The sequence below is a fragment of the Podarcis muralis genome, chromosome 17, assembly GCF_964188315.1.
Source record: "Podarcis muralis chromosome 17, rPodMur119.hap1.1, whole genome shotgun sequence".
Lineage (NCBI taxonomy): Eukaryota > Metazoa > Chordata > Lepidosauria > Squamata > Lacertidae > Podarcis > Podarcis muralis.
This window is the reverse complement of record NC_135671.1, coordinates 10,153,188-10,273,141: the sequence shown is the minus strand read 5'-3', so window position 1 is coordinate 10,273,141 and position 119,954 is coordinate 10,153,188. Positions and strand designations below refer to the sequence as shown.

Below are 119,954 nucleotides of genomic sequence, written 5' to 3'. Positions count from 1 at the left end.
TCTTCTTATGCATTAACTTGATTGGAGATGGATGGAGCTTGTGCTTTCAATGGCCCATTGCTAGCATTTTTGTACAAACAAAACATGACAAGACTGAAAGAAAATGGGTCAACAGCCATTTTCCTCCACAGGATCACAGGATGTCATCTGCCATAAAAGCAGAGTCAAGGTCTTGGTGGATGCAAGCAATTTTATCCTCAGAATGCTTTGCAAACCAGTCACATCACAGCAAGTGTGATAGGAATTTTATGGTCTTAGATATATGGCAACGTTCATAACCACACGTACATAGATCAACACAGGAAGACCAACCTGGAACCATTTTGATTCCCAAACTGACCAAATGTTGTCTCTGCAAGGTCAAACTGGAAAAGTCTCCCCATTGTCTCTCTCCTCACAAATCCTGTCTCAAGGATATGTCTGTTTGAATAAGGTGTGAGCCTGTGACCTGGCCCAGGAAATAAGTATTTTACCACTACAAAAGAATGGCCAGGCTCCCCGGGAAATCCAATCAAGTAACTTGCCAGACAGGAGATAAACTGTAACAAGAGAAAAACAACATTTAAATTTCTGTGATGTAGGTGGGATGTATCTGAGGGGTGGTCTTAGATTACACCCCTTCTGTGATGTATGCATAATGTTTCTGGGGTGGTCTTGATCTAGATAATGGGAATTTCAAAAGTCTTTATAAGCTCTTGCACACCATCTTTCTGGGTCCTCCTCCTCTCCTGCGTGTGAGGGAGTACCCTGTTGCAACAGATCAATAAAGATCAAGCTTACTAGCTGCTTTGCTTCTCAATATTCTCTGGTTGGCCTCTGTTATTTTCTCCTACCAATAGGGAACCTATGTAAGGACTCTATATGGGCTCTTGGATACCCCATAAGGGAAAAGGGCATATATTTTTTTATTTACAACAGATGGCGACCACGCACGAAGGGACTTTTGGTTACCCAGATTCTGGAAGCGAGGAAGGACTGGTTATCCAGCGCGCACCAGGCAGTTTGCCAGGAGGAATAACCAGTCTTCCATCGATCCCAGGGTCTGGAAATAACTGGAGGTTCAGCGGGGCTAACCAGAGGAAGCAACGCATGATCAGGCCGGCCTTAAACAACCAGTCAAGAGATCGCGGGATCACCAGGAACAGCGCATGCGGAAGTGAGTATTAAGTAGGAAACACGGGTAGTGGGTTGGGTTCTCTAAACCACAGCAACCAAAATTCTTTAATTCTTCCTTTTCCCTTCAATTCTAAAATTTCTACTTTTTTCCTCATCTAAAAATTGCCTTCTCCTTTCTGTCCCCTCGATCTCAACACCAGCCCTAGCCCTTCGGAGTATGCCCAGGCAAAAAGTTGTGTGTGACTTCTTTCATTTCCCTTCTATGCTGACCTATTCCTTCGGAGTTTTGCCCAGAAAAAAGGTCGTGCTTTTTCTTCTGTACTGAAAACTATAACTCCCAGGTGCAGCCGCACCTCTGCCATGGCGATCTTTGTTAGAGATGACCTGTGAGCAGAGAAAGCAAGGGCACCTGATTCCTTTCCTTCTTTGTCATTTCTGAGTCCCAATCTGGCACTGCGCTACGCAAGCGTCCAGTAGGGAACTCTCAGGTTAGATTGTAAGAGGCAGGAGGTTGCTGTGGGCTCCCTGGCTGAGTAATGACCAAAGGGGGGGTTTGAGATCGCTGACCGCACTGTTAGCTTAGTAGCCAGGAAAGGCCAACAGCTGTACCAGCCTAGTAAGTCAGGCCAGACGAACGGCGGTGTGTCACAGTACTAATTCTCGGAGTTGTCCAAATTGAGTCTACTGTGGGTTATTTATTGTGTTTCCTGAAAAGTGGGGATAAAACCCCGACTGCAGTATAAAAGTAAAAGCTAGCGCTATTAAAAATTCTTAATAAAATGGGTGCACCTCAATCAAAAGAAATGAACCCACAGATTCCTGGCGTGAAAGAAGCCCAGTTGGTGCTTACTTCCCGCCTGGACTCTGACAGTCCCCTTCAATTTGTGTTTAAGAAACGTTTTTCCTGTGTTTAAATTGTACTTAGGTAACATCCAGCAGCTGCTTATCTTAAATGTGCCATCTAAAATAAAAATGCAAGCTTGCTCCAAGTTCTAAATCTAAGAAAGCCATGTTGAACCTTATCAATCTTAAACAAGACAAAAATTGAGAATGAAGTGTGCAAATGTTTGTTATTTGAGAGAGGCTCTAAAAGAGAGTTTTTCTCCCAAGTGGTAAAATCCTGTATACGTGCTACTTGTGTTCTGAAAGGAGGATTACCCCACCTCCTTCCACTAGTTTAAGTGAGGAGAGTGATTTTAAGTCTAATGGTAAATGATGTTGTGTTGTAACTTGAGTTTGTGAGTACACCTGTGTTCCAGTCTATTTTGGAATGTGAAGTTAACCTAATGTCTCTGCTGCAAAAGCCTAGTTGAGCAAAATTGCTGTCTCAAGCTAAAATGCAGTGTATGTATTTCATTAAGCATATGCCTATGAAAGTGTGGTGTTCTTTCTAAGAAAAATATGTGAGTCCAGTTTTAACTTTGATTTGGTTGGACAGAAGAATTATTGTAAGGCTCCTGATATCAGTCTCTATAAGACGTCCTGGCCTCTTTTCTTAGAAAATGCCCCCCCTTGTTTCATTCTGTCTCTTTCAGGTTTTTTTTTCCTTCTTCTTATTCTGTGCCAGGTAAATTTACTCCCGAGTAAGCTTCCTTTAAAGGAAACTGCAAAGGGGGGGGGGGGGCGGGGGTATAGATTAGGCTTACTATTCCTCTGCAAGTTCAGGAAAAATTGTTCACTCTTGTATTCCTTTTAAATCAAATCTATGGCTGTTTTAATTATGGGTACTTTTATTTTCCTCTTCCTTAGTACATGATAGGCGCATGGTTTGTGATAGGCGCATGGCTTGTGGTCTCTTCCCCAGTTGTGTCTGTGTACATAAGAATGTGTGTGTTTCTGGTTGTACAAATCTTGCTATGAACCCTGTATTTTAGGGTTGGACTAGATGACCCCAGGGTCCCTTTCAACTCTCCCAATTTGTGGCTGTGGGGAAGGCCATGTGTTTGCAAGCATTGGAGGGTAATTCTTAAATTCTGGTGAGGTGATGTGTTGAAATTCAGCCCAGATTTGCTCTTTGTTTTTTTTAAAAGGTGTGAGGTGAAGCCATGATGTTTGAAGCAGAACTGGTGATATCAGGCATTTAAGTGATTACAGTGTTTATCGTTTTGTCTATTATTTACAAAAATCAGACTTAAAAGTCTACTCAAAGTTTAAGCACATACAAATGAATAATCAAGTAGAATTAGCCTTGACCAATCCTGTAAATAAAGGGCAGTAAAATTTGTCTGCAAATGGTGAGGCTGAAATGACTGAGAATATTTAAAATAATAATAATAATAATAATTCTCTGGCCATTTTCCCCATATATAAGGGCGTGGCATTGTTCCGCGAATAGCCAGAGGGATATTAGCCCTTTCCTGTACATAAAGGAAGCAGTCCTTTGCTTGGGCTGCAATTGCTAGCTTTGGTGAATACTTGAATTGCTGAGTTTCTCCTTTTTGTTTTAAAATCTAACCCTATTTTTAAAATCTACTCCTTACCCTTCCCTTCCCTTCTTCAAATTCAAATTTAGCCAAAAGATGCAACATTTTCAATAGTATAAAAGGTTTGCTGAACTCTGCACATGCACAGAGGCTAGATCAGCTTACAAAAGAGAGAGGGAGAGAGAGAGAGAAAGGGGGGGGGAGGTTTGGAGAGCGTGGGCTGCAGGAGATCAAAGCACTCCCACTGTGAGTTCCTCTCTTGAGTAGTTTGCCTCCCCAATGGGATTTAACAGTTCTTTTTGTTTGTGTATATGCCTATGCATTTTAGGAACAGCATTTCCTGACAGACTTCTCACATGAAATAATTTTGCCTTTTAACAGGATATGTGGACCCCATTAACAAAGTGTTTGTCCCTTCTTTTCTCCCACAGCACAAATGATAATGAGGGGATGCAAACAGTGATTTAAATACTCTATAAAAAGTAATTGCATTTGTATTTCTTTTCGTCTTTCTTCCCTTAAAGCCAAACAGTCACTTTCCTTCTGTTCAGCAAAACAAGTCTGAATCCCTGCTATATTAGTTTATTTCCCTCTATCTCTTTGTGGCTTTGACACTTTTTTAGGTTACAAATAATTGTTCATTTATTAATCAGTTTTTCATTGGGTTGTTAGAATGCCAAAACTTCAGGTGACTTCAGGTTTAAACAAAAAACAAATTGTGTGTCTTAGCATTTAATTATCTTTGGTTCCTCATAGGTCATTGTGTGTGTGTGTGTGTGTGTGTGTGTGTGTGTGTGTGTGTGTGTTTTACTTTGGGGACATGTCCATCACATGTTGAAAGTCATTTTCATCAAGTTCTACTTATCAGATAGCACATGCTGAATTTGAACCTTTTTTCCATTGTTTTCCCATTTTTTTTTCAGTCCAGTGGTAATCTGTGTGGTTTTGATAATATCTTATTATTATTTAATAATAATTCTTTTCTGAATCTGATGTCTTTGTGTCAAGTCCATTTTCATCTGAATGGTAATCTAATTTTTTGCTTTCTTTTATTTTTTAAACTTTCTTGTATTTTTTTTTACAGTTCTCTTTCTCTACACGTGGAGTAATTTTTTATTTAATAATATGAAAAAAAAACTAAGTGAAGGAAAAGCAAACAAACTTAGTAGATAATAACAGTAATTATATGGAAATGTGATAATAATATTAAAATGAGTAAAATGCTTAACATGCTAAGATTTTATTATTTGCAGCTGATAACTCAAGGAGATTTTCTTGGGGAGGGGGCTTTTGCCCCTTCTTTTTCTAACTCTTGTCTTTTAAGTCCCTAAAAACCCTGCCCCCTTACAGGATGTCACTTCTACAAGATGTGTTACTACAGATCTATGATGAAAAAGCTTCACCACCACCTGCAGCAACAACAGACACCAAAGTTTTTCTAAGTGCCCACAGCTATCTCTTTCAAAGGATATAGACTGATGGGGGAGTGGGGCTGACAAAGGGGGGTGGAGTTCAATTGCAAGGACATTTTCTCATTTTTGAACCTTAAAGACTGTGCTCCAGGATTGAGAAGATCACAATTATCTCAAGATATGCAACTGATATTTAATTAGTTTGTTTTGTATTATGTGTTATTACGTAGGAATGTTGAGATGTGTCTGACAGTGTGTTATTTCCACAAAAGGGGGGGGGGGCTATTTTTGTGTGTAATTGGTTTTATGTTTAATGTCTTATTCCTTACACCCCAGTGGAGGATTTTCATACATTTTATACTTTCTAATAGCTCACACTATTGTGTAGTCCAATGTTTAGATCAATTTATAACCACATTTCATTGTTCCACCTGGCACTATGCCAACCTTCCCTACCCATTTAAAAAAAAATGTGCCAAAACTTGCTTTACCAAGGAGAAGCTTCTAAGAAACATGAAGGTGGATATGCTTTGGTTTAGCAGGAATAATCCCTTATAGAGTTATAATTGACTTATTTGGACAAATGCCCCATTAACAGATTGGTTTGAAAAGTTGAGAACCATGGGGCAAGAAAAATTCAAATTGGACTCAGTTTGAATTGGGCAAGTGTATCCAGGCTGCAATTAGCTTTTTGGTCCTTTAAGTGCAAGTGAGCAACTTCCATGAGTGCAAGACCACAGCCTATAATAAAATCCCATAGCTAAAGGCCAAGGCAAAGGCATCTCCCTCACGAGATGCCCAAACCTGTGCCAGCTATGGTGAATGCCAGGCGACATGGTTAAATGAAAGCCCCGAGGGGATTCAACAGACAGGATGTGTTGCTGTAGCACTATGTCAGTGTGAGACCACAGAAGAGCTAGCTTGACACCTGAGAAACACACAAAAATGGCGAAGGACAAAACACCAACTGCATTTTTCAGTCATTAGTGGACCTTCCTGCTAGGTGTAAAGCATAGAACACTATTGAGTAAATAGTCTCTCCCAAAGTGTTAGAATGCCACAAGTAATTTAGTAGCAAAACGCAACATGTGTTATTTTTATATGATATATTTATACAAAGACATCCATTTACAACATACGATGTTATTATTTGTGGGGCAAAAATTTTTGAGAAAAATTCTAGCCCCAAAGGGGGGATAATGTGATAGGAATTTTATGGTCTTAGATATATGGCAACGTTCATAACCACACGTACATAGATCAACACAGGAAGACCAACCTGGAACCATTTTGATTCCCAAACTGACCAAATGTTGTCTCTGCAAGGTCAAACTGGAAAAGTCTCCCCATTGTCTCTCTCCTCACAAATCCTGTCTCAAGGATATGTCTGTTTGAATAAGGTGTGAGCCTGTGACCTGGCCCAGGAAATAAGTATTTTACCACTACAAAAGAATGGCCAGGCTCCCCGGGAAATCCAATCAAGTAACTTGCCAGACAGGAGATAAACTGTAACAAGAGAAAAACAACATTTAAATTTCTGTGATGTAGGTGGGATGTATCTGAGGGGTGGTCTTAGATTACACCCCTTCTGTGATGTATGCATAATGTTTCTGGGGGTGGTCTTGATCTAGATAATGGGAATTTCAAAAGTCTTTATAAGCTCTTGCACACCATCTTTCTGGGTCCTCCTCCTCTCCTGCGTGTGAGGGAGTACCCTGTTGCAACAGATCAATAAAGATCAAGCTTACTAGCTGCTTTGCTTCTCAATATTCTCTGGTTGGCCTCTGTTATTTTCTCCTACCAATAGGGAACCTATGTAAGGACTCTATATGGGCTCTTGGATACCCCATAAGGGAAAAGGGCATATATTTTTTTATTTACAACACAAGCTACCATTGGGTCTACCACCTCCTTTAGGCCAGTCTGTAAAAGGCCCCGTACAACCAGGAAAAGCTCTGCCATATGACATATTAAGGATACCATGGAGGCAGCAAAATATGCCTTCTTTGCTGCCTTCACTGCTACTAGGTAAGCTTGGTAATGAGCCCTTACCAGTGTTTGGTTGCACTCATTCAGCTCAAGCCATCTCCCAGCTTGTTTCCTCGCCCTAAGCTCTGGAGTATACCAAAAAGGCTCCACAAAGTGGGAGAGGGCGCTCAGGGGCGATCGTGTCAATAGCCCGAGCCATTCGGATGTTCCAGAGCTTGGCCAGGGCTTCGATTACATGCAAACAACGCTCATCGGTGGACATCATCCATGCTTCTCATCATTTTAATTTCAAGAAACAGTAACTGTCTGCAGGGCTGGATTTAGGTTTGATGAGGCCCTAAGCTACTGAAGGTAATGGGGCCCTTTATATGTCCAGCTGTCCTTTGTCAACGACAAATTGCTGCTGTTTTTTTGTGTTGAATATATGCCATGCAACCAGTCCATCCCGAATGTAGGCACCCTATATATAGAAATGAGCAAACCAGTGATACTTTAAGAAGCAGGCTAGCAGGCAGGGCCCACTATTTACATCATTGGAGCCTACACAACACAAAACACCGTTGCTGTATGTAGGTTTTATTTTATTTGTTTTTTATCTTATACTTTGGAAATGTACATCCAGGTGTTTTTTCCTTTAAATTTTTTTAGGGCCCCCAAGAGAGTGGGGCCCTAAGCTATAGCTTGTTTAGCTTATACGTAAATCCGGCTCTGACTGTCTGCAGGTTTTGACCCTCAGCGACTTTCGGTACAGCTTTGGACAAAAAAAGTGGGGGGGGGGTCACATTTTCTCCCATGTTAAAAGAGATCATTACAAAAGGTCCCTTCCCCTCCCCTCCTTTTCATCTCCCCACGACACTTTTCTTCGGCTAATTTACAAAGCGACAAGCCTGACAATCCTTTTTAGCTTTCCTTGGCTTCAAAGTTTGTTTTAATTTCTACAAAATCTCTCTTCAGTTACCTTTCAAAGGAAAAAAAGAGGCCTCTGTCAAAACTCTTGGCTGCTGGCACTGCAAAGCTCTTTGCTCCCCCCACTGCCTTTCTTTTAAATTCAGCTGTGACTGAAGAGGTGACTATGAGGAGGAAATCAGTTCTCTTTGAAGTTGGAGCTTGGGATATGAACCAAACTGTGAAGCTTTTAAAATAGAAAGTTGGTCGTTGCTTCCAGCAGGTAGGGGGAAGCTTTCTGTTCAAGTCACTCTCATTAGGGACTGAACCACCTCTACGACTGGCCGCAAAAATATTAATAAACTCAATTTTTTTAGCATCAAGGATTTTTCACAAGCTACACCATGCAGCACATTATTTTAAAAAATTCCAGTGGTAGCCCAGCAACAAGATCCCTACAGAGCGCATGGGTAATGCCAGCGTTCAACCAAGTGGCTCCCTTCTCAGAAACCCCTCACACTCCTATTCCTCTTAACACCACATAGATGTCTTGCTTGTATTGTGCACCACTCCCAATACATATAGGGCACAAGGGAAGGGTGGAGGTAAAATGTGTTTATCATCCCTCACCCCTCCTTCCCTTGAGCATCACAGAGATCAAACGTCTTCCAATGGACCACATCAAGGGGACAGACCCTCCAAGTGTCCCTATTTTGCAGGGATAGTCCCAGATTTACAGAAGCTATCCCAGTTTCTGATTTGATCCCAGAATGTCCCGCCTTTCCTTAGGACGTCCCTATTTTCATCAGACAAACGTTGGAGAGTATGGAACTATGTGACCCCCCCCCAAGCCAAGGAGATAAGTAACTATACAAGAAGACGTCTGAAGGCAGCCCTGTATAGGGAAGTTGCTTAATGTTTAATGTTTTATAGTGTGTGTGTGTGTGTGTGTGTGTGTGTGTGTGTGTGTGTGTGTGTTGGAAGCCGCCCAGAATGGCTGGGACAACCCAATCAGATGGGCAGGGTATAAATAATAGCATCATTATCATTATTATGGAATAAGGTAAAGGCAAAGGGACCCCTGACCATTAGGTCCAGTCGCAGATGACTCTGGGGTTGCGGCACACATCTTGCTTTATTGGCCAAGGGAGCCAGCGTACAGCTTCCGGGTCATGTGGCCAGCATGACTAAGCCGCTTCTGGCAAACCAGAGCAGCGCATGGAAATGCCATTTACTTTCCTGCCAGAGCGGTACCTATTTATCTACTTGCACTTTGATGTGCTTTCAAACTGCTAGGTTGGCAGGAGCAGGGACCGAGCAACAGGAGCTCACCCCATCGCAGGGATTCGAACCAACAACCTTCGGGTCAGCAAGCCCTAGGCTCAGTGGTTTAACCCACAGCACCACCCGTGTCCCTGTCATGGAATAAGATGTCCCTATTTTCATCGGAGAAATGTTGGAGGGTATGAGGAATCTGACAAGAAGTGGAAACACAGGAACCTGCTTTATACCTCATCAGACTATTTGTCTTTCTAGGCCGGTTGACTGACAGCAGCGGCTCAAGGAGATAGGCTTTCATATTACTTACTGCCTGATCCTTGTAAATGGGGAGACAGGAGACAGGCGAAGGACTCTGGGGTCTTCTGCATGTAAAAAGGGAGGGAGGGAGGGAGGGAGGGAGGGAGGGAGGGAGGGAGGGAGGAAGGAAGGAAGGAAGGAAGGAAGGAAGGAAGGAAGGAAGGAAAGAAAGAAAATGTTTCTACCAATCACATTACTTATAAGGTCCAGATCTGGGGTCTAGGTTGTGCTGAGGAATAGTCATATACATTTCTCCAAACAGCGTTATGATGGACAGCAGAAGAAAAGCAGGGCTTTTACAAATCTCATTCTAGTGCATAAAGGTAAAGGGTAAAGGGACCCCTGACCATTAGGTCCAGTTGTGACCGATTCTGGGGTTGTGGCACTCATCTCGCTTTATTGGCTGAGGGAGCCAGCGTACAGCTTCCGGGTCATGTGGCCAGCAGGACTAAGCTGCTTCTGGCGAACCAGAGCAGCGCACGGAAACGCCGCTTACCTTCCCACCAGAGTGATACCTATTTATCTACTTGCACTTTGAAGTGCTTTCGTACTGCTAGGTTGGCAGGAGCAGGGACCGAGCAACAGGAGCTCACCCCGTAACGGGGATTCGAACCGCCGACCTTCTGATCAGCAAGTCCTAGGCTCTGTAGTTTATCCCACAGCACCACCCACATCCCATTCTAGTGCATAATCTGGCCTTAACACATGGAATTCCCAAGCATACCCCTTACAAACATACCCATCAATCCATCAGTCAATCTAGCCACACTCTAACCACTAAAGCACACTATTTCTCTCTCTCTCTCTCTCTCTCTCTCTCTTGTACACACAGCAGAAAAAGCAGAGGAAAACCTTCAGCAAATATGAGAGGCGCCATTTGCCACATACATTTCTCTGCCGCCTCCACTGAAAAAGACGCTCTGGCCCCTTGTGCATTCTCAGAGCGAGACAGAAAAACTTTATAGATTGAGCAAAGCATCGTCTCGAAGCAACAAGAATGAAATAATTGTTTAGCTGGTCGCAAGGAAGAATCTGCCATTCAGCTAATTCTCTCTCTTTTATTGAGTTTCTGAATAGCTTTCGCTGGTGCTTTTCAGGCCAAGTACAGCCAAAGCAAGTCAGAGCGCTTTGCCTATCAACATTTCAAGGCACAGGATGCTGTTGCTTTGCCATTTTCAAATGCCACCATTTGTGACACACCTGGGGCACTTGGGATAACAATAACTCTCCTCCTGGAATGGGGACGCAGCAATTACCTGGGAGGACATGGTCTCCTGGAGAACACAGAGCGCAGGAATAGCACAGAGCTTACCTTGAAATGGTATTTGAAGTACTTGCAAGCGTCAATAGATTAATAATGTCAGCAGTAGTCAGGTTCCTCGGTACTACATAAAATAGTTAGCCCAGGGCCATGAAATGTTGTCTCTGCAGGAAGCACAGTGAAGTGAGATGACGATTCATCTGGGGCCATGAAACTAGAAGGGACCAGATGCCAAAGAAAACCATCAAGGAGGAATGTGCAAGGATCATCTGGCATTTCATTCAGTTTTCTGGAAAACTAGGTCCAGTTCTTCAAATGCCCCAAACCAGGCATAGGCAAACTCGGCCCTCCAGATGTTTTGGGACTACAACTCCCATCATCCCTGACCACTGGTTCTGTTAGCTAGGGATGATGGGAGTTGTAATCCCAAAATGTCTGGAGGGCAGAGTTTGCCTATGCCTGCCCCAAACAAACTACTGGCTCCTCAAAGCCTTTGCTTTTCATAGAAGCAACCACTGCAGACATTTTCACAAATGAGGCTTGAATTGGCCTCATTTCAAAGGAGCTCCTGATGCTGTTTGCTGTGTACAGAAGTCCTGCTCCCGCCTCTCCAAACAAATTAGCACTACAGCAAAGAAGAGAGTCATGTTTGGTCCCATGGCAACTAACAAGAGTTAAGTTAGTTCCCAAGAGACTTAGATGTAAGTCACAGTCATGAGCCTGGAATGTCCCGCTTTTCCTTAGGACGTCCCTGTTTTCATTGGAGAAATGTTGGAGGGAATGGTATCACTATCTAATAATTTGGCAGAAGCAGAAACCCAAGTTTGGGTTCTTCATTTGGCAAGGCGGCCTGGGACGCTTACTCGAAATGGGGACTTTAACTTGTTTTCACACATGCTGCAATCCTGCACATGGCTCCTCAGGGACTTACTCCCAGGTTCCTGTGCTTAGCATTAAATTGCCTGTAGCCTTATTCTTCCTATCTTGCCATTTATGCTAAAAGCTGGTGCAAAAGAATAAAATGCGGCAGAGAAGCATGTGTTTAGGCCAGCTGATGTGTTGTCATGTGGTCCAAATAGCAAACGGTAAGGGACAATGGTGCCCTTCAGATGTTGCCAGATTACAGGGCTGGCAGTGGCAGACACAGGTTAAGTACTTAATTCGTTCCGGAGGTCTGTTCTTAACCTGAAGCACCACTTTAGCTAATGGGGCCTCCCGCTGCCGCCGCACCATTGGAACACGATTTCTGTTCTTATCCTGAAGCAAAGTTCTTAACCTGAAGCACTATTTCTGGGTTAGCTGAGTGTGTAACCTGAAGCGTATGTAACCTGAAGCGTATGTAACCTGAGGTACCACTGTATCACAACTGATATCACTGAGTAAAGGACACACTTGTTTATTCTTTGGTTCTGGTAAACTACCAGAGCAAGTGTTAAAAATAAAACAGTAAATATGGTCTTTCCTTTTAAGTTACAAAAGGCACCAAAGTTGAAGGTTTGGCAACATGCAAATTTATTTAAATCTGACCTTCATTGCAACCATCAGCTAATCTAGCATATGGCACCTCACTCATCAACTTTCATTATTTGACAGCCAGGAGGGGGCTTGTAGATAGTGCTAGGTTTAAATTTATATCAGTTTTCTATAAATAAATGGCAGGGCATCCTGGGAATTGTACCATAGTGAGAATTCTCTGTTGAAAGACCTTTGCTAACCCTTCCAGAACTGCAATTCCCAGGGACTCCTGAAGAGAAACTATTAAAACAACATAAATCCTGTGCTGCAGAAATACTCGCTTCCCAGTTGTGCTTTAGGATTTCAGAACGCTCCCATTCCAGCATTGAATATGTAATTATTTCAGTCCTCGGATAAAAATATCTGCCCAGCTGTCTCAATAAAGATGTATCATATTCCAAAAGATGCCACACACACACACACACACACACACACACACACACACACACACACATTTTGCCATTTCCAGTTTCTATTGAAATAGCGGACACGCTTGGAAACCCATTATTTTGTGAGCTGTTTGACAGCAAATTCCAGCATTATCAGGAGATGTAATGCAGAGCAAGCGCCCCTCTCCCGCCCCCGGGCTTTAGTTTGTCCACAGATGGTAACGCAGATAAGCTACAATTACCAATTTCTGAAACAATAGAAGCCCTTTGAGCGATAGCAGCTAGCAGCGTTATGAAGCCACACACCCTGCATATCTTGACAAGGCTGTCAGCAAAATTATCCTCCGCCGGCTCCAGGGAGTGGAAGCTGTTTATGAAAAGGACAGAGGAAGCGTGCACTCCGGGGAAAAGTGCATTAACGGAGCCTGGTCTCGACACCAAAGTCACTCTCCCTAAAAACTGATACAACACAGCTCTCCCTTTTGGGGGGGGGGGGATTCGATTATGAGGAAAGGTAACGGTAAAGGGACCCCTGACCATTAGGTCCAGTTGTGACCGACTCTGGGGTTGCGGCGCTCATCTCGCTTTATTGGCTTCCAGGTCATGTGGCCAGCATGACTAAGCTGCTTCTGGCGAACCAGAGCAGCGCACGGAAACGCCGTTTACCTTCCTGCCAGAGCGGTACCTATTTATCTACTTGCACTTTCACATGCTTTCGAACTGCTAGGTTGGCAGCAGGGACCGAGCAACAGGAGCTCACCCTGTCATGGGGATTCGAACCACCGACCTTCTGATCGGCAAGTCCTAGGCTCTGTGGTTTATCCCACAGCACCACCCACATCCCATTATGAGGAAAGCAACCATACAAAACAGAAGTGGGGAGACTTAAGGGGTATGGGATCTACGTTGCCACCCCACCCCACCCCAGATCTACAAGATCCAACCGCTGAAGCAAAGTATCTGCATAGTGGATCAGTGGGGCAAGCACACACTTAGAATTACAGCACATTTTAGAATGGCAGCACAATCCTATAGAAGTCAGTTGAAAAATGGGTCTTATTGAAATCAACACAGCTTACTTCCAGGAAACCAGGGATAAGGCTGCAACCTTTAAAGGTAAAGGTACCCCTGCCTGTACGGGCCAGTCTTGCCAGACTCTAGGGTTGTGCGCCCATCTCACTCTATAGGCCGGGGGCCAGCGCTGTCCGGAGACACTTGCGGGTCACGTGGCCAGCGTGACAAAGCTGCATCTGGCGAGGCAGCGCAGCACACGGAAACGCCGTTTACCTTCCCGCTAGTAAGCGGTCCCTATTTATCTACTTGCACCCGGGGGTGCTTTCGAACTGCTAGGTTGGCAGGCGCTGGGACCGAACGACGGGAGCGCACCCCGCCACGGGGATTCGAACCGCCGACTGCAACCTTTAAAGGGATATAAAATGTTATCTCCAAGCACACAGTCAGCCCAGGGTCTGTTTTCATTACCAGAATTAAATGTGAAGTCCGAGTCTTTCCCTCACAAAAAATATACTCCCGTTTCCCCTAAGTATTGTTTCAGGGGTGAAAGAGAGTTGTTGCTTGAGAGTTCAAAGACCTATCAGTAGGCCCCGGTCTACTTTTTGCCCTCCTCTTGTAAGGGATGGGCAAATTCATCCCTTCTGATTTCTATTATTTCCAATCTTAAGTTCAGTTCCCCGTATTCCTGCATTATTATTAAGTCCTAATGAAAACCCAGGATGCAGGTGGCGCTGTGGGCAAAACCTCAGCGCCTAGGACTTGCCGATCGCATGGTCGGCGGTTCGAATCCCCGCGGCGGTGTGCGCTCCCGTCGTTCGGTCCCAGCACCTGCCAACCTAGCAGTTCGAAAGCACCTCCGGGTGCAAGTAGATAAATAGGGACCACTTACCAGCGGGAAGGTAAACGACGTTTCCGTGTGCTGCGCTGGCTCGCCAGATGCAGCTTGTCACACTGGCCACGTGACCCGGAAGTGTCTGCGGACAGCGCTGGCTCCCGGCCTCTTGAGTGAGATGAGCGCACAACCCTAGAGTCTGTCAAGACTGGCCCGTACGGGCAGGGGTACCTTTACCTTTACCTAATGAAAACCCACCAGCCTTTTAGTGTGAATTCTCTTGGTATACACGTTCTTGTTTACAATTTTGTCTCACGTACTCGTTTTTTGCAAACCAATTTCCCCGTGTGTCCAAGTTGGCCCCTGAAGTTTCTCCATCCCTGGGTCTACCCAGTGTAGCTGTGTCTACTCGGATAGGCCTTTCCCACCTGAAGTCAGTTCCCCATTTGTGAAAGGCCCTTTCTGATGAGGTGTGTCAGCCTCCCTCATTATAAACCGCCGAGAGGAATTTTACAACATTTACCATATTTTTTGCTCTGCAAGACTCACTTTTTCCCTCCTAAAAAGTAAGGGGAAATGTGTGTGCGTCTTATGGAGCGAATGCAGGCTGCGCAGCTATCCCAGAAGCCAGAACAGCAAGAGGGATTGATGCTTTCACTGCGCAGCGATCCCTCTTGCTGTTCTGGCTTCTGAGATTCAGAATATTTTTTTTCTTGTTTTCCTCCTCCAAAAACTATGTCTTATGGTCTGGTGCGTCTTATAGAGCGAAAAATACTGTGCAGCAGACACGGTTAAATGATTCAAACACGTACCCATGTAGAGATGCACCAGAACTACCAACCCACAATGGGGGTTGACTGGGAAAAGGCAGCATTAGACCTGTCACTCCTGCAGAGCGACAGGATGTACATTTTAGGCTTATAGGCCCCTTGAACTACTATCTTAATTTCTCTGTTTTCTCATGACCACAGCAGCGTGAACCCAAGGTTTGAGCATTGTAGTGTTACAGCAATAAATAACCAGCAATATCCCTCACCGCCTGGTCGCATCACCGTCTTCCCCTATTGTCAGACGGATGCCTCCACCCCCCACCCCCACCAGTGACATTATATTAAAGCGCTCCAATACTGCAATTTTCTCTCAGAGCTCTATTGTTGTTGCAATGTGCCCAGAGGCCATTAATGTCTGATAGTTATATGCTCTTTGACCTGCTGAGAACTTGGGCAGCCTTGAGAACTCCCAGTAATGGCATTTGCATCGTGCTGAAATTTAAAAAAAGCACTTGCGTTCATCATCTATCAACCAGAGCACTCGCATTACACTTGACACCAGCAGAATGAGTTTCTAAAGCGGGGCTAATTGTGTTTACCGTACACAACATTTTAATGAATGTTAAGATCTGTCGGATGCAACAGGAGAGGCTGGACGTGAAGGGATTAACCGTGACACTCCCCCTTCTCTCGAATCAGGTCCCATGCCACCAAAGGTGAGAGGGGGAGGCCTAGTGATATTTTTCATGGTTGGTTTTGTCTTATCAGCAGTGGGGAAACTTGTGGCCCAGAGGCACGGACAACCCCTGGAGCTAACTTTATTCATCCATTAATAAATAAATAAAATAACCAGAGGTTAGACCTAGGGTCCCTTGTCCCCTTAGGAAGGAGTTGCATCGGCACCCCCTCAAGGAAAAAAAACGCCTCACCACAATAGCCACATTGGAAATGACTACGTTTTACACGACCCAAGTACTCAAAATTGTCCAGAGTAAAAAAATTCACATACCTTTGGCCCACGGTGCAAGGATAGCGAGCTTCTCCCACATTTGATCTCGCTGTGACAACGGTGGCACATTGCCACACACATACGCATCATATACTCCCATCGTTCGGTAGGAATTTGTTGTGCCCCTCTCCCTGGGCCTGTGCCCCTGGCGGAAAACAGTTTTGCCAACCCCTAGGTACGCCTCTGAAAATGGCCGCTGACTGGACCAGACGATTGAATTACACGGTTGGTTGGTCTGATTCAGCAGGATTATATATCCCCTTTCCCCCTCTGTCCTTAAAAGTCAAGTTTTGCAGGGAAGAATCACAAATGCATTCCTAAGGATTTCTCCCTCCTGACTGCAATCATTAAAATGAAGAAGCGGAGATTCACCGATAGAAGCAGCAGCCATCAACAAGGGACGAGAGGTCAAGTATTCCATTAACAGCTGTCAGAAAGGACGCCAACATCACTTAGTGTTATAGAGAGTCATAGTGAAATTGACGGGATTCAACTAATGGCTATTAAGATTCGAAATCACAATGGGTATTGGAATCACGTCGAGGCACCGTCAAATGAACTAGGAATGGGAGGCTGGCAGGAGCGGAAGGACTGGGCTTGAATGTTATTATTCTAGATGGAAAAACGGGCAATACTAGATGCCGTACTGCATGTATACCCAAATGAATGTGATAATGGCATACTTTCCTGTGTGACTGTGGAGATGGGAGAGGTGAGGGAAGCATCTTCATTGGCAAAAGCCGGACGCTCATGAGTCAGAGGGAAATGAGAAACTACCACAGAGCCCATGCATGCAAACTGAATCCTCATGAGGATGGAGGTCCTTCAGAGCAAGAACCTGCAGCTTTCTTTTCATGTGATGGTGTGTTTAGTGGTAGGAAAATGGAGGGGAAAGAAGGGAGCATTTAAGCTTATAGGAAGTTGTGGTTAGATTGCTAGCTGGGCAAGAGAGCAATGGGTGAAGGACAATGAGAAAGAAGGGACTCAAGCAATGGAGGCCGATCCATTCTAGGGAGAAAGAGGCACTATCCCAACAGTCTCAGCCGGCCCAACCCTGCCTTCCCTCCTGTTTACAACCAGCCCAGGGAGTGGAAATACCTGTCAGTTATCTCGGTGTTGCCCCTTGCGGAATGCAGCAGGGAGGACGATGGGAACAAACCTATAATTCGTTGGCTCTGACCTCCCTGCCTTCTGCCCAACCAGTCGAAATGGGCACCAGCGATCTCTGCTGCCAACACACACAATGCATGCTGGAAGATAAGCTTCCTTTATCATGTGGGTCACCTCCAGATTTCTAGGAGACTCCAATGCATACTGGAAATTTAGGTTTTCACAGTTCCTGGACTGCACTGAGGTCAACAGGTTAGCGCTGAAGGTTTCAGCTGCTACTTTGGTTGGCTTCAACACAATAAATGCGGGGTAGGATGCTATAAGAACACAAGAAGCGCTCTGCTGGATCAAGCCAAGGTTCATCTGGTCCAACATCCTGCTATCACAGTAGCCAACAAGATGGAGGATTGTGTCCTATGCCTCAGGCGGCAAGAGGTCTTGGGCCAGCCTTGAGTCAGTTCAACATAGCTGTATTTCATATATCAGTTTATGTACACAGTTTAAAGCAAAACAAAACAAAACAGGGCAGTGTGTTCACCCACCATAATCCATACACACGTTACCAAACCGTACACACCCAATTAACAATCTCCTCCTTTTTATAAGTATGAATAAGGAAAGCAATGTTCTGCTTTTGTTTTGTTTTTTAATGATTGAATCATGATAATTTCAAAGTAAAGTACTTTGATTGAGCACATTATGTGCCAAACATTCGAACAGATTATCTGCAATTGTTTACAAGGTGCAATCTCAGACAATGCTCATTTTATATACACACACATTTATACATTTTTTTTCATTTGACTGTTACCAAAATTACTCAGCACATAACAATTCCCATGAAGCGAGAAAAAATAAGATTTAGGTTTCCCTTTGCCCATCCGCTTACCAACCCCAACCCTCCACCCCCCCAAAAAAAACCCCCCAAAACAGACAGACTACCTATAAGACAAAGACATGAAATGATGGCATGTCATGGAGTAAATAAAATCCTCATTCATTGTTCCTCAGTTTCATGAAACAATGTACAGTACATTCACCAAAATATAAGATTGCCAAGTGTCCACAATGCTCCTGTTTTGATTTTTTTTAAAAAAAAATTAAATACTTGCATCCTTCATAAAAACAGTTGCATTAATAATGTGAAGTTTGATTCTGAAACACAAGAGCCATTTGGAAATAAGAGCCAAAAACGAGAAATCAAGTATGCTGAAATCAGGCACCCCCACACACCCCTCCCCATACGAGTGTAATAGATCCCTTTTTTATTGCCTTAATATAGTTGATCTTAAAAAGCATTTTATACCCATTGCTTAATATTTTGCACTTACTGCACTGGTCAACGAAGCAATCCTAAGTGGCAGGTGGCCATTCCGGATATTCCAAAGAATTCGCTTCAAAGCCATAAAATCAAAGCAAAAATCAACCCAAGAAATAGTGATTTATTCATCTGTTGCTTCGGATTGCTTAATGGAGTAGCTAAAAAGAAAAAAAAAAGGACTTCCAGGGTATCTAACTGTGTCAATCATTCCAGTGCTTGTAGCAGGACCTTCAGCCTGTGGTTGGCCCTAAGTGGAGTTACCCAGATCTACATGCTTGTATGTTCTACAGCAGCGGTTCCTACTTGGTGGTCCATGGACCCCAGAGAGTCAACGTAACCCACCCAGGTGGTCCGTGGCACCATTCACATAACAGAAACTACCAAAGAGCTATCAACGTTTTCAAAAGTAGGGATTCCCTGGCTTGGCTTTTGGGGGGAGAGGGGTCTGCAGTACTTAGCTAATGGGGAACCAATGCTCTACAGCCTTCTTCAGGCAGGGGGAATAGAGGAGTGCAGGCAGCAGAGGAGGGGCTCTGGATTGGTCAAGCCATATATAAATACAAGGAGGGTTTAAGGACTCTTGGTTGGACAAACCCATTCCAGACGGATTCCAGGTATGACCACCCTAGGCTTGGCCCAACCTTGGTTCACCTGTATGTATTCACGCCAGCTACATACAAGCAAGACTGCCTGCTTGCTAAAGAAAAGAAAGCCAAGAGAATTTTTTTAAATCAGATATGCAGTAGCACTGCATCTAACTCAATCTATACGTTTGTGGTTACTTGTTCCTATGAAACACCCCCATGTGGTGAAAAGTGGTTAATGCCATGGGGAAAGCAAAACTGGAAGTGTTTTGCAGGATTGGACCACTGATCAATATGTTGGGCAGCTTTCTCTCCCCCTTCCCCTTTCTTAATCCAAAAGAACCTTAGGAAGAAATGGATTTTTTAAAAAAAAAAGGGGGGGGAGCAGCTCTGAAATCAGACAAAAAGCTAGAGATATCAGGCATTAACTTTATAGTCTGAAATACCATTTTGGGGCTTTGTGGTCTGAGCGATTCCTTTTGATGCCACACTGCCGCTGGGAGAGAAAAGCATAGCAGTCTTCACTGAACACTTGACATGGAGAGCCTGGATAGCTCAGCTGGTTAGAGCGAGGCACAGATAACGCCAAGGTTGCAGGTTCAAACCCTGTATGGGACAGCTGCATAGCCCTGCATTGCAGGGGGTCGGACTAGATCAGGCATAGGCAAATTCTGGCCCTCCAGATGTTTGGGACTACAATTCCCATCATCCCTGACCACTGGTCCTGTTAGCTAGGGATGGTGGGAATTGTAGTCCCAAACATCTGGAGGGCCGGAGTTTGCCCATGCCTGGACTAGATGGGTTGCCTTCGAACGCTACAATTCTATGTTCCTCCCATGACTTGTAGAGGAAGTGTGGTTTCTCACCCCCAATCACTGCCCATTTCACAGATTGCCCAGAGCCCCACTGATCTCCACGAGTCCATGTTGAGAAAGCTATTCTTGTACAGCTGGAGCTGACTTGCTAGGCCACAGTGGCTGCGATTCAGCCAGTGGGCAGGGAAACCGTAGCTCAGCGGTAAACCACAGGTTTGGCATGCAGGAGGTCTAATGTTCAATGCAGTTAAGAAAGTCAGGGAGAAGGTGATGGAACAGCCCCAGGGGAGGTGCTACCAGACAGAGTAGATAACACTGGACAAGATGGACCAAGAGTCTTGGTGTCATGGCAATGTCTTATGCTAAGCTGTGACCTGCAAACACATACAGTACCCACAGCACGTCATCCCACAGAAATCACAGGAGCGAGTGAGAGTCTCGACGGCTGCATCAAGGGTCCTCAGTAACCATATTGGGAAAGGAACTTTCCTTTAGACAACAGGGAGGAGTTGTGACAACTGGCTCTTAATTCAAAGAGGCATTAACGTAGCCTAGAAGTTCAGAACCGCTTCTGGCTCCAGGGAAGACCCTGTAGGCACTCCAAGCATCCGAAATCAGTCTGTTGACACTGGGGATACTTAAGCGCAGATGCACACCTCCACTTCTAACTCCCTTATATAAAATCCACCTTTCTTCCATCCCTTGTAACACTGGGGTTGTTTAAAATAAACATCCTTTACACCAGTTGGTAACATTTAAATAGATTTGTATTTTACCAAAGCCACAATATAGGCAGCCTTAAAATAAAATAGTCAGAGAAGTATAAAACTGTTAAAACTTAAACTGAAAATTTCACTCCTTGCCCATTCATTGTTTCAAAGCATATTTTATTTTTATACCGTGTTACAATAATATACCAGAGCCAAATAGCCTTCAAAACTGGAGTGTGCCTTCTTTCAAAATTAAAGACTGTACTCCCACTTATTACGCTTCCCTTTCTCCATTCTGCTAATGCCTCTCTTACTACTGAAATTCAGACTGCAGACATCTTAGGGCAAGGAACCTACCTTTCATCTCACATTGCTTTGTAAAAGAACCATTAACACGGACAGAGCAATATTCATCTCATTTAGAGTACTTCTTTCCCAAGTGCTCAATGCAGATTGCACTATATATTTCCACCCACCACCAAAGGTGCAAAACAACTCTTCAAATCTGGTCTAGCAACCCAACCACTTTATCAAAATAAAGCAATACACTGGAGCTGCAGCATCTCAAACAATGGATTTTCCTTTAAATGAAAAATGTGTTCTCCCTCACCCAAATGGCCCGATCTATGCTCCTTTCACGCAGCCACGAAACTCTGAACTGCTGTGGAACTCTTACAAAACACACCCATTCTATAACATTTATAAAAGCTCTTTGGGTGGGAGAGTATATCAACTGCTTCTACAACATTCCGCAGAGTTCTGAGTTGAGGGCTGAGTCTGGAAGAGGGGCAGGATGTGGAGAGAAATCTGTAGTCCTCACTGTTGTTGAGATCATCCTAAAAATATCCTAGAAGTTCTGTCCTTACTTTAAGATGGTTCACACAGGTGTCACCATAACTGTTTTTTCTTTGAGAGGAACCAAGATGGGAAGGAGTAACATGGAAGTCACTCTTTGAAGAAGGACCAGCCATCGAAACCGGAAGCATCGAGTTCCTAATATTGTGTTGTTAGAAACTTGCCAATATTTTGACATCGCACTGTGTACTTCTCTCTCCTACATCATTGGCTGGTGAGGAGACACACAGAAAGACAAGAGGAAATCATTTTGCTCCTGATTACAGAAGGGGAGGAACCTAGCACAGGGCTGCCTTTTCAACAACAAACCTGTGTTTATTGAAATGTCTAGTTCACACATGCACAAACACACCCCTTCTCCCATCATTCTGAGAGACACAAACAATTAAAAAAATAGACAGGCTTGAAGTCTGTGTCCATAACTGGAGTCATTATCGAAGGAACCAGCCTCTTGAGTGAATGTAGCCGCTTAGAGACTACTGAGGTGGATTGATCACAAAGCACCAGATGCAAGGAACACATTAAAAAAGCACATCTGTATGCGATGCTGACTGCACACAAGACTTATGCCCACGTCCACAGCAGAGATGACAGGGAGACTGGGGTTTGGACACCAGGCACATCCAAATACGACAGATGAAATGCTGTTCTTCAGTCCAATCACCCAAAGCAGAATTCTCTCGCGAAAGCAGAAACAGAAGGGCATCTATCTAATTGGGAAAAGCGGAGTGTGACATGAACTGCGGTGCCCTCTGAATTTGTTCTGCCAAATTGGGTAAGTATCAGATATTGGCATGTTTTCTCCTTGTTGCTGCCGCCATTGCTAACGTAAAGGGCTGGGCCGCCATCAACGTACAACTTTTCTGCCCCCTTCTTAATGATCTCTCCGCCACGTGACCAATTCTGCCGCTCGGTTTCTTCAGAAATTGCATGACTCAAGATCCAGGTTTATATCCAAAAAGCTGTGTTAGCAACCCTGTGGACTGAATCTAGGAAGTGTGGTTTCAAACGCCTCCCAAGATAAAATTTTGGTCTGAAACTCTGTTGAGGGGTGCTTAAACAATGAAGGGCCACAAAACTGAAGTTGCATGGAATCTTCTACTGGGCCTACTCTCTCCCTCCACCCCAGCAGCTTACTGTAGCCTGTCTTCCACAACTCCCATCTTGCTTCAGCTGCACGTAATAGACAGGCCCATAGCTAAGCTCAGAGCCTATTCAGCAACGATGTCACTTGTGCATACAAAGCAGATAATCAGTGTCTCACTACCCCCAAGTGAAGCGCAATCCCATTTATTTTTCACACCTACATCACGTATGACTACCAGTTACAGGCTGAATCGTCTGCTTGATTCACTTAGGCCTACCTAAGTGTGTAGGTGTGAACTATGAGTCAATAAAGAGGAGTTTAGCTTACGCATGCTATTTTGGAGATAGCCAAGAAATGGCCACACACTTGATCAGCCTTTCCATGGCCTTATAAAGCACAAGGAAAAAATACCTGCAGTTTCACACCTGAGGGGGGGGGGAAGGAAATTCTTTTCAAAAAGTTGTAACTCATACACATTCTCTGCTTCAAGATTATCTCTTTGGGCTTGGGCATCTTCCCCCAGGCTGACAGCCATGTTGCGTGACCGAGTTTGATCACTCAGGTTGTATCCCAAAGTACATTTCCTCCCTTCCTCCTCTAAGTCCACTCTCTACAGAATAGAGCAGCGCTGACTGAGTATACTATAGAATTCACAAGTAATCTGGCAGGTCTCTGTTTGCTGCAGCGTGGGTGGAAGGATAGAAGGAGAGGTCTAACTCTGTACCAACTTTGATCAGAAAGCTGCTTGCCAGAAAAAGAACTACTCCATAACAATGGCAGAATTCTCCTCTGTGGCAGAACCAGACTGAATAAACCTTGGTGGCTCGCAGACAGATTTAAAAGTGGAATCCACCTGAAAGCTACACGGTATATTGAAAAGATGCCGCCACAACCTAGACACCATATTGCTGATTGAATACAGAGCTGGTCTTGATGCTCAGCAGAGAATATTGTGCTCAATTCTTCATTTTATAGGCGAGACCAATCACCGGGCAAATAGCGTATTTTCCTTTACCATAGAACTAGCTGGTATATTCAGGGATATGTCAAGGCTTCAAGACAGTACATAGATCATCATCCTGTTGTTTGATCCACACGCATGAAATTGCAGAATCAACAGGCTTCCAAACACGTGAGGGGAAGTTGTCCCAGATTGGCAAAAAGTGCACACACACCTTTCCAATGCAGCTACGTGATGCAACACATATTCTGTTCAGCCTATCAAAAGCAAAAAAAGTAAACCACTGGGCTCATATTTCAAGTCTCAGCATACGCGTCAACCTACCAACTTAACAATTCCATTATGCCAACAAAAGGCACATATACCATCAAGGAGAGTAGAAGACAATTCAAATATATATAATTTTAAACAAACATTTTGGAATAAATATTTAAACAGTCTTGCCTCAAAGGAGATCATAATAAATAAGACAAGACCATGCAATCCTTAAATTAAAGCCAAACTCTGTTTCCATCTTTACATATGGGGTTGTTTTTTTGGGGGGGGGGGACCACAAACACATCAAAGATTCATTCGTGTCTTTTCTTCCCCACCAATGGGATCGTTTTGGCTAAGCTACTGTTGATGCAGTGTAAGGAACGCAGGTGTTGTCAGAAAAAAATGTTTTAATTATTTACAGAATGATTACCGGAATGATTACATGAAATACCAAAGAAAAATGTACACCTCGCACAGAAACCAGAAAAGAGATGCTGAGCAAACTCACAGCTGATAAGGTAAACTAAAGCACTTTGAATAAGGCAAACATGTAAATTTAAAAAGGGGAAAACAAAAACAAAAAAACAACCAAGACAAATCATAAAGACTACATAGAGGGGGGGAAGAGAAATGCAAATTGAGGTTGGGTGTTTCCTCAAACGAAGGGAACACAAAAACACACACACACACAAAAGGGATTTGAAATGGATGATGCTTCCCACAGAAAATCTTGCCCACGCTAGCCGCCATCATTAAAATTACACGTGTGTTCAAACCCTCTCTCAGATGGCTTGGAACTTTCCACTCTCAGGGCACCACCTTCCGAGTGTCGATGGACCCAAAGTGCCATCTGTGCGCTGTGTCCTACAAGACACACCCCGTTTGTGAGAGTGTATAGATTCAAAGTGTGCAAGAACCGGGAAGCGTTCCCTGCCCCCCTCCCCTCCTCGATCCAAGGAGGCGACACTAGAACAGCACTCGGAAGATTCGGTTTTTGCTGCAAATACATTTTGAAATCCACCCCCGCTTTCAAAAAGGGAGCATCTTAGAAAAGTGATTTTGATCCTTGGTTTTCAAATTCTGACCACGCGTCGCTCAGTTCCATGAAGATCATTTTGGCGTATTGTTCATAAGGTTGCCCCGTGGCCTGCAAGGAAGCAAAACAGAGCAGGAGTTACAAGAAACGTGGGTGTTTTCACTCCAAACATGAGCTGAGCAAGAATCCTGTGTTGCTGCCAACACAGCAATTCTGCAGCCAGGATGCAAATGTACGAACAGTCCGCCCCTTCCCAGACTTGGGAGTGTCTGGTCAGAAGTCTTGGCATGGAAGATAGCAAAACACCTTGCCTGCCTCTTCTGCATCAATTGCTAGGCTTAGAATCAAAGAGTCATGAAATTGTAGAGTAAGAAGGGACTGCAAGGTCATCTAGTCCAACCCTCTGCAACGCAGGAATCTGTTGCCCAACATGGGGCTCGAACCCGCAACCCCAAGAATGAGCTACAGAGTGAGCTATCCTAACAGGAAGGTTCCACGTAATCCTTCCACCTCCAACTGAACATTCTCAAGAATCAAGTGACAGTTGCCTGTAACAGCTGCATTAAAGGAAAGCAGACACGCCCCCTCCCGCCCGCACCAGAAAAGGGCTGCCTCTGAAGACAGTTTTGAAACTTCAGCTGGTGCAGAATTCAGCGGCCAGGTTGCTCACTGAAGGAACACGGTTTGAGCATATTACACCAATCCTGGTCCAACTGCACTGGTTACCAATTAGTTTCCGAGCCCCATTCAAAGTGCTGGTTTTGACCTATAAAGCCTTAAACGGCTCAGGACCGCGATACCTCAAGGACTGCCTCTTTCCATATGAGTCTACCCACACCCTGAGATCATCTTCTGAGGCCTTCCTTTGTGTGCCTCCTCCTTGAGAGGTCCAGAGGGTGGCAATACGAGAAGGGGCCTTCTCTGCAGTGCCTCCCTGTCTGTGGAATGCTCTCCCCAGGGAAGTTCGCCTGGCGCCTTCATTATACACCTTTAGGCGCCAGGCAAAAACATTCCTTTTAAACCAGGCCTTTGGCTGATCTGTTTGACATCCTATGCCCTTTTAAAATGTGGCTCCTTTGCAAGGGGGGCATAGTTATTGCATTGTTGTTTTTATTCTGATTATATAAGTTGTGATTTTTTCTGCGAACCGCCCTGAGACCTCCGGGTATAGGGCAGTATAAAGGTAAAGGGACCCCTGACCATTAGGTCCAGTTGTGACCGACTCTGGGGTTGCGGTGCTCATCTCACTTTATTGGCTGAGGGAGCCGGCGTACAGCTTCCGGGTCATGTGGCCAGCATGACTAAGCCGCTTCTGGCGAACCAGAGCAGCACACGGAAACACCGCTTACCTTCCCACCGGAGTGGTACCTATTTATCTACTTTGATGTGCTTTCGAACTGCTAGGTTGGCAGGAGCAGGGACCGAGCAACGGGAGCTCACCCCGTCACGGGGATTCGAACCGCCGACCTTCTGATTGGCAAGTCCTAGGCTCTGTGGTTTAACCCACAGCGCCACCCGCGTCCCTTATAGGGCAGTATATAAACTCAATAAACAACAACATTACAGAGGGAAACAATAACACACCTTATCTAACCAGCTCAAGCTGTTGCTTTCTATGAGGTAGTGATGCTGTGGAGACAATATGCCAGCCTCATGTTTAAGCACTTGCACTGTCGCCATAGGCAACCAGAAATGCCATGCAGTTCCAAGGCAGGCTGGCGGAGGAGGAACAGAGCTCTCCAGTCCTTCTCTTGTGCCCGGCACAACAACAAGCCAGGCTGCCAGGAGGAGGGGAATCTCCTCTAAATCCAGCATAGGGATGCAGCTAGCTGATGCTACAAGCCTCCTTGCAGACTTATATTTATTTATTTGCAGGCTGGTAATGTTTAGGGCAGTGTTTCTCAAACTTGGCTTCCCATGTCAGTTTGCATTTCTTAGTGTAGTAGGTATTGATCTGATGTGTAGAGATCTTTCCTATTCTACTTAATCCAAGAGGGTTCTGGAAGCTTCTCTGCGTGAAAGAAACAAGCAGGAGGTTCATGGTGTTTGGGTTAGTCCTTCAGACTAACCCAACAAAGCTGAGCACAGCTGGCTTTAACTGGTTCTCTTATCTCTTCTGACAAGGTCATGCTAACTATAAAAGAAAGGCCAGAAAGACCCTGGGTTTCAATTTCTCTTTCTATCTCTTTACCTTCTGGTGTGGTGTTCTGTACATAGCATGCTATATAAGGTTTAGTCTTATACGTTATTGTAAGTTTAAGTTAAGTCTGCAGCAACTGGATTTCTTATGGACAGTGCCAATCCTGAATGTATTGGATTTGTGACCATTATGCCCATTTGCCTTCAGGAGCAGTAAAGCTTTGCTGGATGAAATACAATTGCCTCTTGTCTATTTTCTGGGAATCCTGCAACGTGTTTAAGTTTTTACTCTGCTAACGATACATTGGAATCTGCTCTGGTTCAATATTGAACAGAATTCTGTGACATCCCAGCTGTTGCTGGACTGCAACTGCCAACATCCTCGGGATCACTGGTCCTGCTAGCTAAGGATGATGGGATTTGTAGTCCAACAACAGCTGGGGAACCAAGTTAGGGGCTTATCTGCAAAGCTTCTGTAAGCTGCTGAGTGTGCTGCCACAGAGCGGATTCAGGAATTGTGCCCAGCTGTAATAGACACTGTACAAAGTTTGTTTATTTTTTTAAAATGTTATATACTGCTTTTTGTAAACTGCAGATAGGTAAATGAAACTTCTATGCAGCTTACAGAGAACAGGAAATGGATATGGATAGTGTAAAAAAAACAAAAATAGAAGGTAAAAGCAATTCCTAGAAAGACTGCGCTTGCCAGATGCTTATTATTAGATCACAGCGTTTAAGGAAGCTATTGTTGCTATTTATTAAACTTATTAGCACAAAGTCCCTCAAAATAACTTACAACAATAAACAATACATGTTAAAACTGATATAAATCAAATCAGAGAAAAATCTAAAAATCATTCATATTTTTAAAAAGGCAGGATAAAAACATCCCACCCACTGAAGGGAGTCACAGATAATTATAAGCCAAAACGCCTGGAAGAAAGGAAATGTTTTTGTCTGGCATCTGCAGGCAAGTAATTATGGTGCCAGATGAGGCTCCATGAGGGCAGCATTCCACAAGCTGAAAGCAGGTAACCCGGATACCCTTGTAGGAGTTGGAGGGAAGTACCTAACTTACTCAGCCTCAGAGCCTTCCTTGCTGGTAAGGCCCATCTCCCTGCAGTTCCCCACTCTGGCTAAGAGATGGCAATAGCAGCACATTTAGCATCCCTCTGGTCATCAGTTTTAAGACCCATGGCTGGCTCAAGTCCTGACACATTTGCTGTGCTGTGTGTTCCATTGCGTATTTCTTTGGACCTCTGCAATGCCTCCTACAGGCTCTGGTTGAGCTGTTCTAGGTAGGAAGTACCTACCTAGTGGATCACAGACTCATAAGAGTTGGAAGGGATCCTGAGGATCATCTTGTCCAACCCCCTGCACTGAAGGAATATGCAGCTGTCCCTTATGGGAATCGAACCTGCAACCTTGGCATTATCAGCACCACGCTCTAGCAAACTGAGCTACGCAGCTTGAGCAGGGAGCACTCAGCACCTTAGGACTATAGCAGTAATTTGGCACTAGCAGTTTGTCAAATCTGCCAGAAGCACGTACCTTATCTGGATGTACAACAAGCACTGCCTTCCTATAGTACTTCTTGACTTGATCTGGGGTAACCAGGTCAGCCATGCCGACCTGCTTCCATTTGGTCTCGCCTTCCCAAAGCACAGTGTGAAGAGTAGATAATAAAGCTCTTATATTCCTCTCTTTTCCATCAATCCAATCTAGAATCTAGAGAGAGAGAAGTTCAAACAGAAGTATAGTGTTATTTTATGCACAGTGACACGCTGTTATTTTGATTTGATTCTAGTTTAGAAATTATTTATTGTAACTGTTAAGAGTGAATTTCAGTTTAATTATTACTTGATGATATTTAATTTTACTGTGTACCACGGTATTCTAATGGATTACTGAATACTACTTTATCTGATATAAATCGTTTAAAGTTATGTTTTTAGTATGACATTTCTGTATCGCATCAGATTGTTATAAGGTGTGTGATCTTTGTTGTTTCTTCGGCTTGTAAACTGCCTTGCATATAGTAAAATAGAAAGGCAGTGTACAAATTAAAAGTGAAATGAAATGAACAAGAAGTATAGGTCTTTGGCTCAAACAGGCAATCCCAAACTCCTCTACCTGTTCACTTCCAACAGAAGAGAGAAGTCTATTCATGCAGAGGAATGCAGCCACAGAACTTTCTGTCCCTTACCCTAAAAGAAAACCCTCAATAAAGCACAAATGAAGAAGCCCTCTCTAGCAGCAGCTCTGGGTGTGTATGGGGGTGAAATTATGTGTGCATGTATGTACACATGTACGAATGCATGCATCTTCTATCAGTCCTGCTACTCCCTAAAGCACAGGAGGTCTTGTACATCCCTGCTCCGTATCATCTTGCTTGTTGCCTCAAACTCAAACCCAAGTTGCCTCAAACTCAAAACCAAGTTGTGGAAAACTTCTGAAGCTGAGTGATATGCCTCCAAACCACTGCTTCACCAGGTCCAGTACAGATGCTCTCTCCCACTGTAAGGTGTCTTTCGCACCTTAAGGTCTTTGAAAGACCTTTTAAAAAGCTCTTTTTGATGGGAGATGCCAGGGACCTTCTGAAAGCCAAGCACATGTGCTCTGCCACTGAGCTACAGCCCCACTTAGGGCCAAATCCAGGAGACTCGTTTGATTTGCACCCCAAGCTCAAAAGAGGCCTCAGGTTTTAGCCACTTGGCATTTGATAAACTTTGCGACTCGCTTTTATGCACACCAGACCAAAAAGGGACACGCACATTCGGCTTACAGCTGCAAAATTAGGCAAGTCAAATGCATGACTTGGTAAAAGGAACATCATTATTATTATTATTATTATTATTATTATTATTATTATTATTATTATTATTATTATTGTTACGTGTTAATGTATTTTGTTACATTAAAGAGTTTACAATTTTCACAAATATTAATAAACAGTATGCCAGTTCTGATGGCACAAGGTTAGACTGAAATCTCTCTGATCAACTAATTATATAAACACCCCCACTCCTGTTTGGTGCCTTATTTTTTCCCCACAGATCCTCATTTTTTATTTTTATCATGGGCTAGGGACCTCCAAGGGGGCCTGGCCCCCACTTTCCCCTCTCAACCAAGAGCCATGTATCATCCAGTGACCGCCCTCCTCCACATTTATGCTTCAACTTCCCCCACTTAGATGGCACACCGCTGCTTTTCCAAACACCAGAAGTTGCAGGATGAGAACTATTTGGTATAAGAACAGCCAACCTTTAGTTTCAGAGGGTCCATATCTTTAGACATTTCTTGCTTTCTCATCTCAGCAATGGTCTTTGGTCCTTTTCTGTCGGTTTTAGCTGCAAACCCTTGATTCGACAAAAGATCCTCAAAATCGTTTTCTGAAACTTTGGGTTTTTGTCCTAGCAAATGAGATAAAAAGGATTAGGCTCCCAGTTCACTGGTAAGTGACACAGAAGTGAAAAGTCTTAAATCATATATATGTACAAGAAGCCACATGCATCATGCTTAAATTCCATCCAAACCCTATCACCTGGGAAAGTGTGGGATCACATTGTTACTCAGAAGCAAATGCAATCTTCTGCAAAGGGGCTTTACAGACCAATGCAGCGACTAGATCAAAAAAATCTTTTCTCCAAGGTATATCATGGATTATGATGATTTTGCTGTACACTGATGGTATATTTTTGCTGCTGTTTAATTTGGGTTGGCTGTCTAGGCTATTGTATGGCTTCTGTCACAAAATTAAAAGACGCCTGCTTCTTGGGAGAAAAGCAATGACAAACCTAGACAGCATCTTAAAAAGCAGAGACATCACCTTGCCAACAAAGGTCCGTATAGTAAAAGCTATGGTTTTCCCAGTAATGATGTATGGAAGTGAGAGCTGGACCATAAAGAAGGCTGATCACCAAAGAATTGATGCTTTTGAATTATGGTGCTGGAGGAGACTCTTGAGAGTCCCATGGACTGCAAGAAGATCAAACCGATCCACTCTTAAGGAAATCAGCCCTGAGTGCTCACTGGAAGGACAGATCCTGAAGCTGAGGCTCCAATACTTTGGCCACCTCATGAGAAGAGGACTCCCTGGAAAAGACCCTGATGTTGGGAAAGATGGAGGGCACAAGGAGAAGGGGACAACAGAGGATGAGATGGTTGGACAGTGTTCTCGAAGCTATGAACATGAGTTTGACCAAACTGCGGGAGGCAGTGGAAGATAGGAGTGCCTGGCGTGCTCTGGTCCATGGGGTCATGAAGAGTTGGACACAACTAAACGACTAAACAAACAACATGGCTTCTGTTGCAATGCACTGTTCTTTTTTTCTGATTCATACCACACTTTATGGTTTCAGATTTTGTATGTCACTTGGAGACTCTTGTATGCCAAGCAATTAATATATGCAAAAAATAATCATCATCGGGTTTAGGAACATACCAAAGCCAGGTACCCTGATGCCTCTCTCTTCTCGTCCTCCAATGACACTGAAATTCACAGTGTAGTTGGCTTTCGGCTGCGCACTCGGCTTAGCTTGTTCTGGCGCCTTTGGCTGTGCCTGGGGTTGCCATGATGTGCCAGCAGGTTGCGTTTTGCTTGCCTGCCATTGGTTCCCTGCTTTCTGAGAGGGAGTGGACTTTGGAGCAAAACTGCCGGTTGAGAATCCGCCGCTAGAAGCCCCTGGAAAGCAAGGATCAGGGTTTTGCTTTTTAATTTAAAAAGATATTCCATTTGGTTTAAACCTATCAAAACAAGCATGCCAGCATCTTCTGTCGCAAGAATGGATGGGGAGCCTGTAGTCCTTGCAACGTTGGACTACAACTCCCATCATCCCTCAGCACTGACCGTGGGAACTGAAGCCCAACAATATTTGGAAGGCCACAAGTTCCCCAACCTTGCCTTGTAGCTAGTCATGTAGTGGTTCCTGAATGCATCCCCCGCTCCCCAGCATTACTTCTCAAAGACGGTCATAACTTCTTTACAAGCAACCAAATTCAGATGCCAGGATGCAAATCTTATGGCATGATGCTGCTCGGTTTCAGCTTTCTGCCTAGATCTCTCAGATTCACGGGTGGTGCTGTGGGTTAAACCACAGAGCCTAGGGCTTGCCGATAAGAAGGTCAGCAGTTTGAATCCCCGCAACGGGGTGAGCTCCTGTTGCTCGGTCCCTGCTCCTGCCAACCTAGCAGTTCGAAAGCACATCAAAGTGCAAGTAGATAAATAGGTACCACTCCGGCGGGAAGGTAAGCGGTGTTTCCGTGTGCTGCTCTGGTTTGCCAGAAGCGGCTTAGTCATGCTGGCCACATGCCCCGGAAGCTGTACGCCGGCTCCCTCGGCCAATAAAGCGAGATGAGCGCCGCTACCCCAGAGTTGGCCACGAGTGGACCTAATGGTCAGGGGTCCCTTTACCTTTAAAAACGGCACGAACTAAAAACTTCACAAGTTTAAAGGGCTTTGGTTGCCTTGTACAAAAAGCCTACAGGCACCAAACGTGACAGCTAACACTCAGAACATGTTCTGAACATGTTCTCTGCATGGCTGGTTTGAGGAGTGATGAGAGCGAAAGCCGCACAGCACAGAGGGGTATCCTGTAGAGGTGCCCCAGTAAACTGAACAAACACCAAACAAAGTAAGGAAGGACTCATGTATCAAAATGACTACATTTTTATTTTACAGACCCGCTCCAGCATTTTAACTACATTATCCACCCTGAATGTACAGGATAAACACACTCTACTGGAACGCTGTTCTTCCTTTTATTAGTGACTTAAACACTTACCTGGAAGGCCGGTTCTCAGGTTAGCAAGGTCAGCAAATGGGTCAAAGTTCTGTGATTTTGCTTGACTGAATGAAAGGCCTGAAGTGGCGTTTGTGGGTCCTCCTGTCGTAAAAGCCGGGCCTATGTAATAAGACACAATTATTACGCTCTGCAAAATATCACATGGGTGGCTGCAAATACTGCTATGCCACAGTATTCAGCATTCTTCTGAATCAATGGATGAAATATGCTTCTGTTCATTCCTTACGACAGACACTTCTGCATGCTATGATCTGTATGTGTATATGTATATGTATATGTGTGTATATATATGCATACATACATACATACATACATACATATATATATGGCTTTTTGTTTAACAATGCAGAGGGGCTTGGGAATTTTGATCTTGCCTGCTCTAATCTTTATCAAATTAAGACAGTTTACATTTTGGTGTTAATTGTTATCTGTGTGCTTTTTACATCGAATCACACACTCACCTGAAACAATCTCCTTTTATATTGTTCCAGTCCCAGGTGAATATGACTGATAAAAAAGCATGCTAGGCTGTGCCTTGTGTATGCTGTCAACATTCAGTTAATGCTTTAGAAGGAATAAGGCAGGGACAGCTGCATTGCTAACCACAGTTATTAGGCTGTCTGTCAGTATGCTTTTTATTATGCTTATATTACATTTCTATCACTGATGTTCTGCAATGTGTTTTTAACGTTGTATACCGCCCTGGGAACTTCTGATAAAGGGGAGGAATATAAATTGAATAAATAACAGTAGTAGTAGTAGTAGTAGTAGTAGTAGTAGTAGTAATAATAATAATAATAATAATAATAATAATAATCTGCCTTGCAGTGTGAGGTGGGAGAGACTCCTGTCTGACAGCCGCTGCTACTCTATGTAATGGGCTCGGTATAAGGCAGCTTCCTATGTTATTTGATAAAAATCCAAGACTATTACGCGACCGAGTGTTTCACATACACACAATGTTTCGGCAGCTCTGCGTATACCGCCAGCTGCCAAATAAAAGGAAGCGACTCCCTTGCACGATACCTTCCAAAGTGGACTTCTTCGGTGGTGTGGGCGCCGCACTGCTAATTGCCGGGGTATCAGCCCAGGAATCCCAGCCGCCTAGAAGGTCAGGCTGGCTTGTGGAGGAAGCCATTTTAGGTGGGTCTGGTGTCAAATTCCCTAGAGGGATGCAAACCAAAATTCAGGGATAAGGTAAAAGCAGGCAGGTAACGCTGCGTAATCTTAACAAGGAATACAGATTCAAATGCAGCAATTATACCGGATTTATTTTTTTTAAATTATCTCTTAGAAATCAATTAGAGTTTGTTAACACACACATACACATACACACACTCTGTTCCAGCAGAGCTCTTTTTATGACATTATAAACAATAACTTGGGACGCGGGTGGCGCTGTGGGTAAAACCTCAGCGCCTAGGACTTGCCGATCGTATGGTCGGCGGTTCGAATCCCCGCGGTGGGGTGAGCTCCCGTCGTTCTGTCCCAGCTCCTGCCCACCTAGCAGTTCGAAAGCACCCCTAAGTGCAAGTAGATAAATAGGTAACACTTTCTAGCGGGAAGGTAAACGGCGTTTCTGTGTGCTGCGCTGGTGCAGGCTCGCCAGAGCAGCTTCATCACGCTGGCCACGTGACCCGGAAGTGTCTCCGGACAGCGCTGGCCCCCGGCCTCTTAAGCGAGATGGGCGCGCAACCCCAGAGTCGGTCACGACTGGCCCGTACGGGCAGGGGCACCTTTACCTTTACCTTAAACAATAACTTGGGGTCACCCAAATGGCTTGGCAACAGCTTCAGAGCAGATAAAATACAGCTCTTCTTCACATGTGGAACTTAACTTATGGAATTCAGTACAGTGGAACCCAAACACTGCAAACCTGGAAGTAAGTGTTCTGGTGTGCGAACTTTTTTTGGAAACCCAGCATGCTCCTTTTTGAGTGTTACACTTCTGATTTGAGTGCCACACTTCGGTTTCAAGTGTTACATTGAGGTCTGTCTGTTTTTGCTATTTATTTTGCATTTTTGTTTTTGCGGCTCTTTTGCTTTGTTTTTGTGACTGCGTGGAACCCAGTTCACCTGCCGATTGATTGATTGATTGTGTGACTGCAGTGCATTGTTTATTGCTTTCATTTTATGGATCAATGGTCTCATAAGATAGTAAAATTCATGTTAAACTGCTGTTTTAGGGGTTATTTTTAAAAGTCTGGAACGGATTAATCCATTTTGCATTACTTTCTATGGGAAAGCGCAACTTGGTTTTGGAATGCTTTGGTTTTGGAATGGACTTCCGGAACGGATTAAGTTTGAGAACCAAGGTACCACTGTACTTCAAGGTGAAGAACCCCACCACTAGCTTAGATGACTAAAAACGAACTTCTCCTTCATCAATTTGTCTGTGAACAGCTATTTGGCCATAGAACCCAAAGAGACCCTGTCTGCAGAGAAGCAATATGTCATGAATAACCAATAAGCTCTCAAACCTGGAAGAAATGTGGTTGTCGACCATTTCTCTAGACCAGTGTTCCCCAACCTTGGGCCTCCAGCTATTTTTGGACTACAATTCCCATCATCCTTGACCACTGGTCTTGCTAGCGAGGGATGATGGGAGTTGTAGTCCAAAAACAGCTGGAGGCCCAAGGTTGGGGAACACTGCTCTAGACCAGGGTTTCCCAAACTTGGGTCTCTTGCTGTTTTTGGACTACAGTTCCCATCATCCCTGACCACTGGTCCTGCCAGCTGGGGATGGTGGGACTTGTAGTCCAAAAACAGCTGGCGACCCAAGTTTGGGAAACCCTGGTCTAGATGAAGGTTTGAACTGATCCAGCTCAAAAGGATCTTATATTGCGCTCTGAAATGTTACATGAACTGTAAACCGGCCATCCTAGCACAAACATTTTGTCATATAACTCAAGGAGATTACGTACAACCAAGATATTTATTCTTCTCCAGAATCCGATAGTATGGAAACAGAACTATAAGCTATGGTAGCTGGCACCCAGCTGAAAACAGATTAGCCGTTAATGTTAACATATGCTTACTTACTTACTTTCTTTAATTTAAAAAAGTCACACCTACAAAAGATTTGCTTTGCAATGCGAAATATTTATCCAAATTTCAGCTACCATCTGTGATCACCTAATCAAAATAATTTGTTGCACTTTTCAAATAATTGAATCGCAGCTGCAGCTGAGTCTATAGCTGCACTCAAAATAGTATGAGCCAAATCGGTACGTTGATTGTGGCTCCGTTCTAAAATTATTTACTGGACATTCATCTGATACAGAAGCACTAAACCATAGCCTACAGGACTATAGATCCAGATCCCATAACTAACAAACTTCCCCTTCCCTGCGCATCTCTATCATTCCAAGAAATGAAAGCTATTAACACAGGTCATTAGTGCAGCCTAACAGGTGTCCCTGAGGCCTTGTTGCTCTGTGTGTCCAGCTAAAAGTTCTCTCTGGACAACCAAGACACAGGCTAGAGTGTCACAGGAGCTTATGCGGGTGGCGCTGTGGGTTAAACCACAGAGCCTAGGACTTGCCGATCAGAAGGTCGGCGGTTCGAATCCCCGCGACGGGGTGAGCTCCCGTTGCTCGGTCCCTGCTCCTGCCAACCTAGCAGTTCGAAAGCACGTCAAAGTGCAAGTAGATAAATAGGTACCACTCCGGCGGGAAGGTAAACGGCGTTTCCATGCACTGCTCTGGTTTGCCAGAAGCGGCTTAGTCATGCTGGCCACATGACCCGGAAGCTGTACGCTGGCTCCCTCAGCCAATAAAGCGAGATGAGCGCCGCAACCCCAGAGTCGGTCACGACTGGACCTAATGGTCAGGGGTCCCTTTACCTTATCCATGCCACTACAGGAGACTGTGCTTAACATAGGAGGCTGCCTTACACCTAGTCAGAGCTTTGGTCCATGAAGCTCAGTACTGTCTAGACTGACTGGTGGTGGCTCTAGTTTCAGGCAGGAACTGGAGACACCAGAGATTGAACCTGGAAACTTCAGCATGCAAGGCAGATGAACCACCAATATGCTGCGGTCCCTTCTCTGCTGGCGACTAAAGATTACACTGAGTCCTAAAGTGATCACAAGAGTAGCACTTAACCACTAAAAGTTAGAGTTGCCCGAAGCCAAGGAGGGAGGCATCTCAGGTAGAAGGCTTTCAAGCAGTTTTAACCTGCTTTATAGCAGGGGCAGTTATAGAAACTCAGGTATACAAGCTAAGGGCCAAATGGCTCCTTAAAGCAAGGTTGCAGTCACCAAAATGGAATGTCTAGTTGCCATTCTGGGTAAGACGGCTCTAAAGTCTTATTTTTCAAATGATGGGCGGACTGTGATTGATTCTCAGTTAAACATCTGGCTAGTTCAGATGATGACCTTGAGCTAGGTGAAGGGCTTTGAGAACTTCAAGAAGAACAGTCACCTTATCTAGGGACAGTCCACATATATACAGTGGTACCTTGGGTTACATACGCTTCAGGTTACATACACTCTGAGTTTACTCAGAGTATGACTAATATTGGATACAATCCTATATTAAACAGCTAATTGAATTCCACTTTCTATTATCAGCGTTGAATACCTATTACAGTGCTACCTCAGGTTACATACGCTTCAGGTTACAGACTCCGCTAACCCAGAAATAGTACCTCGGGTTAAGAACTTTGCTTCAGGATGGGAACAGAAATTGTGCTCTGGCGGTGCGGCGGAGCAGGAGGCCCCATTAGCTAAAGTGGTGCTTCAGGTTAAGAACAGTTTCAGGTTAAGAACGGACCTCCGGAATGAATTAAGTACTTAACCCGAGGTACCACTGTATTGGCCTATTGCTATTCCAATTTCTTTTTCTTAATGGCAATTGCTCAGGCTGCACAGAAAAAGCATTTTGGCTCCTGAAATCCATTCCAACTGTGCAGATAAAATAGAACTGATAGAATTCCACAGGATGGGGCATCTGTGTGTGAAAACAGTCCAGATCCATTGATCCCAAGACATGCACCTCCAGATGGCGGAGATGTCAGGCACCACCCTGGCACTCATGAATCCTCACTTGGTCGCAAGTGGTCAGTCGAAAGGGACAAAATGTGCCTGTTACCTGGCTAATTTCGAACACTGGACAAGGTGGGCACAAATCAGCCTTTACAGAACACAGTTCCACATGTTGCTTACTCCTGCTCATGATGAAATGTTTAGTACAGTGGTACCTCAGGTTAAGTACTTAATTCGTTCCGGAAGTCCGTACTTAACCTGAAACTGTTCTTAACCTGAAGCACCACTTTAGCTAATGGGGCCTCCTGCTGCTGCCGCGCCGCCGGAGCACGATTTCTGTTCTCATCCTGAAGCAAAGTTCTTAACCTGAAGCACTATTTCTGGGTTAGCGGAGTCTGTAACCTGAAGCGTATGTAACCTGAAACGTATGTAACCCGAGGTACCACTGTAACTTGCACCCAAAACTTATTAAGCTTATGTCAAGTATTTATTTAGAGCACGGATATCACAACTACTGTTCACTGTTAAAATGGGTATGTGTACAGAGATCATTTAAGAAAAGACACTGAGCGTTACATTTATGCTGTAAGCCCCAATAACAGAAATCTCTGTCACTGCTGTACTAACAGATCTCCAGCAAAGCCTTAAGACAACTGTGCTCTGAAGATCTTTTAATTCTCTAATTAAAGACGACAACCAGGATGTCCTGAGGAGGAAGACACAGGTTCAGCATGACATAAGATTTAAGCCTGTCTAAGACTGATACACATACTATCGCTTCGCAATCCAGCCACCGCCATCTAGAAGAGGCATGATGATTTCATTTAAGATTTGTCTCCTTGCGTTCACCACCTTAGGAGCTCTTATGCAGGACCACAAATTTGGTGGCCAGTCTTTCTAGAGAACGCAACACTGAGGAGTCTGGGACTGTTCCAACTTTGGAAAAGACAATATTGAGGTAGATGGAATAAGGATCTGTCTCAACATAAGGCAACTGTAGATGTATGAGTTAATAAGATATGAATGGGAAATGTGAATAAGCAGAATTCTGTACATGACCATTCAGTATGCATGTAGGCCAACACAACAGAGAATGTGCATGCACGTGGCAGCATATGCAGAGAATCTTGTAGACTGGGCAATATGTATAAGTCTCCAAATGGTATCAAAGAAATGCTAATTCAGTTTAGGGATTTCATGCATTGCTCAGTCAATGAGAATTTCCACTATAACGTCCACACTTCACATTGCAACTCCTATTAATCACATCTTTTGTGATTAAAAAGGACAACAGTACTAGTAAATCATAATACAACGACACCAAACAGACTAAACAAAAACAGTCGCCAGAAGAATTTCACAGAAAACCACTGTAAGTTATTTTCAGAAGCTGGTAATGGAAAACATGTAAGTCTTGAAACAAGATCATAAGAGCAACTTGACAATGTGAAAACCTTGGTTTCACTATCAGCCAAGGAGATAACTTGTGCTGGGATGGTACACTGAGGCATGAATAGATGACCGCTTCAGTAATGGCTTTTTAAGTTTGCTTAATTCATGCATTGCCTTGGTCCTGTCAGAATGGCCCATGAAACAGAAACCCGGCTTACGTCAAATTGAACAATTTGCCCACCTGCAAATATTGTGCCCTTGAGGCCTTCTCGCTGGTAAGACATCTGAAGGCAGCCCCGTATAAGGAAGCTTTTTAATCTTTTACTATGTTTTTATATATGCTGGAAGCTGCCCAGAGTGGCGGACAACCCAGTCAGATTGGGGGGGGGGGTACAAATAATATGTTGTTGTTGTTGTTGTTAAGTTCAGAACCAGACAGAAGCAACCTATGTCCCAACAAGTCCCCGCTCCAAGCTTTCAAAGCTGAAAAGGGGCGCGCTCCCTCTCAAGTTTCTCACGCCTTGCGGGAATGTTGAGGTTGCAAGTGTGCACTCTTTTGCAATGGTTGGGTCTTCTTCTCTCTGCAAAGGTGACATCTGGTTTTACGCAACAAGGCTGCACCCTGGACCAGGGCTGGATTTAGGTTTGATGAGGCCCTAAGCTACTGAAGGTAATGGGGCCCTTTATATGTCCAGCTGTCCTTTGTCAACAACAAATTGCCGCTGTTTTTTTGTGTTGAATACATGATAAAGGGTAAGTTATGGACCTAATAGGTATCTAAAGCTATTTGCACATGACAAATGGGAGCCTACACAACACAAAACACTATTGCTGTATGTAGGTTTTTTTATCTTATATTTTGGAAATGTACACCCAGTTTTCCCCCCCTCTAAATTTTTGGGAGAAAGTGGGGCCCTAAGCTATAGCTTGTTTAGCTTATATATACAGTGGTACCTCGGGTTACAGACGCTTCAGGTTACAGACTCTGCTAACCCAGAAATAGTACCTCAGGTTAAGAACTTTACCTCAGGATGAGAACAGAAATCACACGGCGGCAGCGGGAGGCTCCATTAGCTAAAGTGGTACCTCAGGTTAAGAACAGTTTCAGGTTAAGAGCGGACCTGAAGAACAAATTAAGTTCTTAACCCGAGGTACCACTGTAGGTAAATCCGGCACAGCCCTTGACCAAAGCTGCTCCAGCTTCCTCATTTGGTTGATCAAAGCTCCCCAGTCTCAAGTCTCCACAAGGAGGTTGGGGATAGGAGAGCTGGCATCCCTGCTCCTGCTTCCAAAGTGAGAGAAGGAGGAGATCTTCTCCTCCTCCAAGCCAGGTTCCCCACCCCTCCCCCTCCCCAATTTCTTCCTCTTCCTGTGTCGGCGCCTGCCAACCTAAGCATGATCCCAACGATGCTCACGGCAACCACAGAGGTCACTGCCCAACGTGCCAGCAAATCTCATCCAGTGACCCACAGCTGATAATTTTAGAAAGCCTCTGTGCATCTTTATCTAGGTACAAGAGCGGGTGCTATTTGTGTGCCATTAAGTCGGCAGAGAGATCTCTTCCTGATTCCACAAGCAGCTATTTTTAGGTTTAATCAGGAGAGAAGCCTGAACAACAAATGTGTGCGTACTTCTTCTAAGAGTTCAGAGTTGTCACAAGTAGGAGATCAGGGTTATTTTACACATCCTGTTAACACCCACACATGCAAGCCTTCAGCAAGAGCTTTTTTTGTATGTTGAGCGGCATTGATGTTGTGCTCCAACACAGAGACACTATCCCACATCATTTTCGCACACAACAGGATTCTAATAAATCAGTAAGGAAAAGGGGGGAAAGAGCTGCGACCTGATCTCTCATTTCCCTGTGCCTATGGTGGAAACACACATGCGTATAGTAAAAAGCAATTGCAAAGTCGGCCCAGTGGCTTCAACTTGCAGTTTTCTCCACTTTCCTTAAATGAGCTGGGGGGAAATGCATTTTCTTAGCACAGGAGAAAATGAGAGTCCTCCTGTGTGCAGCGGGCATTTGATCAGATCTGTGTACAGCACACTGAATTCATAGCATTCTTGCTGATTTGATTAAAACCAAGTGCCTATGCCATAATTGGCACAGGTGTCTGCATTCAATTCTTCAGGTTTGTTTTTTAATCAGAATGAAAAGAAGACAGTCAGAGGAATTCAAAATGGGATACAAACAGTTACAAGTCTGCAGACAATTTGCTTTTTAATATTACGGCATAGTTATTTATGTTTGCCTTCATGATTTCAGAGATCTAAAACTCTGCATTTATGTATCTCCACCTCCTTTACCTTTTCCGGCCTAAAGGAACTGTTTTGCCAAACAATTAATAGTTACCACCACTAGTTCTCAAGCATTTGATTTCAAATCTAAGTTAGCTGAACTTAAGTTCCATGTCCAAGTCAACTAATTTAGGCTGTAATCCCAATTCCTGGGAGTAAATCCTGCTGAATTCAATAGGCCTTACTTTTGAGTAGATATGGTTGGGGTTGTGCTGTTAGTCGGGACCGAGCCATTATCTTCTAGCTTGCTTTATTTAAACTGAAAAAAGTGCTATCAGACTTCCTACACCATACAGAAGATAGTACTTAAATTATTAGCTCCTAGTTAAAGGGATATGCAATCTATAAGTGCCAGACAGTACAAAATGTTGTTACAAGACACAAATGGTTAAGGATGCCAGCACATAGAGAGTGTTGAAAATCAACAAGCTGATTTGTTCTATCATTCTAGAAGCTGAAATGAACTTCTGCAGCTAGTGGTCAATTTCATGCCTTAATGTTAACTCAAAGCATGGAATAAGTTTGCCCACAATTTCACAGTTAAGTGTGTGACAGTTTGTATGGCAACATACACTGAATATCCCAGAATATTGGCTGGGGAACAGTGGCAAGGGGGTTTAATAATTTTGAAATACGATGTGCTGGGAACCCAATTTCAAATATCTTCACCGAAAAGGAGCTTGTAAAAGGGCAAATTAGCAAAACTTTAACTATGTTACAGGGGGAAAGATAACCATACACCTGTGACACAAAGCTTGTTAAAATAGCAACACCACCAAGTCGATCCGTTAGACATTAATCCACCTTGACTAATCTGAGTGGAGCATGTCACTCAACAGGCTATGTGACTGTCGGGGGAAGAGGGGGAGTGAGGAAGGCACATGAAACATGCACTTACCTAAATTAAGGAAGTCTGTGCTAGAGGAAGGTGGTGGTGCGCTGTGTGTGGAAGGAAATGTGCCAGGTGCGGTTGGTTCATTCGGACTAAGGAAGTCACCAAATAGATCGGGGCCAGTAAGAGTCGGATTGTCGGAACCCGAGGAGACTGTGAATGGGTCAAACGGGTCAGCTGGAGACAAAACACAGCATTATTGGTGTTACTTGAGATGCTTCCAAGACATCCGATGAAAAAGAAGAAGTCATGGGCAATATGAGAACGCGGCACACAAAACTATTTAGGGTATCTTGATTCCAAGCACACTAGCACAACTCTGCCCTCTGCCACCCACCCCTGTCACTGGGGTTTAGACGCTATTGCACAACACAAGGATTTCTGCCAATCACCAACAGGAAGAACGACGATTTGCTGCCTCTAAAGTCCCCCCTTTTTCTCCCTATAAAGAAAAAACAAAGCCCGGCAAACCCTACGACGGCAAGTCAACCACGCAAGCCCAGTAACAATTCCACCCAAGCAAATCAAGTTGCAAACTGAAGTTAGTGGAAAGTTTTTCAAGCTGGCAGATTCCCCTAGCAGAAACAGTTACCCGAGTGGACTTGCTACCCCTAATAGGAACATTTAAAAAGCCATACTGTACCAGTCTGCACAATGGAAGGCATTGCTGATCTTTTTTCCCCTTTTTTTTTTAAAGAGCAGTGACTGCAAAGGCTGTGAAAGAAACGGAAGGATGCCAAAAAAGCAGTCTCCAGCCGGAAGGTCTTTCACTGAGCACTGTCAAGCAGCAGCTAATGGGAGCTGCTCAGAGGACAGTATTTATAGTTAGCAGGGAGTGGCAAGCAATGGCCAGCAGGGAGCCTGGCTGACACTCTTACCTTGCCACAGGGCTGTATTCACAGGCCAAGATGCTTTTAGAGCCCGGCCGGTTCTGACACACCCACCCGTCGAAGCTAGAGCTCAACTGAGTCCATTTTGAATGCGACCACAGAAAAGGAATCTGCCTGTTTTAGGGAACACCTCCCCATCGCACCAGCTCTTTATTTCCGATGCAAGCAGGTAGTTAAAGCTACCGCCCCTGGCACCGCTAGTTTTGATCACGCTTCAACAGGAATTCAATAATGAGCAAGCGAATTCTCAGAGCCAGCTGAGGCCCCGCGTGCAATCTCCTATCTGGAAGCACTCAAAACAATCACAGCACTGTTGCTCTCTCCTGCGACGTCAAGATGTATATTAACAAGCAATGGAACAAGACGCTTCCCCAAAGCGGGTTTGTTTGATCCTCCTCTGGGAGTGGTCATATGACAAAACCAGGCTGCTCTTGCCTTCCACAACCTGCCCCCACGCCCTAGTGTTAAGGAAATAATTTCAATGTTAAAACTGCATTTCCGGCCATTGGAAGACCCAATAATTAACGTTTATGATGATCACAGAAACACAGAGCTGGAAGGGACCATGAAAGTCATCGAGTTCAACCCCCCCCCCCCCCCGCAATGCAGGAATCTTTTTGCCCAGCATGGGACTTGAACCCACGACTCTGAGATTAAGAGTCTCATGCTCTACCAAATGTGCTTAAACTTTTTTAAAAAGTAAATGGCCTCTTGAACAGAATACACCACTTATTAAATTCCACATGAAGACAAACCATTCTAAACTAGGGGGTCCATTCCTCCCGCTTTCTCCCAGCGCACAACCTCTATGCCAGGCATGACCAAACTCGACCCTCCAGATGTTTTGGGACTACAACTCCCATCATCCCTAGCTAACAGGACCAGTGGTCAGGGATGATGGGAACTGTAGTCCCAAAACATCTGGAGGGCCAAGTTTGGCCATGCCTGCTTTAGGCATTTAATCCAAGTGGATGCTTCTTATTTCAAGGAATCATTCAGAATCCAGAAAACAGATCAGCTTATTAGATGGCCAACAGCCAAACTGCAAGTCACAGCTCACTGGTGAGTTTTGGGAGCCTCTGGAAGTGTGGCCAGTCCCAAACAAATTATTTAACTCCACCGGAGGGACTGCCTACCAAAAAGTGTATGCTGATTTTGTACTCATTTTACACTACGGCCAGCTAAGAGACATTCTGCTGCAAAGTTCTGATTTGTAACTTTTTAATCTTCATTGAAGAAATGAGAGGAAAAGACTACCAGTGGGGCTTATACATCTAATTGGTACGCTCTACTGTCTGACGCAATCTGCTTCTAAATACTAATTGCTGGAAATTGCTTTTGCACTCAGGTCCTGCTTTGTGGGCTTCCCAGAGGCACCTGGTTGGCCACTTTGAGAAGAGGATGCTGGATGAGACTTGACCGCTGGCCTCAGGGGCTTCCTGGGGGGTTTTGGAACCTGAGCAAAACATTCTGCTGCTCCCCATTGAGGGGGCAAACTCCATAAGGCCAAGGAGACTACAGGGAGACCAGCACCCTTTGGGGTACTGCTTGAGATGACCGCCTCATCCTGCCTCATGGGCAGGCAGGCTCTGACTGGCCTGATACAGAAGACTCTTTCTGTGTTTCCTACGGGAGGAACTTTGAGGCTCACAAGCACCTTCCCCAATGCCCATTACTTGGTGAAGAAGGCAACAGCTGAATCAGACTGCCCTGTGGTTTACTGGCACGTGAGATTGCCTCCATCCTGTAATTCGCCCTTCTCCTTTGGAGACAGATCATGGCATCTGCAAGATTATTACCATTATTAATTAAATGTGTATACTGTCCTTTATCCATAGATCTCAGGGCAGTTCACAACATAAAAATACAATATAAAAAACACAAAGGACATGATAAAAACAAGAAGAAAAAAACCCACAAACCAATAATCCTCTCCCCCCCCCCCCCCAAATATCTTTACAAGTGGTATAAGATTTTAGTCAGCCAAAGGCCTGGTTGAAGAGGAATGTTTTTGTCTGGCACCTAAAAATAGATAATGAAGGGGGAAAGCATTTCACAAGTGGGGAGCCACTGCAGAGAAGGCCCCATTCTCATGCTGCCACCCTCTGGACCTCTCGCGGAGGAGGCACATGAAGAAGGGCCTCAGAGGATGATCTCAGGGTCCGGGCAGATTCATATGGAGAGAAGCAGTTTGCAGTTCTGAGCTGTTTAAGGCCAGTGTGGTGTAGTGGTTAAGAGCGGCAGTCTCGTAATCTGGGGAACCGGGTTCGCGTCTCCGCTCCTCCACATGCAGCTGCTGGGTGACCTTGGGCCAGTCACACTTCTTTGAAGTCTCTCAGCCCCACTCACCTCACAGAGTGTTTGTTGTGGGCGAGGAAGGGAAAGGAGATTGTTAGCCGCTTTGAGACTCCTGAAGGGGAGTGAAAGGCGGGATATCAAATCCAAACTCTTCTTTATAGGTCAAAACCAGCACTTTGAATTGGGCCTGGAAACTAACTGGCAGCCACTGCATATTACACTGCAGTGTAATATGCTCAAACTGTCTTGCCCCATAGAGCAACCCGGCCACAGGATTTTGCACCATCTGAAGTTTCCGAACCGTCTTCAGAGGCAACTCCAAGTGTAATGAATGCATTGTAGTAATCTAACCTAGAGATTACCAGAGCATAGACAACACAAGCTAGGCTATCCCTGATGAGACAGAGGCGCAGCTGGGTCACCAGCCACTTGATGGAAGCCCGAGCCATTTAAATATTCCAGAGCTCAGCCAGGGCTTTGACAAGAGTGCCAGCAGGAAACCCGCCAGAGACATCTGGAAACCAATCTAAAAATTAAAGTAGAAGTGCTCTACAGTTCTCAACAGTCCGTGTCTGCGGACTTATTGTGTACACTTCTAGGATGGCAGTGGACCCAACTGCTCATCAGAATTCCACTGAAAGGAAAGGCCCAGTTACGTACCTGCAGAAGAAGGGGTGGCTCCCGTCGAGGGGGCACTACTCTGGTGGGGATGCGTAGAGGGCTGTGGTTGGCCACCAAAGAAGAATTCTGCTCCCCCTCCTAGAAGGTCCGCGGTAGATTCTTCCGAACTCTCCGGGGCACCGCCAACAAACAGTTCGCTCAGCAAGTCTGCGTTGCTGGAGGAGCTCTTCATCTCCGAAGGAGGCTGCAGCAGCTCTGGGGGAGCGTCTGAATCCAGCCCAAGCAAGTCAACGCTGTCTTCTGGGGGAGTCTCTTCCGGCTGACCAGTGGGAGTGTCAAAATCAGCTTCAAACAGCGGCTCACCGTCCTCTTTTTCCAGGGCGTGTTTCACCATTTCCTCAACTGGTCTGACCTCACTGGGAAAGGCAGCAAATTCCTCGTCGGAAGGTTCACTGTCGTCCCTTTCCTCCACCAGCCGAGGTCTCTCTTTGGGGAAGGGTCCCTCAGGCGCCGCTTCGGAACTTTTGCCTTCTGTTGGGTGAAGAGAAGGACATGACACCTTCTTGCAACAGGTTTACTGTAATGGTGCTATTCCACCAGTCTGCAACAACTTTTACTGGATGAACGGAGTAAGGCGGGGATGGGAAACCTTTGCTCCACCAATGGACATGTTCCTTTGGGGGTAAGCCATCAAAGGCTACATGGTGGTGGTGGGAGGAGCAAGAGTCAAAATCTGGTAAGGCCCTTTTCCCTTCCTTGCCATAAGTGTGCCACAAAGCCAAGGACCATGTAAAATTCAGCCAAGTGCCAAAGGCATGGGCAGCCAAGGTCCCAATCCGCATTCCTCAAATGGGCTTGATGCCAAGCCCTAGTGCTGTGGACCTCAGTCACTCCATAGCTCTCCTTTTGCTTCCGCATTGGCAACCATGATGGAGAGAGGAGGCCCGCTATAGCACAGGGCCTTTAATCACTGGCTTTATGGCACAGGAGCAAATTGTTTCAGGACACGGGCCTAATGGCAAGACAGCAGCTCTGGAAGCCCGTATCCACCAAAACCCACAGGAACCCCAGAAAGCAAAATTGTTACTCTCTAGTGAAGGAAGCGAAGAGAAATCCTGACTTTTATTTGCTGGGGAATATTCCTTTGAAACTCTCCCCCCACCAGACCTCCTACAAACACTCAAATTTCACGGTGGGATGGAGGGATTTTAAGCACTATCATTCCAGATCCTTTGCACAGAAATGATGGAAGACTGAGCTGCCCACAAATTGGGCTGCCTGAACGCTGCAATTCTAAAGGAGCAGGGCTTTTTTGTGGGATTTGGACAATTTCACACAGAAGGACCCTTCTGCTGCGGGGGGGGGGGGGGAATTGAGGTCCAGCCAGAAAGGAGAAAGGAACGCAGGTGGACACCACCACCACCCTGAGACCCCTATATCAACATAGGGTCCTTGGGGAAAACCTCTTACTTGGTGGCTAGTCAGCATTGCAGACTTCAGCTTTTCTCAGCCCAGAATTTTTTATTTTTATTTTACTTTTGTGGGACTTGAGTACACAGAGGTTGAACACACTGATGTCAAGATGACTACTGTAGCAAACAGGCCTAGAGCAAGGCTGGTTTCAAGCAACAGGCAGCACAGGAGCAACCAGAGAAGTGCTATGAAGCCATTGGTTTGCTCTACCTTGCCAGTCCAGTGTGTGGAAGAAATCTGCCTCCGCACTGCCGCTGGGCGGGGAGTCCGACTCCATGGGAGCACCTTCTGGAGATGATTCTGACTTGGAGGCTTCAGCTTCATACTGGGCAGTTGACCCCGGTTGTCTAGGTAGCTCGGGCTTACCTAACAGGCAAAAAGTTCAAATGCAAGAAATTTAGGAACCTGCCACCTGTTAGGGAGATGGAAGAAATGAAAGCTTATGGTAAAAACAAAGCAATGGGGCGGGGCAGGGAGATAAATCCCCCCACAGTGTGAAATGGAAGCCTTTGAAAACGCTCAAACACAAAACCGGAAGCATTTTTCTCATTACCAAATTTTGTTAATATTTCTTGCTGCTCTTCCCGGCTGGAGAAAAGGATCTTGGGATTTAGACCCTTGGTGTTCAAGTTATCCCAGGGGGCTCGCTCAGTGCTGGGCCGGTCCCAAGGCTCTACTTCAACTTCCAGATTCACTTGGAACAAGTCCGGATATTTCTCTTGAATGTCACATGCATCCAGATCGTACCTGCAGCAATTTTACACAAATTGACGACGGCAATGAATTAGACCACAATCCACAGGGAAGGTATTCTGTGCAAGTGACAGTGAAGCCAATGGGATACAAATTCAATCAATCAATCAATCAATTGTATATAGTCAAACGCCTTTACAATGAACAGCAGATGATAAGAACAAAGCTGAAATCATACAACATGACCTATAAAAGCTAAAAACATAAAAATTTACAGCATGAGGTTTTAAAATTAGGAAGCATTAACATATCTAGGGGACTCGGGTGGCGCTGTGGTCTAAACCACTGAGCCAAGGGCTTGCCGATTGGAAGGTCGGCGGTTCGAATCCCCGTGACGGGGTGAGCTCCCGTTGCTCAGTCCCTGCTCCTGCCAACCTAGCAGTTCGAAAGCACGTCATAGTGCAAGTATATAAATAGGTACTGCTTCAGCGGGAAGGTAAATGGCATTTCCGTGCGCTGCTCTGGTTTCACCAGAAGCGGCTTAATCATGCTGGCCACATGACCAGGAAAAATTGTCTGTGGACAAACATCAGCTCCCTCGGCCAGTAAAGCGAGATGAGCACCGCAACCCCAGAGTTGTTCGCAACTGGACGTAACTGTCAGGAGTCCTTTACCTTTTTTAACATATCTAGAACAGAGCTTCTTAGCTGCCAGAGCTAACTTGGCTACCAGATTTGTCATCTGGATATTTTTATCGGCTAGGAAGTCAATGTCACCTCCTGGGAGGACTGGCCTGAGAGACAGTCAAGAACAGATGATAAAAAAATTTCTCTGGCATTGAATATAAGGGACAAAGCAGCAGGTTATGCACAACATCCTCAACCTGATTGCATCCATAAATGCACCTGCGTTCCATAGGGAGAATTCCCAGCTATCTCCCCTCTAAATACGCCGAGGGCACCTGTTGAAACCTTAGTCCAACAAATGCCCTACACAGCTGCGGGGAAGTCAGTGTCTCGAGGTAATGGGGCCTTGAGTGGTTGATCTTGATTTGGGGGTACCAAACAGAATAACAGGCAGCCATAATGGATGCTCTATCTTGGTTGTCCTGATCAAAAATCCAATTTCTTAGGTCACATGGACGGATACAAACTCGCCTTACCCACCCATGTGTTTGGTTATTACGCTTGACAATCATCAACGTGGGTCAATGCCAACTTGTAGCAGCTCATGAATAATTTTTGGAGCCCCAAATGCAGAGTGCCCACAGGTTTACCCGCTTAACCCATGTTTGGAATTGTCAGAAGCAACAAACAGCTCTGGTGGGGAGACTCTGCTCACAGGATGGAAAGGGGCTGAGCCATGCAATCTGCAGCCTGAGGCTGAGCCCTTAATTCCAGTTCACGTTACAATGCTGTGATAGCTCAGAGACAAAGTACAGTGGTACCTTGGGTTACAAACACCCGGAAGTAACCCGGAAGTAGTACCTCAGGTTAAGAACTTTACCTCAGGATGAGAAGATAAATCGCACTCCAGCGGCATGGCGGCAGCAGGAGGCCCCATTAGCTAAAGTGGTACCTCAGGTTACGAACAGTTTCAGGTTAAGAACGGACCTCCGGAACAAATTAAGTTTGTAGCCAGAGGTACTACCGTACACAGCTAAAGAGGAGTGTTAAAGAGAAAGCTACAGTTTAAAACACAAACGCACGCGCACACACACACACACACACACACGACTGCAAAACTACTTTTGCAGTTAAAGTGGGAATACTTGTTGCCATTACGCTGGGGAAAGTTATCACCAAACAGGTTATCAACGTACTTCGCAAATTTCACAGTAGTGGCATTCCGTGGGACAAATCCTGTATGAAACTGGATCTGGAACATCTTCATTGATGCCATCTTGCAAAGCAATACAAAGAAAGAAAGAAAAGGACAGGACATGATTTCTGTCTTTGTGATGAATTTAAAGTTGTTCTCATTCTCTGTATGTTTTTTTTTAATAAAAAAACCACAACATTTTATGAACACCACATACAAATTCTGAGCATTGAGCAGTATCTAAATATCTAAAATTAATTAAACAAATAAGATGTAAGAGAAATAATGTGAAATGAAGCAATTAATGTCATGCAATATCATGCACTGCATCAGAGATATTCCCTGCCTGCTGATATTATTAGTGACTTTGGCCAGTGAAATCCCTTTGTTACTTCCATAATTTATTAAAAGCATGTGAAGCCTTGTCTCCTCTTCTGCTTTTCCAGATGTGGGGCAGCTATAATCAGTCTTGTCCAGCCATGTGGGCAAATGCATTGCCCAAAATAGGAATTAGGTGCTATGGCAAGTAAAAATATCCCTCAAGAACCCCAGCGGAGTTTCATACCAAAATTAAAATAAAATACAGTTCTATCTTTCCAGCTTACCTTGGCTTGGAGTCTGCCACCCAAAGTGGACCTGGCATGATAGATAACAATGAGAACATCTCCTTGGACTGTTATGCCTAACGGGATCAAAGCTTTGCCGTCTTCCATCTTAAAATCCCTAAGGGAGAGGGAGAAAAACCAGGCATCGCACGTCAATATGCAGCAGTGCAATTTAGAAACATTACGGCACAGGTGGGGGAATGCGCAGACGCGCTCCCTCAGATGTTGTCGGTCTCCAACTTCGATCATCCCCTGCCACCACGGCCAGAGGTCAGGGATGATGGGAACTGTAGTCCAGAAATATCTGGAGGGTGCCAGGCTTGGTTCTCGAATGTTGATGAAAGTTTTGGAACCCGAACGCCGAACACCCAGAAGTAAATGCTTCCGTTTTTGAATGCGCCTCGGAAGTTGAACAACTTCCGCTGCGTGTTTTTTCACTTTCCCAACGCAATTTGCAGACTGCCCTTTGCACCTCTGTTTTCGAACGTTTTCGAAGTCAGACGGTCTTACGGAACGGATTACGTTTGAGAACCGAGGTAGCTGGTTACAATTTGATTTCCTCAACCCTCAAGGAGCACAGCGGGTGCGAGAGGGTGGGTTGCGGTAGCAAGGCTACGCAACTTGCATCAAGCTACGCACACAGGGCTCCTATTCCTTCTCGCAGGAACGTTTTAAAGGAAGCTGGGCTACTCACACGTTGCTACACAAGAAAACTAAGGATGAAAAAGCTAAGTGGGAAGTTTCTGCCTGGACTGTAGATGACATTAACACGGACCCCTGAGAAACTCAGGCCTCGCTACCCACTTACTTCATTTTATCATATTCTTGTGAGGTAGTGGCTGCTCTTTCGTCCCCGACATAAACTTCACAGAAAGGCCTGCAGCCATTGCGCTGCTTGTTGAACTGAGGGACTGGAGTCATGACAATGGACTTGATGAGGATTGGCTTGCTGTGAGGGATGATGGGCTCTTCAGCCATCATGTCGCACATGTACTCTATATATCTGTGGAAACAAGGACGCAGCAGAAGTCAAACAATGCAGTGCTTCGAGTCGGTGAAACTATGAACTCAACTCTGCACACCCTGGTTGGTCGTTCACAGCCTTGCAAGTCCACAAAAAGTTTCTAGTCCATTGGAATACTTCCCTGCTCCCTCTAGCCATATGAGTCACATGCCAACATTTGAGGCCCACAGATTATCTGAAAAGAATAAAAGGGCAGTTCTCTTCAATTTTTTTAACGCTTCCCTGCCCAGGGAAATGAGTCCTAGAAGACCAGTTCTCTGCCTTGCAGGCCCTTTTTCCACCTAGCCTGGAAGAATGGGGCCCTGGCTAACTCCAGCCACAAAAACTGAGGCAGCTGAACAGACTCTTGGGCTGAGGTACTGTTGTTGATTTTAATTTTCTGTATCTTTATACTTTTATGATTTATGTGGAAATCGTTCACTTTGTGTGCTTTTCAATGTTTTGTTTATGACTACTTCTGTTATGTTTGCAGTTACATAATTTTTTTATATATTGTAAGCCACCTTGAGCATGGTTTTAACTTTGGGAAATAAAATGATTGAGATTTTACATGTCATGGTTAGTCAAACAAGCGGCTATTTACAAGTGTACCTTACTGAATGCATATCTAATAGGGCACAGTTAAAGCTCACACAAATAATTATTGACTCTTTACAGAAAAGGGCCATATTTTGCAACTCCTGCATAGTTTGCTACTTGCTTGGGGCAAACAGCAATTATTCCAGGGAAACAGGTGAGTGGCAGGTGTCACTTGTTTCCTGCTCACTAAAGAATGAACCAACCACACTGGATCACGCAGCTAGCCTGTGAAGTGCTTTCAAGTAAGCACTACACAGATATTCAAGTCCTATCAATGGAAGAAGAAGAGAAGAAGAGGAGGAGTTTGGATTTGATATCCCGCTTTATCACTACCCGAAGGAGTCTCAAAGCGGCTAACATTCTCCTTTCCCTTCCTCCCTCACAACAAACACTCTGTGAGGTGAGTGGGGCTGAGAGACTTCAAAGAAGTGTGACTAGCCCAAGGTCACCCAGCAGCTGCATGTGGAGGAGCGGGGAAGCGAACCCGGTTCACCAGATTACGAGTCCACTGCTCTTAACCACTACACCACACTGGAAATGAGGGCCATGCCAGCTGGACTCTGATCCTCACAGAGCCCCGGCTGCCATTCACATCTATAATAGGGCCCCCAATATATTTAGGCTTAGCCGGAGGTGGGAGAGGTAGAGCTCCTTGATGCAATTCAAAAAAATCAATGTAGTGTGTAATGTCTGCATGAGATGCACCACTCCCCCCCCCCCCCGGTCTTTCTGTTTTAAATCTTCCATCTATCTCCATTTTCATAACATACTGTCAGGGAACTGCCATCAGTGCTGGAGGGAGAGAGCAAGCTCCAAAGGGATCCCAGAGAGCGTCCCGGGAGTGGGAGAGGCAGCCCATCTTCTGGGGAAGGGAATCAGCTCAGCTCCAGTGGAGAAGGGGGGCAGATGGGGGAATCGGTGAGGCGGTCCCATGACTCCTTGCCGGGGACCACCGGGGAGAGGAAGGGTCCTCCGCTGCCTACGCCCTCCTTGCGCAGAAGGCTTCCGCGCAGGGAGAGTAGGAGGAGACTGGGCGTCAAAGAGCTTCTTTGCTGGAAGAAGTTTAAGAAACGCCCACTGACGGATTCTGCCAGCGATTGAGGCAGCCACGGGTGAGTGGCTGTCCGGACAGGAAAGGTTCACTCAGGCAACCCAGCCAGGTGTTGGCACCGGCTTACGCACGAGCAACCCCTAGAACCATTACACATACATCAGGCCTTCTGCAAAAAAGAAAAGAAAAAAAGAGAACACAGCTTCATTGAACAGCTGCTCACCTCTTATGGGATGGCCAAATGCCTGGTGGGCAGCGCTTCATGCTAAACATATAAACAGCGGCTTCAGCCGTAGTGAACAGACGGCAGAAACATAAGAAAGAACACACGACGACGGCTGATGCTGCTCTTCCGTCCTACCAAAAAAAAGATACAAGGGTAGGAACAGTAGCTATTGATGGGGAAATGTCATTTTTTATATACCAGCTCTTGGATAATGTTTTCAATCAAAGAAATGTCACAAGTCCACTACCGAATTCACGAGAAATTAGGCACAAGCTCTGGTCTGTGAGGGAGGAAGAAAGCTCTCTTTGTTCCAGTGACAGGAACAGAGTACAGATACTCCTTAGACATTTTGATGCAGTTTGGTTAAGTCCCAACTTCCATATTACTTCAAATCCCCCATTTTCTGTATACGTTTAACTGGGTTTGGGGGTGGTGGAGTTGAAATTCCAAGTGGATCAGCTGCTCAGTGGTTTCTCCTCCAATCCTATCCTATCACCTTTCAAATGTTGACTCTTATGTTATGGTATCTCTCTTCTCTTTGCAATCTACAACGCTTAGTTTTTAAAACCATTCTATTTGCTCCCACCCCTCCAACTCACTCAACCTATCCATCCGTGGAGTATTTTGAGTCAACATTTCTTTCCAACTTTCTTGTATTGTTGGAGCTACAGGGGCATTCCAAGACCTGTTGCTACTTACAAGGCAGTGCACAATGCAAACGTTCTTTGGGTCTTGCTTCAGCCATAAATGCATGTTCTTGCAAATGCTATAAAGGTTTTGAAGGTTTGGCGAACGCCTTGCTGGCCAGCCACATTCAGACACCTGTTTTAGAGACAGTACAGGGTGGGGTGGATGGATTTGACTAATGTTAATCAGAAACTTGTATAGCTTTCAAGCCTGCTATATAACAAATGAAATAAATATTCAACTCCTCCCACCCCAAAAAAGATCTCCAGAAACAGACAAGATGACCAAAGCCAAGGCGTGCTATTTCAGACTCTGAACCCTCAATTGTATTTTGCAAATTTCATAAAAGGAATCTCAGAAGCTTAGCAGGCATGTGACGACCTGCCATCTGTTTCATGATGTTAAGAATGTACTACAGAAAGATGCTAGGCTAACCTTGCTGAATTTCTGCACATTTCCAACCGTCCTCATGATTTAGCAACATAACACAATTTAGATTAAAGTGCTGCACTGATATAGGTATAGGTATATTTTTTTAAGGTCTCCTTTTGGTCTCATGGCATCTGTTTATACTGCTGCTCTAAACCCACTTCCACGCTTTTTCGGAAACCAGAACCTGCACATCGCCCTTTCCCAATTTTCTGAAAGGAGTTAAACACCCCTGTCATAAGAAAGCAGGGTGTGATAAAATATGTCTCTCTCACATGTTTTATCATTTATTTCAGCCAAGCAGCTCAGGGGGTATAAGCAGAATGTTTCATTTTACTACAATGCTGCAAGAAGGGTGAGGGATTTGTGACTCGCCTAAGGCCACTGATGAACTATCACAGCGATGATTTCTGCCCAGGTTTCCCCATCTAAATCCAGAGGCTACCAGTCAACCACAAAGAAGTGAAATATGAACACACAACTGCACTAACCTGGTGGCTTCCAGATGTTTTGGACTACAACTTACATCAGTCTCAGCCAGCCTCCAGCCAACATGGCCAAAGGCCAGAAAGAATAATAATAATAATAATAATAATAATAATAATAATAATAATAATAATAATAATTATTATTATTATTATTGTTGTTGTTGTTGTTGTTGTTGTTGTTGTTGTTGTTAAACTTATATCCTGCCCTTCCTTCTGAAGGAGCCCAGGGCACTAAACACATCAATACCAAAAACATTTTTAAAGCATTCTGGAAACAGTCCAAACCATTCCAAAAATATTCTCTCATTTGTACAGGGAAGCCAGGCAGGTAGAGGACATCCTAGCAACTCTTACAGCTTCCCACATGTCAAGGAAGCACCAGGTTACGAGTTTCTACTGGAAAAGAAGAAGACACTGCAATGGCAAAAGGAACAGTGGCAAAGCAGCACTGGCTTACAAACCCTATTGTGAAATCTGGAGGGTCTGTATGTTCTCGGAGACAGATTGTAGACAGCATAGCGTCCGGGATGTTTTGAGTCTAAGAACAACCGCACGTCTTCGATGTTATTTTTTATTGCAGACTCAACACCTTCTGCCGGAAAGGACATCACTGGGAAGGAAGAAGAAATAAAACGATAGCAGAGGCTCAAGCCTTTGTTTTCATAAAAGCTGCTAGAATATGCAATTTGATAACGGATTATCTTATCATACCAGCAATTCTGGAAGTGATGTATGATAAATCCAAATCCCCCTTGGCATAACTGAAATATAAAAGAGGAATACTCAAGTTAAAACTGCAGAATCTCTAGGCTGGTTCGAAAATGGAGTTTTCAGGATGGGAGCTACCTTACTAGGTTCTCTATGCCAGCTTCCATGCCCTTCAAGTTGGAATACCAACATCTCCCACCCACCTTTGGAGAGTCTCTCCTACATCTGTCTCAAATTTCCGAATTATAGAAGGTATCTAAAGAATCTAGCACAGCAGCGTAAGTTAGCAAGCAGATGGAACTGTCCCATTCATGAAGCTCTCTGTCTCCTGGGCAGAATATGAGATATATCAAACATCCTGAAACTGAATGTTTTGAATACTTAAGGCAACAGACTTACGAAAATTCTTATGGGGGGAGAGAGAGAAGACTATTCCCAGTGATCTACATCAGCTTTCCCCAACTTCATGCCCTCAAGATGTATGGGACTACAGGTCAACTCAGCTACAGGCCAACATGGCCAATAGTCAAAGATGATGGAAGTTGTAGTCCCCATGCCTGGAGGGCACTCGAATGGGGCAAGACTGATCTGCATGAAAGGTTTGTGAGGTTAATATCCCATTATTCCCATGGCTACTGCAGCACTGACTTCAAGCCACAGCAGCTGTAGCTTCCTTGACTTAGTGAAGTGAGCAGATACACCCTGCTCTCCTTCACCTCCTTACTGCAATGAATAGTGGCAAATGACTGAATCATCGTTCCCACCTCCAGAGCTAACAGGGAAAATTCATATACTATGTTGTGCAGGAGGCTCATGGGCAATATTGCAGCTCTCTGCTAGCCTTGACTCAGATTTGCCCTTTGTATGGTCCTTCTGCAATCCACAGGCCAAGGGGCACATTATTGGTGCCACTGAGCCAACAGCTACAATGCTGAGGCCAAGGTTCACCACCAATATGAAATTGACAAGCTGCTTCCCACCTCTCAGATCTGCTGAGTCGGTGTAGCATCTTGAGGATCTGGCAATGAGCTGATGGGGTTAGATGTAGGAGTGTGTACATGCCTTACTAAAAAATATAAAATCAGGACTATACAAAGCAATACAATTTTGATGACTTCTCTCATTCTTCTACCACTTTTGGAGAGGGTTCAGACAAAATATGATTTCTGGGGCTTTTCTAGGTTCCCACAACACTGACTCACCTAACCCAGTTTATGCTTCACTTGGCCACTAATAACTAGTTGTCTATGGTTTTACACAGAGGGGAAAAGATTTAGGAAGGTCTCTACAGCAGAGCTTTAGAATCTGTGGCCCTCAAAATATTGGACTACAACTCCCATCATTCCTGCCCGCTGGCCTGTCTGGCTGAGGCTGTGGGATTTGGAGTCCAACAACATCTGCAGGGCACCAGGTTCCCTTGCCCTGCTCTATGGTTAAGCAAAAAACAAAGATATTACTAATTCATGAGTGCACAGAAAGAGCCTCCCTTAAAAGAGAGCTGAACTAAGAGAGATGGATTAGCACTTTAAGTAGAAATACACAAAATACTATTGATAAACCAGCATAAAGGTGTATCAGTCGCAAGCAAACAAGTGAACTGAAATAAGAAGAATTGAACAGAAGCAGGTTAACCTAGGTCAGAACCACAGGTATCCTTTAGACTCCTTAACAGAGATAAGTGTGTTTATAATTTGAAATAGAGGATTGGCACTGTTAAAGAAATATTGTGGAGGCAAAATACTACAGAGCAAGCACAACCCATGCCCACTCTCCAAACAGGTAACCTTAAGATACAAAAACTTCCCACACACATTCCAGGAAGGCACAAGTTTCCTTCTTTTAACAAAAGCCATTGAAGATTGCTGGGCAGGGTGGGGGCTTGGGGGTAAGTTTCATTTTTAAAATATCCCTGTTTATGTTAGGAAAACTCCCAGCAAGTAGAAAATTTGCACATTGGGGATGGCAGTTGTAGTCTAGTCCTTTTTCACGATGTTGTGTTTGCACATATGTGCGCACACAGAGAGAGCACTTAAAAAAAATACAATTATTTCCCACCCCTTCATTTACAGTCCAGTGTGGTACAGTCCCTGGATGAAGTCCATTTTGCTGAATGTTTAGGTCAGCTGGTCAGTCCAGTCTTCTATTTCACTACTTTTTAATCAGATGTGTGTGTCTCCACTCAACATGAAAGAATATTCCTAAACTAGAATAGGTTTATGCGTTGCCAGCTGGTACAGTCAAACCTCAGTTCCTGAATGCTGAAAACCCGGAAGAAAATGCTCTGGTTTTTTAACGTTTTTCGGAACCCGAACAAGCCACGCCTCGGTTGCTGAATGTTTCGGAAGTCGAACGTTCCCAATTCCGGATTGGATTACGTTCGACAACAGAGGTTTGACTGTACTGTCAGTCAATCACACACACAGGTGCTTTTAGAAAAGGACACCAACTTTCTTTTAAGCACTCACACTTGTGGTCCACGTCCATATGAAACGCTTCGTTGAAGTTTTACTCTCTTTAGTTCCACCACCCTGTGTGCCCTGCCCTGCAACATTTTGCTTCCATTTCTTCAATATGCACCGAAACCTGCCTTGCATATTAAGACCAGCTAAAACTTGTCTCCCAATCATTCCTTAGCTGCTATCTGGACCAGGGCCGGATTTAGGTTTGATGAGGCCCAAAGCTACTGAAGATAATGGGGTCCTTTATATGTCTAGCTCTCCTTTGTCAACAACAAATTGTCGCTGTTTTTTTGTGTTAAATATATGCCATATGTGGGGCCCATTACTTACATCATAGGAGCCTACACAACACAAAACGCTGTTGCTGTATGTAGGTTTTATTTTATTTGTTTTTTATCTTATATTTTGGAAATGTACATCCAGGGGTTTTTTCCTTTAATTTTTTGGGGGCCCCCAAGAGAACGGGGCCCTAAGCTGTAGCTTGTTTAGCTTATACGTAAATCTGGCACTGAACTGGACTAAGAGATGTAGGGCAGGATTCAGCTAAGTTATTGTGGTTGCGGAAAGACGTCTGCTAGCGCAATGGGACTTTCTCCCTTGCCCCAGAGCATCCCCTACTAAACTGCTTCTGTAGTGGGGTACGGCAGCTAAAAATAATGCCAATGCGTTTCACATCTGGCAACCAATGTGTCCCTTTGGTTTCAGATGGGTAGACGAGTCTAAAAAGCCCGGGACACAAATTTTCTTGGCCCTCTAGTGGCTATGGTGACTCATTTACCAGAGGTAATACATTCAGAGTTAACTCCGGAAGTGCATACTCAATTCTGACCAAACTAAGCCTCCTAGAGCATCAAGAGAAAAAAAGATGTAGAAATTTGGCAGATTTGTTTTTTTAAAAAAAAACAAAACCAGAAGCTCTGAAGTTATACATGTATTAAGACTATCAAAAGATACTTAAGTAGAATAAAATCCAGCAGCCACAGGGCAATTCCTTTATTCATATTGTTGTAGGTTTACCAATGTGTAGGGGCCAATGCATTGACCACGATTAGCGTGTCATCTCTTATGTATAACTTGAGAGTTCAGAAACTTCTCAGTATGACATAGTTAACGTTAGCAGGTTAAGACCAGAACAATCCTGTTAGCATGCAACACAGAGAACACAGACAATTGAGGCATATTTACCTTGGACTGCTAAGAACGTGGGCATGGATTGATGAAAGTTGAAGGAGGGGGGGGGGGGGAACGGGCAAGGAAATAAGTGTCACACGCAAAATCAAGATGCAAAATAAAAAGAGAACGCGAGAAAGCCCTCTCCAAAACAACCATCTCATAACCCTCTGAAAAACAAATCTTGCTTTCCCTCCTTAACGAATGCCTTAAGTCACATTAGGAAAACACTACTATAGGTAATGAAAACCATTAATGCTAGGAACCTAAAAAAATAAATAAAAAGAGCACCAGCCATTGCAGTTTCATTTGTTTGCATTGCTTTGAAAAGCATTTAATGGCAAGATATATAAAGAAAATAAGGTTTGAGCTTCAAGTGATACTATACATCCAACCAATTCATATCATAAGTGAAAGGAGCATTAAGCAAGTGCAACAATGACATAGAACATAGAAACCTCATCGGGAGTCAAGGGAATGGCATTTCATTTAGCCCAAAAGAGATTTGCATGAATGTTCCTCATACCCCGCTGAGGCTGGTTAGTCATGTTGCACTTCAGTGGTATGTGCCAGTTGCACAGAGACAGTGGATCTCCCCGCCTACCTACCCCCAATATCATGTTTACTTGGCACACCATCAGTCTCAAACCAGTTTGCTTCCAAGTAAACACACATATGGTTATAGTGCAAGTGGCAATTCTCACAGTTTGGAAATTATCTCATACAGTACCAACAATATGGAAACTGCAGTTTCAGAATTACAAACCTCAGACATAAGACCTTTCATCATCTACGGTGTGCCATATTACTTAAAATGGGTTCCAAAAATTATTATTAGCGAATCCAAAAGGCATTGGGATTTCTATTTATTCCTGTTTTTCCTTGGAAGGCATTCTGTCTGCTCTTTAGAGCAATACTGGGGGTGAGGGTGGAAGCAAGTCTGCTATTCAAAACTCCTTTCAGCGCCATGTTACAAAGAAAGAGCAACAAGCAAACACCAGCTACCAGACCCCTTTCAAAGTGTGTAGCTCATGCATAGTTCTTCGGATCTGGGCCTCCGTAGAGATAAAACATATTTTGGCTAAAAAGATATGAGCTGCAACGTGCTATGTTGTTGTAACCTGCCCAGGGGCCTTGTGGTGAAGGGGGGTGTGTTAAGAAAGCCAATACTAAAAAAGCATAAATAAACCTTGATGCTGCTCATGCAAATTATTTCTTTTGGGGAGCAAGCAGCTATCTACCTAGAAGTTAAATATGGTATCAGCTTTAACAGCGAGGACATAAAATTCATGCCAAGCCCTTTGCTTTGGTTTTATAGATTACCACAATAGCTCACCATTTTGCAGTGGGAAAATGTAGTTTTTTACTATTTATGTTCATAACACGTACATACAAGAGCCTTTGATTTATTGCACAGCATGGAGGATACTAGCAATACGGCTTGGCTCATTCAGAACTAACCAAGCACAAATGCTGTAGTGGGGTTTTGCTTTCGGTTTGGGTTTCTTCGACTCAGGTGCTATACAATTCGCCCTAGCATCACTAACCAGTTCCCCATGGTCAAGTCCATCCACACCTGGGCCCTCAAAAGACCTTTACTGAAGTGCCAGCTTTTTCACCTTGCCCAGGAAAGGCCCTGCTTGAAAGAGACGGTTCCAGTCCATCCCAGAGGGGTTTCTCTCTGGCAGAAGACGGCGGCTAGCATTCGAGCGCCACACTTGGGAGAGAGCAGAAAGATGGGAGGAGGGCCGGCTGATCTACCCTTGGGCCTATGAGGCCTCTGCCCTTGGGTAACCAACAAAAACTGCATCATGGAAAAGGTGAATGGAAGATGGCTTACCATTGGTTACCTTAACCTTGAGGTCATAATCACTCCACAGTAATAAGCCTCAAGCCTCTCTGTAAGTTTAATGTACCGTATTTTTCCGTGTATAAGACTAGGTTTCTTTTTACCAAAAAATTAGGTTTAGAATTGGGGGTTGTCCATAGTTGGCAACTTTCAGATTTGAAAATAAGAGATCAGCAGCCTCGAAAATAAGGGATCAGCAGCCTCACCTGTCCTGGGGACAGTCTACGGGATATCTAACAATCCGGGATAGCAGCGGGAAGCAGTGGGAAACGGCGCTGGAATAAGGGAATTTCCCACAAAAAAAGAGAAGGTTGACAGCTATGGGCTCATCTTATAAACGGGTAGTGCTGAGGGGTGTTTTCTTAATTTGGAGTCCCCAAGAATAGGGGCGTCTTATACATGGGGGTGTCTTATACACAGAAAAACACGGTACATTAGCTAAGTGCCTTATGACAAGGGCTTTCCCTCTCCATAGTCTCCGTCTACAGAGGCTTGGCTGATGGGTGCCAGGGGCAAGAGGAATGCCCTACCCACAAAATCAACATTTTCTGCCAGTTCTCCCAAGTTGCCTTCTCCCATAGAAGTATGTGTAGGTACAGTACTATGGGGAATCCATGCTATAAATAACCATTCAGCCGTGGCGGAGCATTTTTTGGTAGCGCCTGGGGTGGGTGCATGCAGTGCACCACGAGGGTGGGGCATGCCACTGGAGTGACCCCCACCCACTGGAATTAAGCAGGGCTGCGCTGCTCCACCTGCCCAGCTGTGCAGTGCAGAGCCCAGACAACCGATTCGGCCCGACATCGCCCTAGGAGCCCAGCACCGCTTTCTGGGACTCACAAAAGCGGCACAGGGTTGGCAGGGTGCATGCCTGTTGCGTCCTTCTCAAGCCACCCTCCAGCTGGAGAGTGGCATGAGAAGGACGCAACAGCTCATGCGCCCCTCCAAAAACAGTGCCTGGGGCAATGTGCCCCCCCCACCCCCCTATGCTATGCCTCTGCATTCAGCTGGGAAATTGTGCGCCCAAACCCCACTGATGCCTTCCAGCTGCAGTGGCTGCCGATCATCCGAACAGGAAAGGTAAATAAAGGCTGGCGAACCCAGAACACAAGCACACTGCAGACACCCAAAACTGCACTGTGATTATAGACGCAACCTTCACCATGGGGCACCCATGTTGCAAGAGTTCCACTGGGTACTGGTAAACTTCCGTACATGATTAACTATACCAGTTCTTATATTTAAAACTGCAGGGAAGCAGGGTGTTGGAGAATCCCTTCTACTAACCTTGAGGCTCTTCAGATATCTGGAACCACAACTCCCAGCATACCTGAACATGGGTCATGCTGGCTGAGGTTGAGGGTAGCTGTAGTCTGGCATCGCCAGGAGGGCACCAGAGGATGGGTTAGGCTGGCTTATATTCGGGGCGGGGGGCGCACTCTTGAGTTCCTCAGCTGTCTCGAAGCTAGACTGGCAGCTTCCAGTAGCAAGAATTTTCCTATGGTAGCCCCATGCTTGTGTGCTCCCTCTCTCCCCACACGCCCAAAAAGTAGCTAATCTGTTCCATAATTTTAGTTTGTAGGGACCGGTTCCTACCTTTTTTTATTCCAGGTAGTCTTTAAATGAGCTGGCAATTGCATGTTAAATGCCAGGTTTACTGTTGATCCTTATGGGTTTAGAGCTGTACTATTCTTTGTATTTATAATAAGCTCATGTTTTACTTAAACAAACAAACCATACATATGTTAAGCACCATCTTTTCCCTTCTTTTACACCACAAACTGAAGTAGGGCAGTCACAAGAGACAGGGCCTTTTCAGTGGTAGCCCTGTCCCTGGGACATTCCACCCAGCTGTGTGTCTGGCTGTGAACTTGAGTCTTTAAAAACTTCACCATTCCAATCTGCTTTTAAAATGAATGAACTTACTGATTCTAATTACTGCACTTTATTTATGTGCTACATTTTATAGTTACTGTTTTAGGTTTTAAATAGTTATGCTTTTAATTGTGAGGCACCCCTTTTTGGCCATGAAAGGCAATAGAAAAACAGCTAAATAAACAAGCTAATTTGGAACATCCCATAATATTTGGAGCTTGCCAGGCTCGGCAGATGGGGATTTCTGTGCCTTTCACAAGTTTATTTTTACAGGTGGGGGAGTCAAGCCAATCAGAAACTGCTATGCTTCAAATGTTCCTTCTAAACATTCAGCTACTGGGATATTACATATTTCTTAACCTATCCTGGCTAGGATCCCATGTTGCCACTTGCTTTTAGCAGGAGGTCTGTAGACCAGATGGCATGGAATTGCAGGTTGTCACAGCGCCAAGTTGCACTGCATGAAACAGAAGGGTAGGAGTCAAACCAGAAACCTTGCTGCTGAGCGGGGCAGCAGACCTTATGCTCACTATTGCATCTAGCTCTGTCCTGAACTTGTGTGGTTGTGCCAGTACAATATTCTCAGTACGAGAGCTCGAACTTCTCCAATAATGTAACATTTGCAGTATAAACCAGGTTAGGGATTATTTTTTTAAAGCAGCTTTTTCTAGTGATGTACACAACTTTGCACACATACAATGCCTCTTCCAGTCGTACCTTGGATCCCAAACACTTTGCGAGTCGAAAGTTTTGGTTCCCCAATGCCACAAACCCGGAAGTGAGTGTTCCGGTTTGCGAACGCTCTTTGGAACCCGAATGTCCGACGCGGCTTCCGATTGGCTGCAGGAGCTTCCCGAAGCCAACCGGAAGCCACGCCTTGGTTTCCAAATGTTTTGGAAGTTCCAAAACCACATAACCACAATATCGTGAAACAGGATAGTGCCCAAAGCACAGATTCATCCGCTGAGCCTATCATAACCCACCCCTTCCTGCTTTTTCACAAGTTTTGGAGAAGGCCATCTCTTTTTAAAAACCACATGTGGGGGCGGGAAAGACACAGTACATGAAATACCCAATGCACTGAGGGAGAGGTGAATTACGTTTGTGGATCTGCATTCCCTTTATCAGCACAGTTACAGTTCTACTTACTTGGCCACAGACTGAATAACTTTCGAAGATGTGTCCTTGATATTTGTGAGAAACCTCTCCGTCCCGCCCCTAAGAATATCAAAGAATCCGCTGTAAGTCTGGTCACATTCGGCTACCGTCAGACCTAAGAGCCAAGGGCACAGAAAAGTAACTGAGCACAATTTCAGTCCATTAGCTTCAGTGTCAAACAATTTGGTGGTGCACTTAAACTCTCTCCTATATTTTTGCATTTCTTTAGAAAGGCTTTAGTCCCATTATTAAACAAATGGTCGGAAAAGCAATTGCCAAGAAGTACAACCAGACATGGTACTGGGAGATCTCACATATTTTGATGCTCTGCTAATAATAATAAAAATGGGGGTGGAGGAGGGAATATTTGGGAATATACCTGCATTGTACATGTTGTTGAGCTGCCCTGCTGGCTTTGAGTTCTGTGTTACTACAGCTGACGATGTCCTAGGCAGAGCATTATTTCCATAGCCTCCATTTTGTTCAAGGAGCTGGAAAGAAAAATCAGCCATTTCCAGAATTAGCACTTCGATCTCTTTCAAACACCCCCCCCCCCCACCAAAGGGTACAAGCAATACAGAGCATCTTAAAGCCACTTGCCAGGTGGGATCCACAAACAAATTGTATCCCGGCCATAAAATGGGTTCCGCCACTATTCTCTATTTTATTCATTTGGGGTTTTTCATCTAATGAAGTTGGCAGAAAAATTAATTGAGGTGAAAAACCCAGAAATCTTTATATGGAGGTGAATTAAGTACGAAGGAGGATAACGCTCCTTTACTCTGGGAGAGGAAATGTCAGCACATACCACTTCCCGCAGCGCTGCATGACAAGCTATACTTGCCAAGGTAGCTCATCAAAGCTGGAGAAAAGTCAATATTTACAGTACAGTCATACCTCAGGTTAAATATGCTTCAGGTTGAGCGTTTTCAAGTTACGCTCCGTGGCGACCCGGAAGTAACGGAGTGCGTTACTTCTGGGTTTCGCCGCTCGCGCATGGGTAGATGCTCAAAATGACGTCACGCACATGCGCAGAAGCGGCAAAACGCAATCCGCACAGACGCAGACACCCAGACGCAAGTTACGTTGTACTCAGGATGCGAACGGGGCTCCGGAACGGATCCCGTTCGCATCCAGAGGTACCACTGTAAATGTGTGTGTGTGTGTGTATTTTAATTAAAGAGGGTCCCATAACACAGAACAGTGGTTAGAGGAGAGTCCAGGTCCAAAAGGGCTGAAGACTGCAGCTCAAGCTCTTGGCCTCTGCACCAGCAAAGTCCTTGTTTCAACTCTGCCCTCCAAAAGCAATCTCACTAGGTAGCATTAGGCAAACATCACCCTCTCAATTTCCTATCAGCCCAACCTCATATTGCTTCTTCTGCAATACAGAGATAGAACTGATCTACTTTACAAGAGGGATGCAAACGTCACATTGTATGTGAAACGCCAAATGTGTTTGGTAGATTGTGGGAAGGGAATGTTGCAAAGTTTGATCAGCACTTATATTTCAAGCAGTCCAGAAATAATAAAAAAGATTATTCACGTGCAAATGCCAAGACGACTAGAAATGAAGCAGATCTTGCTCTCTACCAGCCTCCCCCAAACTCATGCCCACCAGCAGCCTCCATTAGCCTCAGTCTCCATAGCCAATGGGCCATGGATGATGGGAATTGTAGTCCAAAATGCTGAGGGGCACCAGGTTGGGGTTTCTCTATACCTGCTACTCATTCCCCTTATTCCCTGACTTCTGAGATGAGAGTCCTGAGGATGGGAAACAGAACAGAATTTATTTGACAACATTGCTTTTGGAAGACTTGTATGAAACACGCCAATCTATTTGCCTTATTCCAACATTGGCACATCTTCAACGGGCAATTTGGAGTTTCAGTGCAGAGAACCCCAAACCATAAGGCTTTGCTCAATAGCTCCAGTTACCTCTGTGATAGGGGACTTTGGGTTCACATTTCTAGCAGCTGCGATCTCCTGCAATTGATTCACAAGCTCCGTGATGGACAGCCGCTCTTCCGGATTCACTTTCAGACTCGATCCTAATAAAATGACACAACAGATTATTGAAACGGGGGTTTAATCTGCAGATCTCAAAGACAAATTTCTGGTTTCCCCTGCCCTAAGATTTCTATCCTGCCAGTCATCCAAAGAGACTTTCAACATGGGTAAAAGACCTGGCTAACGGATATTTGCATAACTTAAAGATGTGGCTTTAATTGTTTCAGTGATCAAGGGCTTCGAACTGTGAATAGTTGAGAATTCTCTAAGAAAAGGGAGAAGCTCAAAACATGCTGGGTTGTATAATACTTTTAGTCACCGAGGAGTGGTGAATCCCTTCCACATATGCTAGAACAAGGCTTCCCTAAGCTGGTGCTTTCCGAATGTTTAAGACTCCCAACACCCATCATCTCTGATCACTGGCCATGCTGGCTTGAGCTGATGGAAGTTGCAGTACACATCATCTGGTGAGCCATAAATCCCCTACCTGTGCACTGGAATAAAGTCAACACTACACTCAAATAATAAAAAGATGGAACGGTTAACTTCACTGCCACTTCTAATTTCTTATATTCATGGATTTTCTCTTCAACCTGCATGTATACTGTCATTTCCCATTAATTACATGAACAGAAACTTTAAAAAATATATATAGGTGCATTTTTGCAAAGGAAACAAACAAAAAGAACCTTAAATCCATACAAAATTATCAGTTCATTCCCCTTTCATTTGCCCCAAGTGAATTTAGCATTACAGTCTTAAACTTACGAATGAGATCATGAAACACTGTGTATCTTGTGTCATTCTGAGGAATTGAATATTTTCCATTGACTATTCGAAGCTTAGCTCCATCTTCGAATGGATGTTGCCTGAAGCACAACAGATAGAGGATGCAACCCAATGCCTGCAGGGGAAGAATGCAGACGTTAACAAAAAAAAAAAACCCTCCCCAAATTCCTAAATAGTTAAGTTGTTCAAGCTTAAATCGAATCAGCTATGGGAGCTATTATTTCGTTTCACCCAATAGCCTATGATATTCAATTACTTCGGAGCAGACTACAGCATTGGATGTTCTGCTGCAGCCATGCAGCCATAATGAGTGCTAACCGCAGTTTGTTGCCTTAATCCTGGCTAAAATCCCACATGAAACCATGGCTTGACTTCCCAGATTGAGCCCTGCCAATGAAAGAGGATACCAATGAGCCTTGGCTGCCATCCCAAGTTTGTATCCCAACCACAACACAACAGAGGGTGGCAACATGAGAACGGGCCTTTCCAATGGTGGCTCCAGCTCTCTTGGGGAGGCACACCTGCTGCCATTTACTTATCTTTAGGCGCCAGGCAAAAACATGCCCTTTTCAATCAGGCCTTTCACCATCTATGGCCTATTTGTGTGGCTGAGATGTTTTAATGCAGTTCATTTAAATATATATATACTGGTTATAATGTGCGTATGTGTTTGCTTTTTGCTTAAAATATTGAAAGTCGCTTTGAGCTGCCGTGGCAAAAAAGCGACCAATAAATTTAATAAATAATCGTAACACTTCAGCAGTTCCCACATTCTGCTCTCTAACCCAGGAATCTTAATCTGCTCTCTCAGAGATGATGAGGACAGAAAACGCAGGCGATCATGTCAAAACAGAGCAAGATGTGCATATAAGCACTGAATCGATTTCTCATCAAGTACAGTGATACCTTGGGTTAAGTACTTAATTCGTTCCGGAGGTCCGTCCTTAACCTGAAACTGTACTTAACCTGAAGCACCACTTTAGCTAATGGGGCCTCCTGCTGCCGCTGCGTCGTTGGAGCATGATTTATGTTCTCATCCTGAAGCCAAGTTCTTAACCTGAAGCACTATTTCCGGGTTAGGGGAGTCTGTAACCTGAAGCGTATGTAACCTGAGGTGCCAGTGTACAGAAGTTTGGTAAGCTTGACACCCAGCAGAGCAATACAGAACAATCTGCCTGCCCATCAGTTCTACGTATTCTCCTGCTGCTTTCACCACCCTATATGGAGTCAAACCATTGGTCCATCTAACTCAGTATCATCTACACTGAGTGGCAGTGACTCCCCAGGCTTTCAGACAGCACCTTTTCCCAGCCCTACTTGGGAGTCACGAGGTAGAGAACCAGTGTGGTGTAGTGGTTAAGAGCGGCAGATTCATAATCTGGGGAACCGGGTTCGTGTCTCTGCTCCTCCACATGCAACTGCTGGGTGACCTTGGGCTAGTCACATTTCTTTGAAGTGTCTCAGCCCCACTCACCTCACAGAGTGTTTGTTGTGGGGAAGGAAGGGAAAGGAGATTGTTAGCCGCTTTGAGACTCCTTCGGGTAGTGATAAAGCAGGATATCAAATCCAAACTCTTCTTTTTCTTCTAGGTATTGAACCTGGGGCTTTATTGCATTCACGGCAGATGTTCTACAAGCTGAGCTACTGTCCTTCCCCACAAACCGATCCTGAGTGCCTCAGGACAAGATCTGTACTGCTCATGCTCCCATGTATTCACAATGTAAAAGGTAAAGGTAAAGGTAAAGGACCCCTGGACGGTTAAGTCCAGTCAAAAGTGACTATGGGGTTGCGGCGCTCATCTCACTTTCAGGCCGAGGGAGTCAGCGTTTGTCCACAGACAGCTTTCCGGGTCATGTGGCCAGCACGACTAAAGCACTTCTGGTGCAACAGGACACTGGTGCAACGGAAGCCAGGGCACACGGAAACGCCATTTACCTTCCTGCCACAGCGGTACCCATTTATCTACTTGCACTGGTGTGCTTTTGAACTGTTAGGTTGGCAGCAGCTGGGACTGAGCAACGGGAGCTCACCCTGTCACAGGGATTCAAACTGCCGACCTTCTGATCGGCAAGCCCAAGAGGCTCAGTGGTTTAGACCACAGCGCCACCCGCGTCCCTCCAATGTATTCACAATGTATTCACCAGTAAGACTGGAACATTGTCTGCTGTTCACTGCATTGTGCTTAAGGCATTCCTATCAGTACATTCTATCAAATCCGTCAACAAGAGAATTATTCTCTCTCCTGCCTCTCCCTCTTCCTTCCCAGCTTCAATTAGAAAAACGGAGAGTATAGCCAGAAATTACTTCCAAATACCTCTTTTCTTTTAGCTGTACTTCCTTAGAAACTGCACTGCCCCCCCCCCCAATCGCTTACATAAAAATGCAAGCCTCCTATCCCTATTTGGCTTTAACATTCCCAATGTTCTTGAAAAATCTGTGTGCTTGCTTATATGTCTCTTCTCCTCCAGTTCCTTGTGTTGCGTTGTCCTTGTAAATTTCCAGATGATTTGGCACAGTCTTGTCTATTTTTAATTCAATGCACAGTGTTTGGTAGCTTAAAGCACTTCAGGTTGCTTCCAATGTCAGGGCAGTCCAACCGAAGAAATTAAATGGACACGGTTAACCTAGGTCAATTGATTTCAAGGGTTTTACGCTATTGGGTCTGATTTGGTGAAAGTGTTAACAGTGAACTCACCCATTCCTAATAAAGGAGTGAGAGGTTTTCACAACTACAACAATAGCCAACAGAGAAAGAGGTAACAGCACACACTCCATTGGCTCACCTAAAAAATTCTAGATGCCTTTGGCTCCTCCTTTTCCTGAACTGTTTAAGGTGGTCACATTTTAAGAACTATGTAAGCTTGCCTGTTTTCCTCTTCCTTCTCTATCCCTTTTCCTTGTGTGTTGTATGCTTTATTAGACTGAAAACCTGTGGGCAAGGACTGTCTTGTTTTTAAATCTGTACGGTGCTTAGTGAAATGTTAGGTGCTTTATAGCTGATAAATAATATTTAACCAAAGGAAAGAGTATCAGGAGCAAAAGGTGTTTTGTTTTGTTTGTTTGTTTATTTATTATATGTGTTAAGTCGCTACCACATTTTTGAAGTTTTAACGTCTGTATTACAGTGGTGTTATTGTGTATGTTTTATTGGTTTACTGTGAACCACTTGGGATGAAATGGAGGGGTAGAAATTCCCTAAACAAATACAAAATCCAGAAAATATTCAGAAACAAGGTGTCACACAAGGTCTAATCTACGTATAAAGAAAATGCTTACCCAAATATCTTGTTTTTCATCAATTGGAAAGTTTGAATATAGATCTATTATTTCAGGAGTCCTATACATTGGTGTTGTGTTCCTTGTGATCTGTAGACACACAAAATAAAAAGACCACCTCAGCAGAGGGTCAGAAACAAAATAAAATTTAAAAGGAACCTAGAACACCCCAAGCACAAAATGCTTTGGTTTTCATCAAAACAACCTGTATGCCAAATGTGGGTTTCTGTAACTCCTGCAGCAGCAACCAATAAAAAGAAACAAAATGCTTTCTTGCCTTTGTGGCATGCAAATCAAGATTAACACTCAGGAAATCAATGTGAAGGTCAATTCTTGTTTCTAAGTACAGTACAGTATTAGTAGTCTGTTAGGTGTAAAGGTAAGGGACCCCTGGACGGTTAAGTCCAGTCAAAGGTGACTATGGGGTTGTGGCACTCATCTCGCTTTCAGGCCAAGGGAGCTGGCGTTTGTCTCAGGGTCCTGTGGCCAGCATGACTAAACCGCTTCTGGTGCAACGGTACACCGTGACAGAAACCAGAGCGCACTGAAATGCCATTTACCTTCCCACCACAGCAGTACCTATTTATCTACTTGAACTGGCTTGCTTTCAAACTGCTAGGTTGGCTAGGACGCGGGTGGTGCTGTGGTCTAAACCACTGAGCCACTGGGCTTGCCAATCAGAAGGTCGACTGGCAAGCCCAGTGGTTCAAATCCCCACAAAAGGGTGAGCTCCCATTGCTCTGTCCTAGCTCCTGCCAACCTAGTCTGTTAGACTGGATATATATGTAGATAGCGATATCCTCCTCTTATAAGCCATGGGATGCTGCAGGGAACTCTCAAAGAAGGGGGATTTTCTTTGATGTTTCTTGGTTATTTATTCATTTATTAAATGCATTTATATACCACTCAATATTTCAAAAACCTGTAAGCAGCATTATGCTATTCCGGGAATGATTTCAGATGTCTGTAGCAGTTTGAGAGTTCCCCACCACCACCACTCATGATTTACAACCTGATGACCCTGTGACCAGTAAATCTGCAATCCTCCTGTTCCCACATGGCCAGTCGACTGACCACTGCAAACTCCTTCATGTAGCACTTCCTTGAAAGCTATCATGAAGCTCCAGCAAAATATAGTGGCCCCTGGTGACTAGGAGAGGGCACTGCAGCACCCTAGATCATGGTTCCCTGATTTTCTTCTAAGACTAAAGGTAAAGGGACCCCTGACCATTAGGTCCTGTCGTGACCGACTCTGGGGTTGCAGTGCTCATCTCGCTTTATTGGCCGAGGGAGCCGGTGTACAGCCAGGTCATGTGGCCAGCATGACTAAGCCGCGTCTGGCGAACCAGAGTAGCTCACGGAAACGCTGTTTACCTTCCTGCCAGAGTGGTACCTATTTATCTACTTGAACTTTGACGTGCTTTCGAACTGCTAGGCTGGCAGGAGCAGGGATCGAGCAACGGGAGCTCACCCCGTCACGGGGATTCAAACCGCTGACCCCTCTGATTGGCAAGTCCTGGGCTCTGTGGTTTAACCCACAGCACCACCCACGTCCCTCTTCTAAGACTGCTGCTCCCTAAATTCAGGTGCCTGTTGCTATTTTACCAGCCCTTGCCAAAAGCTTTCCAGGTTCTCTGAAAAGCAGCTCTCAGAAGTAATGTTATACAAATCAGGGCGACACAGGCAGCTTGGCTCACAATTCATTTTGGAAACCGAATGCAGAACTTTTGGACGCGACTTTTACATTATTTGCATGAAATACATTCAGCCTTAACCAACAGAGAAGACCAAAGGATCCAAGAGATGTAGTATTTGTGCTGTGGTTCGGAGAAAAAAGGACATTTTATGAGGTGCTTCTTAGCAGACAGCACAATCTAATGCATGACTATTCAGAGGTACCCAGGTTAAATGTGTACAGGCTTGCAGCCATACACAGCTGAAGGCTACTATTTTATTACAGCCGTAGTTTAAGAATGTCTTGTATAGGACCAGGAAAAGAATGCTGCTCCCCCATAACATTTCCAAGTGATTTCCACTGCGACAGAATTTGGTCTAATGTATTCAAGGGATACCAAAAAGCCTAGAGTTACAAAACGTTGAAAATAAATCAGAGTATCAGGTTTCTCACCTCCTCTTCAACCGCTGCTCTTTTCTGTGCGGACCAGTTGTAGTCAGGGTAATGTGCTATGGTTGTTGCACTGCCAAAGTCACACAGTTTAATTGTTCCTTGGTTACTCATCAGCATATTTTCTATCTGTACGGACAATCAAGTGAGGAGTTTAAGGGTGCACATTCAGTGGAAACACTTACATTTATTTAAAAGGGCAGATTTTCATGCATATATCCTCCAAGTTCACAGCATCAAAGCGCACAAGATTTATCAATTCTGTACTAGCTGCACTGTTCACACTCCCTAATACGTGTGTTTATTTTAGAAGAGGCCTTCCCTCTGGAGAGCAGCGAACGCTGCTTCTCAGATTAGCCTAATGGAATAAAGTACAACGAAAGATGTGATAAACGTCATGTAGCTATCAATATTTCCCAGACTACTTTTAATTAGGGATTGCACTACAAGAATGTTTCCTTATGGCTGGCTGTATGAACCAGCCCCAAGAGGGCCTTCTCGGTAGTGGCACCCTCCCTGTGGAACGCCCTCCAATCAGATGCTAAGGAAATGGACAACTCTCTGACTTTTAGAAAACATCTGAAGACAACCTTTTATCGGGAGGTTTTTAGTATTTGAGGTTTTACTATGTCTTGATACGCTGTAAGCCGCCAAGAGTGGCTGGGGAAACCCACCCAGATGGGTAGCGTATAAATATTATTATTATTATTATTATTATTATTATTATTATTATTATCCGATGCAATACTTTTCCGTTTACTACATGACAAACTCAAAACACACTCAGTCTAAATATTATAAATTGCTTTTAGGTTCATTCGTTTTCTACCCTCAAGCAGTATATAAATTTTATGAAAAGATTAAATAACTTGCTACTGGCTGCTGCTCCAGATTCATAACAAAGCTCCTCCTTTGCATAAATCAGCCGTTCAGCTTGTTTCGGATTCTGTACCTTTAAATCTCTATGAATAATAGGAGGTTTCTGCTTATGCATGTGTTGCACCGCACGGCAGGTCTGATAAAAGATCTTCAACACCGTGTCGCACGAGAGGGGCCCTTTGGATTCAGCTTTCCTCAGAAATTCCACCACTTGCCCTGTGGACGAAAAATTCATAACACTCTGCGAGGGGAATACCAGGGCTTCCTAACAACTCTCAGCACCCCTTAACAAACTGCAATTCCCTGGGGAGCTGTACACTACCAATTTAGGGAAGCCATGACTGTTTAAAGTGGGATAATAACACTTTAAACATGCAGATGTGGCGCCACACACACAAACCAAGCAAGCAAGGAAGCAAACAACATGGCTTCTTCTATATTTGAGTGAGAATTTGGCCCCCACCCCAGACCAGAAAGGGTAAAGCCTACCCTACTTGCCAATTAATTTCCTTCCTTAGTTCTTCCCTTCTTGGGAGTGAACACACACCACAAAATGGGGGTCCAAGTCCCTCAGAAGTCTGCCACCTCGAACCAGGATGAGATGGGCAGCCATCTTGCCCTGTTATTAGCCCACAAACAGCAAACCTCCCATGCCCTCCTACACAATATTAGATTCCTAAGCAAATCTTCCTGTCCTGTTCCTAAGCAGTAGCTCCTGCACATATAAAACAAGGAACTCCAGCGTATGTGAAATGTTAATTCCCCAGCCCTCAATTCTCAAATCATGGCCAAGATCCAAGGGCAGCGGGGTGGGGGGGTGGAGGAGTGAGCAAAAGCAAATACTGAACCCTGTCAGTCTCAGCTGCCTGCAGTTCTCTCTGCAAGAAGAAAAAGCTGACTAACTTCAAATGCAAAACATCTACTAGCTCTGGATACAGACCAAAGGGGAAAGCCATTAGAAAAAAACCCTCTTCCAAGTGTTTCTTCTCTTCCAACTTGGCACAAGGACAAAGGAGCCATCGTGTCTGTGTGACCTGCACGGCAGGGTGCCCTTCAGTCCCGGTCACACCAATTAATTAGAGAGCAAATTTTAATCGGCAATTAAAGCCGTGATTAAAGCTCACAGTCCTAATTAATAGCCGTCTCGGGGGGGGGGGGTGAAGAGAAGGGGGGAAAAGAATAACTGTGTGGGAGGAAAGAAGAGCCACTCATTTCTACGTCAATTTAAAATGCCTTTCCCAAAGTGGTTTCCAATAAACAAGAAGGTTATGAGAGAGGGGTCAGGGGAGACAGATGCATGGATCGCTTCCGTGTAAGTCACACAACCGAACATTGGATATTCCTTTTTTTATTAAAAAGGGGGAGGGGAACAACCACCTTGTAAAGTAAAGGACCCCATGATGTTAAGTCCAGTCAAGGGCGACTCTGGGGTTGTGGAGCTCATCCCGCTTTCAGGCTGAGGGAGCCAGCGTTTGTCCACAGACAGCTGGTCATGTGGCCAGCATGACTAAACCGCTTCTGGCACAACGGAATACTGTGACGAGTGCCAGAGCTCACAGAAACACCTTTTACCTTCCCGCCATAGCAGTACCTATTTATCTACTTGCACTGGCATGCTTTCAAACTGCTAGGTTGGCAGGAGCTGGGACAGGGCAACGGGAGTTCACTCTTTCATGGGGATTCAAACCGCTGACCTTCTGATCGGCAAGCCCAAGAGGCTCTGTGGTTTAGACCACAGCGCCACCTGCATCCAAACCACCTTGTATTGCATGCTAGTGTCTGTATAAGAAGGCCAACGAGCAAGCTTCACTTTGTATATAGGGCAGTGAGCAGCTGGAGACCCAACATTAGGAAACACTGGTATAGGGGCTCTGCATAATCGGGACTCCTGGTTGTGTGGGTGCCATAGCTGTCAACTTACAGATTTAAAAATAAGGGGCCAGCAGCCTCGAAAATAAGGGATCAGCGGCCAAAATAAGGGATTTTCCAGGCACAGGTATGTTCGGCTTCTGAGCCCCTCCAAGCCAAAGGCAGAAAGCCCAGCCAGCAGCCAAATGAAGCCTCAGGCGGTGGTTCCCACAGCGCAACAACCCGGCAAAGGGGATGCAGCAAGGAAAACCACCGTCACCTCTCCGCTGAGAAGCTCTGAGCAAAGGCAAGTCCCCAGGCAATGTGGCCAATTTGATCGGCACAAGGCATGCAAGCTCCACCCCCCAGTCGTTCTTAAGACTCCTTATTGGGTGAGCAATGCAACCAAGCAACACAGTTGGAGCCTCCCTCCTCCCTGGCCGGCAGGGAGGGAGGGAGAGGAGCTGCTTCCTTTGAAACCCGGAAAATTTAAGGGACATCATCAATAAGGGACAGCAGCGGGACACGGCGCTGGAATAAGGGGCTTTCCCGCCAAATAAGGGACGGTTGACAGCTCTGGTGGGTGCCTAGCTCAGAAGGAGCACCTGTAAATGAGGGGAAGCTCACAACTTGGCTTTAGACAAACACATGCAACACATGGTTGTTAAAAAAGAAGACCTGACATCAGGCACAGGGCAAATGCAGAGCTGGAGGGCTGAGGCTGTACTCTAAGAACCCCCAGCATAGAACAACATATCCATAAGCTTGCTGGGTTGGGAAGAGCCGCTGTGCTAGCTTCCAGGCAGGTGGGTCACAGTTGCTTTACCAAGATGTGATGCGGCCCAGACGTCAGTGCAGTGTGAACGCACTAGAAAGAGCGCTGGATTGGCTCTGTCCGTGCATCTGCACCACACCAACCGTCCTGCCCCTCTCCGTCCCAGGAAGCAACAACTGGAAGGTCCAGCTTCCGGGAAGCTAGCATAGCGTCTCCACCCTACCTGGTGGACAAGATCTGTGACACTGGCTGTAAGTGGCAACCCCTTTGTGACAAGAAAACAGCCTTAACCTGATTTAATAGATAGAAGACGGGACAGTAGAAGGGGAGAAGCAACAACTCCATGGAAAACAAGGTGGGAAGTCAACGAAATCAAGAGAAAAGACAGAATTGTATCTTGATTGTGTATGTTAAAAATGTTGAAACTTGGTAAAATATAATTGAAAAAGAAAACAGCCTTATCTTACTGGGCATGAGCCCAGTAGCCATAGCAAGAAGTTCCATGAAGGAATAGGGTGCGCCATCCCTTCTCAGCATCCAGCATCAAAACCAAAGTAGGCTGCCAGGAGGCATAGAAATGTGTCTGGTATAGAAATGTACTACCAGAGGTCTCTTGTTCCTCCTCCTCCCAGTTGGCCACTAGAAGTTTTTGCTGACTAAGTAAAATTGGTCAGCTTATCTACAAAGCTGGAAGGCTGTTTTGATCAGCCTCACCACAGTCATCTCTGAAGGAAGGACCGGCTTGGCTGAACTGCTAGATTAGTCCACCAAACAATAAAAAGCCCACATAAATTATCATTTTACCTCTGCAAAGCTCGGTTAGCAGAAGAAACTCCCCTTGCCCAGTATCGGATTCCTCTTTTCCAATCGATGCAGCAGAGCAGAACTGGACAACGTTCGGGTGACCAGATAACTTTTTCTAGAGGATTTCATCTGTTAAAGTTTCAAAGATTGCTAGATTTGGAACACATCTTTTGCAGCCAGGTTATACAATAAAGAACAGCTCGTTCCCTTGAGAGATTACAGTCCCAAATCCATTGGAATTCCCAGCTTTCTCTGGAGGCAGGGAGCGTGCGGGCAAATCTACCGCTACAGAAACATTTCCAATAATGTTTTAAGAAATAAGAACAGGTCACACAGCACATTTCTTTTTATAGTGCCTATGTGAATTGGGAAAATTAAGACAAGCCAAAATTTTAATCTGTATGCCTTCACTTAACGTGTCAGAGGAAATCCTGGTGCCACAAACAAAAGGAAGGATCATTTGTACCAAACTATGGAATTTCTGAACTACCACAGATATGATCCCTCAGACAACCTGTGACAACCAAAGACGGATATGCATAACTGTATAATTAAGGACTGCTTTACCCAAAGCGTTTCAGGTTGTCTCTAAAAGGATACCATAAAACAAACTTCTTGAATGATGGCTTTGTTCTTTTCTTCTTCATTAGATAATAATCTCTGTCAGGAAATAAAGATGTTATAGAAATGTAAAATTGTTAACAAGGCATTATGCTTTTTATGAAGGGATTCCAAATATTGTTGCATTTATCCATACACAATCTGCGTCGAAAAGCGATCTGTTCATTTGTTGCTAGAGTTGCCGTATCTTCTATCCGTTGATCACAGAGAGACATGGCATTATCTTTCCAATAAATTAATATCAGTCTTTTTTATGACAGCATATATTCTTATGATTTATATAATGAAAGAGACATTTCACAGCCCACACGCAAATATCAGGGACAGCCTGCCTTGCCATCTTCAACATCCATTGTGAAGCACTGGTGACAAGAAGCATGGCAGCACCAGAGACCCATCACTTAAAGTTCAAATTACGTTACCATTATGAAGTCACTTGCAAGAATAGTGCCAACATTTTGGGGGGAGAGAATCTTAGCCCAGTATAACAGTCTCCCTCAACATAACACTCTCCAAATTTTGTCAGATCACGACTCCCATCAGACACCAGCTGCATGGCCAATGGGAGTTGTAGTCCAACAATATACCAAGGGCATGAGGAATGTCATTTTGCATGGAAACACCTTTCAGATTTCCTCAGTTCCACATGCTTGTGGTTTTTCTTGTGACCTAAAACCTTGTGCAAGCTTAGTGCCTAGTGCAAATTCCCGGGAATCTTAATTTTTACTTGTTGCAAATTGTTATGGTTAACGACCAACTTTTGAACACATGCAAGTAACCTCTATAAGCACACTGTTTCAGAAGGCAAAGCACCCAGTGCTATTCGTAATCATTTCTCCTTCACAGAGAAAAAAGGGCATACACACATACACTCATGAGCACACATGGGCTGGAGGCTTCACACATTTACACCCATTTCCCTCCCTCTGGTGCAGCACCATTATGAGAAGGTCTTGGAGATCCTTCTAGAGTCTCTACAACCTTCTTATAATGATGCCAGAGTCTGTTTTACAAGTTAAGAAGACGGCTTTCCTGCACAGCTCCCCAATTTTGGGCCACCAGAAGTTTGCTACCTACTCGTTATGGAGAAATATGGCTACAAATGTCAGCATGGTATGGTGTCCCGTCCCACATTCAACTTCTGACTCAGCCATGACATTCAGTGGGTGCCCTTGGACAAGTCACTGCTCAGTTTGATCTACCTTACAGGTCCGTTATGAAACCAAAATATCACTCAGAGCCCCTTAGAGGAAGAAAGGCTTGCATGTTTTAAGAAATGTAACAAATATTATGTTTTCAACAAATCTACTCTGGGGCAGAAGTATCCCAGGCCGAAGGAACACCAGTCTCATGGTAATAGCTAACTTGTAAGTTGCTCTGAAACATTCACTAATGACAACTTTAGTCCTGGGGAGGGTGCAGGCTAAGGTTTAATGGCTTATCTAAGTGTTTATGTAGCATCGATGACGCCATACCCCAGAACTATCCAAATGCACACCTCTAAGTATTTCATTGTTCAACGCTCTGGAAGCATCTGGTGCAAGTTAAAGGGCTTGCAATTCATATATATCAAAAAAAGCAATAAGCAAAAGCCTGAAACAAAGGTTTAACACTGAAAGCTATTCTAGGTTGTTCTGAAACAAAAGCCAATTGGGGAAAAGGGACACCATTATCCTCCTGCTATTGTTCCAGATGAGTTTGCAAAACCATTCAAATCTCGAATGGCAAGATCCCAATGATTCTCTACAGTAGCGATGCACTAGAAAAAAAGGTGCCCTAAAAACACACCGCGAAGCAGGAATGCCGGCATTTGGCAAAGCAATCGTTTACTTCTCAGATGCAGCAAGTATATGAACTACTAAATCGCAGCAAAGGTCAGCCACTTAGGGCGAATGATGCACTGCCCCCAAACTTCAGTCTGCCCTCAGCTAGCCCCCACTGTCTGCCTTATTAGTTATGAACAGTCCAGGCGACGGCAAGGCCTGTCATCTTCCTCTTCCTTAGTCTCAGCGTTGCCCTTGTGTAACTTAACAAGGAGAAGGAAGAAACTAGACTTAATTGGCTCTGCCCGCCACTGGCTTTGGCACCACCTACTGCTGGCCTCCTACTTTACTAATTGTACAAATCATCACCACAAACATCGCCTCCGTACATGCCCTTAAAAGGTAAAGGTTGCGGCGCCCATCTTGCTTTACAGGCCAAGGGAGCTGGCGTTTGTCCACAGATAATTTTTCTGGGTTATGTGGCCAGCATGACTAAGCGCTTTTGGCGAAATGGAACACCAAAACCAGAGCAGTGCATGGAAACGCCATTTACCTTCCTGCCAGAGTGGTACCTATTTATCTACTTGCACCTTTTGGCGTGCTTTCGAACTGCTAGGTTGGCAGGAGCTGGGACTGAGCAACGGGAGCTCACCCCGTCTCTAGGATTCAAACCGCCAACCTTCTGAATCAGCAAGCCCAAGAGGCTCAGTGGTTTAAACCACAGCACCACCCACGTCCCGTACACACCCTTATAATTTTTTTTATTAAAAAAAACATACAAAGAAAGAGCCATGCTTCTGTCCAACTAGGACATACAGCGGTACCTTGGTTCTCAAACGCCTTTGAACTCAAACAACTTGGAACCCAAACACTGCAAACCCGGAAGTGTTCAAGTTTGCGAACTTTTTTGGGAAGCTGAATGTGCTCCAATTTGAGTGCCACGCTTCTGTTTTGAGTGTTATGCTGAGGCCTGTCTGTTTTTGCTATTAATTTTGCGTTTTTGTGGCTCTTTTCGTTTTGTTTTTGTGACTGTGTGGAACCCACTTCAGCTACTGATTGATTGGTTGTGTGACTGCAGTACATTGTTTATTGCTCTCATTTTATGAATCAGTGGTCTCGTTAGATAGCAAAACTCATGTGAAATTGCTCTTTTAGGGGTTGTTTTTAAAAGTCTGGAACGGATGAATCCATTTTGCATTACTTTCTATGGGAAAGCTTCCAAATGGATTCATTATAAGCTACAGGTATTTTCACGTTTGCTGCCTTACTGTTAACCACGTCAACAATGTAAAGACATGCGTTGAGTCCCAAGAAACTGAGGATATTTACCTTTAAAGCATAATCTTTGCCACTTCCAACATCCTGAGCTTCATATACAAAAGCAAAGCCACCTAAGGAGAGAGAGAAAAGGAGAGATGGTGGTGAAACTTAAATGTTTCTAGTAAATTAAGGCAATCTAACACAAGCACGGAGGGATCGCCCAGGAGAGAAAGCTGGATACACGGTGCCAGAAAGGGCTTGAACAGGTGCAAGATGACACCTTGAATTCAAGACAAGCAACACAAACAAACAAACACACCAGCATTAAAGCTTCTATTGTTCATATCTAGGAATTGAATTGAAGAGGAACCAGCAGGAGAGTACAGATTCAGCAGGAGAGTACAGACTCCAACAGATTTGTGTTGTTGTTTTTTTGCATTTACATCCCACCTTTCTCTTCAAGGAGCTCAAGGTCTTGTACATGGTCCCCCCCCCCCCCATTTAATCCCCACAACAACCCTACAATGTAGCTTAGGCTGAGAGGCGGTTAGCTTCATAGCCAACTGGGGATTTGAACTCTGGTCTCCCAAGGTGCTAGTCCAACACTCCAACCCCAGCGCCACACTGGATGTCAGAAAGGAGAAACAGCCTAAACGCTGCATTGCTTGTACTAACACTGCAGGATACCTCCTGAATCAGAAGATTATAAAGAGCTGAAGAAATGTCATATATTTCAAAAAATAAGGATAGAAGCTATGGAGGGGTGTGTGGGTGTGGGTATCTCACGAGAAAGTGTGTGTATCTCAGAGTTTATAGACCAGGAAAGTAGACAAATCACAATTAATATGAATTCATTTAGGCTCATAATATAACTGTACCAAGGGAGATATTGTGGTTTATTAAGGCTGATGTTTAAGCATGCGATCCAAATTCGCTCACAGATTACAGTAGATATAATATACAGTCGTACCTTGGATCTCGAACAGCTTAGTTGCCGAACGTTTCAGCTCCTGAACGATCGAAACCAGGAAGTGAGTGTTCCGGTCTTTGAACGCTTTTTTGGAAGCCGAATGTCCGATGGGGCTTTCGTGGCTTCCAATTGGCTGCAGGAGCTTTCTGCAGCCAATCAGAAGCTGCGCTTTGGTTTCTGAATGTTTTGAAAGTCAAACTGACTTCCAGAACAGATTCCGTTCAACTTCCAAGGTACGACTGTACTTGTATTGCTCCGCTCTTCTTTCACACTATGTTATAGTCTTGGAACATTTCTAACAACAACAACAACACATAAGTTACTGCTGAGCCATGATTCTTTGCCCCTGCTTTGAAGCATGAATAATCAGCCAGAGCCTCAGCTGCCACCATCAGCAAGTCTGCAAGACCTCCTGCCTGCATCTCCCTCTTTAATTGCAGGCAATACCAGTGGCAAAGTGTGGGGGAGGTACAAGGCGGTTGCCCCAGGCACAATGTTCTTAGGGGCGCAAAATTTCAACACCCATTGCTGCCTCAATACAGCTGTGTGCTTCCATCGCTGGGCTCCACTGAAAAAGGCTTCTCCCTGCAAACCAGGAAGTGACCTCTCCAGACAACGGAACGGCTCTTCATTTCTTATCTCTACAGCTGTGATCTCCTGGGTGAAGCAGACGCTGTTAGGCAGTTGAATGTGCATGTGTACTCCCATCCGTTTCCCTCCCACCTCACTCCGCATGGCCCCGGGCACTGGCAACCCACGCTATACCACTGGCCAATACTAAAGGGTCCCTGGGAATGCATATGCACTGCAGCACACACTAGAGTGTCGAGCTTCTCTTCGAGCTAGAGCTCGATTTGTGGCACGCTGACAAAAACCTTAAGTGGGACTATTTTAAAACTGAATGCTGACAACCTGCCCTTTAAAAGCACATCGCTCACCGACCAAGGAGGCTATGATTTGAGAAAGGATTCAAGAACATGATTAACTGGGCCCAGGTATTGTAATTTGCTATCATAAGCACATGATTTGTACTCTCAGACTGCTGAGTGGGTGATTGCAAAACACGAGCTCTGAACAAAAATACGTTCCATGTTGACAGGAAACACTCCCTGGCTGAGTCATAGGTACAACTAAGTCACAGTCAAAAGTTTCTTTGCAAAATTGCATCTTATTCCTGAATCACAGTGCTGCTTCATTTGCAATTCCAGCAGTCTCTTCCTGGAATCCTGGTGTGTTTTAGACTGGTTTATTGTGCACCAACCCAAAACACAAATAAAGAAAGTTTCAAACTCTCACAGATGGCACAGTCTTCAACTAGATTTTGTGAATTGTTTTTAGGCAATTACTGAAGACCTTGCTGCAGTCAACTTAAACTATGGTGGCCATTTTTTTTAGTTTACTGTTGTTTTAACATTTGCTTAACATATTGTTTTAATACCTGATTCTTTTATCTTCTATAACATACGAATTTTTAGATATTTATTTTGCTTTTCTCTAGTTTCTGTCTCAGGGTACCTCAATGTACCTTACGTTTATTTATTTATTTTGTAGAAATGTGTGCTTCACAGTGATACCAGACCTGGTTAGGACAAATATTATGTAGAATATATATCCTCTCATGATCTATGTCCTCTGTTTGTTAAAGCTTGCTCGCAGTTTGGCTGGCGTTCCAAGAGATCATGGGCAAAAACCCTACCAAAAAAAATTCAAGGCATGAAGTCCCTAATGCCTCAGGAGCACAGGAAGTCCGGGCCTGGAAATAAATCAAAAACCTGCCACACCACAACAATAAATAACTTAAGGCCGGAAGAAGGAAGAAAGATGTGTTCTCTTGATACTTCCACTGCCTTAAGAAATATAACTGTCATATATTATATATAGAGAGAGAGAGAGGGAGGAGTGGGGTTTTGCTAAGCATTAAATTCCCATAAATGGAATAGAATGACTATGTTGAATTAATTGTCAAAGACGGCTTGAATTATTAGCAAAAACGTGCAGAGGGTTATTATTGACTGAAATCTTACAAGGTCCACCTGACGTCAACTCCCCGCCAACACCATTTTAGCTAAAACAGGCCCTGCTTCAACCTTCTAGAAACAATAGTTCAGAGACTGGCACAAAAGTTAAACAGGCTTTCCCTGTCTACCACACAAAACCAGTTTGAAACCCATATCGTGATCTCAGTTTCATAATTTCTGACCTGGCAATATATCACAAATCATGATTTGTGTTTGTGGGCTAAGCAGGGTGGGTTTGATTTAAATCAAATCGATTTAAATCAAATCGATTTAAATCACTAGTCAGTATGACTTGATTTAAATCTTTTTTTTACAGAAAGACTCATTCTTGCTGGTATAATGTTAACATTTACAACCAGATGAAGGTTTCATTTTTTGAATAATAAATTTTCAGAGTAGTTTTTACAGTTATATCAAAAATTGCTGATTTGATTACACTATTAGAAATACATAAACAATTATGAAATTATTGAGAGGTTTTAATAAGTTAACTGTTTCTTTTTGGACAACTTTTCTGCTTACTATTGGAAGGAGAAAAATAATCATTTCCTGAACAACAATTTAAACAATTTATTTAACTAAAACAAAAACATTATAGCATATGTATCCATGTTTGTTAACTGATGTGGTTAAAAGGTTTTTGGGAAAAAACTTCAGCACACATGAAAAGCTTAAAACAAATACTTTGGACTGTAATGTAACTTAAACAGAAAACTATCTGTAGAAAGATTTTTCCTCCAAAAGCATTTTATTTTACTAATCCAATTAAAATTTAAAAAATCTGATTTAATTTTTTTAAAAAATCCGATATATTTTTTAAATCACTGATTTTTTTCCAACCCTGGGACTAAGGAAAAATCACAATGTGGGAAAAACTGTGAAGCAAGCCAATGCATCTACATAGTTACATCCTTACTTCAAACACTGCTATATCGATATATTGCGATGTTTAGCTGGTGATATAATGCAATGTTGAAAGCCAGGTATCACCGCTTTTGTACATTTGAAGGAGGGCTGGCCATAAGGTTGCTTTTGGACTAAAATGAGATATCTTGATGAGGAATAAGGTTTCAACCAGACAGAACATCTTCCAGAGGAGGCCTCACAAAACAAAGGTCCTATGACTACTAATGTGAGCATCTCACTGATTTTGGATGGTGGATGTAACTTCAATCCTCAAAAAAACTTAACAACTTTGGTCGGCCCTCACACATGTTCACTTCATCAAATCTGGCCCTCTTTGAAAAAAGTTTGGGCATCCCTGTCCTTAGGCTGTGCCCACAATACACCTTCAAAGCACAATTTCGCCCTCAAATAATTCTGGGCACTGGAGCTAAAGGGCTGGTGGGATTTCTAATTCTGTGAGATGTAATACTTTGAGGGAAAGAATGTGCTTTAAAGGGTATGGTGCTTATACAGCCTTAGTAATTTTCATAATGCTTCTGGGCTTCCAGAAGCAAACATCACCAACCAATACAGCACTTCAGCCTTCTGGCCTTGATAAAACCACGCCATTTGGAGTAAACCAGCTAAACCACAGCCTTACAAAGACGGTGCCAAAACTTGCATTTAAAAGAGTGCACAAACCTGGCACAAATAGCCTCAAAAAATGTAGCTCTGTGACATTCTCACACCTACGCAAAACCGAGGAAGAGCCCATATCACTCTCTCATACAAAGGCACTCTGGGAATTGTACTGAACAGCCGGGGTTTTAAAGCCATCAAATAAATAAATCTATTTATTTATTTATAAAGTCTATAGCAATGTTGTTCCTTAATCAGGCTAATATAACAACTCTAGATTTAACACTAAAGAATCCAAACTACCTTGGGATTTAGTTTATGAGGTGTTCTAGCGACATGGTTTTCAGGTTTAATACACACATAATTTTGGCTCAAGGAGTAAGGCAGCTTGCAGTCCGAGACAGGACTAGCATGATTCCCAAAAATGCGACCTTTTCCTCGTATTACTGACCAGGATGCAGAAGAGGTGTGGAGAGAGTCTCTACCAAAAATTGGGCATCCTCAATTCATGCATCAACAAAAATAGACACTCCGTGTGTGTGTGTGTGTGTGTGTGTGTCCATCAACTCACAGGTTTTTCACATCACAAATATGTTTCTAAGGTCAATCTGCCTATAGAAGCTGTTATGCAAGAGAACTGCCTTCAGAGAGTTATACAGTGGTACCTCAGGTTAAGTACTTAATTCGTTCCGGAGGGCCGTACTTAACCTGAAACTGTTCATAACCTGAAGCACCACTTTAGCTAATGGGGCCTCCTGCTGCCGCCGCGCCGCCAGAGCACGATTTCTGTTCTCATCCTGAAGCAAAGTTCTTAACCTGAAGCACTATTTCTGGGTTAGCGGAGTCTGTAACCTGAAGCATATGTAACCTGAAGCGTATGTAACCTGAGGTACCACTGTAATCTATAACCATGGTATTAAACTAAGGGTTAGTTCTCAGCTAATCATGGTTTGTTTGGAGTGAAACAAGCCATGCTCTCCAGTTTGGATGTAATACCTAATTTGTTGCCCCCGTTGGTTAACAGGAAGCAGTTAAAAAGCAGGAATGATCCTGGCATTCACAGGCACTGGAACTAAGAATAAACTTAAGACCTTTACGTAGCTATTAATGCAATGGACAGGGGCAGGAACCTAACAAAACTGAGTACATTTGTATGCATTTATGGTTTAGCATCCAGGCACCAAGCCAAAAACACAGAAAACTAGATTGTTGCAAGGTTACAGAAGCAAGGAAAATGTAGTCACAGTAATCAATTCAACACCATTTCCATAAAGTAACAGAATGTAAGCTCTCTCTCAGAAGAGTTATAAAAATGAGTGAGATGAAAACTGTTACCCATCTTAAGACTTGAAAGCAGATGTGAGAAAGAAGCTCTCTAGTTTAAAAGTGTCCCCTTGTGTCTAGCTAAAATCCAGAGACTTTTAAGATCTGGGCATAAATTACTTCTCAGGGAACAAAACCTCTCTACGCATCTAAATCTAAACACCCACTGTTGTCATTTCCCCCCTTGTAGCTGAGAAATTATAATTTCACTCCTTGAGACACCTTAAAATAACATGCCAAAATCCTGAGAATGAGCACAGGATTATTTACTACCATGGAACTTCCAAGGCTGATGATCATTAAGTGGGAATGTTAACCACATGCAAGTGTTCCTCCCGTTCTCATACAAAGCCCTTAAACAATTCGTGCCAAAAGATACTGAAAGTTGTCTTGTGTTCAGAAGCACTACTGATTCATTCCATACAAAAGCTCTAAAGCTTTAAGCCAGCCAATTTGACAAGACTGCAGTGAGCTTTATAATTGACTCCTCTGCTTAAGACTGTCTTGCCGCTTGGTATTTTTATACGCCCATCATAAAAACCACCCTTGCGAATGGCTGAGCAGTTTAATAGTTTTTGTTTATCTTCCATTTCACTACCTGCCATGCAAAAAGGAAAGCAGGCAGCTAAGAATTAGTTAGATCAGAAGCTACTTAAACCTACTATTGTGTATCTTCCCAGGAATTTGGGGAAGTGGGTGGGTGGGAGAATTTATTTATTTTTTTCAAAACAATACAAATTATTCTCACGGAAAAAAAGAAGCTGCTTGAACAGGGCTCAGAACAGCTCGGAGGTTACTTCATACATATCCTTAAATCTACTCGCGGAACAGCATTGTTTTAATCTGTTTAAAAATGACCTTGACAGATTAGAGAACTGGGCCAAAACAAACAAGATGAACTTTAACAGGGAGAAATGTAAAGTATTGCACTTGGGCAAAAAAAATGAGAGGCACAAATACAAGATGGGTGACACCTGACTTGAGAGCAGTACATGTGAAAAGGATCTAGGAGTCTTGGTTGACCACAAACTTGACATGAGCCAACAGTGTGACGCGGCAGCTAAAAAAGCCAATGCAATTCTGGGCTGCATCAATAGGAGTATAGCATCTAGATCAAGGGAAGTAATAGTGCCACTGTATTCTGCTCTGGTCAGACCTCACCTGGAGTACTGTGTCCAGTTCTGGGCACCACAGTTCAAGAAGGACACTGACAAACTGGAACGTGTCCAGAGGAGGGCAACCAAAATGGTCAAAGGCCTGGAAACGATGCCTTATGAGGAACGGCTAAGGGAGCTGGGCATGTTTAGCCTGGAGAAGAGGAGGTTAAGGGGTGATATGATAGCCATGTTCAAATATATAAAAGGATGTCATATGGAGGAGGGAGAAAGGTTGTTTTCTGCTGCTCCAGAGAAGCGGACACGGAGCAATGGATCCAAACTACAAGAAAGAAGATTCCACCTAAACATTAGGAAGAACTTCCTGACAGTAAGAGCTGTTTGACAGTGGAATTTGCTGCCAAGGAGTGTGGTGGAGTCTCCTTCTTTGGAGGTCTTTAAGCAGAGGCTTGACAGCCATATGTCAGGAGTGCTCTGATGGTGTTTCCTGCTTGGCAGGGGGTTGGACTCGATGGCCCTTGTCGTCTATTCCAACTCTATGATTCTATGATTCTAATGGCTTCTTCTCTGCGTTTTATGTCATCACCGCAAGACAAATTTTCTGGTCCCCTAATGTTCACATAAATGGATTGCAATGGTTTGTGAGGACAGTGTTAGAAACTCATAATGTAGAAACTACATTATTCCTCACTGTTATTCAAAGGCACTTCAGATTCCAACATTTTTTAGTATGCCAAGAAGCTTAAAACTGAAGAATGTGGAGATATAAAGAGGCTTAGGTAAAACAGTTTAAACTAATACTTCTTATTCAAGCAAGCGTTCAAGTTCAGTCTAATGCAACAAGCCAACACCAAGAACACGGCAACGTGGGATCTATGCTATTTAAATTATTGTGCCGGCAACTTCCTCCCCAATGAATAATTCCAATTCCTTTCCCAAGTATCTATTGGGTTGGGGTGCAGTTACAGAAAGATTCATATTGCTATTGTAAAGATTTTCTATTGTAGAGAAAGCATCACAGCTCAAAGATTCTAGGGTCCGTAAAAGAAGCCATAATACAGTGGTACCCCAGGTTACAGATGCTTCAGGTTACAGACGCTTCAGGTTACAGACTCCGTTAACCCAGAAATAGTACCTTGGATTAAGAACTTTGCTTCAGGATAAGAACAGAAATCACGTGACGGCGGCGCAGCAGGAAGCCCCATTAGCTAAAGTGGTGCTTCAGGTTAAGAACAGTTTCAGGTTAAGAACGGACCTCCGGAACGAATTAAGTTCTTAACCCGAGGTACCACTGTAGTGTACAAATTTCAAAAAGTCCCAGACATACACAAATCCAAGACAGCTATATTTAAAAAAAGACTTTACCCCCATTCTGCAGAGACTGAGGGCTTTTGTCAAGTTTCAGTGCTCCTAGATGGTTAGCGCAATCTGAATTCTCTACTTCATATAATGCTAGAATTTGGGACCTCCCATTAAAAAAAAAGAATGTTGTGAATATTTGCTGATCCTAAACCCATTTTACACAACTCGTAACTAGCTTGTGGAAATTATAGCCACAATATTTGCTAACTACCATTAGCATAGAATTAAATTTTCAATAAAAAATATGTTTAAAAAATTATACAAACTCACAGAGACAAGCCTGTCCCAGACATATCCACCATGACTGCTAATTGGGGGCTATAGGATGAGAAATGTGTAGCTCTGGACATGAGAGGCAGTTGAATCATCAACAGTGGATAGCAAATGCCCTATTTGTGAGCTTCCCAGAAGAATCTGGCTGCAAACCACTGGAAACTTGATGCTTCAATGGACTTTGACAGGCAGAAAAGGAGGATTCTCCAGCAGTTGCTAACAAACCAGAGAGCATATTAAGGTCTAGATTTCTATGGCACACTGGCTTGCTATTGCAATCCACTTTGCTGTGTCTTCCATTGTAGTTCCTTGACATCTTATACATCACCGGAAGGATGAAATGCACTATCATTTAGGCATACTTCACTAATTGCTGCGTTCCTGGCACACCTTACTGTCCGAGTCACATCCTTTGAACCCTAACCCACTAGGACATTTGCATATCAAGAATCAATTCCCTCCTCCTGGACAGAGCCTTAAAAAATTATCTGCCAGTCAACTTCCTGCCTTTTCTCTTTTAAGACTGGAAAAATATCCACTTGCAATGTAAACACCAGGTACTTGGTAAAGCTTCAGGATTTCTGTCATAATGAGCAATGAAAGTTCTTAGAACTTCAAAAAATTACTAGATTCTGACAGCAGCAGTCAGATCTAAGTTTCTAAAAGCATAATCACATTAAAGACTCATCTGTGTGTATGGGGAGTGTTACACCACTTTAATAATAATATTTTTTCTCCAAATAATCTTGGGAATTTGTGATGGAAATGCTTGAAGGACTCAAAGCAGAGATAAGTTTAAAGTTACAGCCTAAGTGTAGGGAAAACTTTTGGTCCTATGAACTTCAGGTGAAGGGTGGAATAATAATAATAATAATAATAATAATAATAATAATAATAATAATAATAATAATAATAGCAGCAGCAGCAATAATAGATAGTGCCAAACTCCCATCAGCCCCAGACAACATGGCCAATGGTCAGGGATGGTGGGAGTTGAGATTTGTAGTTCAGGAACATCTGAAAAGCCAGAGGTCTCCAACCTCTGTTACAGCCTTTGCTTCCTCCTGAGTTCAATGCCGTTTTCTACCAATTTCCTCCTCTAAATTTTTGTCCAGATCTTTCCAAGACTTAGTGGAAGGCAATTACAGCTACATGAAAGCATCAACATTTCATAAAAGGTCAAAGGGACCCCTGACCATTATGTCCAGTCATGACTGACTCTGGGGTTGCGGCGCTCATCTCGCTTTATTGGCCGAGGGAGCCGGCGTACAGCTTCCGGGTCATGTGGCCAGCATGACTAAGCCGCTTCTGGCGAACCAGAGCAGCACACAGAAACACCGTTTACCTTCCCGCCGGAGCAGTACCTATTTATCTACTTGCACTTTGACGTGCTTTTGAACTGCTAGGTTGGTAGGAGCTGGGACTGAGCAACGGGAGCTCACGCCGTTGCGGGGATTCAAACCGCCAACCTTCTGATCAGCAAGCGGTTTAACCCACAGTGACACCCGCATCCCTTCAACATTTCATAGGCCTCCCCTAAAAGATCTGGAGATGGAAAGCGGCAATAACTTCTCAGAACTCATCAGTAAGATAGCAAGCCAAACAGCTTGAGACAAATTGCGAGTCAGAGATATAGCAGACCACAGATACTTCTTAGGAACCCCAATACATTGGTCTCAGTGAACCCACATAGCTTGAGGGAATGTTTTAAAACACCACCCTGTCCACAATGCAGATGTATCTAAAGACAAATGAACACAAGCACCCTTCTTGCTTCTGATTCCTCTCCTTTCTTCGACAGTCTTAATGGTGGTTAAAGAGTTACATCTGCATCAACCTTACCAATGGTTAACTAACATTAACCAGCATTCCATGGTAACCACGGTTTGAAGGTGGTTTGCAAAACCTGGTTAATGATAACCCTGGCTAAGAGGGAATCTGGCCATGGTCATTGTGGAGAAAGGGAGGGGGAATCTGAAAGCATAAGAGGGGCCTGGGAAGTGAAGAGACAAAACATGTGGCCAGCTCAAAGGATGGAGACCAGAAGCATTACAACTGCATTGTGCCTATCTGAACTTTCCAAAATGAAACCCAATGATAACTACCACAGTAACTCACCATAAAGTTAGCACGGGTGAGACATTTTTATATTTTCCATCGCTGATTTTTAAACTGTCACCCTTTTATAAAACGTGCTGTCAGGAGACTGCAATCGGAACAGGAGAGGGGGACAGGGGAATACAGACAGCCTCCGATGCTTCTGAGGAGCAGCTCCTCGTCCAGCGGTGGGGAAAGCCACACTTCCAGTGGAGCAGAGGGGAAGGGGGTAGCCAAGCGAGGGGAGGGCTCGAAGATGCTACTGAGAGCCCAAGCACCTCATCTAGCCCGGCCGGCCAGGAAACAGACATGCCGTTTCCATCGCCCAGCTTGCACAGAGGGGTGAAACGCAAGGAGGGGAGGCGGAGATTTGGGGTGTCTAAGTTCTTATTTGGGGGGAGAAACTGGAAGGGGCCACTCCTGGAATCTGCAAATTACTGAGACGGATATGAACTTTGGGGTTCTGCCCTGCAAATAGTTTTCACCAATAAAACCTGTAAAAGACAGGTTGGAGTCCTGCCTGGTTACTCACGAGCAACCACCACCAGCACCTGACACGTGCAAGCCCCTATTTCCAAGGAATATTTTAACATATGCTCTCCTTAGGGAAGTTCACCTGGCGCCTTCATTATACACCTTTAGGCACCAGGCAAAAAGGTTCCTTTTCAGCCAGGCCTTTGGTTGATCTGATTTACATCCTATGCCCTTTTAAAATGTATTGGGGGGACTATTGGGTTGTCGTTTAGTTTTTATTAAGTATTTTGTGGTTTTATGTCTTGATTTTATTCTGTGAACCACCCTGAGACCCCTGGGTATAGAGCAGTATATAAATTCAATTAACAATAACAATAACAACAACAAGTCAAACCAGAGACAATTCAGTTGGCGTGCTAGCTCTTGCATGAATTATAGAAGTTTTGTGGAGGGTTTTGTTGTTTTTTTAAAAAAAAAACTCCATTATTTTGCATTCTACTTTTTAAGATTTCCTAACTGCAATGTTAAGAGCATCGTGTCAGCTACTTCTCTAAATAAGCTATTTTCCAAATGGCAAGCATGATTATTCCTCTGGCTGCGAGACTGGGATGGGAAGCAGCAGCTCAAACAGCTCTGCCAGAAGAAATCATGTCTTTCGGTCTTCTTATCTTGTCACGTCACATCTGGAAGAGTGACATTGACAAGCTGACATTCACACCCAACCTTTATGCTCATGACTCACCATTATTTCGATAACTTTAGCATGGCTCTACACCTGACACACAGGGACGCAGGTGGCGCTTTGGGTAAAACCTCAGCGCCTAGGACTTGCCGATCGTCAGGTCGGCGGTTCGAATCCCCGCGGCGGGGTGCACTCCCGTTGCTCGGTCCCAGCGCCTGCCAACCTAGCAGTTCGAAAGCACCCCCGGGTGCAAGTAGATAAATAGGGACCGCTTACTAGCGGGAAGGTAAACGGCGTTTCCGTGTGCTGCGCTGGCTCGCCAGAGCAGCTTCGTCACGCTGGCCATGTGACCCGGAAGTGTCTGCAGACAGCGCTGGCTCCCGGCCTATAGAGTGAGATGGGCGCACAACCCTAGAGTCTGTCAAGACTGCCCGTACGGGCAGGGGTATCTTTACCTTTACCTTACACCTGACACACAACAAAATCATAGAATCCTGGGCGTTTTCACTTTATACCGCGGGTAGAGGAACCTAAATACACATGTGAAGCTTCCTACATTCAATAAATCATTATATCAGAGATAGAGCTATCCTAAACCTCTCTCCCTCGTGTGCTATCTTATTGGATGCAAGCAGTTTCTACGTGGGAGATCATTCAAACAGCATGTCAGAAAACTAAGACAGACCAAAACACCGCAAGAAATGTTGGGCTGCACCAGCCATATTCTGCATTTAATTCTTTATTAAAGAAAATCAGTGAGCTCTCAGCTAACCCCGTTCCTCCTCACAGTAACACCCTTCTTTTTCACTTATAGAAAGGGGGCCAACTGCCCACTTTTACAATGAATAAGCTGTACTATAGGATGAGAGTACCATTTCACGCCACTGTCTATTTTTCACTCATCTACCTGCCACCCAACCTGTTGCACTTGCTCAGACATATCTGCATAATTGCCTACAATCCCTAAAGTGATGCTATTGTTAAACGCAGACTTTACCTGCTATACAAAATACAAAGAGAACTCTTCAAAATGGCATGATTCCCAACACATTTCAAAAAAATGCTTTATCACAGGGCAAGTGTCTACACTGCTTAATGCAAGGTGATCCTGAAATAACATTTTTGCATTTGCTTTGGGGTGCCGCAACGCAACAGTTTGTTCCAAGCAGTTTTTTATTAAGAAATGTAGGCATTTCCTTCCATTATAAAAAGAGTTTTCTAAACGCCCTGGGAATCGCACTAACTTGCACAGCTATCTTGTGTGACTGTTGCCTTTCGTGAAACCGAGTTTCTGTCTTTGTGTCTTTACAATCTGAAAAGAAGTTATGAACGCAACAGTAAACGAACATTTTATCACAATTTGGGTGAAAATCGGAGCAAGTGAACAGGTATAGACGCTTTGGGGGAGGCTTGCAAATCTCCAGGGTCCCAGTCCTGTTCCAAGGTGTATATACATAGTTCTGGTGGAGCAATCAGCCAGGCATATGGAAATTCAATAATAACCTGCATGAATTGAAAGGGCATCACAAGCTACACCCAACACACACCTGTGGCTTTGCACTGTAAGGTAAGATCAGTAGTGGAGGGAGAGACAGTTTACCATTACAAATCTTCCCATCAATGAATCCCTCATACACTCACAGATAACCCCTGAGTTCCCTGGAAGCCACTGAATCATGAAACTGACATTTCCCAATTTATGTTTGTTTCTGTAGTAGAGCCTCTTTTCTCAGAACAGGACTGAAGCTTCTAACAGAATTGCTATGCAACTTTTCCAGGAAGAGCAAACCAAAGGGAAAAGGGACCCAAAAAGATGGACAAATACCTACAAAATAAGTCTAAATATTCTAAAGGCACATGTCTTAACATATGACTATCATGTGAACTAGCGTGTGACTGCGGTATAAAGGCACGCTTTCCTTTCTGTGAATCAGAAAGGCATATACAGTTATGTCTTTAAGTATACATTAGAAGGACATCTCAGTTTTTAGTGTCCTAGTTAAAAATCAAAGACAAGAGAGCAAGAACTTCAATGTCAGATTAGAAATCCGACACCACTCTTATTTATTCACTTCTGCTTTAGTCCAGTCCAATTCGGATCGGGAAACATACCTATTATCAACAAAAGCAAAACTGACTTTCAAAACTGCAAACTGCCCAACTTATGAAACATAAAACACCCCCCAGCAGAGAGATAGTCACATGAATGAAGTGTCTTCTACAGACACTGCATATGTGTGTTCAAAAGCACTTCTGGAGGCATATCCCTGACTGCACTGGAATGCTCACTGGATCCTCGTTGAACAGGTTTGATCTATTTTGACACAAATGAGAATGAGAACCTGCATCTGGTCACATGAAGCTAGAGAGATCCCACGTTGCCTTTGCCTACAACTCGACCAGAAGCAATGCTTCTGCTGTGCGAAGGGCAAAATACATGGTTTGCGCTAGAATGCTTGCAAAGTGGCACCAGCCGTCTTCAACATCATTAATAGTTAACTGACACTTCTCCTGCTTAAGAGTCTGAGACGCTTGGCTCAGTGCACTTTTACAGGGCTCACTTCACAAATCTATGCCCAATCGCAGAAGCAGGCAACCTGACCAGAAGCAGATTATGCCATAGAGTTTATCCAGATATTTAAAGCTTGCTCCATCCACATATTTGCCGGGTTGTTCTGTTCAAGCTGGCAGAAAGGTAATAGTACAGGTTCTCTTCCAGGTATAATGGAGGTGAGGATCACCTTTGTCATTATTATTTTTCAAAAAAGCAGCAGGAGAGGACAGGAGGAAAGAGGCAGATGTGTCACTACTGGAAAGAAAGAGAAGAGTGTCTAAAAAACTTAATAAAAAAGAAGCATTCGTGAACCAGCGAAAGATGCCAACCTTGCTTGCGTACTTTTTAGTGGAGGGCATTGCCATATTTAAGTAGCGAGAGCCAAGCCTTTAAAATGCAAATTTTTAAACTTCAAAACTGGCAGAACATGGTACAGCAGGGAGAAGAGTTGTATCATGAGTCACTTATGATGTCACAGTCATCCAGAAGGAAATTGCAATGCAAACATGCCCCACAGCATTCGCTATCAAAACCAACACGCTTGTGGGAAGAAACAAAACATCCAGTTTCCCCCAACGTGAATAAAAGCACTTCAGGAAACTATGACATCTCTGCAACCTAACCACTACCTTCAGGGAAGAAGTCTGCAGCTAACCATCTTGTATATACATTTACACAGGGACAAACACAAAACTGAGTTAATTATTCAGGACACCTCCAATTCAGAGAGAGCTAGGTTCACAGTTGCTACTACCAACGCTGAAACAGAAACAGCAATGCTACGGGGTCACACAGATACTGTATAACATGGGTCGGCAAACTAAGGCCTGCGGGCCGGATCAGGCCCAATTGCCTTCTGGATATGGCCCGCGGACGGCCAGCACGCGTGCGTTCTTTCCCTCTCCTTCCCACGGTGGCAGAGGCAGCGCCTCCTCCCTCCCTCCTCCTGGCTTCTCCCTGCCCTGCCTAGAGGAGGAAGGGGGCTGGACTTTGTTGACACCAGCAGCAGTAGCGTTTGAGCGGTTGCCATTTAAAGCAGCCCCTCTCCGGAGCCCTTCGTCCTGCCACCGCTAGTCCCTGCTGCTCACAAAGACATAGGTAAGCAGCCACCGGGACTCGTGGTACTCTTGAGTCATCCCCCCCAAAAAAAAATTATAGTCTGGCCCCCCACAAGGTCTGAGGGACAGTGGACCAGCCCCCTGCTGAAAAAGTTTGCTGACCCCTGCTGTATAATGTGCTCTCTGTCACCACAAACGTAAGAGGAAGGGTTTACAGGCAGCTTTTGCCCCTCTATAGGTGTAGAAGAAGAGTTTGGATTTGATATCCCGCTTTATCACTACCCAAAGGAGTCTCAAAGCGGCTAACATTCTCCTTTCCCTTCCTCCCCCACAACAAACACTCTGTGAGGTGAGTGGGGCTGAGAGACTTCAGAGAAGTGTGACGAGCCCAAGGTCACCCAACAGCTGCATGTGGAGGAGCGAACCCAGTTCACCAGATTACGAGTCCACCGCTCTTAACCACTACACCACAAACACACGCATCTGACATATGTGTCAAAGTTACTCATATGCTTTACGTACTATACGCATTTGGGTATGGAAGTCCCAATAAGCAGAAGTTTCCAGACGTGTAGACATGACACTTATCCTGTGTGCATATTGCATTGAAGCTTCTGAATGTTGTATCTTCCAAACCCAAACACATCACTTGTACATGGAGACTTGTAAATAAAGGTAGCTCCAAATTGCTCCAGTGATGTTCTATGTTAGCTAAGCTAAACCAACCCCAGTATCTAGGGCCGTCTCTTCACTTTACCCACAACCATTCAACGGGGGTGGGGGATCTACCGCATAACTATCCTAGTTGGTATGATTCAGTCTGCCTTCAACAGCAACATGAAGCACACAAATAGCCAAGTTTCCCCCAGTGTTTAGCTCCATGCAGCAAAAGCTTCGCCAGGTACAGATCTTGTCAAACAGCTCCTGGAGACAGAGGAGTCCTGGCCAGAGAAAAAAAGTTGGCAAACCTTTATGGAGCTCTGTAAAACAGTAACAGCTCCTTAATAATGGAAATAGGAAGGCAAATTCCAGAAGAGAATTAAGCTGTTATAATTAAGTTGTAAGGGAATTAAGTTGTAATACGTAGACACCAAACAACTGGTAGAAAATTGCCACCTTCCTTACTGGGCCCTGATCCTAGCCAGATGAGACTCTGCCCACCATTTTACGTCCCTGCTGGGAAGAGTATCGGCCACTGAACATTGGAGCTTTTGTGAGTGGCGCTTACCAGCCCTACCTTCCTGCACCTGCAAGACCCTCCTTCCCTTTTACTTTCCATTCCTGCCAAACTTTAGATTCGCAGCCTGCTGGGAGGGCCTGTTTCGTTCTCCATTGCTGTACAGTGCCTGATTTTAGTATTATAATTATTAAGAAGAAGAAAACAGGAAGAGAAAGGTAACAAAGCAGGTGTGGGAGTTGACTTACTTCTTAAACTATTGATTTTATTGTTTGTTTTTCACCGATTTCCTGCCTTAGCTTGGGTAAAGCGTTCATTGCAATTAATAAAATGAGGAGTGGGAGGGAGAGAGACGAGGAAGAGGCTGTTGAAGGGGGGAAGGGGTGGAGGGAAAGGGGGTGCCGAGAAAGCACCTGGGGGTCACCACCTCACTCTGCCCCCCCAGCCCCCGAGATCGCCCCCCTGCGCCCCCGAAGGGCCCCGCCCCGCCTCGCCCGCCCACCTTCGGCGATGACCTTCTTGATCCGCAGCTTCATCTCGCCCATCTCCACCACCTGCCCCACGAAGTCGTTCTGGTCCCGGCTGGCGGCCCCCAGGGAGCCGGGCCCCGCCAGGAACTCCAGCGCCGACTGAAGCAGCGACATGGCCAACTCCGCCCGGCGCAGCAGCAGCAGCAGCCGGGGACTGGCGCTCCCAGGACCAAGCAGATCGCCAGGCCGGTTCCTTCGGCCGCTCCCGCTCCTGCCGCTTCACCAGCGCCAATCCTGACCCTCCGCGGCCACCGTACTCCCCGCCGCCCCCGCCTCCCTCCTCTCCCTCAGCCCATTGCCGAAACCCGTTTCCGCCAACGACGCTCGGAGGAGGAGGAGGAGGGGCGAACGCGCTCGCCCCGCCTACATTCGCCTCCTAGCTCCGCCCCGCAGCTCCAGGGGAGATTTCCCCTCCTCCGCGCGTGGGCAGGGGTTATAGAGAGAGAAAGTCGAAGAGCGGTCGGCGCGCTACCTGATTCCGGGCACCGAGTTCTTCCATGTGACAGCTCTTTAGATATTTGAAGATGGCTATCATATCTCCTCTCAGTATCCTCTTTTCCAGGATAAACATACCCAACTCTTTAAACCGTTCCTCATCAGGTTTCCAGACCTGTGATCAGCTTGGTCACCCTCCACCGTACACATTCCAACTTGTTAATATCCTTCTCAAATTGTGGCACCCAGAATTGGACACAGTAATCCAGGTGTGGTCTGGCTAAGAAGAAATAGAGCAGGATCCTTGATCTGAACACTATACAGCGGTACCTCGGGTTAAGTACTTAATTCGTTCCGGAGGTCTGTTCTTAACCTGAAACTATTCTTAACCTGAAGCACCACTTTAGCTAATGGGGCCTCCTGCTGCTGCTGCGGTGCCGCTGGAGCACGATTTCTGTTCTCATCCTGAAGCAAATTTCTTAACCTGAAGCACTATTTCTGGGTTAGCAGAGTCTGTAACCTGAAGCGCCTGTAAGCTGAAGCGTATGTAACCCGAGGTACCACTGTACTTCTATTGAAGCAGTCTAAAACAGCATTTACTCTTTTTTTGCTGCTGTATCACACTGTGGACTCATGCAAAGCTTGTGGTATACTATACAATGAAATTCAGTTAGGGGGGATTCGAGGAAGTCAATTAACAATGAAAGTTAAATTAGGTTAGAATTAATAAGTGTTTTTATTTGTTTGTTTTTTGTTCTTCTCTTTAGTATTGTAATGTGTTTTCTTTTTTGTGTTTTGTATGTTATTTCTGTTGTAAATTTGGAAAATTAATTTTAAAAAATTGGGGGGGAAAGCTTGTGGTATACTAAGACTCCGGCGCTAGATCACTTTCATATGTACTCCTGGCAAGCCAGGTGTTATATTACGCCGGGGTTTCATTACAATAAAAGTCGTCCCCTCTGTACACGAAGGAGTTGTCATTCTTGATTTTCGAGTCTATGGTCCCTATGTCACGAAAAGCGCCTCTTCCGCCAGAACGCAAGCCGGCTTCTGGCGCCCTAGCCACGCCCATCGCCCCGCCTCCTTCCAGAGTTCGAATTAGCTTCCTATCTGTGCTGCCGGCTTGCTCTGGTATTTGCCGCGCCCACGCTTGGTGTATCCTGTAGCTCTTGCTGCAACCGATGACGAAGTGCTGCAATTCTGATGATGCAATCGCATATACTCAGAGCATGGGGAGGCAAACTAAGGGCCGGGGGCCGGATCCAGCCCAATCGCCTTCTAATTCCGGCCCGCGGACGGTCCAGGAATCAGCGTGTTTTTACATGAGTAGAACGTGTGCTTTTATTTAAAATGCGCCTCTGGGTTATTTGTGGGGCATAGGAATTCATTCATTTTTTCCCCAAAATATAGTCCAGCCCCCCACAAGGTCTGAGGGACAGTGGACTGGCCCCCTGCTGAAAAAGTTTGCTGACCCCTGTACTCAGAGGGCTTCTGTAATAGTCAAGGACTCCTTCATTAGCTTCCTTACCTGCAGACCACTACTATGCTTGCTTTTCGCGGAAGTCCTATTGATTTCAATAGGCTTACACTCCCAGTAAGCGTGCATAGGATAGCAGTTCTAAGAATAGCTTCGCTGGTTTGGATGAATTGCCCCGTCTATTTCATCTTTCTGGTTCCAGCCGCCAGCTAGCTACCCCTGCATGTTCACAAGCAGGACAAAAACATCATGACCACATCCCGTATCGGGTATGGGGTAGTCTGAGGTACACTGGCACTGAACAAAGGGTATCCATTTGGGTATCATGCCAACAAGAGTTGCCAAACCTATTTTCCTCTATGAATTGCTCTAATTCTTCTAAAAAGCCAGCTAAGCTAGTGCCAGTGACTGTATCTTGTGATTCCAAATTAAAATAAAATACCAATACAGTGGTACCTTGGGTTAAGTACTTAATTTGTTCCGGAGGTCTGTTCTTAACCTGAAACTGTTCTTAACCTGAAGCACCACTTTAGCTAATGGGGCCTCCTGCTGCCACCGCCCCGCCGGAGCACGATTTCTGTTCTCAACCTGAAGTAAAGTTCTTAACCTGAAGCACTATTTCTGGGTTAGCGGAGTCTGTATCCTGAAGCGTATGTAGCCTGAAGCGTATGTAACCCGAGGTACCACTGTAAACTCAAACAGTGCACTTCAGTGATATTTTGTTCTGCCATACCATGACTGCATTCCTGATCAAACATTTTGAGTGCAATGTAGTTTGTTTCTTTCCAAAGAGTTACCACTTAACATCCTGCCTCGGGCAATCTTTCAGCCACTGCAATATCTTACTGCAGCAGGCTAAGAGAGATGAGGGGTTGTAACCTAATTCTAGTAGAGCGTATGATTTGCAAGGAAAAGTTCCCAAGCCCAGGCACCTGCTGTTAAAAGGATTACATAGTAGGCAATGTAAACAACCCTGGATGAGACCCCAAAGAGCTGCTGTCAATCAGACTAAGAAATATGGGGTTTGATGGACAAATGATGCAACCTGTTGTAAGGTAGCTTCCTAGGCGAGTTCTTCCACTGCTCCTAGTGCAAGAAAACAGGCTACTGTATAAGACTTGCCCAAATTCCCCTTTGAACAGGGAATAATTTCTTTTGCAAAAGAAAGTCATTTGGGGCCTGATCAGAGACCAGAAACCATTTCACCCATAGTTAATAAACAAACCAGAAACTCCATTCCCCATGAGAAAATAAATGCATACAAGACTCTTAATACCAGGGTCGTTGGGTTCAAGCCCCACATTGGGCAAAAGATTCCTGCATTGCAGGGGGCTGGACTAGATGACCCTCGGGGTCCCTCCCAACTCTACAGTTCTATGATTCTGTGTTCCAAACTTCTCTTGGTGTCAGGTGTAAAACAAATAGGGAATCTGTGGCTCCTGAACCCAACCCAAAGAGGACTACTTCGTGTTAGTCCTGCTCTACAACTATCCCTGTTAGCTGAATCGGAAAAACGATTTGGCTTATCTTTTAAAAATTCCGGACAAAATACTTCTGCTGCAGAAAAGAGGGAATGCATGGACTGTGTTTGCCCATTCTTCATAAGCCTGTTGATTTGCCTGGAGAACTGGTGGTGAAAGAGTGGGTAAATATAGGTAAATTTTCCTGATTTAACTTGCCCTCCTCCAGCTGCTTTTTCTTTCATGAGTATACACTTCAAACAAGCATCAATACTGCTTTGCCTCATTGTACCTACCTACACGGGACGTGGGTGGCGCTGTGGGTTAAACCACAGAGCCTAGGACTTGCCAATCAGAAGGTCGGCGGTTCGAATACCCGTGATGGGGTGAGCTCCCGTTGCTCAGTCCCTGCTCCTGCCAACCTAGCAGTTTGAAAGTACGTCAAAGTGCAAGTAGATAAATAGGTACCGCTCCAGCGGGAAGGTAAACGGTGTTTCCGTGTGCTGCTCTGGTTCGCCAGAAGCGGCTTAGTCATGCTGGCCACATGACCCGGAAGCTGTATGCCAGCTCCCTCGGCCAATAAAGCGAGATGAGCGTCGCAACCCCAGAGTCGGTCACGACTGGACCTAATGGTCAGGGGTCCCTTTACCTTTACCTTACCTACCTACACACACACACAAGCACACAAACATAATTTTATTTTCTTACATTCCCATTCCACCTTTCTTCCATTATGGAAACCATGGCAATGTACATGTAGTTCCTAGTCGCCCATCCAGACACAAACCACCCCCAGACCTGCTTAGCTTCAGTAAGGTGATGAACTCTTGTTCTTTCATACCTCACCCCCGGGACCTGTTCTGCTTTCAAACCATTACCCTAATAAAAATCAATGAGGCACAGAAAAGTAATGAAGTTATATTTAAAAGCTTATAAAATGACTTATTCGCAGAAACTTCACATTTTATTCCTCCGGACAGTTTATATTTGATTGCCTTCTTTCAAACCTTGCCCCCCTTCTTTTTGAGAGTCAACGTTTTTTAAAACCATCATCTGGTTTTTCTGAAAAGGGTAAACCCAGATTCAATGCAGGGATGAATACAGGCTGCATTTTGATGCCAACAATGTTGTGTGGATACTGTGAGTAATTTGTTGTATTCCACAATAAATGCCAATCTGGAAGCAACCCATAACTAGTAAACCAGCTTTTTAGGTTGTTCCCATGTAAATTCTTCTCTTCCAAAATGCCCGTAGCATGCAGTCTGTTGATAAATGGGACTCTTCAAGTTCAGTTCTCTGTAGGCAAAGAAAACATATTTCTGTTATCTCACAAGACTAGCAGAGAAATCCTAAGTGGCTTCAGAGCCACCACACTTCACACGAGGCTACTCAGAAGTAAGGGGAACAGTGTGGAAGCACCTGCTCAGATCAGGGCCTGTCTGAGAGGTACGAATGGGTGGAACCACCAGCTTCTATGTAAGCTCTGTCTAAACTGTTTCATTGCTGAAGCTTCAGATGTCCTGATTGGGATGGGATGGGTTGAATGAAGGCAGACAACACCACATCTTGAATGGGTCAAGTAGGGTTTTTTTTACTTTTAACCTTCTTCCTTAAGGGTTTTTCAGATGGCAAACTCTTTTACCTTTTCCTCACATATGACTAGAATAAACAGAAGGGAGTTCCGTTCCATTCAGATAAATGGACTGGATGATGGTAGTAGGGACAAACGCTCCATCATTTCAGACCATTTTATTCCAACCATCTGAGATAAGAATGGAACTTAGGTTCTCTAGAAGGTTCTCTTCTAGAGCTCTTAGGGGTCCTCTCTCCTAAGCTGGGCTGAGCCCACCAGGTGTAGCACGGGACTAACAAACGCTATCTAAAGAGTCCCCAAGCAAACTCTTTTGGCGGGTTGAATCCTGACCTCTCTTCAAAGTGAGAAATCCACTGGGTGCACTCTTAAGGCGAGGACACGTTCTTGGTCTCTCATCTGAAGGGAAAACTTTACCGTCGGCATCCAAAGATCCATTTTTAAAAGCACAAACCTTATTATTGGCCCAAGGCGAAGGTCAAAGTTCTTCTGAATGATATCCAGCAGCTCATCTTCTGATCTGTCCGAAGTACCGTAATGGAACACCGAGATGGCCAGTGGGTGACTCAATCCAATCGCGTAAGACAGCTGAAGGATATAGAAGTTCGCTGTAGCTGAAGAGTATTTGAGTTCATATGAACTGATAGCATTACAGCTTGGGATCTGTTCCTGGTTGCTTTATCAGTGGATACCTGAACCAGGGTTGCCCTTGTCTAAGTCCAACACTTTCTCTCCACCACACCACACCACACTGGCTCTTTTTAAACCACTTTGGATGCAAGTGTGAAGCATCCCTCGCAAGTTTCATTCAGAAAAGAGATCCCTTAGTAATTAGGGGATTTGAGGAAACACTGGTATAATCTGTGCTATCCATAGTACCAACATGAGGCACAGCAGTTATGTACTTAGGTACCCACACCCCCATAAAATTAATACATTTTATGAATGCAATTAACCCCTGTTGTTTATCACCCAGTTGAAAAGATTTCCACAATACATGCAGCATTTGTAACATCGCAATGGCTCCCATTGACTAAGGATGCTGCCTGGAAGATAACCTTGATTCACAAATAGAGAATCAGTAACAGCTATAGAAAAATCCAAGGGGAGCAAAGTTGCAAACAGTTCTTAGAATATTTCAAGCAAACTCTATCAAGGGAAAGATTTGGTGCTACTCAATAACGACAGCCTAGGACAGTTTTTCACTATCTCCTCTAACGAGACTTAGGCTGTGCACACGTTGCTGGCTTAAAACAGCATTAGGTCATGCTTTTTCTCAGCTCAGATCAAATTTGGTTTTGGGAACAACAGATCAGAATAGCAGCACTTAGTAAGAAACAACAGGATAGATATGAATGGCTGTACCAGGTGGCGATGTGGGTTAAACCACAGAGCCTAGGGCTTGCCGATCAGAAGGTCGGCAGTTCAAATCTCTGTGACGGGGTGAGCGCCCGTTGCTCGGTCCCTGCTCCTGCCAACCTAGCAGTTTGAAAGCACGTCAAAGTGCAAGTAGATAAATAGGTACTGCTCTAGTGGGAAGGTAAACGGCGTTTCCATGCGCTGCTCTGGTTCGCCAGAAGCGGCTTAGTCATGCTGGCCACATGACCCGGAAGCTGTACGCCGGCTCCCTCAGCCAATAAAGCGAGATGAGTGCCGCAACCCCAGAGTCGGCCATGACTGGACCTAATGGTCAGGGGTCCCTTTACCTTTAACTTTTACCGCTTCCCAAACGACTGGTGAGAGCTCACTGGATGCAGAGTAAACAGCAGTGTGTACACCACCTAAGGTTACCCGCAGTGCAGAATTGTTTCAAGCAGTTTTTAATCAAGCAGCACTCAGCATAAAAGCTTTCCTCCAAACGTACTGGGTTTCATCTCTGTTGTGCAATTCCCCCACATTTGGTCCAAGGCTCCACTGGCCCCCTCTTACCTGCACCAATACTCTCCTGCAAAGGCCTGCTTTCACCAGCGACTTTGCCACCCAGCGAGCTGCATAGGCTCCTGAACGATCAACTTTGGAGGGATCTTTCCCTGAAAAAGCACCCCCTCCATGAGCACCCCAGCCTCCATAGGTATCCACAATGATCTTTCTGCCAGTCAGGCCAGCATCAGCCTGAAAAGAAAAGAAATACATTTTTTAAATACTGTATTTTTCGCTCTATAAGACGCACCAGACCACAAGACGCACCTAGTTTTTGGAGGAGGAAAACAAGAAGAAAAATATTCTGAATCTCAGAAGCCAGAACAGCAAGAGGGATCGCTGCGCAGTGAAAGCAGCAATCCCTCTTCCTGTTCTGGCTTCTGGGATAGCTGCACAGCCTGCATTCGCTCTATAATACGCACACACATTTCCCCTTACTTTTCAGGAGGGAAAAAGTGAGTCTTATAGAGTAGTAATACAGTAAATAAAAAAAATCACCAGGATGTTTACTTTGCTAACAATAAGAGTGTCAAATTCATCTCTCAAGATCATAACTGCTTCAATATGTCATTGCAGTGTAAAAAGCCTGGCACCGGGATTGCAATCCCATGCCCACTTATCTAGGTGTAAACATAAATCAACAGGGCACACTTTTGAGGAGGCATGTATAGGATTCCACTACAACAGTGGTATCACACGCGCACGAACTGTTTGGAGCACAAATGTCTTTTTTAAGCAGCCTCAGGTTAAAGGGAAACTACAAACAAGGGTAGAAATTTAAGATTTAAATCAAGCAATAGCCTGGTAACCTTGCAGTACTTTGTTGCATTGGGGTTGTGTTCTATCTCATTTACTAGCTTTGGCAAATGTCCCCCCCCCCCCCCCGCAGATTGACATTTGTTCTGATTCAGTGGCAAACAGCAGTTTCCCCATAGAAAGAGGCAGGGTAAATAAAAAACCAGTCAGATTCATGCTTTCTCTCTCTCTCTCATTATTGTATATCTAGAGGTTTGGAGGTTACAATACCTTAGGACCACCTGCTAGAAAGGCTTTACTCGGCAGGAGGTGATAGACTGTGTTTTCATCCAGGTATTTCGCTGGAACCACTTCTTTCACAACTTTGTCCATCAGCTCTTTCTGTATTTTCTGCAACGGCACCCCAGGAGCGTGTTGTACAGAAATGACCAAGGTGTGCACCCGGATGGGCTCCAGCGCACCGCCGACATCTCGGTATTCCATCGTGACCTACAAGATTGGCCGTAGGTTTAAACAGTTATATTTTTTGCTTCCGCCACTTTATACAACTCTGCTGAACAAGCCTGAGCTACTGTTTTGTTTTTCATCTATCTTCCGCTATCTTATGTTGCATTATTTTATTGCATCCTGATCAATCAATCAATAGACTTTATTTGCGTAGCTGACAGGCCATAGCATCAAAGGACGAACACCGACAAAAAATACATTACAAATATAGTTACCATAAAATCTTATGACCTATTAAAACCCTAGGTAGAAGCTGGATTATCATTCATCAATGACCCTCTGTCCCATGGGCGGCGGCCTTTTCTCTGATAGATTGTTCCAGGTCGATTAAGTAAATAGGCCAGCCAAATTGAAAGATTATAAATATAACCTCGGAGGGATGGTCAGGACAGGGAGAAAGATAATAATAACCAGATGCAGATAAATTAATAATCTCAGTACTTAAAACTTAGCAGAGGTAATAAAATAATAATAATAAAACATAATGATAATAGTAATAAGTAATAAGATCCTAGGCGAGGAATCCGGGTGACGACGCTGATGTCATTCAGATAGCAGCTCTCAGTCTCATTGCTCTCTCAATAAATTTGGCAACCTTCTCTGTTGTCGAGCTGTTCTGGTCGGCTAAGAGTGAGAACAATTTGGCTTCACAAGAGCGGCCCGGGATGGCAGATAGGAGCGGCGTGATGGTCTCGTCCCTGAGATCTTTATATAGGGAGCAAGATCAGCATCCTGATCCTAAAAAGTAAGTTCCACCGAACTCCCAATAGAACCTTTCTATTAGTCACTTTAATTTTCCTTTTACTGCAATGCAGACATGAATCGGTATAGACAATAAGAAGATAATAAGAGTGTCTGGATCCAGCCAATGACCCATCTGGTCCAGCATCCTGTTCTCACAGTCGCTAACCAAATTCCTGCAAGCAGGATCTGAGGACCAAGAGCACTCTCCCATCCTGTAGTTTCCAGAAACTGATATTCAGTAAAATACTGCTTCCAGCAGGGAAGGAAGAACACAGCCATCAAGGTCAGTAGCCACCGACTACTTGGAATATTGTGCAGAGAATGCTATCCTGGTATATCAAGAAAGATTCATCCACCTGCTGCTAACCAGCTAGCAAAGGGGACGCAGGTGGCGCTGTGGTCTAAACCACTGAGTGTGATGGCCTGGGAATCCCATTCAGAGGATGAACCGGAGGAATCCCAGCCTGCACAGGAGTCCCTGCCTCCAGGGCCGGCTGAACTGGGGCAGGGCCTTGATTCTGAAGCGCCTGCACCTGTGCTGGATCCTCAGGAGCAGGCACCAGGTGAATCCACTCTGGCTCCGGAGGTGGTTGAGGACTCGGTGCCTACAGGTGAGTCTCCCCCTGGGCCCAGTAACCCTTCAGCCTCTCCTGAACTGCAGAGGCTCAGGGCAGAGAGGTGGAGGGAACTGGTTTCTCCCAGGAGGAGTGCTCGCCTTAAGGCCAGGAGAGGCGGGTCTCCTGGGGGCCGGGACTGCCCCTGGCCTCAGAGAAGATAAAGGCCAGTCAGCCCGGTCCCAAATTGCAGGAGCAACGTCGTTGAAGAGCTGTTTCGGCCAGCACCCAGTCCGGTTTCCCCAGAGTGCCTGTCCTTGCCCAGCTCCTCACTGTGGACCCCACTTCGCCCGTGGAGGACTGGCTGCCGACCCTCGACTCAGGTCCTGGACCTCGCCCCACGGTAACCTCCCCCCGGACCAGCACACTGAGCCTCTTGGGCTTGCCGATTGGAAGGGCAGCGGTTCAAATCCCTGTGACAGGGTGAGCTCCTGTTGCTCTGTCCAGCTCCTGCCAACCTAGCAGTTCGAAAGCATACCAGTGCAAGTAGATAAATAGATACCGCTGTGGCAGGGAGGTAAACGGCGTTTCTGTGCGCTCTGGTTTCTGTCACAGTGTTCTGTTGCGCCAGAAGCAGTTTAGTCATGCTGGCCACATGACCCGGAAAGCTGTCTGTGGACAAACACTGGCTCCCTTGGCCTGAAAGCAAGATGAGCACCGCAACCCCATAGTTGCCTTTGACTGGAATTAACTGTCCAAGGCTACTTTACTTTTACCTTTACCTAACCAGTTAGCTTACTACAGTAGTAGTCAGGATTGATGGACTGTGGAAGCTAAAGGATAAGCAATGTTTATTAAACCCAATCTATAGGTAGGATATCGGATCAGCATTCTATCCTGCAGAAAAGAAAGCAGCAGTCACACAGATCACTGTGACTTTAGCTGGGACACAGGAAGTTGCCTTGGCCGCTTTAAGAACAGGATGCTGAAGTGGAGGATGGACCTCTGGCCTGACCCAGCAGGGCTTGATTTATGTTCATAGGGTATGATTCAAACAGACGAACAGTTTGTTGGGTGAAGCTGTAGAGCCCAGCAAAAGCTTGATACCACTTGGCTCTGCCAGTTCTCTACACTAGGCCAGGGATGAACTGTATCCATATGTTGATTGTTTACAATATTCTAGCTTCAACATAGCTTTGACCATGTTCACATGAGCCTCCAAATGGATAATTTCAATGGGACATAAGCATGTCTCACTTATTTCAGACTTCAGCTCTGCTCATCATATTTGACAGTCCTTGGTATATACCAACCTGTGTTTTCCCATCGGGTCGAAGCCAGGGCAGAACTCCATTTCTCTCCAGGGATTTAATCTTCCCGTTAAGTTTGTGCGCAAGAAGGATAGTTAGGGGCATGCACTCCTCAGTTTCATCGGTGGCGTAACCAAACATCAAGCCCTGCGTTAGAAATCACATGGCTATATTTACCATAAGCATATTGGCTTCTTCTACAACTTCGAGTGCAGATCAGCAATACAGTCATACTTCTCGTTACGTTTGCTTCATGTTACGTTTTTTCAGGTTGCGTCCTGCGGCGACTCGGAAGTACCGGAGAGGGTTACTTCCGGGTTTCGCCGCTCGCGCATGCGCAGACGCAGAAAATGACGTCATGCGCAGAAGCGGCGAATCACAACCTGTGCGTGCACAGACACGGGTTGCTTTCCTTTCATGTTGTGAATGGGCCTCTGGGACGGATCCCGTTCGCAACCAGAGTTACCACTGTAAAGCAACACATGCACAGGTAGAAGTGAGGCAGCTAACCTCTTCCCCTTCTTTCCCTCTAAAATTGAGCTACAATTTCCAAGAGACAGCTACAATTCCCAGAGTGCTGAAGAATCAATCGCCCTTCCAGAGAACTCTGGAAATTTGAGGTCAGTGAGGAGGATAGAAGGTTCTCCTAACAACTTTCAGCACCCTTAAGAAAAGATAGTTCCCAGGATTCTCTGGGGGAAGCCATGACTGCTTAAAGTACAGTGGTACCTCGGGTTACATACGCTTCAGGTTACATATGCTTCAGGTTACACACTCCACTAACCCAGAAATAGTGCTTCAGGTTAAGAACTTTGCTTCAGGATGAGAACAGAAATCGTGTTCCGGCGGCGCGGCAGCAGCGGGAGGCCCCATTAGCTAAAGTGGTGCTTCAGGTTAAGAACAGTTTCAGGTTAAGTACAAACCTCAGGAACGAATTAAGTTCTTAACCCGAGGTACCACTGTAGTATGATACTGCCTTAAATGTATAATGCAGATGGGGTCACAGACAGAAAATGTAGGGGCCTGAAGTGCTTCACAGAAGAGGGTGGGAACCCAAACAAAAGCGTGTTACCTGGTCTCCAGCTCCAATATCATCCCCAGTCTTCCCCTCGGTGATGGCTTGTTTGATCTCATGACACTGCTGCTCCAGGGCTACCAGCACAGTGCAAGTCTTGTAATCCAACCCTGTGAAGTGAATAGCAAGCCACAATAACGGGCAACTGGCTTGGACGCAGAGGCCTGGTTGGCACATCACACCAGTGCTTGGAATGAATTAATTCAAATTAACTAATCACTGAATTAATTCCAAAAATCTCTGAAGGACACCTGCAAGTAGTTCGTATGATTTCCAGGTGAACTGAACATTAAATTCCTTTTGTGGTGGAGTTTTGCATGGTTTTCAACTCAATTTTAATTCTAATTCAGCATCTCTGTATCTTTTACATCTGGATTTCATTACACTTAACTCAATGTTTGATGGTGGCCAATGCATTTACCATTTTCACCTAAACATCATAATTGCTGGGAAAATAAATAAAACTCACTGAGTCATAGGAGGAGCAATTGTTGCAATCAATCTCCTTTTAACCATTTAGACACATTGTACTGCACAGGCTGTCACTAATTTTGAGTGGGATTCAATCACATTCCAATATATTCAGGTTGTGTAATTTAAATTGATGGTGAGATCTTGTGCAACAAACCTGCTACCATAAAATATCTTTTTGCAAAAAACGGAAAGGGAAACGATGACTAAATGCACTGGAAACTGTGGGCTAACACTTGTTTCGACACAACATCGTTGAATCTTCCCAGAAACAATTCAGAACGAATGCTCATTAAATAGCCAGAGGATGATGGGAGTTGTAGTCCCAAACATCGGGGGCGAGGCGGAGTTTGCCTATGCCTGTTCCAAAGAGACGGTGCTCCTTATAACATGTAGAAGCTGCTTCAAACTTCTCATTTCACACAATACCTTTCACAGCAGTTAGTGAAGCTTGTTAAATGAGTAGATTCTAGGTAAAATAACATTATAGTCACCAAGAGGCTCTGATGAGCACCTACGGTACTTGTTTCCTCTTACACAGAATCCATACTTGGTCTATCTCCAGTGGCTTATTCAAGTTACCACAACCCACCTTTGGAAGAGTCATCATAACCAATCTTCTGGAGGGTGTCTCTCACTACTTGCTGGTAATCAATGATAGCTTTGGATGTAATTTCACCACATAGCAAGATCATCCCAGTTTTGGCCACACATTCTGCAGAAACATAATTCAAGAAAGCTAGTTATATAGTGAGATAGATAGTGAGATAGATAGTGAGATAGATAGATAGATAGATAGATAGATAGATAGATAGATAGATAGATGATAGATGATAGATAGATGATAGATAGATAGATAGATACACACACACCAAATATTTCTTTCCCCCAATATAGACAGTGTGCACTTATGTCCCTGCTTGTATCTTTAAGGCATCCAGTTAAGGCCTTGTCCTGTATACCTGAAATTAGGCACATATCCACTAAGAGCAGGGCCTTGTCCAAATGGAACATTCTTCTTTGTAATGGTGACGACTTGCAAGTAAAGACCTTTCCATTTTGGGGGGCATTTGCATTTTGAAGGGCGTAGGTTCTGCAAATTTTAATTGGTTCGATAATTAAACAGTTTAGGCTGCCCTTCTAATCTCATAAGGCTGTCATGCGTCCTGATTTCTCTGGACATTAATGGGATTTCAAAGGTGGAACGTTATGTGACATGTTACCTGACAAAAAGTTGTTTTCAGGAAGAGAATAACTTAGGAAGAAATTGGCAAGGGCTGGTTTTCACTCAGCATGCATGGAAGGGAACTATAAAGAGTGACTCTGTACCTGAACAGCTGCCTTAATAACCATGTATCATAATAATCAAAGTCCAAGGGGTTATAACGGCTCTTAAGAAGCTCTTTGTAAGCAGTCCTCTGTGATCCTTGCCCGTCTGGCTCCAAGCCAATTAATAATCAATAGCTAATCGTCTGTGGTCAATATTGCCTGCCATGTTTTGATATGCCCCCTTGGCTGTAAGTTTCCAGCCCTTGTAAATGATACTGACACAACTTCTACATGAAATTGAAGGGTGTAGGTTCTGCTGTTATTACTAGTCCTGCAAATTTTAATTGGTTCAATAATTAAACAGTTTAGGCGGCACTTCTAATCTCATAGGGCTGTCATGTGTCCTGATTTCCCTGTACATTAACAGGATTTCAAAGGTTGAATTGATGCCCGGGGGGAATTTCCGAAAGGCGGCATTAAAAGAAAAAATTCTCAAGAACTCCAGAGTCTTCAACAATTTGTGTAGGGTCCTTTTTTTTTACTTTTTGAAATATGGCAACCCTATAATCCCAGTGTCATAGGAGTATGTCCCACTGAATTTACTTCTGAGCAGGCATGGTTCAGATTGCACTGTAAAGCTATAATTCTATATCCCCTTACCCAGGAGCAGGGCTATTTTTTCAGCCAAAACTTGCCAGAGCTCAGTTCTAGCACCTCTCAAGTGGGCGCCATTGCCATTTGAAGAGAATGAGGACGGTGTTTATGGTGAGTTCTGGCACCTCTTTTTCGAGAAAAACAGCACTGCCCAGGAGTATACAATTTTGTTTTTGTTTTAATGGATGTGTATAAAGGTAAAGGGACCCCTGACCATTAGGTCCAGTCGTGACCGACTCTTGGGTTGCGGCGTTCATCTCGCTGTATAGGCCGAGGGAGCCGGCATACAGCTTCCAGGTCATGTGGCCAGCATGACTAAGCTGCTTCAGACGAACCAGAGCAGCGCACGGAAACGCCGTTTACCTTCCCACCGGAGTGGTACCTATTTATCTACTTGCACTTTGACGTGCTTTCGAACTGCTAGGTTGGCAGGAGCAGGGACAGAGCAACGGGAGCTCACCCCATTGCGGGGATCGAACCGCCGACCTTCTGATCGGCAAGTCCTAGGCTCTGTGGTTTAACCCACAGTGCCACCCGCATCCCTTAATGGATGTGTATAGAATTGTGCTATAAAGCTTCTGTTTGCCAATTGGTAAAACAATTTCAGCATTAGCCCTTTTGTTGTGTACTGTCTCCAACACCTAATTCCTAGTAGCATGGAGGCCTTAGCTTTAAGGTCCTGCTGTCCACTGTGGAATCTTTGTCTAGAATTTAGCCGACACTGGGCTTGAAATGTTTAAATTATGATGACTCTTTGCAACCACTTGGGATACAATTACAACACAGGGGGAACACCTCTTTGCTACTCCCTCCCCTTTATAATTAAACTAGGCAGACAACGCGCTATAGTTCTGGGTAATGTTGAATAGCTTAGGCTCTAGAATGAAGCTTGCACAAATGGACACACATATAATAGTGGTAGTCTGCTGTACAGTAGTGAGGAGTTTTGCTGATGTTCTCCATATTAAGTCCCCCCCTCCCCCGCCTTATTGTTTAAAAAATAAATATAAGCATTTTGGCTGTTCACCTACTAAAATAGTCAGAAAAATAGATGTTACAGAGGTTCAAAATAGTGCAGAAACGGACAGAGGAGTTGTGCTGACACAGGAAGTGGCCAATACATGCCAATAATAGTTGCCCAGCTGCAGTACACCAGGTGCTTCAAGCGGCAATGGATGCATTACCTTGGGAGGAGGAAAGGGAATATTTATTTTCCCGGTAATAAAGCTTATCGTTGGAGAAAGGCCATTTCTTCCTCAGTAACGAACACCTGCATTTTTACTGCACGCTTAAAAAAACAACAACCCTGCAAAGGTGTAACGAAACACAAAACACAAACCCTCTGTAATTTGCTCTGCAAATAGATGAGACTTACCACAAGCAACCTTAGCATCTGGATCAACCTTAATATGAGCATCAAGAACAGCATCACTGATCTGGTCACACAGTTTATCTACACGGGTGGAAAGGAAAGAAACCAAAAATAAGCCAGGTTTCTATAATTCATTTAGTTGTCAACTGTATAAGAACAGGCTGCCTAGGTTGCACTCGTTGGCCTGGAAGCCAATCCAGGTGGAATCTATGCACATATTAAAAACGTTCTGAAAATGTTACAGATAGGTAGCCGTGTTGGTCTGCCATAGTCAAAACAAAAAAATTCCTTCCAGTGGCACCTTAAAGACCAACTAAGTTAGTTCTTGGTATGAGCTTTCGTGTGCATGCACACTTCTTCAGATACTTCTTTGGTATCTGAAGAAGTGTGCATGCACACGAAAGCTCATACCAAGAACTAACTTAGTTGGTCTTTAAGGTGCTACTGGAAGGAATTTTTTTGTTCTGAAAATGCTTTTTTTATATATTAAAAAAGCGTTTTTTAAAAAACCATTGAATTTTCCATAAGGCTCATCATCACCAGCTAGTATCACATTGTATACTGCACTTAAAACATACTTAAAACATTTTATTTGCAGCTGTATAGCTGAGTCGCCATTGTATTATTATTATTATTATTATTATTATTATTATTATTATTATTAAAAAGCAACATTTTTTTCTGAGCTTTTCAGAGGTCACAATACCCTCCACAAGTACATCAAACATCCACCTGGGTTTGCTAGAAAGCAGTTATATAAAGAAACCACTGGGATGACATTTGAGAACGTACATACCTCAGTGGTAGAGCACTTGCTTTGCATGCGTAATGCTTCAGGTTCAATCCCCACCATCTCCAGGTAGGTTGGGACAGACCTGTGCCTGAAATCCGGGGGGGGGGGGGGGAGTTGCTGCCAGTCAGTGTAGACAACACTGTGCTAGATGGACCAATTGTCTGACTCAGTACAGTCATACCTTGGATCCCAAACGCCTTGCGAGTCTAAAGTTTTGGCTCCAGAACGCCTCAAACCCAGAAGTGAGTGTTCCAGTTTGCGAACCTTCCTTGGAACCCGAACGTCTGACGTGGCTTATGCGGCTTCCGATTTGCTACAGGAGCTTCCTGCAGCCAATCGGAAGCCGCACCTTGGTTCCTGAACGTTTTGGAAGTCGAACGGACTTCTGGAACGGATTCTGTTCAACTTCCAAGGTACCACTGTATAGGGCAGCTTCTGGTGTTTTCCTGAGAAGATCAGGCATTCGCCGGTTTGCTGAGTTGACTGTTAGAGCATTATGCATCCAGTTCTTTCAGGCTCTCTTGTAAATAATTGAAAATAGCACTTTTAAAGCATAGTTGTCAACATTTCCCTTTTTTTAAAGGGAAATTCCCTTATTCCGAATAGGATTCCTCGCAAGAAAAGGGGAAAGTTGACAGCTATGCTTTTAAATTCAAAGCATGACTGTACCCATCACTGAGCAAACATAACAAGCACTAAACCTGCTGTATTAAGACCAGTGAAAGCCACATGAGCCGTCAGGTGGGGATGGAGCAAGAATTTAAAATATTCATGGTTGGAAGCTTACTCTCTTCCATTCCTTCGGAAATTGGAGGTCTCAGAAGAGGCTATTAGAAAGTTACATTTTGCATTCACCAAACTGCTGGACAGGAAACCCACATTCACTCACCTGAATGTCCCTCAGCAACAGACTCAGACGTGAAGAGGAATCTCTTCTCTTTCAGGGCGACATTACGTGACATGTTACCTGGCAGAAGGTTGTTTTCAGGAAGAGAATAACTTAGGAAGAAATCGGCAAGGGCTGGTTTTCACTCAGCATGCATGGAAGGGAACTATAAAGAGTGACTCTGTACCTGAGCTGCTGCCTTAATAACCATTTATCATAATAATCAAAGTCCAAAGGGTGATAACGGCTCTTAAGAAGCTCTTTGTAAGCAGTCCTCTGTGATCCTTGCCCATCTGGCTCCAAGCCAATTAATAATCAATATCAAATTGCAAACATGCGCTGGATTATGGAGAAAGCTTGAGAGTTCCAGAAGGACATCTACTTCTGCTTCATTGACTATGCAAAAGCCTTTGACTGTGTCGACCACAGCAAACTATGGCAAGTTCTTAAAGAAATGGGAGTGCCTGATCACCTCATCTGTCTCCTGAGAAATCTCTATGTGGGACAAGAAGCTAGTTAGAACTGGATATGGAACAACTGACTGGTTCAAAATTGGGAAAGGAGTACGACAAGGCTGTATTTTGTCTCCCTGCTTATTTAACTTATATACAGAATTCATCATGCGAAAGGCTGGGCTGGATGAATCCCAAGCTGGAATTAAGATTGCCGGAAGAAATATCAACAACCTCAGATATGCAGATGACATAACCTGGATGGCAGAAAGTGAGGAGGAATTAAAGAACCTTTTAATGAGGGTGAAAGAGGAGAGCGCAAAATATGGTCTGAAGCTCAACATCAAAAAAAGAAGATCATGGTCACTGGGCCCATCACCTCCTGGCAAATAGAAGGGGAAGAAATGGAGGCAGTGAGAGATTTTACTTCACCTTGCCAACAAAGGTCCATATAGTTAAAGCTATGGTTTTCCCAGTAGTGATGTATGGAAGTGAGAACTGGACCATAAAGAAGGCTGATTGCCGAAGAATTTATGCTTTTGAATTCTGGTGCTGGAGGAGACTCTTGAGAGTCCCATGGACTGCAAGAAAATCAAACCTCTCCATTCTGAAGGAAATCAGCCCTGAGTGCTCATTGGAAGGACAGATCATGAAGCTGAGGCTCCAATACTTTAGCCACCTCATGAGAAGAGAAGACTACCTGGAAAAGACCCTGATGTTGGGAAAGATGGAGGGCACAAGGAGAAGGGGACGACAGAGGACGAGATGGTTGGACAGTGTTGTGGAAGCTACCAGCATGAGTTTGGCCAAACTGCGGGAGGCAGTGGAAGTGCCCGGCGTGCTTTACCTCTAAGCAACAAGTGAGAGCTGCCTTGAGGTGCAAGATGACTGCTTTGGAAAACTGGGCCAAAATTAAGAAAATGAATTTCAATAGGGACAAATGCAAGGTTGTACACTTAGTCAGGAAGAACCAGCTGCACAAATATAAGATGGGGGATACCTGGATTGCCAGTAGTACATGTGAAAAGGAGCTAGGGGTCTTAGTTGACCACAAGCTTAATATGCGTCAAGCGTGTGTTGCAGCAGCAAAAAAAGACTGATTGGGTCAGCCCTATGTCCATCCATTCTGGACCCAGTTTCAGATGACTAAATACAGCAACATGCTCATCTTTACCCATTTGCCATTCCATTTCCAGGTTTCCATACTCTCCTGTCCCTTGGCCTGTCATCTGTTTTTGGCAGCCAGTAGCGTACATGATAGGTAGGGCAATAAACACAGTTGTTAATCAGATTATCCTGTTTTCAAGTTTCTTAAAGTTACATTAGACTCAGGTAGGTAGGCATGTTGGTCTGATGCAGTCGAAATAAATAAATAAATAAATAAATAAATAAATAAATAAATAAATAAATAAATAAATGTCTAGTAGCACCTTATAGACCGACTAAGTTTCTTCTGGTATAAGTTTTTGTGTGCAAATGAAAGCTTATAGCAGAACAAACTTAGTTGGTCTATAAGGTGCTACTAGACAATTTTTTTAAAATTATTATTATTATTAAAGTTATACTGTTTGCAATGTTGAGAAAAAGACTTGGTCAACGGATATATTCCATCAGTTTGTATCCTGGCTGCAATAGATTTACAGACAGATTTTCTGTGATCCAATTATTTTGTAAATTCGTTCATTACAGCATTCCTTGGTAATCAGCTAGTATGTTTCTTAAAAGGGCAGGAAGCAATTGCATTTCTCCGTAATGCTATTCAATTGTACACAATCAATGTACATGATTTTACATATTTACAAATTCACTTTTCTGCACATAATATGCAGTTTGTTCCACAATAAAGAAATATGGATTGAGTAAGTGCTATTTTCAGAAGCTGAATTCTTTATTAATCTCAGTTTGCTAACCCTCAGACTCAAAGCTTTTAAACAGGTTTTGGAAATCATTAAGATGTGGTTCGTAGTTTTGACCCCAGATTTGCCCTCTCAGTTTATTTGGTTTCAGATGTGGTTATTTTTTTAAAAAGGAGCAGCAATCATGACATCAACCAGTCCAATCTTCTTTAAAGCCAGCTTCCAAGCAGTCTACACTGTAAGTCCAAGAACATTCTGGAAATGTCAGAAAACACAAGTTCGTTTTTTTATATACTGTATATTTGTATTTCCCATGAGAAACTCAGACCTGTATGTGCGGATTTCTCAGGAGAGCTCTTAAAAAGCAGGTACAGCAGCTAACATCTTGCACACAGGCCATGTTTCTCATATCGTATGGATTGCAACAGGATGATCACCGAAGAAAGTCTGACAAAAAATTGTCCACGGTGCACTGTTCTCATAGCCTGGAGGGCTGAAATTCTTCTTCAAGGACCTCCTCCACAGTCGCGTTCTCATAAGCAGGAGGGGGTGTGAGGGGCTCCGGACGTTCTGCCCGCTCTTCAACACCTTTGAGTTCATGGGTATCCGAGACAAATCGCTGCAGTTTTGGTGGCATGAGCAATCTGAGGCGGAACCGGGACTGTAGATCTGCCTCTGAGGCACGCCGTGTGCCTGGTGCCACCGAAACACTGAACGCCTCGACCACAGTCTCTCCGTGGGCAGGAGGCTCAATGACCACGCTGTACGGAGGGGGCTCCACTGGGGTTGTCCCTGGACTGGAGGTGATGGTCCAGATGGTTGGTCCCGATAAGTAGCCAGTAGTCACCACCTCCTCATATGCCGGTGCCTCATAGGCCTCATTGTCTATGCTGGTAAAAGAGAGGGGAAGTAGTTAAAAACACAAATCATTATAATAGCTCCATGCTAGTCACTGAAGTCACCACCCTCCCATGCTAATACTTAAGAGAAAGGGAGCCAATTGTTATTTGGGCAGTGTGGGATAGAGAAACAGAAAGAGATAGATAGGAATAGACAGAGAGAGATAGAGAGGGATAGAGAGATAGAGAGATAGCAGTTGCATTGGAAGTAAGCACAGACACCGCAGGGATTTGAACCCCGTCCTGGGAACCAGGAGCGCCGACCACCAGTGTCTTTTGCTTTTTTTTTGAGCAATGCAACAAGGGGAAAAGCAAAACCTGAGAGAACATTCTGTGAATGTTCTCTCAGGAAAAAGAAAACCTTAAGATGTTAAGAAGAGCTCTTTGGATAGACCTGTGAAGAGAAAAAGGAAAATAGGAAAAAGAAGTGACCAATACAAAAAAACATTGTCTTGAAAAAGACAACTGGGTGATGGAATGTGAACTTACCTAAAGCAGCACAGTCCAAATGTAGGCGACTCTCACTTCAGGTATACTGAACTCTGCGAAGCCTGAAGGAAAGAAGAGCTGGAAGAAAAGAAGAAGTCTTCTCCTACCTGCAGGTGAGCCTCATCGTAATGACATGGAATAGGGCCTCTTCTGACAACTCTGTCACCGCAACCTGAAAAAGTCTTAGCCCAATGAGTTGCAGACGGAACACAATGAAGATTTCCCCCTAGCCATGCAAGGAATACTCTGAGAAACCTGAAGGAAAGACGAGCCGGAACAAAAGAAGGGCTGGAACAAAAGAAGAAGTGTTCTCCTACCTGCAGGTGAGCCTCATCGTGATGACACGGAATAGGGCCTCTTCTGACGACTCAGTCACCGCAACCTGAAAGAGTCTTAGCCCAATGAGTTGCAGACAGAACGCAATAGAGATTTCCTCCCTGGCCAAGCAAGGGATACTCACCTAAATGTCCTTCAGTCACGGAATACCATTTTGACCGCCATTTTATTTAAAGCTGGATGAGCCATTAATCTAGAGGGGCAGAACAGAGACATCTAGAATCACTGGTTTGTCCCCAGTCACCTTCCACCAATCTTACAGAAAATGAGATTTAAAAAACAAACAAGAAGAAAACAGCTTTCTTACCACAGCTTTCTGTGACTCTTGTGAAAGAGCTGGCTTCATCTCAGTGTTGTAGGATCTTTGGAGAGACCCGTGAAGAGACCAGCAGAAAAGAAAATGAGAAAAAGGAGAGACCAACACAAAAAACAATGTCTTGAAAAAAGACAACTGAGTGGTGGAATGTGAACTTACCTAAAGCAGCACAGTCCAGGAAAGAAGAGCTGGAAGAAAAGAAGAAGTCTTCTCCTACCTGCAGGTGAGCCTCATTGTGGTGAAACAGAATACGGCCCCTTCTGACAACTCTGTCACCGCAACCTGAAAGAGTCTTAGCACAATGAGTTGCAGACGGAACACAATAGAGATTTTCACCCTAGCCAGGCAAGGGATACTCACCCAAATGTCCTTCAATCGTGGAATACCATTTTGACCACCAGTTTTGTTTGAAGCTGGATGATCCATTGATCTAGAGGGGCACAACAGAGAGATGAGATTCAGACTTAAAGAACTTTCCTA

General features: G+C 44.4%; 2 protein-coding genes across 6 annotated transcripts; both read right to left on the bottom strand.

Annotated features, from left to right (window-relative positions):
* Positions 1-19,577: 19,577 nt before the first annotated feature.
* On the bottom strand, positions 19,578-98,129 carry GAK (cyclin G associated kinase). Of its 5 annotated transcripts, XM_028713250.2 has the most exons (28): positions 97,825-98,129; positions 80,765-80,826; positions 77,652-77,711; positions 77,052-77,166; positions 73,698-73,840; positions 72,749-72,874; positions 70,621-70,710; positions 67,324-67,459; positions 66,484-66,596; positions 64,928-65,039; positions 64,540-64,663; positions 56,041-56,090; positions 55,791-55,939; positions 54,425-54,547; positions 53,723-53,856; positions 51,654-51,848; positions 50,846-50,963; positions 50,242-50,321; positions 48,280-48,473; positions 47,937-48,092; positions 46,293-46,784; positions 42,451-42,621; positions 33,900-34,037; positions 32,853-32,972; positions 31,514-31,753; positions 30,334-30,482; positions 28,621-28,797; positions 19,578-25,041 (listed from the first exon to the last, which is right to left on the bottom strand). In XM_028713250.2, the coding sequence occupies exons 1-28, from the start codon at positions 97,964-97,966 to the stop codon at positions 24,940-24,942; spliced, it is 4,011 nt and encodes a 1,336-aa protein (XP_028569083.2). In that variant the 5' UTR covers positions 97,967-98,129; the 3' UTR covers positions 19,578-24,939. The 5 variants fall into 5 exon arrangements, with proteins under 5 accessions (XP_028569083.2, XP_077777467.1, XP_077777466.1 ...); XM_077921341.1 differs by lacking the exon at positions 31,514-31,753; XM_077921340.1 differs by lacking the exon at positions 42,451-42,621.
* Positions 98,130-102,128: 3,999 nt separating this feature from the next.
* Positions 102,129-115,299, bottom strand: LOC114587961 (S-adenosylmethionine synthase-like). The gene is made up of 9 exons (XM_028712863.2): positions 115,130-115,299; positions 113,451-113,528; positions 110,745-110,867; positions 109,679-109,791; positions 108,610-108,753; positions 105,762-105,980; positions 104,745-104,927; positions 103,270-103,403; positions 102,129-102,520 (listed from the first exon to the last, which is right to left on the bottom strand). The coding sequence occupies exons 1-9, from the start codon at positions 115,200-115,202 to the stop codon at positions 102,418-102,420; spliced, it is 1,170 nt and encodes a 389-aa protein (XP_028568696.2). The 5' UTR covers positions 115,203-115,299; the 3' UTR covers positions 102,129-102,417.
* Between the last annotated feature and the right edge of the window lie 4,655 nt (positions 115,300-119,954).

What these genes read in the sequence shown, in the direction of transcription:
- GAK (XM_028713250.2), bottom strand. Translation starts at nt 97,966, where the DNA reads ATGTCGCTGCTTCAGTCGGCGCTGGAGTTCCTGGCGGGGCCCGGCTCC. An exon ending in TTCAAGAAGTTTGTTTTATG is followed by an intron (nt 77,167 to 77,651) that starts GTATCCTTTTAG and finishes GAAATCCTCTAG; the next exon opens with AAAAAGTTATCTGGTCACCC. An exon ending in AGAAATATTAACAAAATTTG is followed by an intron (nt 48,093 to 48,279) that starts GTAATGAGAAAA and finishes TTTGCCTGTTAG; the next exon opens with GTAAGCCCGAGCTACCTAGA.
- LOC114587961 (XM_028712863.2), bottom strand. Translation starts at nt 115,202, where the DNA reads ATGTCACGTAATGTCGCCCTGAAAGAGAAGAGATTCCTCTTCACGTCT. An exon ending in GCAGGAGAGTATTGGTGCAG is followed by an intron (nt 103,404 to 104,744) that starts GTAAGAGGGGGC and finishes TATATCCTTCAG; the next exon opens with CTGTCTTACGCGATTGGATT. An exon ending in CGCCTTGGGCCAATAATAAG is followed by an intron (nt 102,521 to 103,269) that starts GTTTGTGCTTTT and finishes CTTTGCCTACAG; the next exon opens with AGAACTGAACTTGAAGAGTC.